Consider the following 144179-nt stretch of genomic DNA (forward strand, 5'->3'; position numbering starts at 1 on the left):
TACACCCTTTTGGAGTGTAAAAAATTAAATTACGGCATAGTCTGTATCGGTACGTGTGAGATACACCTTTTAAATTTGTTTGGCGCATCTCCTTCCACCGCCAAGGATTGCAGGGCGCTTCAGTTTGCCTCCTGTTCCGAACTCCTCCTACTCCTCTTCCTCATCCTCCCTTTAGGGTACAAAAAATTTTAATCGGGGGCCTAGTCTGTGTTTGTACGTGTGAGATACACAGTTTTTTATCATTTTTTCTATTCCGTTATTCAATAAACACCCTTTTGGGGTATAAAAAATTAAATTGCGGCATCGTTTGCATATTTGACTGTGAAATACACCCGTGCGATACTGTTGTTGTTTTGTTCCGCTATTCAATAAACACCTTTCTAGGGCAAGGTCATAAATTACAGAAATATGAGGAGACCGTCAAATAGGGGCCGTGGCCTGGGTCGTGGTGCTGCTGGTAGAGCTCCTGTTGCAAGGAGAGGACGTGGTCGATCTGTGCCAGCTACACGCACAAGTGAAATACATTCCTCAAGTGTGAGTAGGCGACAGAACCTGCAGCAGTATTTGGTAGGGCATCATGCGCCTCTAGAAGTGATGAGGCCAGAACAAGTAGAGGCGATAGTAGATTGGTTTGCTGCTGACAGTGCCTCCAGTTCCTTCACATTGTCTCCCGCCCAGTCTACTGCAGAAAGGTCAGAGTTGGCACCTGCAGCCAATGTCCAACCGTCTTTCATCTCACCCCCTTGCAAATCAGGCAAGCAGTCTGAGCCCCAAGTCATGCAGCAGTCTCTTCTTCTTTTTGATGATTCTGTCAGCAGGGTTTTACAGGGCCATCCACCTAGGATGAGGAGGAGGAGATGGAGGAGGAGATGGAACCATGTTCACAGCAGGGTGGCACCCAGACCAGCTCATGGCCAGCTCTGGTGCGTGGCTGGGGGGATACAGAGGACGCAGATGATACACCTCTCACAGAGGACAGCCTTTCGTTGCCTCTGGGCAGCCTGGCACACATGAGCGATTACATGCTGCAGTGTCTCCACAACGACCGCCGAGTTTCCCACATTCTAACTTGTGCTGATTACTGGGTGGCCACGCTGCTGGATCCCCGTTACAAGGACAACGTACCGTCCTTAATTCACTCACTGGAGCGCGATTGCAAGATGCGCGAGTACAAGCGCATGCTGGTAGACGCGATGCTGCTGGCATTCCCACCTGACAGCGGGGCCACAGTGGAAGCACAAGGCCAAGGCAGAGGAGGAGGAGGAGGAAGAGGTCGCCAACGCAACCAGGGCACCGCCAGCACCTCAGAAGGCAGGGTTAGCATGGCCGAAATGTGGAAAAGCTTTGTCAGCACGCCACAAGAAACAGCAGCACCAGCAGCTCATATGGAACGTCTTAGCAGGAGGCAGCATTTCACCAACATGGTGGAGCAGTATGTGTGCACACGCCTAGACGTACTGAATGACAGGTCTGCCCCCTTCAACTTCTGGGTCTCCAAGTTGGGCACATGGCCTGAGCTTGCCCTTTATGCCTTGGAGGTGCTGGCGTGCCCTGCAGCCAGTGTATTATCTGAACGTGTATTTAGCACGGCTGGGGGCGTTATCACAGACAAGCGCAGCCGCCTGTCCAGAGACAGTGTGGACAAGTTCACGTTCATTAAAATGAACCAGGCATGGATCCCACTGGACTTTTCCGTACCTTGTGCAGAATAGAGATGGATACCGACCTTACCCAGCCATTGTTCTATTTTTGCTCTTTCTCACTCTTTTGGGGTGTACCCTCATTTAAAATGACTGAAAAAAAACAGTGTTGGCTACCTCATCCTCCTCCACCGCCGCTTCCACCTACACCGCCCATAGGTGTGCGCAGCCTATTGCATTAGGGTGTGCACTCCAAAGTTTAAATACACATGCATGTGTTTGCCTACATGTACATGGCCCCGATACATTACTCTCCCTGCTGGCAAAGTGAAATAGAAGCGTGTGGCACTTCTCTTATGGCAGAGCAGGTCCAAGGGAGATCTTTCCCATCTCCTCACTGGCAAACAGAGCGATAATGCTAATGTGCCCTAGGTAATTAGGGTGTGCCCAGGCACACCCGGCACACCCTGTGCGCACGCCTATGACACCCGCCACATCCACCACCACCTCAACCTCCCTCCTACTCCATATGGGCCTCGTCCTTCACAGATGAAGAACATTGTTTTATTTTTCTGTTTTTTTTTTTTGTTGTTTTAAGTTATTTCCCTATCCACATTTGTTTGCAGAGCACTCGCCATGCTCTTAACTATGTTTTGCTGCACTCTAGCCCTTTCCATTGGTGTTTTAGAGACATTTTAGTGCCTGAAAGTTTGGGTCCCCATTGACTGCCACCACCATGCTTCATGGTAGCGATGGTATTTGCCAGGTGATAAACAGTGTCTGGTTTTCTCCAGACATGATGCTTGCCATCTAGCTGGCCAAAGAGTTCAATCATGGTTTTATCAGACTAGAGAATTTTGTTTCTCATGGTCTGAGATTCCTTCAGGTGCCTTTTGGGAAACTCAAGGCATGCTGTCATGTGCCTTTTACTAAGGAGTGGCTTCCATCTGGCTACTCTACCATACAGACCTGATTGGTGGAGTGCTGCAGACATGGTTGTTCTTCTGGAAGGTTCTCCTCTTTCCACAGAGAAACGCTGGAACTCTTTCACAGTGATCTTTTAGTTCTTGGTCACTGTAGCGGCCGGCCCGATGGAAAGAGGGGTTCCGCCACCAGAGATGTTCTCTTCCCCCTAGTGGGAGGGATGCTGTAGAGTAGAGCAGGAACTGCTCTTATAAGAGCTAATGATTTAGCGATCCAAGCCTTCTCTCACAAACATGAGATGAGACTCAATGTTGAGGGTAAACAGGAACTGTTTATTGAACCCACTCACACGCATAATATACACTATCAGGTCAGGTGAGTCTGATTACATTATCATATGCAGATGAAATTGTATATAGAAATAGAATAAACCTGAACAAATTATCTAGCCATCTGGACAGAGACTATGGGCCTGATTCATAGTACGGAGAATTGCCGTTTCGGCGGGATTTTGCGAACCGGCGAATTTTTAGGTCTGAAATTGGTATTCAAAGAACGGCGGGCGGAAAATAACGCCAACTGTGAGATTCATTAAGATCAACTAATGTCAGGACTGGACTTAAAAACAGTCCAGCTAAAAGGTGGACTAATTTTTTCAAAATCACAAAATATGACAGGAAAAAAATAAAAAATGTGTGGGAAAGATGTGTTATATGATTTTGAGCTAAACTGCTTTTAAACTGTGTGAAAATGTTAAGTAGAAAAAAAGACCCGATCGGCCGATTGTAGGCTTGTTAGTATGATGCTTCCGACAGCCGACATCGCATTTTCGGCCGAACAGAATCTGTCGTGCAGGCATTAAAATTTTTGTTGGCCAACACCAGAACGGCCGATTGTTCGCCAGTCAGTACAGAATTCGGCCGACAATCAGCAGATTTGCAAGACTGAGCATGCTCAGAAAAGAAAAAACACACGGAAAGTTAACCATCACATGACATCACTTCTGCAGTCGTCTGTTGTTGGCCGACAAAATTCGTGTGCAGTCTTTTGCAGTTTTCAACAGACAGGACAGCCCTGGACAAAAGACGGCCGATCGGTCGGCCGACGATCGGTACGTGTGTACGAGGCATTAGTCTAAATGAAAAAGCCACTTTGTGCTCATGCTGAGATTATTGAAAGCATTTCTTATGTGTGTTGACTTGTAAGAAACTTGGATCATGGATGGCCAGCCAAACACTCATTCATTAGTGAATTGGTGATTTTGGTTTAGGAACCAACAGACCCAATTAATTACTTTGCTGGGCGTTTCCTATACTGGGTGGTTGTAGTTTAACCAAGGTTATATAAAGGGATGTATGAGATCATATCATTTGGCCTGTGGAAGGGCCACAGGTCTTTATGTCCGAATTTGCTTTTGGGGGTGGGGGAGGGGGTTTGCCGGCATGCCTAATGATCCATATTGCAGTAAGTGTATTCTGTTGGATGAATACTTTTCATGCTCTAACTGTTTGGTATAATTTTTGCAAAGTGTGTCTTTATGTACTCTATACATGTTTTTTTTTTTAATTTTCATGCCTCTGTGTAGCTGTATGGCAGGCTCATGCAAACAATTAACATAAAAGTATGTTGGGTATGTTTTATGCTTAATACTAAGGTGTCTACAACTTATTTTGCTTGACTTTTGGATATTGTAAGCTCTATCTATCCATCATATGTTGTATCTTTGCACTGTAATTTGAATAAAAATTACTTGATTTGGGGGTTTTGGGGGGGGGGGGCATTGCACATTTCACATTTCACATGCTTGCTTGAGTGATTACTGATGTTTTATACATGTTCAATAAAGCTTATTCATTTGTACACAGCTCCTGTTTTTTTGTTTTCTTTTCTTCATATTTGTCTAGATGTAATTCAGATATCTTTTGTGTCTATTGAATGTAATCCATTTCTTGTATTTTTTGTGTGTGTGCAATGGCAGTACAGTATGAACTTGGGTAGGGTTTCTCCATTTACTCCAGCGAAGTGTGTGTGTGTGTGTTTGTGTGTGTGTGTGGGGGGGGGGAGGTGTGTGTGTGTGGGGGGGAGGTGTGTGTGTGTGTGTGTGGGGAGGTGTGTGTGTGGGGAGGTGTGTGTGTGTGTGTGGGGAGGTGTGTGTGGGGGGAGGTGTGTGTGGGGGGAGGTGTGTGTGTGTGTGTGTGTGTGGGGGGGGGGGGGTGTGTGTGTGTGTGGGGGGGGGAGGTGTGTGTGTGTGTGTGTGTGTGGAGGTGTGTGTGTGTGTGTGGGGGGGGGGAGGTGTGTGTGTGTGTGTGGAGGTGTGTGTGTGTGTGTGGGAGGGGGGAGGTGTGTGTGTGGGGGGGGGGAGGTGTGTGTGTGGGGGGGTAGGAGTTGTGTGTGGGGGGGGAGGTGTGTGTGTGTGTGTGGGGGGGGGAGGTGTGTGTGTGTGTGGGGGGGGGGGAGGTGTGTGTGTGTGTGTGGGGGAGGTGTGTGTGGGGGGGGAGGTGTGTGTGTGTGTGGGGGGGGGAGGTGTGTGTGTGTGTGTGGGGGGGGGAGGGGTGTGTGTGTGTGTGTGGGAGGGGGGAGGTGTGTGTGTGGGGGGGGGAGGTGTGTGTGTGGGGGGGTAGGAGTTGTGTGTGGGGGGGAGGTGTGTGTGTGTGTGTGGGGGGTGTGTGTGTGGGGGGGGAGGTGTGTGTGTGTGTGTGGGGGGGGGTGTGGGGGGGGAGGTGTGTGTGTGTGTGTGGGGGGGGAGGTGTGTGTGTGTGTGGGGGGGAGGTGTGTGTGTGTGTGTGTGTGTGTGTGGGGGGGGAGGTGTGTGTGTGTGTGGGGGGAGGTGTGTGTGTGTGTGTGTGGGGGGCGAGGTGTGGGGGGGGGAGAGGTGTGTGTGGGGGGGGTGGTGTGTGGGGGGTGGTGTGTGTGGGGGCTAAATTGTAAGAAAAAAATTAAAGTGTTTATGTATATATTTAGCTAAAAATATATAAATTAAGGAATAATACAAAATTTCCATTCAGTCGCTGTGGATGAATGTAACCAAAACATTTAATTAAAAAATCACTAAAAATGATTACTAAATAAAAGATTTAGTAGGGTTTCTCCATTTACTCCAGCGAAGTGTGTGTGTGTGTGTGTGTGTGTGTGGGGGGGGGGGAGGTGTGTGTGTGTGTGTGTGGGGGGGAGGTGTGTGTGTGTGTGTGGGGAGGTGTGTGTGGGGAGGTGTGTGTGTGTGTGTGTGGGGAGGTGTGTGTGTGGGGGGGAGGTGTGTGTGTGTGTGTGTGGGGGGGGGAGGTGTGTGTGTGTGGGGGGGGGGAGGTGTGTGTGTGTGTGTGTGTGTGTGTGGGGGGGGGGGAGGTGTGTGTGTGTGGGGGGGAGGTGTGTGTGTGTGGGGGGGGAGGTGTGTGTGTGTGTGTGTGTGTGTGGTAGGGGGGAGGTGTGTGTGTGGGGGGGGGGGGGAGTTGTGTGTGGGTGTGTGTGGGGGGGGGGGGTAGGAGTTGTGTGTGGGGGTGTGTGTGTGTGGGGGGGGGGAGGTGTGTGTTGGGGGGTGTGTGTGTGGGGGGGTAGGTGTGTGTGTGTGTGTGGGGGGAGGTGTGTGTGTGTGTGTGGGGGGGGGAGGTGTGTGTGTGTGTGTGGGGGGGGAGGTGTGTGTGTGTGTGTGTGGGGGGGGGAGGTGTGTGGGGGGGGAGAGGTGTGTGTGTGGGGGGGTGGTGTGTGGGGGGTGGTGTGTGTGGGGGCTAAATTGTAAGAAAAAATTAAAGTGTTTATGTATATATTTAGCTAAAAATATATAAATTAAGGAATAATACAAAATTTCCATTCAGTCGCTGTGGATGAATGTAACCAAAACATTTAATAAAAAAATCACTAAAAATGATTACTAAATAAAAGATTGCTACAGCGCTCACTCACCTTTTTAGTTGGCTTAGGTCAGTGATGATGAACCTTGGCAACACAGGTGTTTTGTAACATTTCCCATGATGCTCACCTACACTGCAGAGTACATGAGCATTTTGGGAAATGTAGGGCAAAAACATCTTGGGGGGGGGGGGGGTTAAGGGTTACCACTGGCCTAGGTAAAACATTTCCAATACATTTTAGTTGTCTGTGTGCGCCATTTTTAAAATAAAGCAAAATCTCTTTACAATAAATCGCAAATGGCACATTGGCGTTCGCCCTGGACCAGAAATGACACCAAATTGGCTTGCACACATTCCAGCAAGTGGTCACAATCAATTGGCTAATCGTGGTGAGGGCCACTTTCAGCTGTGAAGAAATGGCATTCATATGCAAAGTAAGTGTGTGTGTGTGTGGGGGGGGGGGGGGTCTGTGCTTGTAATCAGAGCATTGATTACCAGTGCAGACCCTTGGGTGATGCCACTAGAGCCACCAGGGATGCCCACCCATGCCACCATTGATGCCAATCAGTGCTCAGGGAACCTGTTAGTGCCCTCCTCATCAGTGCTGCCCATCATTACCATCTTTCAGTGCTGCCCACCAGTGCCAATCATTGCCCATCAGTGCCACCTATCAATGCCCATCAATGCTGCATATCAGTGCCACCTATCTATCTATCAGTGCTGCATATTAGTGTCTCATCAGTGCCTGCCAGCGCAGCCTCATCAATGCTCGTCAGTGCAACAAAAAACATATTGATTTACCAAATTTTATTACATAAACAAAAACACATTATTTTAGGGGTCAAACATTTAGGTCTTCTTTTTGCCAATAGAAAAAAAACCTTGCAGTGATCAAATACCACCAAAAGAAAGCACTATTTTTTATGAAAATACTGTCATACATTTGTGTTAGGTACAGGGTTGCATGACCGCACAATTGTCATTCAAAATGCAACAGTATAAAAAGCTGAAAATTGGCCTGGGCAGGAAGGGGTGTAACTGCCCTGTAAGGAAGTGGTTAACTATTGAAACATGGGAATAAATATTCCAGGGGTAATCATGCTCAGCTCAACGGTTTAGTGGTTAGTGTTCCTGGCTATAAACACTGAGAGCATGAGTTCAAATCCCAAGTGTGCCATCACCTTCTTAAATTTTAGACAGCTATAAATAAATACTGAAACTTGGCAAATGCATAATTGCACCCTGCACATATGCATGTTTGTTTCTTGAATATACAAGGCCATTGACATGCAATTTTAGGTGATGTAGCCAATGTATTGCTATGTGGCCAAAAAAAATTATGGCACACAGGGTGTTATCATGGTTGGGCCTTGAACTCATGACCTAGCAATCTTTGGCTGTGAGCTTAGCCCACTACACCAAAGTGCTGAATACAATCAGATATGCCTGAAAGTTTCAGATGAATAAAGAATGAAGACTGCTAATTAGACAGCTGTGTAGTCTGCTATTAGAAAATCTAAAGGTTAAAACACATAAGATACATAACTATACCTTAAAATTAAAATAAACCATAATAAATGACATTGCTGTGTAATAGTGATTCAGAATAGACAAATTTCCTTTTATGAAAAACACAAAGGGAATTTGGCTAACTCCAAACTCAAATTCAGCCTAAGTTAACTCCAAACCCAAATTCAGTCTAAGTTAACTCCAACTCCGAATTCATTAAAGCATCTAGTTGATGGTTTAACTCCAGCCACTTACCTAATTAGGATGCAATGAGTTTAGGCTAATATGTGAGTTCATTAACAATTAACAATGAGACAGACAGGCTTAACAGAATTCACATCACACCTCAATACACAGACAATAAGAAGAGTCCACCTCTGACATTGAAGTACAATACACATTATGAGAAGTGTAAACACAGAACCCATTTCAAGCAATCCAAACCATATTCTCAGTGTCCATTAAATATCTGTCTTTCACTCCCAGTGACGGCAAGAACCATCACCAGGTACCAGACCTCCAATCTGTCTGTACCTGAGTTGGTCGGGTAACAAGTCTGTCTTTCACTCCCAGGGACGATGAGTACCATCACAGTCACCTCCCTGACTAAGGCTCTTCTTCCCCGATCACTCAGTTTGGCCAGGCAGCCCGCTCTAGGAAGAGTCCTGGTGGTTCCAAACTTCTTCCATTTATGGATGATGGAGGCCACTGTGCTCATTGGGAACTTCAATGCAGCAGACATTTTTCTGTGCCCCTCCCTAGATCTGTGCCTCCATACAATCCTGTCTTGGAGGTCTACAGACAATTCCTTGGATTTCATGGCTTGGTTTGTGCTCTGACATGCACTGTTAGCTGTGGGACCTTATATAGACAGGTGTGTGCCTTCCAAATCATGTCCAATCAACTGGATTTACCACAGGTGGACTCCAATCAAGTTGTAGAGACATCTCAAGGATGATAAGTAGAAACAGGATGCACCTGAGCTCAATTTTGAGTGTCATTGGCAAAGTCAGTGAATACTTATGTACATGTGATTTTTTTCATTTTTTATTTTTAATAAATTTGCAAAGATTTCAAACAAACTTCTTTCACGTTGTCATTATGGGGTATTTTTTGTAGAATAAAATAATGAATTTAATCCATTTAGGAATAAGACTATAACATACTAAAATGTGGAAAAAGTGAAGCGCTGTGAATACTTTCCGGATGCACTGTACAAGTTAAGCTCCTATGAAGCCTGTTAATCAAGTTCACGTTTTAGACCAACACCTGTCGCTTGAGTTTGTATCCGACTATGCTTGTTCATCACCCACCCTGACCTTTTGCCTGTTCCTGTTTTTAACATTGCTTATTGACTATATACCACGCTCTGGTTCTTTGTTGTTCAGTTGGCCACCACACAAAAGTCTATAAGCTGAACATATTTATTGCCAGCAAAACTTAATTGTTAGCAAACACAAAAGAACAGGCTTGGTCTCATCAAGCTTGATTGCAAACACAGGCACAGTTTCTTATCAGCACAATACACAGTCTTTAACCACTTTGCATCCAGGCAAATTCTGCTATTTCTCTCCTACAGTACTTGTACAAATCATCATTTTTTTGCTAAAAACATGACTCAGAACCCAAACATTATATATATATATATATATATATATATATATATATATATATAGAAACAGTATATATATATATATATATATATATATATATATATATATATATATATATATATTAGGGCTGCGGAATATAATCGAAAGATCAATGCATCGCGATTCGACATCGATGCGGGTTGCCGGCATAATCGATTAGGAAATTACGTCATCAGCCGTGGCCACGCCCTATCGCGTAAGGGAGAAAAAGTCACAAGATCGCAGCTGATTGGTGGATTAGTGCTGGAGCTTAATAAAAAGGCTCCGCCCTCCTCTTCCGTCTCTTTGACCCGGGCCGAGGCGCAGCAAGAACATCCCCCAAGTGTAACGGCGTCCCACCTGCGGCCTTGCAGCCAAGAAGCCAGTCAGTCAAGCCAGAAGCCAAGCCAGTCCACAGACTCCACACACAGGAGCCCCAAGTGCGTTCCCATCGCAGCCAGCCAGCGCCACCCGCCTCACCATAGCTGTCCCAGGCCCATCCGCCACGCCACTGCCAGTGACGCCAGCCGCCCGCCACTGAGCCCAGAGAGCAGCACAGCACCTGTCCTCCTCTGCAATGCAGTGCACAACAACAACAACCCACACAGTCACACAGCAGGTATGTAGTCCGAACAAATAATTGTATAATCATTCCTGGGGGTCTCGAGTCTCTGTCTCTGGGGGATGTCTGTGATGGGGGAGACAGGGGACGGTCGGTCAGGGCCCGGGTTGTACTGTTCTGTTGTGGCAGGCTGGCAGCCAGGGGGGCTCTCTCTGAGTGTCAGTGGGGGCCTGGGGGTCTCTGTCGGTGTGAGCTGTGGGGGTCTGGGCAAGGGGGGGGACTCACTCAGTGTTTGTCAGTGCTGTGGGGGATTGGGGAAGGTGTGGGACAGTGGGACATCCAGGTCTCTGTCAGTGTGTCAGGCTGTCAGCTCAGCTGTGGGGGGAGGGGGGTCTCTGTCAGTGTCACTGTCACTGTCACAGCCTGGCAGGCAGCTGTGGGGTAAGGGGGGGGGGTCTCAGTGGCTCTGGCTCAGTGCATGCAGACAGAGGGAGTCTGACAGACAGAAAGACAGACAGTCATATTTTATGAAAGATGTTGCTTGCTTGACTTGTTGCGGCTTAGTTTACAAGTGGTATTTTTTTTTTTTAAAACACTGACAGAGTTTGGCAACTTACGTCATCTGTCTCCGTCACATACGTGGTAGTATGGTAATGGCAGCAGGAGAAAAAGATCTAGAGATAAAAAATGCACCTAGCGTTTTAAGAGCAAACATCTGGGCACATTTCGGATTTTACAAACACACAGGGAAGCGTGAGTTGGACAAGACACACGCCGTGTGTAAAGCCTGTCACACAAAAATTAAATACCTAGGGAATACTACGAACTTGAGAAACCATGTTAGCCGTTTTCACTCTGAGTTAGTAACACCTGTCGCCACCAGCAGTGCCACCACTGCCAAGGAAAGACTGCTACACCCAGATCAGCCAAGAATTGATGCCATACTGTCAACTTTTCCGCACAACTCAGAAAAAGGGAAGAAACTAACCAAAGCTGTGGCAGCTTTCATCGCCAAGGACCTACGGCCTTACTCAGTTGTAGACAACGCCGGGTTTCGCTACCTTTTGAAGACGCTAGAGCCACGTTCTAAGATCCCATCACGCAGTCACTTTACAGAAAACGTTATACCTGCACTCTACCACGACACCAAAGCTCAGGTACTTGCGTCAATGAACCAAGCCAGTCGAGTCGCAATAACGTGTGATTCATGGACTTCAGTCACAACGGAGTCCTATGTTACAATAACAGCACATTACGTTACTGAGGACTGGCAGGTCTTGTCACATGTGTTGCAAACAAGAGCCATTTATGAGTCTCACACAGGTGCTCATCTGGCAGAGCTACTGTCTCATGTCGTGGAAGAATGGCAGCTGTCTGATAAATCTGTAGTGCTTGTGACCGATAACGTGGCGGACATGATAGTTGCAGCTCAAGTTGGTAAATTTCCTCATGTTAAATGTTTTGCCCATACACTCAATCTTGCATGTCAGCGGGCACTGAAAGGGGCCACGCTCTCCAGGCTTCTCGCCAGAGTGCGACGAATATCCACATTCTTCCATCGCAGCAGTAGAGCAAGCCACTGTCTAAAAGAGAAACAGAAATGTCTGGGCCTGAAGAATCATAAGTAGTGTTGAGCGAACACGGACTGTATTATTCGTGTTCGTACCAAATAATTGGATTTTTGTTACCCGAACACGGACCCGAAAACTTTACTATATGTTCGGGTTTAAAATCCGTGTTCGGTCATTTTATTTCCGGGTTTGTATGTAATGGCGCGCTTTTAATGGCGGGCTTTCAACAGCCAATCAACAAGCGTTTAACTGGTGTGCCTTAAGCCATCCCATCCATGCCTACAAATGTATTAGTAGCTGTGATTGGCCATCTGAAGCATGTGACCAAGTCTTTATAAGTTTGAGACCTAGCACCGCTGCGTCATTCTGCTGTAGTACAGGGACAGAGCATACATCATACGTGCTGGCTGCTGATTAGGAACAGACAGTCAAAAATTATATTGTGTCCGAAAAGAATTCAGGGACAGGTCGGAGTGCTGCAGGCAGGGCGAGTTGTTAGGGCATTTTAGGGCGAGGCTGGAGAATAGGCAGGGTCAGTGTTCTACATCGATTTTGCTGTGTGGGGGGTTTGCAGTGCCAGTGACCGATCTTATCGATCATTTTAGGGCGAGGCTGGAGAATAGGCAGGGTCAGTGTTCTACATAGATTTTGCTGTGTGTGGGGTGGTGTGAACACAATCTTTTTGCCCGCTGAGGAGGAGGGAGAAAAAAATATTTTTTTTCAGTCAGTTGTGTGCAGCGTTTTTCCTTCAGTGCTGCTGACTGTAATAATACACTGCTGTGTTCACATGTGCTATTATTGAGTGATTTCAAAATGTATACACTTTTTTCTATTCCACTATTCAATATACACCCTTTTGGGTTAAAAAAAATTAAATTTTGGCATAGTCTGTACTAATCTATTTAAAAATTACAAACTTAAAAGGGGAATTTTCTTTTTTTTTTTCCTTCATAGCCTGCAGCAGAGTTGACTGATATAAGACACTGCTGTGTTCACATGTGCTATTGAAAAATCACCAATTTTATATCATATTTTCTATTCCGCTATTGAATCTACACCCTTGGGGTAAAAACAATTCAATTGCGGGTTCCGAACTCCTCCTACTCCTCATCCTGCCTTTGGGGGTACAAAAAATAGTAATCAGGGCCTAGTCTGGGTCTGTACGTGTGAGATACATACACCTTTTGATATCATATTTTCTATTCTGCTATTCAATCTACACCATTGGGGTAAAAACAATTAAATTGCGGGATAGTCTGTATCGGTACGTGTGAGATACACCTTTCCAATTTTTGGGGCGCATCTCATACCGCCGAGGATTGCAGGGTGCTTCAGTGTGCCTCCTGCCTGTTCCGAACTCCTCCTACTCCTCATCCTGCCTTTGGGGGTACAAAAAATAGTAATCGGAGCCTAGTCTGGGTCTGTACGTGTGAGATACATACACCTTTTAAAATCATATTTTCTATTCCGCTATTCAATCTACACCCTTGGGGTAAAAACAATTAAATTGCGGGATAGTCTGTATCGGTACGTGTGAGATACACCTTTCCAATTTTTGGGGCGCATCTCATACCGCCGAGGATTGCAGGGTGCTTCAGTGTGCCTCCTGCCTGTTCCGAACTCCTCCTACTCCTCAGCCTGCCTTTGGGGGTACAAAAAATAGTAATCGGGGCCTAGTCTGGGTCTGTACGTGTGAGATACATACACCGTTTGATATCATATTTTCTATTCCGCTATTCAATCTATACCTTTGGGGTAAAAACAATTAAATTGCAGGATAGTCTGTATCGGTACGTATGAGATACACCTTTCCAATTTTTGGGGCGCATCTCATACCGCCGAGGATTGCAGGGTGCTTCAGTGTGCCTCCTGCCTGTTCCGAACTCCTCCTACTCCTCATCCTGCCTTTAGGGGTACAAAAAATTGTAATCAGGGCCTAGTCTGGGTCTGTACGTGTGAGATACATACACCTTTTGTTATCATATTTTCTATTCCGCTATTCAATCTACACCCTTGGGGTAAAAACAATTAAATTGCGGGATAGTCTGTATCGGTACGTGTGAGATACACCTTTCCAATTTTTGGGGCGCATCTCATACCGCCGAGGATTGCAGGGTGCTTCAGTGTGCCTCCTGCCTGTTCCGAACTCTTCCTACTCCTCATCCTGCCTTTGGGGGTACAAAAAATAGTAATCGGGGCCGAGTCTGGGTCTGTACGTGTGAGATATATACACCTTTTGATATCATATTTTCTATTCCGCTATTCAATCTACACCTTTGGGGTAAAAACAATTAAATTGCGGGATAGTCTGTATCGGTACGTGTTAGATACACCTTTCCAATTTTTGGGGCGCATCTCATACCGCCCAGGATTGCAGGGTGCTTCAGTGTGCCTCCTGTCTGTTCCGAACTCTTCCTACTCCTCATCCTGCCTTTGGGGGTACAAATAATAGTAATTGGGGTCTAGTCTGGGTCTGTATGTGTGAGATACATACACCTTTTGATATCATATTTTCAATTCCGCTATTCAATCTACACCCTTGGGGTAAAAACAATTAAATTGCGGGATAGTCTGTATCGGTATGTGTGAGATACACCTTTCCAATTTTTGGGGCGCATCTCATACCGCCCAGGATTGTAGGGTGCTTCAGTGTGCCTCCTGCCTGTTCCGAAACTCCTCCTACTCCTCATCCTGCCTTTGGGGATACAAAAAATAGTAATCGGGCCTAGTCTGGGTCTGTACGTGTGAGATAAATACACCTTTTGATATCATATTTTCAATTCCGCTATTCAATCTACACCCTTGGGGTAAAAACAATTAAATTGCGGGATAGTCTGTATCGGTACGTGTGAGATACACCTTTCCAATTTTTGGGACGCATCTCATACCGCCGAGGATTGCAGGGTGCTTCAGTGTGCCTCCTGCCTGTTCCGAACTCCTCCTACTCCTCATCCTGCCTTTGGGGTACAAAAAATAGTAATCGGGGCCTAGTCTGGGTCTGTACGTGTGAGATACATATACCTTTTGATATCATATTTTCTATTCCGCTATTCAATCTACACCCTTGGGGTAAAAACAATTAAATTGCGGGATAGTCTGTATCGGTACGTGTGAGATAAACCTTCCAAATTTTGGGGGCGCATCTTCCACCGCTGAGGATTGCAGGGTGCTTCAGTTTGCCTCCTGTTCGGACCTCCTCCTACTCCTCATCCTCATCCTGCCTTTAGGGTACAAAAAATTGTAATCGGGGCCTAGTCTGTGTTTGTACGCGAGAGATACACCGTTTTGTAAAATTTTTTCTATTCCGCTATTCAATATACACCCTGTTTGAGTGTAAAAAATTAAATTACGGCATAGTCTGTATCGGTACATGTGAGAAAACCTTTTTAAATTTGTTTGGCACATCTCCTTCTACCGCCGAGGATTGCAGGGCGCTTCAGTTTGCCTCCTGTTCCTAACTCCTCCTACTCCGCTTCCTCATCCTCTACCGCCTCCTCATCCGGTCAGCATAACACCTTCACCACCAACTTCAGCACAGCCAGGGGTAAACGACAGCAGGCAGTTTTAAAACTTGCCTGTTTGGGGGAAAAACCACACACCGCGCAGGAGTTGTGGAGGAGCATGGAACAGCAGACAAATGAGTGGTTGCTGCCAGCAAGCCTCAAGCCCGGCCTGGTGGTGTGCGAAATCTCATAGCAGCTCTGGGCCTAGCCGGTTTGACGCACATCCCTTGCCTGGCGCATGTGCTGAATTTGGTGGTGCAGACGTTCCTTAAAAATTACCCCAATATGTCAGAGCTGCTGCAGAAAGTGCGGGCTGTCTGTGCGCACTTTCGGCGTTCTCACCCTGCTGCTGCTCGCCTGTCAGCGCTGCAGCGTAACTTCGGCCTTCCCACTCACCGCCTCATATGTGACGTGCCCACAAGGTGGAACTCCACCTTGCACATGCTGGAAAGACTGTGCGAGCAGCAGCAGGCCATAGTGGAGTTTCAGCTGCAGCACGCACGCGTGAGTCGCTCTGCAGAACAGCACCACTTCACCACCAATAACTGGGCCTCCATGCGAGACCTGTGTGCCTTGTTGCGCTGTTTTGAGTACTCCACCAACATGGCCAGTGCCGATGACGCCGTTGTCAGCTTAACTATCCCACTTCTATGCCTCCTTCAAAAAACGATTCAGGCGATGATGGAAGAGGATGTGGCACAGGATGAGGAGGAGGAGGATGAAGAGGTAACATTTCCAAGGATTCCAGGGCAGTCATTCGCAAGTGGCTCCGAGGGTGGGTTCCTGCACCCACAAACGCCAGGGACACAATTGTCCAGCAGGGGCACAGTTCTGGAGGATGAGGAGGATGAGGAGGAGGAGATGGAGGAGGAGATGGAACCATGTTCACAGCAGGGTGGCACCCAGGCCAGCTCATGGCCATCACTGGTGCGTGGCTGGGGGGATACAGAGGACACAGACGATACACCTCCCACAGAGGACAGCCTTTCGTTTGCCTCTGGGCAGCCTGGCACACATGAGCGATTACATGCTGCAGTGTCTCCACAACGACCGCCGAGTTGCCCACATTCTAACTTGTGCTGATTGCTGGGTGGCCACGCTGCTGGATCCCCGTTACAAGGACAACGTACCGTCCTTAATTCACTCACTGGAGCGCAATCGCAAGATGCGCGAGTACAAGCGCACGCTGGTAGACGCGATGCTGCTGGCATTCCCACCTGACAGCGGGGCCACAGTGGAAGCACAAGGCCAAGGCAGAGGAGGAGGAGGAAGAGGTCGCCAACGCAACCAGGGCACCACCAGCACCTCAGAAGGCAGGGTTAGCATGGCCGAAATGTGGAAAAGCTTTGTCAGCATGCCACAACAAACAGCAGCACCATCAGCTCATATGGAACGTCTTAGCAGGAGGCAGCATTTCACCAACATGGTGGAGCAGTATGTGTGCACACGCCTACATGTAGTGAATGACGGGTCTGCCCCCTTCAACTTCTGGGTCTCCAAATTGGGCACATGGCCTGAGCTTGCCCTTTACGCCTTGGAGGTGCTGGCGTGCCCTGCAGCCAGTGTATTATCTGAACGTGTATTTAGCACGGCTGGGGGCGTTATCACAGACAAGCGCAGCCACCTGTCCAGAGACAATGTGGACAAGCTCACGTTCATTAAAATGAACCAGGCATGGATCCCACAGGACTTTTCCGTACCTTGTGCAGAATAGAGATGGATACCGACCTTACCCAGCCATTGTTCTATTTTTGATCTTTCTCACTCTTTTGGGGTGTACCCTCATTTAAAATGACTGAAAAAAAGCAGTGTTGGCTACCTCGTCCTCCTCCACCGCCGCTTCCACCTACACCGCCACATCCACCACCACCTCAACCTCCCTCCTACTCCATATGGGTCTCGTCCTTCACAGATGAAGAAATTGTTTTATTTTTCTGTTTTTTTTGTTGTTTTAAGTTATTTCCCTATCCCTAACTTGCCATGCTCTTAACTACGTTTTGCTGCCATTTGCAGCACTCTTGCCCTTTCCATTGGTGTTTTAGAGCCATTTTAGTGCCTGAAAGTTCGGGTCCCCATTGACTTCAATGGGGTTCGGTGTCCGGGTAAAGTTCGGAAAAAGTCCGGGACACGGACCCGGACTTTTTTTTCAAGTTCGGCCGAACCTGCCGAACACGGACATCCAGGTGTCCGCTCAACTCTAATCACCAATGTAAGGAGCATTCTTCCCACTGACCACCAATGTAAGGGACATTCTTCCCACTGATCACCAATGTAAGGGACATTCTTCCCACTGATCACCAATGTAAGGGACATTCTTCCCACTGATCACCAATGTAAGGGACATTCTTCCCACTGATCACCAATGTAAGGAGCATTCTTCCCACTGACCACCAATGTAAGGGACATTCTTCCTACTGACTACCAATGTAAGGAGCATTCTTCCCACTGATCACCAATGTAAGGGACATTCTTCCTACTGATCACCAATGTAAGGGACATTCTTCCCACTGATCACCAATGTAAGGAGTATTCTTCCCACTGATCACCAATGTAAGGAGAATTCTTCCCACTGATCACCAATGTAAGGAGCATTCTTCTCACTGATCACCAATGTAAGGGACATTCTTCCCACTGATCACCAATGTAAGGGACATTCTTCTCACTGATCACAAATGTAGGGAGCATACTTCCCACTGATCACCATTGTAAGGGACATTCTTCCCACTGATCACCAATGTAAGGAGCATTCTTCCCACTGATCACCAATGTAAGGGACATTCTTCTCACTGATCACCAATGTAAGGAGCATTCTTCCCACTGATCACCAATGTAAGGGACATTCTTCCCTTTCCTTCATAATGTTAAGAAAGTCTGCACTGGAGCAAGAGATAAGTGAAAATTCCTTCACACCTGTTCACTTTGAAGCGATTTACTCTCATTTACTAGTGTGTCTCCAGGACATGAAGCAAAGGAGTATTTTTCCAGCAGGGAAAAGTCTGTAAAGACTACTTTTCCCTATGCTATAAAAAAAAAGGTAAAAAAAAAAAAAAAAAAAATGTCTATATATACTTAAAAAAATAAAAGGGGTGCAGACTTATGCAGTGAATATGACTTCATGAGTTTCTTTATAGTAAGAAGTGCTATCACTATATACTGTGTGTGTCTGTGTATGTATGTATGTATATATATATATATACACACACACACACACTGTGTATGTATGTATATATACAGTGCCTTGAGAAAGTATTCGGCCCCCTTGAACTTTTTGACCTTTTGCCACATTTCAGGCTTCAAACATAAAGATATAAAACTGTAATTTTTTGTGAAGAATCAACAACAAGTGGGACACAATCATGAAGTGGAACAAAATTTATTGGATAATTTAAACTTTGTTAACAAATAAAAAACTGAAAAATTGGGCGTGCAAAATGATTCAGCCCCTTTACTTTTAGTGCAGCAAACTCTCTCCAGAAGTTCAGTGAGGATCTCTGAATGATCCAATGTTGACCTAAATGACTAATGATGATAAATAGAATCCACCTGTGTGTAATCAAGTCTCCGTATAAATGCACCTGCACTGTGATAGTCCCAGAGGTCCGTTTAAATCGCAGAGAGCATCATGAAGAACAAGGAACACACCAGGCAGGTCCGATATACTGTTGTGGTGAAGGTTAAAGCCGGATTTGGATACAAAAAGATTTCCCAAGCTTTAAACATCCCAAGGAGCACTATGCAAGCGATAATATTGAAATGGAAGGAGTATCAGACCACTGCAAATCTACGAAGACCTGGCCGTCCCTCTAAACTTTCAGCTCATACGAGGAGAAGACTGATCAGAGATGCAGCCAAGAGGCCCATGATCACTCTGGATGAACTGCAGAGATCTACAGCTGAGGTGGGAGACTCTGTCCATAGGACAAAAATCAGTCGTATACTGCACAAATCTGGCCTTTATGGAAGTGGCAAGAAGAAAGCCATTTCTTAAAGATATCCATAAAAAGTGTTGTTTAAAGTTTGCCACAAGCCACCTGGGAGACACACCAAACATGTGGAAGAAGGTGCTCTGGTCAGATGAAACCAAAATCGAACTTTTTGGCAACAATGCAAAACGTTATTTTTGGTGTAAAAGAAACACAGCTCATCACCCTGAACACACCATCCCCACTGTCAAACATGGTGTTGGCAGCATCATGGTTTGGGCCTGCTTTTCTTCAGCAGGGACAGGGAAGATGGTTAAAATTGATGGGAAGATGGATGGAGCCAAATACAGGACCATTCTGGAAGAAAACCTGATGGAGTCTGCAAAAGACCTGAGACTGGGACGGAGATTTGTCTTCCAACAAGACAATGATCCAAAACATAAAGCAAAATCTACAATGGAATGGTTCACAAATAAACATATCCAGGTGTTAGAATGGCCAAGTCAAAGTCCAGACCTGAATCCAATCGAGAATCTGTGGAAAGAACTGAAAACTGCTGTTCACAAACGCTCTCCATCCAACCTCACTGAGCTCGAGCTGTTTTGCAAGGAGGAAAGGGCAAAAATTTCAGTCTCTCGATGTGCAAAACTGATAGAGAAATACCCCAAGTGACTTACAGCTGTAATCGCAGCAAAAGGTGGCGCTACAAAGTATTAACTTAAGGGGGCTGAATAATTTTGCACGTCCAACTTTTCCATTTTTTATTTGTTAAAAAAGTTTGAAATATCCAATAAATTTCATTCCACTTCATGATTGTGCCCCACTTGTTGTTGATTCTTCACAAAAAATTACAGTTTTATATCTTTATGTTTGAAGCCTGAAATGTGGCAAAAGGTTGCAAAGTTCAAGGGGGGCGAATACTTTCGCAAGGCACTGTATATATATATATATATATATATATATATATATATATATATATTTTTTTTTTTTTTATTTCTTTCGAAAAACGTTTTTTTTTTTTTTCTTTTCTTTTACAAATATGTTATTTGATGTTCCCACGTTTATCATTCTTGTGTTTCCTAGAAGTAAGTAGTCTGTCTCCCTGAGGCTGTAGGCATACCAGTTCATGTGTTGCGGAACTTCTGTTATACTGTATTTTAAACTGGCTTCTCATTATTCTGTGGGTGGAGCTAGGATTATCAGGTTGATTTCTAACTTGTCATAGTTCAAATTTTCCCTAGAGTTTAGGAGTGTCTGCAATCCCTCTTCTCCTGTGAGCCTGAACTTGTGTTTTCCTTTTTACGAGCCTATTTTGTCTTGTGAACTTTATAATGTTCTTTTTGGCCTTTGGGGCTAAAAGCTATTGGACTTTGAAAAGGTATTTTATAGAAAGGTTTGTGTTCATCACTCCAGTCATTTTCGGAATCCAGTACCTGCTACATTGACCCCAAACACCGATCCTGCCAGTAAAGTATGGTTATCGTTTGCTATACTATATATGATCTGTGTAACATGTGTAATTCTAAATTAATTCACAATTGTAAGCTTTAAAGCTAACCTGTGCAAGGAGTGAATTCAGGATCCATGGTAAATTTAGAATCCAGAGGTGAGATACGTTTTAGATACAAAACATATATGTTATTTTTGTGTTGAATTAACTAGTGATCAGCTGAACTTCCCTGGCTTTAGTTCGGCTGGGGTTGTCCGATCTTCAAAGAAGTTTGCATCCCAAACACTGACTCCATTGAAATTAATGGGAGCTGAATCTGTCAAATTAAAAATGACCATTTCTGGGCTGACATGCAAATGGATGAAAAATATCATGGCGGGGGGAGGGGGGTGTAGGGCCTTGGGGAACATATGCCAATTAAAAAAAAAGATTTAAAAAAGGTCATGAAGCTGAGAGCAGCGAATGTTTAGCACTGACCTTTAGAATGAAAAATGTTTTAAAATTGCTGACAAATGTCATTTCCAGCTTCTTTGTTTAAAAAAAAAAAAAAAAAGTACACCACCTTTGCAGTACACCTCTCCATGTGTTTTGGGGGACCCTTAAAATGATTAAGGGGTTTATGTGCTTTTTTAAGAAGCTGCCAATGAATGTCTTTTGCAGGCAATTTGAAAGGTTTCACTTCTTTTTCTTTGTAAATGTCATTTTTGATTATGCACATGCTACAGCAAGAATGAAAATGTGAGTAGTTCCTTAAATAAATTTTACCATTGTTTTGTACGGAATTACACTATGGTCCTGTGTACTACTTTTCTTTCATATTCCTTTCTGACCATTTTGGAGCTGCATTGAGGAAATGTATCATTCTTTGGCGCTACCTATGGTTTCTGTGGAGATCCTGAGATACATGTTTGTTTGGTGAGGCTGTCTCATTCAGTTGAGTAGCCACCATTTTCTGGTGAGCTGCTTCCCTTACTAGCACACTGAGGTGTCCCCACTCTGCACATTTCCCTGGGTGTCACAGGAAGAAAAGAATATTGCTACATCCATTCGTTTGGATTGATCTCTACTGGACTTTTCTGTGGACTCACTTTTACTTTTCTGTGTTTTTTTTGGGTAACTCCCCCTTTTCTTTTTAGGTCTTTCACCAACTTTCTTATGAATTTTTATTTATTGTATTTAATTATTATTACATTTAGCGCTGCACTTTTTTGGTTATTTTTGGTACACTTTGATCGCTGTCTGTAGATCATGTGCTAGCTGCTTTATAACACATTATCACTACTTATTTTGTATTATCATTTTTAGCGCAGAAAATTATCTTCTAGTTTTCCATTTCCTCCTTACAGTCAGACCCAGGATAGATTCCTCTTGGCAACACATTTTCTGTTTTATCAGGGGAGGAGTTGGTGTCTGATTTATCTATTTCTTTATCATCTATAGATGAGGGGGAGTCACATAATCTGAAGAGAGCTGGTTCAGGTGATGAGAGTGTGGTAAAGGCTAAGAAACGACTACCCCAATCATCCTGATGGCAGTTCCCACTCCGATAAAGGTGGCGACCATTAATGTCGCCAGCATGAAATCTGCAAGAGCTGGTGATATTGTCTTATTTTTGCTCAGTGAGTTTGATGCTGAGATTTTATTTTTGCAAGAGACTTGGCTCAATACTTTGGCCGATGTCCATCTAGCTAAAAGGGAGTGGAGGTGCGGTCCCTCCTTTTGGTCTCTTGCGGCTGAGCCTTGTAGCGGAGTTGCGGTACTTTTCAAAACCGATATGGTAACGTGCCGGTGGGTAATTTAGGTAGAAATGGGGAGATGCATGGTCTAAGAGTCTCTGTTAGGGGGCAGGACCTGCGCCTGATCAATATCTATGGACCGCAGTCGAAATGGGGCAGGAAATGCCTCCTCCTAAAGATCAAGCCTTTCCTTTTCACATCCCAGCAGGTTGTCTTTGGAGATGACTTTAAAACCATAATTAGGCCTGAAGACAGGAGAGGCTCCATAGACAGGCTGGGTTATGATAGCGTTTTTCTTAGAGATATGGTTAGACTAGCAGGCCTGGTAGATGTGCACATTAAGCACTGCCCTGGCAGCACGGGATTCACGTTTCAGAGAGGGAATAGTCAGAGTAGGATAGATAGGTTTTTTAAAGGAGAACTCTGCTTTCTCTGCTCCTGAGTTGAGGGCGGTGGAGTTCTCTGACCACAGTATGCTGTCTGTGACTCTGAATGCCTCGGACACTCCACCCAGGGGAAGGGGTACCTGGAAACTGAATTCGGCTCTCCTGGAAGATGTAGAGGTAAGACAATCCTTTGAGGATTTTGTTCAGGCACAGGTTTCTATTCTGGACTTTTGCAGCAGTAAGTCAGAGTGGTGGGAGCTTGTTAGACAAAGGGTGATTGGACTTTTCAAGGCCATAAGTAAGAAGAAGCAGCTTGGTATGTATATTGCCTACCAGCATTTGTGAAGGAAGCTTGATTGTCTTGTCGCATATGGAGGAGATCCAGGGGAGATCTCTGAGGTGAAGCTTCTTCTTAGGAAGTGTCAATACGACCAGCATGCCTCCTTGGTTCTGGAGAGAGGTTATGGGAAATAGCCCTTGTCTGATCCTTACAAGAACTGTAACCAAGGCATAGCAGTTAAGACGGTCATAGGTCTGAGGGATAGTACGGGTTGCCTGGTGAAGTCCAGATCAGGGATCCTGGAGTTTTTCAGGTCATATTACACAGACCTTCTGGGAAGAAAGGACCTTAGTCTGGACAGGATGGAATGCTTTCTGGATTCTACTCCAGGATTGGGAAATGATACATTGCCTTTAATGGATTTAACAGAACCAATTTCAGCGGATGAGGTAGTTTGTGCTATAGAGAAGCAGAGAAGCTGGCTACCAAAAAATCGCCTTGGCCAGATGGGTTGACAGGTGAATTTTACAAGTGTTTTTAAGTCCATTCTGGCTCCCTTTTTTAGCTGAGGTTTATAACAGCTGTTTAGAAGAGGGTTCTCTCCCTCCCTCCATGAGGCAATCTGCTGTGATTCTTCTGTCAAAAGGTAAAGACCCCTCAATAATTTTGTTGATAGAAAGATCTTAGCAAAGATTTTTTTTTGGCGCTTGTCGTCAGTAGCAGGTGATTTGTTGTTCAATCATCAGCACTGCTCGGTTCAAGACAGAAGTACCTTTTTAGCAGTTTTAGCTGTCTGGGAGGCTTTGGAGCGATGCAGGGCTGCTTGATGGAGAAAGTACCTGCTGGCATTGGATCAGGCAAAGGCTTTTGATCGAGTCAATCATGAGTACCTGTATTTGCTACTTGGTAGATACGGCCTGCAGGGGAGGTTTATAGATTGGCTGAAAACATTATATAAAGGGGCTGAGAGCTTCCCACTTGTTAATGGTTGGGTTGGACGGCCTTTTGAGGTTAGCTCTGGTGTGCGCCAGGGGTGTCCTTTGAGCCCCCTGCTATATGTATTTGCAATCAACCCCTTACTAGGAAGGTTAGAGGGTGGATCGTTGTGCGGGGTGCCTTTGGGCATTGCTGGTGTGCCGGCTTTGAAGGTCGTGGCCTATTCCGATGATGTGTCTGTTATTATCTCTGGGATAGAGGAGGCGCAGGAGGTGGTCTCTGTGATAGAGCAGTACACGGAGGCTTCTGGCTTTGAAATCAATCATGAAAAGAATGACGTTTTCTGGATGGGTGAGGAGGGTGAAAACTTCGAACTTCCGGATGCCTTCCCAGAGCCCCAGCAGGAAATTAAAGTGTTGAGCATCAAATTTGGTCCTGGTGACTATGGTCATCGAAATTGGGAAAGCAGGTTGTTGAATGCCAATGTCAAGGTGGCAAGCTGGAAGAAATGGAAACTTTCCTTGAGGGAAAGGGTTGACTTGATTAAAACTTACCTGATCCCAATCAGCAGGTTGTTGAATGCCAATGCCATAGAAGCCATAGTAGCAAGCTGGAAGGAATGGAAACTTTCCTTGATTTTGGGTTTTGCTTTCAGTGTGTCACTGACCTTAAGGGATTGCCCAGGCCCCGTAATGAAGGAGGGGTTGCGTTTAATTAACTTGAGGTGTATAAAAGGGTGGGGGGGCTCTAGGCATCCCCTTTCTCTATCGCATGAGTTATGCGGAGTGGGTGTACGGGGCATTCCCGACTCGCTGGGATTTTGATTTGGATACACTTTTTCTAGTTAGTATAGTTGTCCGTTACTTCACGTGTAATGCACGGTGCCAGATTACCCTGCGGAAGAAAGTCCTCCCTGTCGAGGTGGTGGTGTGCGATATTCTGGGTGAGGTTGGGAAGATTCGGGGTCTTGAGAAGGGCAGGGAGCCTCGAGCCGTCTGGATAAGGGCGTGGAGGAATATCAGCCCTGCCTTTGGTGAACTGTCCATCTCTGGGTGAGGAGCTCTTTTCCTATGCTATTTCTTTCACTCCCTTAGCTTTTGTTGGTTAAAGCGGAGTTTCGGGTACAAAAACATTTTTTTTTTTTGTGCCCCTCCGCTAGGTAGAGCTCACCTGAAAAGGAATTGGATAGTTATTTTTTTTTGTTTACTCACCTTTTTATTGAAGATCGTAAATACTCACCTGTGACTGCTTCCTCCCTCGGAGCTGCGGCTCACCCCGTCACTTCCTGCCTCGCGATGATTCCTGGGAGCTAAACGTCATAGCTCCCAGGAATCAATGCGACGGCACCGGCCCCGCTCGTCATTTCCGGGCGACGCCGCATTCCCCTGCTAAACAGCTTCTGGGCATGCCCAGAAGCTGTTTAGGAATGCGGCGCCGCGCCGGAAGTGACGAGAGGGGCCGGTGCAGTGCATTCTGGGACACGAAGACGCGGAAGAAGACAGAGAAGAGGACCGCGCCGGCTTCAGCTGCCCACAACAGAGATGGAAATGCTGTGGAAGAAATTTTCTAAGTAAGTATTTCTTCTAAAAGGTAAGTGCGAACCGGGACAGATCAGAGGCTAGCCATTGTGGAATGTGCTAGCCCTGACTGTCCCGGGGGTATGTTCAGCAAAAAATCGTTTCTCTGCCCGGAATTCCGCTTTAATATTTTCTTTTTGAAGAAGGACTGCATACATAACGGGGGTGGTTTTGTTTCTTGACCTCACAGGTTGGATGTCTGGTGTAGTGGTGTAAGTCTTACTAAGATTATTTTCCCCAGTAATGATATGTTTCATGATGTGAGTTTTGTTTTTGCTATAAAGGCAGTCTTTGTTTGAGAGCAGAATTTGCAATGCAATTTTTTCCCTTTTCATGTAAATATGTATATATTTATGTATAGTGATTTTTGCTTATTGATTGCAAGACTTTTAATAAACAGAAATTGGGAAGAATGATCCTTACATTGGTGGTCAGTGGGAAGAATGCCCCTTACATTGGTGCTCAGTGGGAAGAATGTCCCTTACATTGGTGGTCAGTGGGAAGAATGCTCCTTACATTGGTGGTCAGTGGGAAGAATACTCCTTACATTGGTGATCAGTGGGCAGAATGTCCTTTACATTGGCATTTCTCTAAAAAAAAGAAAAAAACAACACTCATTAAGATTTAAAGTGTTTGTAAAGCCATTTTCTTTTATGTTTTAGGCTCCATGTACACGGAACGTTGTTAAAAGTCCCTTTGAATGCTGGAATTTTTAGGACGTTTGAAACGTCCGTTCGGTCGCGTTTGTACCCGCGTTTAGCGGGCATTTAGCAGCGTTTGCGGGCGTTTGCGTTTAGACGCGTTCCTAGAGGTCAAAACAATTATTCCCCTTTAAAATGGAAAAACGCGAACGCTAAACGCGGGTCATCACGTTCAGACGCGTTCGGACGCGTTCGGACGCGTTTGTGCGTTTGAAACGCCGGGAAACACACGTTCGAACGCAAATAATTGCGTTCTAAAAACAGTCCCTGAACGCAACTGCCTGCAAATGACTGTAAACGACCTGGTGTACATGGACAGATAAGATAAAATGTAGATGGGTTCAGGGGCTTCTGAAAAAAACGCCCAACTGCTCCTAAACGGCCATTTCCAGCGTCCCGTGTACATGGAGCCTTAGAGGGGCTAGACTAGAAAAGTACAGCATCTAATGTAGCTGCAAAAATATGCCAAAAAAAAGAAAAAGTGGTGGACATTTTAGGAAAAAATAGGTAACCTGATTAAAGCAGAAGTTTAGCTATGAAACGTTTTTTTTCTCTACAGGTTTACATTACTTACCTGTAATGAAACATGTCCAACATTGTAGAGCTCACTGGATTATTATAAATCTTCTCTCCAGGGCTGCCCTGTCCTTTTCCTGTTGCTTAACCTCTTCCCGCCCACGTAACGCAAATATGCGGCCTCGGCTTCAGGGGGTTATACCAGGGTGATACCTGCAGCTAGAGGAATCACCCCAGTACCGTTTTCTTTAGAGACAACGGACGACTTTCTTGTAATGACAACCGATGTGGCTAAGCAGCCCCTCGGCTTTCATTACAAGGAACAGGAGGGGACGTCATCCCCTCCCGCCACCTTCCGTGGCTTGGCCGGGTCTCCCATTCAACCGGGAGACCCGAGCAACCAGCCAGCACGTCCGCCAGCTGGCCAAAGACCCGAACAAAGCCAGATTTGGCTCTGATCAGGTCTCCAATGTAGAAAACAGAAGCGATATCATGAAAAAATTGGTGTTTTGAATGTTTTTATGTGCAGAGGAGGGATTTGGGGTCTTTTAGAAACCCAGATTCCTCCAAAAAGTGTACCGGTCACAAGGGATGTTTACATTCCTTGTGACAGCAATTAAGTGATAAAAAAAAATGTATTTAAAGGGGCAGTATAAAAATAAATAAATAAATAATAAAAAAGAAATTAGAGCACCCTGTCCCTCCCAACTCACGCGCAGAAGCAAATGCATACGCAAGTTGCACCTACATATGTAAACGATGTTCAAACCACACATGTGGGGTATCGCCATGATTGTTGGAGCGAGAGCAATAATTTTAGCCCTAGACCTTCTCTGTAACTCTAAGCTGGTAACCGTGAAAAGTCTTTAAACCGTCGCCTATTGAGATTTTTAAGTACAGTAGTTTGTCCCCATTCCACGAGTGTGCACAATTTTAAAACATGACATGTTAGGTATCTACGTATTTAATCAGTGTAGCGTCATCTTTCACATTATACAAAAAAATTGTCAAAATTTACGTTTTTTTTTTTTTTTTTTTTTAATTAATGAAAATGTATTTCTTCCAAAAAATTGCATTTGAAAGACCGCTGTGCAAATACAGTGTGATGACATAAATTATTGCAATTATCGCCATTTCATTCTCTAGGGTCTCTGCTAAAAAAAAAAAAATAATAATATATACTGTGTATATATATATATATATATATATATATATATATATATATATATATAATTTTTGGGTGTTGTAAGTTATTTTCTAGCAAAAAATACTGATTTTAACTTGTAAGCAACAAGTGTCAGAAAAAGGCTTAGGCACGAAGGCGTTAACTTCTGTTGTGGTTAAGGATAATAGCTTTGGGTGTCTGGACTTAGCTGGTCTAAAGCTTATTGGCGTTGGGCCTAGGCGGTGTTGGAAAAAGGACTTTCACTGACCACACTGCCTGTAACACAGTCTGTGAATGGGGGGGGGGGGAGAAAAAAAAAAAAACAGGGACAGTTTTTACAAGTTTTTTATTTAATAAAAGTCCTGTGAGGTACATCTATATTGATCAGGATATCTGATGCCCACTGAAAAAAAAATGGACCTAACCCAATAATGCCCCTAGCCCTGAGCTTTCCTCGGCACAATAAGGGAAGGAGTGTGGATAGTAGCGACATTATTGCTGGTGGGGGATTATCAGAGTCTGGAAGCTCCTGTTAACAATTAGAGGGAACCCAGATACCATGCTGAATCCCATGTAAATGAGTAACAGGAACATAGTATCCCGACTTATTCACACAACAAAGAGTAAATGCAAACAAAGACACAGTCATTTAACAATTAAATGTACTCTTTAAAAAAGACCCATGACGTATATCCAGTGACAATCACATCATGTAGATCCATGACTGGTAAAGGAGGCTTCCAGATTCCAAATAAGCCTTCCACCTGCAGACCTCCCACAGCCAGAACTGCCAGGCCAGAGTTGTTGGGAAGAGGCTTTTCTTGCCAGGGGAGTCCTTGTTAAGGGCATGTGACCCGGTTTCAGGAGTAGCGTTGGGTGAACAGTGGGGGCCGAGCAAAAGTTTGCCCAAATTTTCTGTGCGTTCGGCGGGATGTTCATCCACCGTCAATATGTTGTGAAGCAGAGGAGCAAGGAAGCCGGCTGCCGCATCCCTAATAACGAATGAACCATCAGCTGTCAGCAGGCTTTCCCACTGACAGTTAAAAGAAAAAAAAAAAATAATTGCTGGCAATACATAAAAAGGCCTGGGGTCCCCCCAAAATCCATACCAGACCCTTATCCGAGCATGCAACCTGGCAGACTAGGAAAAGGGGGGGGCTCGAGTGAGAGAGCCCCCCCGAACCATACCAGGCCACCGGCCTATACATGGGGGGTGGGTGCTTTGGGGTAGGGGGAGCTCTGCCCCCCCACCCAAAAGCACCTTGTCCCTATGTTGTTGAGGACAAGGGTCTCTTCCCCACAACCCTGGCCAGTAGTTTTGGGGGTCTGCGGGCAGGGGGATTATCAGAATCTGGAAGCCTTTAGCAAGGGGGCCCCCAGATCTCGCCCCCCTCCCCTATGTGAAAGAGTACAATGTTCTCCGATGTAGATCCATCATCAATCATGACGCCCACTGCACCACTGGACCCGAAAGAAAGAAAAAAATTAAATAAAAGCTTTACACTCATCCAAGGTAGACCGCCGAATGTATACTCAGCCAGGCGACAGTTCTTAAATAGGTAAGGTGCAGGGACACCTGGTGACGTCACCTTCTGGCTCTGCCCCCGTGTGGCATTACCGACCCAGCATGCACCAGCATCCGGCAGTCAGCCTTCAACAAATGCAGAGCTTTTTTTTCCTGTTTCGGGTCCGGTGGTGCGGTGGGCATTGTTTGATAATAGATTTACATCGGGGGGACATCGTTTTTTTTATTTGTAAAAATTGTTTAATAAAGGAATTGTCAAAAACCTGTCTACTGTTTTAATTTATTTTTGACACTTTTTTTGGTGACTGGGTGGGCCATACTCATTCACATGGGAGGGCAGAATCTGGGTGCCCCATGGTTTTCAATAAACCTTCTGTCCCCAGACCCCCCACAATCACCACCCAGGGTTGTTGGGAAGAGGAAAGGAAATGAGAAACAGTTTTATAGTGGAGGAAGGGAATCAGGCAGACCGCGGTGACCTCATGTAAAACAATCTTTATTGCAATTGGTGTGCTCATGGGAGATCACTCCAAATAGTGCCACATCCCAAATGTATACAACAAAAATGGAAGTTCCCCTTGGGGTGGGACTTTTAAGGCACGAAAATGGATACAAAAAATATAATAATGATAAATTTTATTGAAAAATAATGATAACATATACAAATACAAATTTAAACGGTTAAAAACAATTGGCAAGCTTGGTATAATCCATACAGTCAAATGGACAGAAGGGTACCGCTCTATTGAGGTATGTGCCCAACGCGTTTCAAAGATATAAGTCACAACTCCTTCTTCAGGGGCAACCTTAAAGCAGCGGTCTGTAAATGATCAACCATATGGGTAATTAATATATTTGAAAGATATTTGCAAATATGTAGTTTATACAAAAAGTCATGTAATACTGTATTGGACATTCAATGCAGATTAAAGTCATCCAGATGAAATGTCCATATATCAAAGATACAAGGGCAAAAAGAACACTTACAGAGTCTGCCGTGTAACTGTTTAGGATATATGCCTGCCAATGAAGTTAAAAACAGATGGCTGGGTGGGTCTCATCGCTGCATTTGAGTGCTTCTTTTGGGAAAGTTGATAATTTGAAAAATAGAAGTATTTATAAAAGCATCCTCCAGTTGAGTGCGCCCATCAGCTGTAAGGCTGACTGGGGGCAGCTGAAATCCACAAAGCAAGGGAAATCTGCCATATTTCGGGGAGAGGGTCAATCTCAGATAATGCTAGTAAATTAGTAGACACATACTTGAAACCTTTCGTGACTGCTTTGCCCTCACATGTACGTGATACAATTCATTTTTTACAAATAATTGAAAACATCATCACCCCTGAAGATTGTCTGCTGGTCACCATTGACGTGGAAGCCCTTTATAGCTCGATCCCACACGATCGTGGGATCTCCGCTATTAAACACACACTTACACAAACTGGTAATTTTGATCCCTATGGTGAGTTTATAGTGTCTCTTTTACACTATATACTTTGTCACAATGTGTTCTCATTTAATGGCTCCCACTACCTCCAGGTGCAAGGCGTAGCGATGGGCACTTGTTGTGCCCCATACTACGCCAATTTGTACCTGGGGGAGTGGGAGAAATTCTTCTTACACGATGATTTAACGTCTATGTACACTGACCACATTGTAATGTGGGTCCGGTACATAGACGATATTTTCATGTTATGGCAAGGCCCAACAGAACTGTTGCACGATTGTTTACTCAGAATGAACAAAAATGAATTTAACTTGACGTTCACCATGCACTCTGATCCAGAGTCCGTCACGTTCCTTGATGTGGAGGTCCATAAGGATGGGGATGGTGCTCTCCGCAGTGGTCTATACCGTAAGCCCACTGCGGGGAACACCATCCTACATGCCTCAAGCTTTCACCCTGAAACTCTCATTCGTTCGATCCCATTCGGACAATATCTAAGAATTAGGCGCAATTGTAAGGACTTTCATAGTTTCCAGCTTGCTGCTAATAATTTAAGAGATAGACTCCTTCTTAGGGGTTATACAAAAACCACCCTAAAGAAGGCTTATAAAAAAGCAGCGGCATCCGATAGGAATGCTTTGCTGGCCCCTCGGACCTCCAGGGAGCCTGACGATACCCTGAGAATCATCATGAGATACTCTGAGCAACATCATAGTATAAGACAAATTGTTTCAAAATATTGGCATGTATTAACCTTGGACCCCACAGTGAGTAAACACGTCCCAGACCATCCCCAATTCACTTTTAGAAAGGTGCCAGCCCTGAAAGAAAGACTGGTCCAAAGTGAATTCAAAATGCATAAAAATCAAGATCCTTGCAAACTTAAAGGGACCTATATCTGTGGTAACTGCAAGTACTGTCGCTACATGCTAACTACAAAAAACCCAACACTTCCCAACGGCCAAACCTTCTCTCCAAGACATTTTGCAAACTGCCGCACCCACGGAGTGGTATATTTACTCCTCTGTGGGTGCGGCTGCTTTTATGTTGGTAAAACTAAGCTACCATTTTTTCAACGTGCGAATAGACATGTGAAAAGTATGAAAACCTGTAACCCCGACTTACCTTTAGGACGTCATACCAGTCTCGTACATGCAGGAAAGTTTCCAAAAATCAAGTTCCTAATTTTAGACAGAATTCATCCCAGTCCCCGTGGAGGGGACTGGAATAAAATTCTTTTACAGATGGAACTTCGTTGGATCTATCTTTTAAGAGCTACAGATCCACCAGGTCTGAACGAAATGGTTTCTTACAAACCCTTTCTAGAAGGTTTTACATCGGGTGGCATGGAACAATAGGCCCTCCTTTTTTCTATGACATCTCTATATTGCCTATGATTCACCTATAATTCCTTCCTCCCCTTGTCTTCATTAGTACTTTCCTTATTTCCTATTTTTTACCCAATCTACAAATCCCCAAACTGGCCTTATACCCCGCTTATATACAGAATTGTCAATAACCAATATTTATCACTGTATGATATTTAATGCAATGATGGTTCTTATTCTGTATCTCTTCAACATTGGAATCTGTTTTAAAAAATTTTTCATTGTTTACTTTCTGTCATTTTTTTAGGCTCTGTTAAACCTAGAATACAAATCATGGGAGGATTCGTTGTTCTGTACTGGCTACAGATGGCTGATGTGCTACCATCCCTGCATTGTGTTGAATCTCTTTGTGGAAACATTCCCCTAACGAAATGATTACATAAATATGTTTACATTGTTGTTAATGGCATCTTCTTCCGAGTTGTATTGTGCCCAGGAGACAGCCCGGCACGGGGGCGGACACCTTAATCGGTAGTCCGCCTTTGGGCTGTAGACCATTGGTTCTCGATGAGACCCTGTGGACTCGCCCATTCACTTCCGTTTGCGTTCCACGCCGGCGGAAGCGACCGTGCCGGTGGTGCGCATTGGCCGCGTGAACTTCCGCTGCACTCCACAAGTGCGCATGTGCGGCGGGATGTCTATGCGGCGACTGCGCACCAGGAAATCCAATAGGGAACTGACCAAACGGAGGACACAAAGTAAGTATCACCAGCTGATCTACATCTAAATCTAATCAACAGCCTTCTTATACAGCTCCCCTTCTAAGAGTGAAACATACCATTCACTCGCTGAAGGTGGACGCTTGCTGCACAACCCTCTGCTAAAATCCTCAAACAAACAAGGTAACAAAGCCCAAATTTATTCTTTTAACTGCCTGTTTTCTTATCTGCTTTCAAACATTGCTGCACATGCCAAAACCACTGTGTCCCCATTGTGAATACTGCTCTAATCTTTTTTACAATCGGGATTTTTTATGCAAAACTATTTTTTTCCTTTTTTTCTCTTTTCATTGATATCTAACACCATTAACACTAGAGACAATTATGACCAAGGACTAGCTACCCTTTATATGATCTCTTTCACAGTTGAAAAGGCATGTGCGGCATATTGCGGCAGATTTGTTTTGCAGCAGGGCAATCAGCTGATGTTCTATAAAAATAACTATCTACAAAATCCCAAAAAAATTTTATTCTCTTTCTCCTCACCTGGCAGATTTCCCTTGCTTTGTGGATTTCAGCTGCCCCCAGTCAGCCTTACAGCTGATGGGCGCACTCAACTGGAGGATGCTTTTATAAATACTTCTATTTTTCAAATTATCAACTTTCCCAAAAGAAGCACTCAAATGCAGCGATGAGACCCACCCAGCCATCTGTTTTTAACTTCATTGGCAGGCATATATCCTAAACAGTTACACGGCAGACTCTGTAAGTGTTCTTTTTGCCCTTGTATCTTTGATATATGGACATTTCATCTGGATGACTTTAATCTGCATTGAATGTCCAATACAGTATTACATGACTTTTTGTATAAACTACATATTTGCAAATATCTTTCAAATATATTAATTACCCATATGGTTGATCATTTACAGACCGCTGCTTTAAGGTTGCCCCTGAAGAAGGAGTTGTGACTTATATCTTTGAAACGCGTTGGGCACATACCTCAATAGAGCGGTACCCTTCTGTCCATTTGACTGTATGGATTATACCAAGCTTGCCAATTGTTTTTAACCGTTTAAATTTGTATTTGTATATGTTATCATTATTTTTCAATAAAATTTATCATTATTATATTTTTTGTATCCATTTTCGTGCCTTAAAAGTCCCACCCCAAGGGGAACAATCTTTATTGTTGCAGAATATGTAAAATCGAACACAGATAATAAGAGCAGACCACATAGAAGGGTTAATATGACAACGTTGCCGCTAAAAAAACACATAACCTGTGATCACCTATACACCAGTATGATACAGCAAATAGAGCAAGTAGCAAAAAACTGCACAGTGTATTGATCTGGCCATGGTGAGACGTAGGAAACCTCAGCAGTGTCAGCTAGGTATCAGCTGTACAAACCTAATGAGGACATTTGCACACAGTGTCAAACAAACAGTCACAAGGGGAAGAGATCCCATAGGGGTGGACGGATGGGCTGAGCCGCATAAAAGGCAGGAGGACTGAAGGTGATATGGGGCTAGTTGAACACCTGGTGTGGTTTGCACACTAACAGCCCAAGGGAGCGCTCTCATTAGATTAATGCTAGGAAGGTAGGAGCCTTGAGGCAGCCAGTGGTAGCCGCAATCAACATTGCAGCACATGGAGCTTTTGCCGTTCACAGATGCCACTGTGTTAAATCCCATTAGGGAGATATTCCAAAGGCATTTATTAATTTAGAGCAGGGTGATCTTGATTGCAGAAATGAGCTTCATAGGGGCCCAAAATGACTTCCTTAGTGATAGCCCATCAAGTACATGCAAGGGCTCCAGAGAGAAGATCCAAGGGGGCAGGAGGGATAGCACAGAGGTGCTGGAGTGAGTCGGGTGGTGCAGACTGCAGAGGCATAAGCACTGACACGTTTCGTCCACTAGGTGGTGTGGACTTCCTCAGGGTATTGTGCCCACCTGTCTTGTCGGACGTATAAGTCCTTCAGAATAATCCAAGGGAGGTATAATTGATCAGTCCTGCCCCAATTTTTAATTGATTGGGATGTAACCCCTTTGAGGGGTACAGGGGAAGAAAGTGTGTGAGAAAAGGAAGGCTTTTGTATGGCGCCCTCTTGTGTACAGAAATAAGAATACAGTTAAACAAATGAACACAAGAATAACTGAATTGGAGTCAACTCTAAAGTTAATAAGTACACATTAATATAGTACAACACCTTTTAAAATTAAATGTACTTAGTCCAGTGCCAAAACACTCTGGAGTATCTAATCCAGGGTTTCTCAACCAGGGTTCCATGGAACCCTGGGGTTCCTCAAGAGATTGCTAGGGGTTCCATGAGCAAGGAGTAATTTCTGCCTCTCAGATTAGTTCCTACTGACACCATTGATCTTTTTAGCTATCTGTAAGGGGGTAATTCTTCCCAATGACATCAAGTGTGAGGAACATTCTTTCCACTGACCATCACACTAATTACATAGTTACATAGTTAGTGAGGTTGAAAAAAGACATCAGTCCATCCAGTTCAACCTATGATGTGTGTGTGTGTTTGCTTTTAACCGTACATTGTATACCCCTGTATGTTGTGGTCTTTTAATAGTTTTTTGAAACTATCAATGCTCCCTGAAGAGAATTCCACATCCTTACCGCTCTTACAGTGAAGAACCCCTTACGCACTTTAAGGTTAAACCGCCTTTCCTCAAGTTTTAGTGAGTGGCCACGTGTCTTATTGTATCTCCTTTCTCTGTATAGTTTGTTCCTTATGCTCGGGTCGCCAGTACAGTATTTGTACATTGATATCATATCCCCCCTCAATCGTCTCTTCTCCAGAGAGAATAGGTTCAGTGCTTGTAGTCTTTCCTCATAGCTGATGTCCTCCATTCCCCTAATTATTTTTGTTGCCCTTCTCTGGACTTTCTCCAGTTCCAGCACATCCTTCCTGAGGACCGGTGCCCAGAACTGGACAGCATACTCCAGATGTGGCCGGACCAGAGTCTTGTAGAGCGGGAGAATAATCTCTTTATTTCTGGAGTGAATCCCCTTTTTTATACAACCCAGTATTCTGTTGGCTTTGCTTGCGGCGGCTTGGCATTGCATGCCACTGCCAAGCCTGTTGTCTACCAGTACCCCCAAGTCCTTTTCCATCCTAGACTCACCCAGAGGTTCCCCCCCTAGTGAGTAGCTTGCTTTCTGGTTTCTGGCCCCCAAATGCATTACTTTACATTTTTCAACATTAAATCTCATCTGCCATGTAGTTGCCCACCCCATTATTTTGTTCAGGTCCGCTTGCAAGGTTTCCACATCCTGCATAGAAGATATTGGCATGCCTAATTTAGTATCATCTGCAAATACTGAGATTGTACTCGATATCCCCTCCTCCAGATCATTTATGAATAAATTAAACAGGATTGGTCCCAGGACAGAACCCTGGGGGACCCCACTTTCCACACCCGCCCAATCCGAGTACTCCCCATTAATCACCACCCTCTGTACTCTCCCCTGGAGCCAGTTCTCTATCCAGGTACTCACCTTATGGTCCATACCTACCTTCCTTAGTTTGTACAGTAAGCATTTGTGGGGAACGGTGTCAAAGGCCTTTGCAAAGTCCAGATACACCACATCCACAGGCTTTCCTTTATCTAGGTGGCAGCTCACTTCATCGTAGAAGGTTAATAGATTGGTTTGGCACGAACGATTTTTCATGAATCCATGCTGATTACTACTTATAATACCGTTTTCATTACTAAAGTCTTGTATGTGGTCCCTTAACATCCCCTCCAAAACTTTGCAGACTACTGATGTTAGGCTGACCGGCCTATAGTTACCCGGGATATATCTCGGCCCCTTTTTAAATATTGGTACCACATTGGCTTTTTTCCAATCAGCTGGCACCATACCCGTCTGTAAACTATCCTTAAAGATCAAGAATAATGGTCTGGCAATCACCTGGCTGAGCTCATTAAGAACCCTCGGGTGCAAGCCATCCGGTCCCGGGGATTTATTTATGTTAAGTTTCTCTAGTTTAGCTCTAAGTCTATCCTCTGTTAGCCATGGCGGCACTTCCTGAGGTGTATTATTTAGTTCGGCCTTACAAGCAAGGTTCGTGTAGCCCCCCGATTCCTTTGTGAAGACTGAAGAAAATAAATTATTTAACACTTCCGCCTTTTCTCTGTCCTCAGTGGCCATTTTTCCTTTATCATCTTTTATGGGGCCAATGTGCTCTGGCCTCGCTAATGTATCATGAGTTGTAGACAGTGGCGGCTGGTGCTCAAAATTTTTTTTTGGGGGGGGGGGGCGCAAACAGAAAAATGTAATAGGCATTGCTTTGCGGCAAAAAATGCTGTAAAAAATTGCGTGACTTTGAGGTCGCAAAAGTGTGAAAGGGGCCTTCAGTAATTAAGGTATAGTGTGCCCCCTTTCAATGCAGAGAGACCAGCGTGCCCCCTTTCAATGCAGAGAGACCAGCGTGCCCCCTTTCAATGCAGAGAGACCAGCGTGCCCCCTTTCAGTGCAGAGAGACCAGCGTGCCCCCTTTCAATGCACAGTGACCAGCGTGCCCCCTATTAATGCACAGTGACCAGCGTGCCCCCTTTCAATGCACAGTGACCAGCCTGCCCCCTTTCAATGCAGTGACCAGTGTACATGCTCCCTTCAATGCAGTGACCAGCGTACATGCCCCCTTCAATGCAGAGATCAGCATACATGCCCCCAATGCAAAGACAAGCATACATGCCCCCTTCAATGCAGAGATCAGCGTACATGCCCCATGCAGTGACCAGCGTACATGCCCCCAATGCAGTGACCAGCATACATGCCCCTAATGCAGTGACCACCGTGCGTGCCCCCTTCAATGCAGTGACCAGCATACATGCCCCCAATGTAGTGACCAGCATACATGCCCCCAATGCAGTGACCAGCGTGCGTGCCCCCAATGTAGTGACCAGTATACATGCCCCCAATGCAGTGACCAGTATACATGCCCCCAATGCAGTGACCAGTATACATGTCCCCAATGCAGAGATCAGCGTGCGTGCCTCCAATGCAGTGACTGACCAGCATACATGTCCCCAATGCAGAGATCAGCATGTGTGCCTCCAATGCAGCGACCAGTATACATGTCCCCAATGCAGAGATCAGCGTGCGTGCCTCCAATGCAGTGACCAGTATACATGTCCCCAATGCAGAGATCAGTGTGCGTGCCTCCAATTCAGTGACCAGTATACATGTACCCAATGCAGAGATCAGTGTGCGTGCCTCCAATGCAGTGACCAGTATACATGTCCCCAATGCAGAGATCAGCGTGCGTGCCTCCTTACTTACCTGGAGCAGCAGCGGTGGCAATCGGCTCCTCCTCAGTCCCCCGAATAGCTTCTTCTCCGTCCTCGGTCCCGGCGCGTCTCCTCCAGTCCTTCCGGTCCCGCCTCCTCCTCGGCCAATGGCATGGGGTTTGCCTTGCGGCCAATCAGGAAGCGCGTATCGGACGCGCTTCCTGATTGGCCAGGAGGAGGATCGGTGTGACAATAGCGAATTGTCACCCAGGGTCCACCCTTTGCATCGCCCTATTAGAGCCTCTGGCTCTAATCAGGTGATGAAAAAAAAAAAACCCCATTGAACTACTGCATGTAGATTAGGGGGGACGGACGCATGGATGGGGGGGGGGGGCGGCCGCCACTGGTTGTAGATATAGTTAATTTTACCAGGGGTTCCTTGAGACCATAAAGTTATTTTAAGGGTTCCTCTGTGTTGAAAGGGTTGAGAAAGGTTTTTCTATAATCCATGACCGGCCCTTGTCATCATCAACCTGGGGACAAGGTGTTTTGGGTTGGGGCTCCCCCAACCCCCCCCCCCCACGTTGAGGGCATGTGGCCTGGTATGGTTCAGGAGGGGGGAAAGGTGCTTGTTTTCCTCCCCTTTTCCTGACCTGCCTGCCTGTATGCTTGGATAAGGGTCTGGTATGGATTTGGGGGGTGGCGCACACCGCTTTTTTTTAAAAAATGTTGGCGTTTTTTCAATTTATTTAGAAATGTCAGCTTTGCTGCAGCAGGTTCTATACATGGTACAGATGTGCCACTTTACAGACAAACTAAGCGGACCCCCAAGGCACTATAATTAAAGGAATTTGTCACTTTACTGTTTCATTTCAAGCACCATTATAATCACTGCTCCTGAAAAAACAATACTTTTAAAAAAAAGTTTGCATTGAAGTATGTCCCCCAGGGTAGTACCCGGACCACCATAGCCTTTTTATGGCCGATAGCTTACATATAAGCTTTCAAAATGGGGACTTTTTCAAGTTCAGAACCCATAGACTTCAATGGTGTTCAGTGTTTGGGTCCGAACTTTTTGCAATGTTTAGCTGTTCTGGTGTGAACCGGACCAGGGGTGTGTTCGGCCTATCTCTATTCAGGAGAGAGAGGGGCCACACACTTGTCTCACCCCTTTCCTGCTCAGACAAGCTGCACGCTCAGATTAAGGGTTAAACATAGATTTTTAACGGGACCTCACACCTTTTTTTCTTTTTTAGGTTTTGCCCCTTAAAATCCATTTCAAAACTCAAAGGGTCTGTTATATATTTTTGGGGACCTTTGGAGGGGTTGGCATGCCTTTTTTTGTTATTACTTTTTAAGCAACCAGCAGAAATATGTACTTTGCTGTCACTTTTTTCCATTGTAGGGCCCAGTTCACACCATATGCAGTCCAGTGTGTTTTTATTTTATTTTTTTCTGGATCAAAAATGCATGGAAAGTAGGTTATATGGTTTTCAATGGCATCGTTCATATCAGTACTTGCAGTTCCAGGGAAAAAAAATGGAACATACTGCATTTTTCCTGCACTGGACCACTGTAAAATGCATCAAAAACACACAAACGCACCAAAAAATGCACTGGAACACACATGTCCTTATTTAAGGTTAAGAAAAAAGAAGGGGAAAAAATGCACTGGACTGCATCAAAAATGCACCAAAAAAGCATTAAAAATGCACCAAAAAGGCATCAAAAACACATCAAAAACGCACATGCAGAAAAGCATCTGGAATGCATCCGAACTGCGTTTCTATGGTGTAAACTGGCCCTAAATCAGGGGCGGATCCAAGGGGGGGGTCAATGGGTCAATTGCCCCCCCCCCCACATCCAAAGGAGCTTCCCTGCAAATTGGTGCTCTGATAATAGCACCACAGAGCGCACTGGGGACACAGGAAGCAGCGCTGTATTACACAGCCAGCAGAGAGAGGGTGGGGCCGGGAGCTCCACTGACGCTCTGACTCTGCCCCTTTCAGCCTGTGCACTTGGTAATGAGCTATTGTAATTGGAGCCGAGAGCCCCGCCCCCGGACTTCTGCATTGCTCAGCCAGCAAAGTGGAGCTCCTGGCCCTGCCCCCTCCTCATGCAGCTTGTGTGTACTGGATGGAGTAGAAGGAGAGGAGACATGAGTGGATACCCCGCCCCCGGACCTCTAAAATTTCCTGATGTCCAAGTATGTTTTTCCCTCCATAGACAGCATGAATGCTAGCCTGAAACCCTGAGCTGTGCAAATCTGTGCATTTCTGAAAGGTCTCTGACCATCTCCTGTACTGTGTCCCCCATCTCTGACCATCTCCTGTACTGTGTCCCCCATCTGTCTCCTGTACTGTGTCCCCCATCTCTGACCATCTCCTGTACTGTGTCCCCCATCTGTCTCCTGTGTGTCCCCCATCTGTCTCCTGTGTGTCCCCCATCTCTGTCTCCTGTACTGTGTCCCCCATCTCTGTCTCCTGTACTGTGTCCCCCATCTCTGACCATCTCCTGTACTGTGGCCCCCATCTCTGACCATCTCCTGTACTGTGTCCCCCATCTTTGACCATCTCCTGTACTGTGTCCCCCATCTCTGACCATCTCCTGTACTGTGCCCCCCATCTCTGACCATCTCCTGTACTGTGCCCCCCATCTCTGACAGTCTCCTGGAGTGTGTCCGCAGCCTCTGACAGTCTCCTGGAGTGTGTCCGCAGCCTCAGTCTCCTTTAGTATTTCTAGGGTGTCCATCTCCTGTACTATGTCTGCAGTCTCTGATCATCTCCTGTAGTATGTATATTAATATGCTGTGGGGGTCCTAAAAAATGTTTGCCCAGGGTCCAATCACTATTAAGGATGTCCCTGCCTCCGCCACCTAACCACGGCAAAACCAATGAAGGAAGGCTGTAGGGGCATGAGTCCCGGATGGAGAGGTGTTCTACAGCAACACAGTTCTACGTTCACTTCTGTAAGCAACACTTTATTTTCTAGCAGTGCACCTCCCGAAACTAGACTCTGGATCCGCCCCTGCCCTAAATGTGCTATAAAAAATAAATATATACAGAGACTTGCTGCGCATTACATGTATCATACACTTGGCTAAATAAGATCAATTTACACAGCAGCTGACATCTGAACCTGAATTAGAAAATCAGATCAAACAGACAATGGTAATAGATGATGTAGCGCTATAGAGACACAATATAAACAGATTGTCCGTCAGTCCTTAAGTTAATCAAGTCCAAAAAATTGGTATGTAATCATAATGCTGAGTAGATTCCACAGAGCATGCAGTCCCAATAGTGATCATATAAGTACTCCACCACTCCAAGCAAAATGTGAGGATAGCCACCACCATGAAGATAAGATGAGCCTCTTACCAGAGCACCACGATCCCCATCACAGGGATCATGAATAGCGGGGAAAGCAAATCCTGGAGACAACAAGATAGCATGTACCAGCTCCTTCAGCCACCGCACCCGCTCCTCTCATAATAAATATATATGTGAAGAGAAAACGACTCAGCATGGTATCCTACCAAAAAGATGGCCGCCGCGTCCCCTCCTTGGTAGCCACGTAGCATGCCACAGGCTCCTCCTACGCATTTCGTTAGACCAATAACGTCATCATTGGTAGGATACCATGCTGAGGACTCTCCACGACGCATGCCTGTCTCTATAGCTGCAAATGTGAGTTGTCTGTCTGTTTTATCTGAATAAAGTCGACGTTATTATACCATGGAAGTCGTTTTCTCTCCACATATATACAGTATTTATTATGAGAGGAGCGGGTGCAAGTACTGGTATGGACAATGCCATTGAAAACCATATAACCTACTTTCCATGCGTTTTTGCTGCAGAAAAAAAAATAAAATAAAAACCTCATTTGAACTTAGCTGAGGCCCGAGACAATTCAGTTCATCCCTAGTCTGGAGCAAAAGATTCCTACTCCCACCATCTACATAGCTAATAGAATATATGAAAAAAAAAAAATAGAGAAAAATATATAAAACATTAAAAAAAAAAACATGTACCCACACTCAAATAAACATTAAAAATAAAAACAAGGATGCTGCTTTCAACAAATCCTTTACTATAAAAAAAAATGAATGTATATCCAGTGTTTTTTAATTAAAAAATAAAAATTACTGCTGCCAGCCAAATGGCATTAAAAAAAACAATAACATCGGTACATGTTTGTTTCTTAGTGCAATTCCATGCAATAAAATAAAATAAAATAAAAGTTCCATGATGTATATCCAGTGCTTTAAAAAAAAAAAAAAATCATGGCTGTCAGCCAAATGCAATTAAAAAATAACTTGCATTGATACATGTTACCTAGGTTAGTGCCATACTTTTTTTTTTTTTACAACTTTTTGTCTATAAGCCTATAATCCAGAAAATTAGCAGTTTTGATTTGAAAGATTCATCTCCCAATTATTTTAATGGTATTTGGGTTCAGGATCTGAACCTCATTTGAACTTAGCTGAACCCTATTCAAACGGAACCTGGGCCAATTCAGTTCATCCCTAGTCTGGAACAAAAGATTCTTACTCCCACCATCTACATAGCTAATAGAATATATGAAAAAATATATAACAATATAAAGAAAAAACAACAACATGTACCCACACTCAAATAAACAGTAAAAATAAAAACAAAGATGCTGCTTTCAACAAATCCTTTACTATAACAAAAAAATGTATGTATATTTTTTAATTAAAAAAAGTGTTTTTTAATTAAAAAATAAAAATAAAAAAATAAAAATTACTGCTAATTAAAAAATAAAAATTAAAAAATAAAAATTACTGCTGCCGGCCAAATGGCATTACAAATACGATAACATTAGTACATGTTCCTTAGTGCAGTTCCATGCAGTCTTTTACTAAGAAAAAAATAAATAAATAAATAAAAAAAGGAAGTCCCATGATGTATATCCAGTGCTTTTAAAAATAAAATCACGGCTGTCAGCCAAATGCAATTAAAAAATAATTGCACTGATACATGTTACCTAGGTTAGTGCCATACTTTTTTTTTTTTTTTTTTACAACTTTTTGTCTAAATGCCTATAATCCAGAAAAATACACATTTTGGATTTGAAAGATTAATCTCCCATTGATTTTAATGGTTTGGGTTCAGAATCTGAACCTTATTTGAACTTAGCTGAACCCTGTTGAAACGGAACCTGGGCCAATTCAATTCATCCCTAGTCTGGAGCAAAGATCCCTAGTCCCACCATCTACATAGCTATTAGAATATATGAAAAAATATAGAAAAGCATAGAGAAAAAAAATATATAACAATATAAAGAAAAAAAACAACATGTACCCACACTCAAACAGCAAAAATAAAACCAAAGACGCTGCTTTCAACTAATCCTTTACTATAACAAAAAAAAGTATGCATATCCAGTGTTTTTTATTTAAAAAAATAAAAAATAAAAATGACTGCTGCCAGCCAAATGGCAATAAAATTTTGATAACATTAGTACATGTTCCTTAGTGCAGTTCCATGCAGTCTTTTACTAAAAATAAATAAATAAATAAATACATAAAAAAAGAAGTCCCATGATGTATATCCAGTGCTTTTAAAAAAAATCACGGCTGTCAGCCAAATGCAATAAAAAAATAACTGGCATTGATACATGTTACCTAGGTTAGTGCCATACTTTTTTTTTTTTACAACTTTTTGTCTGAATGCCTATAATCCATAAAATTAGCATTTTTAATTTGAAAGATTCATCTCCCATTGATTTTAATGGTGTTTGGATTCAGAATCTGAACTTCATTTGAATTTAGCACTTAACTTATCCAGTGTTTTTTATTTAAAAAATATTAATTAAAAAATAAAAATGACTGCTGCCAGCCAAATGGCATTAAAAATATGATAACATTATTAGTACACGTTCCTTAGTGCAATTCCATGCAGTCTTTTACTAAGAAAAAAAAAAATCCCATTGATTTTAATGGTGTTTGGGTTCAGAATCTGAACCTTATTTGAACTTAGCTGAACTTAGCTAAACCCTGTTCAAACGGAACCTGGGCCAAATCAGTTCATCCCTTGTCTGGAGCAAAAGATTCCTAGTCCCACCATCTACAGAGCCAATAGAATATATGATATATATATATATATATATATATATATATATATATATATATATATATATATATATATATATAAACATAAAAAATACAAAAAATAAAAAAAAAACACGTACCCACACACAAATAAAAAAAATAACAAAAACCAAATACAAAACCAAAAAATTGCATGCGCCCCACATATGCTACTCAAATACAGTAAACTGCAATAAACACCTAAAACAGTGGCAAAACAATCAAGGGCAGCCCCTGTGAAATCAAATAAAAATACGGGAATTAATAAACTTCACTACTTAGGCTGGCCATACATTATATCATTTTCTTGCAATTTTCTTTAAATTTACCTTCAACTGTGTAGTACAAAGGCCTGCCTAATTGGATACAATTGAAAGTTGTTTGGTTTTGGCATTACATTACATTATGTGGTTTTTGGCAAATCTAGCAGAAAATTGTGCAAGAAAATTGAACATGATACATGTTCAATATTCTTAGAAATTTTTCTTTAGATTTACCAAAAAACACAAAATATAATATAATGCCAAAACTAAACAACTTTCAATTGTATCCAATTAGGCAGGTCCTTACACTACATCGATAAATCTAAAGGAAAATTGTGCAAGAATTTATATACTGTACTAGCAATTATATACTATGTTTCAAGACTCAACAACAATTGTTGCAACAAGTATTAAAATGTGTAAACAAATAAAAAAAAAAAGGTGCGTGAAACCAAACAAGTCTCTTTCAATGCCCTAAAAATATAACAAATTCCTATCTTCTTCTTTTTTTTTTTTTCTAACGCATCGTAACATGAAAATCACGCTAACTACGAAATGGCAGTGGGCGACTCACCGGGAGTAAATGGCGTTTGCGTTAAGGTCTTTTTTTTCGTAATCCTTCTCCGATTCGCTTCTTCTCCTCCAAAAAGTCTCATTTGTTGTGCAGTAGAAATAAAAAAAAAATCTATAAAACATAAATGGTTCCAGATAGTTAAATATTATTTAAATATTGTTAAAACCATTTTATTTTTATTTAAAAAAAAAAAAACGTAAATAGCATTACACTCATATCTCTCTGTGCTGCTATCAGCTAGTTTTTACAGTTTAATCACAAAGGTTTACCGCTGCCTGCACTTTCTTCTATGGGCTGATCCCAGGCTGACAGCTGAAACTAACATCTGCTATGACTTCCTTGAAAACTGAAGAATAGCTAGGACGTGCCTGAACTTCACTTCAAACATTTTAACCTAAATACTTCTCAAGAGAAGAGTGTCCGTACATGAAAAAAAAAAAAAAACCTGATAAATACTCTGCTGCCCTTTATGATATTCTCCTGTTAAAGGGTAACTCCACTTTCATGGGAAAAAAATAAAAAAATCAAATAAAAAAATAATAATTGCATAAAAAATTGCAACAAAAGTCATATTGTCATTATTATTATTATTATTTTTATTACACAGGATTTATATAGTGCCAACAGTTTGTGCGGCGCTTTGTCATTGAATTTTATGAACCAATTGACCCCCCACCTTTCAAGACCAGACCATTTTTTGCTATTTAGTACTGTGCTACTTTAACCACTTTATGCAAACCGATGTACCTGTACATCTTCTTGAGGAAGAGGTTGTAGTGGGGTGAATAAGTGAAATAAAATCCGCACTAAGGTTATCAGAGGATTAAAAGGATATATGCACAGATCAGCTGCAGCCTACCCTAGACTATAGTCCGAGGACTATATAAAATGATGTATAAAAATTGGGGTATTGCCGCTGCTTGATCTATAAAGTGCAAAACAGTGGAATAAATAAGTGTAAAAACTGTGGATGTGTTGTTGACACACGCAAATATTGATATATAAAATAGATAAATAATAAAAATATGTGTACAATATAAATATAATTGACAATAAATATAGTGCAGTAGTAGTGAATGGCCAACAAAGGCGTGACAAAAAGTGCAAGGTGCTTATCAAGACCAATAACTTAATAATTTAGGAAAATATAATGTGTATACAGCACTTAGAAAAATGCAATATAAATTTCCTGACAGACTCCATGGCAGCATACGTTCGGGTAGGCCCCGCCTCCTCTCCTACCTCATAGGACCCCACTCCCATAAATCTTTGCTCCCTTTCAGCATCAGTGTTACTTTTTCATCCTCCTCATACATACGGTGTTATGTTCCTACTATTTCGGTCCTATACCTTGAAGCAGAATGGGTCGTGGAGCCTCCGCTAAGCCCTGGCTATTAGCAGGGTATGGAGGGGGCAATAAAAGAGAACCTCAGCAGGAGCTCTGTGGTCTGGCCGAGAGAGCCCAGCTGCCGCGGGTGGCCTAACTTTGCCCGAAGATACAGACCGGTGGTGCGCCTCTGGGACCCTTCTCTGCTCTGGGCAGGGTGGTAAGCCCTGTTATGGGACCCTTTATTTCTCTTTCTCTTTATGCTTTACTTACCTGCTAAACATATGTGACAGGAGTCGTTAGGCTGTTTGACTTACTGCATCTCTGTGTATTTTTTGGTACTGTTGTGTAGGCCGGGTTCCCCTCTATCAGTCCGCTATTGTTGATGTCTTGCTAGGCAGTTGTCCGGTCCGAATTTCGGGTTCGTGGTGCTTCTGCGCATGCGCAGTAGCCGTTGGGCACAGGATTCGGTGCGCATGTGCGGGGGTGACGCGTGACGTCACTCGCGCATGCGCAGTAGCTATCGGCGGCCGCAAGGCGGCGTATTTAAATCCATTGATATGTCAGAGCTGGTGGGAAGGTGGGCACGAATATACAGCCTCCCCCAGACTCTGATTGGCGTTTTAAGGTAAGATTCTATTCAGAATGCATATTGGCGGTTTTTGGGCTCTGCATGGGAAAAGGCTCAGCACAATATACTTTTTTATATTTAGCTGTGGAAGCGTTTTCGCCCCTTCTGTTGTAAGGATCATGGACGCATCTCCGCCCCCTAGTGGCCAGCCCGCTCATACCAGGTATGTGCTGGGCATTTAGGGGGGGGGGGGTCTGTGTGTTTTTCTCTTATATATTGCTGTATGTGTCTGTCTCCAGCTCTTCCAGGTCTGATCAGCAGCCTAGCGCACGCAGCGAAGACAGACATTCAAAGTCGCATCACCGGCACTCCTCATCTAGGTCCAGGCGCAGCTCCCCCCATAATAGGGGACGTGATGGCAAATCTTCTAGTTCAACACATCATGGCCGTTCGGAGCACCTGCACGGAAAGAAATGCTGGGGATGTGGTACCATAGTAACGGATGGTTCCTCTCTGTGTAAACCCTGTTATGCCCAAGCCACGGGTGAAAGGGAGAAGTCGGACCAACATATTGAGGAGGTTGTGCGTAGAGTCCTCAAAGACTCTCTAGCTGAGTTACAGAGGCCAAGTACTTCTGCAGGGCCATCCCGCTCTCCGGAAAGAGATCTTCTGGTTCAGGATCCTTTTGAGTCTTCCCAGCCCAGCCATCCTTCTATCCTTCCTTCAGAGTCCGAATCTGATTCAGATGACTCCGGTTCAGGGTTTGAGTTTAGCCTTGTCTCCCCTCTAGTGAAGGCAGTGAGAGAAGCCCTTGACTGGGAAGATCCGGCTGTCTCCTCCCCGAAGCAACGAAAATATTTCAAGCAGTTATGCAAAGAACGCTTGAACTTTCCATTTCTAGGGGAGCTGGGAGATATAATTTCCGAAGAGTGGAGCAAAGTGGAAAGGAAAAATTCCTTGACCACAAAGATGGCGAAGTTGTATCCATTTAAACAAGAGGTGAAGCACCTGGAATCTTCCCCAAGTGTGGATGCAGCTGTGATGCATTTGGGTAAGCATGTCACCCTTCCAATGGAGGATACAGCCTCATTTAAGGATCTGTTGGATAGGAGGATCGACGCTGACCTTAAACGAGCATACCTTTCAGCCGGCATGGCCTGTAAGCCAGCTTTTGCTTTGACTACAATTTCAAAAGCCATGGAAGTCTGGATCAACGCCTTGGAGGGCACTCTTGGAGGAGTCTCGGAGGAAGTGCTCCGGAGCTCCCCAATCCAGGAGCTGAAGATGGCCGCAGGCTTCTTGGGGGAGGCGTCTTTAGACACCATTCGCCTTTTGGCCCGAGTTATGCTGACTTCTGTTACGGCTAAACGTGCCCTTTGGCTTCGTCCTTGGGTTGCCGATGCTGCTTCCAAACAGGCATGGTGCTGGATTCCCTTTGAGGGTTCTTCCCTCTTTGGGAACAAATTGGATGCAGCCATAACTCGGGCCACGGGCGGAAAATCTGGGTTCCTCCATCAGGATAAACGCCCAGGCGCTCAGAAGCGCTTTTTCCCAAGGAGACAGACCACTAATCGTTCTAAGGAAGCGCGCAGCTACAGACCAGGCAAGTCCTATGGAAGAGGTTGGAAGTCAAGGCAAACCACCTTCCAGAAAGGCCCAAAAGGCTCTTCGTCTGGTGACCGGGAGGCCACCAAATCCTTTTGAGGTTGGGCCCGTCCAGGCTTTCCCGGAAGGAGCCAGGTTGCTCCAATTTCGGGATGTCTGGGCGGCCTCGATCCAGGATCCCTGGGTTTTAAATATTGTGTCCCAAGGGCACTCTTGGGCGTTCGACAACGTTCCCAAACCCAGGTTTGTCGCAACTTCCCTTCCTTCTTCACCAGAGAAAAGGAAGGTTCTTCTTGGCTATGTGGACACCCTACTGGCTCAGCGAGCCGTTGTACCAGTTCCCGAAGTGGAAAGAGGTCTGGGAGTCTATTCACCTCTCCTCCTTGTCCAGAAAAAGAACGGCACCTGGCGCCCGGTAATAGATCTCACATATCTCAACAGATCTATCCATCGAGAAAGGTTCAAGATGGAATCCCTGGTCACAATACAGCATTCGGTTCTCCCAGGAGATTGGCTAGCATCGATAGACCTAAAAGATGCGTACTTCCATGTACCTGTGGCAAAAGAATATCATCCGTTTCTCCAGTTTGCTGTCGGTCATGCCCACATGCAATTTACATGTCTTCCCTTCGGGCTCTCAACTTCGCCTCGCAGATTCTCCAAGACATTGTTGGCGGTTGTGGCTCTCATCAGGACCAGAGGTGTCAGATTGCATCATTACCTGGACGATCTCCTTCTGCTGTCCCAGGACAGACTTCAGTTACTCTCACATCTGGAACAGGTGATCTCTACGCTCCAGGAATTCGGGTGGATTCTAAATCTAGAAAAGAGCAATCTAGTGCCAACGCAGTCGCTGGTGTTTCTCGGAGCACTATTCAACACGGTGAAGTGAACCATTTCTCTACCCGAAGAAAAAATCCCAGTAGTTCAGAGCAGGGTGGCTCTCGCTGCCTCCCGTCTCACTGCTCGTCAGTGTCTGAAGGTAGTAGGGACTCTCGTAGCTACCTCACCCATGGTGAAGTGGACTCTGTGGAAACTGAGACCCTTCCAGAAGGGGTTTCTCCAACAATGGACGACGGAGAACTTGTCGCAAGTTATTCACCTGACCCCATTCATGAAGGGGTGCCTTCCTTGGTGGTTACGCCGTGCGAATCTAACCAACTGCCACTCGATCGCTCCAATCTCCTGGATTACGGTAACCTCCGATGCCAGCAGTACCAGTTGGGGAGCCCACTGTCTGTCAGAAGTGGCACAAGGCAGATGGAATTTTCCCGGTCACGGAGTGGTGTCCAATATCCTAGAACTACGAGCTGCCCTCAAAGCCCTTCAGGCTTTTCACCATCTAACTCAGGGGGCCTCAGTGTTGCTGAGGATGGACAACACTACGGCAGTGGCATACGTCAAGAGGCAGGGAGAAACTCGCAGCATGTCTCTCCTCCAAGAAACAGAGCCGATTATGTCATGGGCCCAGCATCATCTGGCCAATCTTTCGGGGGTCTTTGTTCCGGGAGTGTTGAATGTAGAAGCAGACTTCCTATCCCGATTCCAATTAGACAACAACGAATGGTCCCTTCATCAGGAGGTGTTCAATTGGGTACTGTCCCTGGGGATGTCGCCAGAAGTGGATCTGTTTGCGAGTCCACGCAACAAGAAACTTCAGAAGAACTATACGAGGTTCAGGGATTCTCGAGCCTTCGGGGTGGATGCCCTCACGGACAGATGGAACTTCCAGTCTGCTTATGCCTTTCCACCAGTACCAATAGTACTCCAATTCCTGCGGAGACTGAAGATGGAGGAAGTGGAAATCATTGCAATAATTCCCTTCTGGCCCAACAGGCCCTGGTTTCCCCTGCTGTCCCTTCTCAGCTTCAGGGATCCAATCCCTCTACCTCTCAGGCCGGACCTTCTATCTCAGGGTCCTACTCTGCATCCATGCCCTGCGCGTCTGCACCTCAGGGCTTGGTTCTTGAGAGGGGGAGGTTGGAGGCTCTCGGATGCCCAGAGGAGGTGATTCCGACTCTTATGAGTTCAAGAAGAGCTAGCACCAACAGGGTATATGAAAGGATCTGGGCTAGGTTCATGAGTCATCAAGCCCAGAGGTCGGGTCCAGTAGGTACACCTACTATTCAGCAAATTCTGAGCTTCTTGCAATCGGGTCTGGATCTGTCCCTCTCGGTTAGCTCTCTCCGGGTGCAAGTCTCTGCCATCTCAGCCTTCACCGGAATTCAGTGGGCAAGTCATCATCTGATTCAACAGTTTTTCAAGGGCGCAGTCAGGCTCAGGCCTCAGAGAAAGCCGAGATTCCCAAAATGGGATCTCCCATTAGTTTTGGACTTTTTTTCTTCAAAAGATGTTGCTACCATGTCAATCAAAGAGATTACGCTAAAGACAGTGTTTTTGGTGGTCATTACCTCCGCTAAAACGGTCTCGGAGATACATAATTTAGGTTGCAAAGAACCTTTTCTGACCTTCTTTCAGGACAGAGTGGTCCTAATCCCTATGCTGGGGTCAAACCCGAAAGTTACCTCTGTCTTCCACGAAAACTCTGAGGTAGTTCTTCCCACCTTCAGAACTGATGAGGAATCTTTAATCCATCCTCTAGACGTGGGCAACACTTTAAGTCGATATTTGGAGTCCACATCCTCCTTCCGCCAATCGGATTTCCTTTTTCGTTCTTCTCCATGGCAAAAAGAAAGGAATGCGTGCCTCTTCTAGAGCAGTGGCTGCGTGGATCGTCCAGGCTATCCAATGGGCGTATAGAGCAAAGGGCTGGGCTCCTCCAGAGGCGATTACGGCTCATTCTACAAGAAGCATCGCTACGTCTTGGGAAGCTTCCAAACACGTTGCGCCTGATGTGATCTGCAAAGCAGCATCCTGGTCATCTGTCAATACCTTCCTTTCCAATTATTGTATTGAACCTGCTGCCTTATCTTCCGTTAACTTTGGCGTTCAAGTCTTGTCAGTTGACAGTGCCAATTAAAGTTTTTTCTTTGTTCAGCATCTTCCCACCCGGGAGTGTATAGCGAGTTATTTCCCGAACGTATGCTGCCATGGAGTCTGTCAGGAAAACGGAAAATTGATATCAATACCTACCGTAATTTTCCTTTCCTGATGGACTCCATGGCAGCAGGAGTCCCCTCCCAATTCCTGAGTAGGCTAGTTACAGAACACTGATGCTGGAGCAAAGATTTATGGGAGTGGGGTCCTATGAGGTAGGAGAGGAGGCGGGGCCTACCCGAACGTATGCTGCCATGGAGTCCATCAGGAAAGGAAAATTACGGTAGGTATTGATATCAATTTTCCGTTATATATATGACCAGCAGGAGGTGTAACCAAGTGCAAAAAACAGCGTCTCAATAAATAAATAAATAAATAAATAAATAAATATTGGATAGATAAAGAAGGTGTTGGGTGAAATAAATGTGGACAATAAGTGCTAGATACTAGCCTTAAAAAAATAATAAAATATAAGCATAAAAGTATGCTAATAAGGAATGTGTGGTGAGTAGAGTTGAGCGGACACCTGGATGTCCATGTTCGGCGGGTTCGGCCGAACTTGAAAAAAAAGTCCGGGTCCGTGTCCCGGACTTTTTCCGAACTTTACCTGGACACCGAACCCCATTGAAGTCAATGGAGACCCAAACTTTCAATGGCTCTAAAACACCAATGGAAAGGGCTAGAGTGCTGCAAATGGCAGCAAAACGTAGTTAAGAGCATGGCAAGTGCTCTGCAAACGTGGATAGGGAAATAACTTAAAACAACAAAAAAAAAAACAGAAAAATAAAACAATTTTCTTCATCTGTGAAGGACGAGGCCCATATGGAGTAGAAGGGAGGCTGAGGTGGTGGTGGATGTGGCGGTGTAGGTGGAAGCGGCGGTGGAGGAGGACGAGGAAGCCAACACTGCTTTTTTTTCAGTCATTTTAAATGTGGGTACACCCCAAAAGAGTGAGAAAGATCAAAAGTAGAACAATGGCTGGGTAAGGTCGGTATCCATCTCTATTCTGCACAAGGTACAGAAAAGTCCTATGGGATCCATGCCTGGTTCATTTTAATGAACGTGAGCTTGTCCACATTGTCTCTGGACAGGCGGCTGCGCTTGTCTGTGATAACGCCCCCAGCTGTGCTAAATACACATTCAGATAATACACTGGCTGCAGGGCACGCCAGCACCTCCAAGGCGTAAAGGGCAAGCTCAGGCCATGTGCCCAATTTGGAGACCCAGAAGTTGAAGGGGGCAGACCCGTCATTCACTACATGTAGGCGTGTGCACACATACTGCTCCACCATGTTGGTGAAATGCTGCCTCCTGCTAAGACGTTCCATATGAGCTGCTGGTGCTGCTGTTTGTTGTGGCGTACTGACAAAGCATTTCGGCCATGCTAACCCTGCCTTCTGAGGTGCTGGCGGTGCCCTGGTTGCGTTGGCGACCTCTTCCTCCTCCTCCTCTGCCTTGGCCTTGTGCTTCCACTTGTACTCACGCATCTTGCGATCGCGCTCCAGTGAGTGAATTAAGGACGGTACGTTGTCCTTGTAACGGGGATCCAGCAGCGTGGCCACCCAGTAATCAGCACAAGTTAGAATGTGGGCAACTCGGCGGTGGTTGTGGAGACACTGCAGCATGTAATCGCTCATGTGTGCCAGGCTGCCCAGAGGCAACGAAAGGCTGTCCTCTGTGGGAGGTGTATCGTCTGTGTCCTCTGTATCCCCCCAGCCACGCACCAGTGATGGCCATGAGCTGGCCTGGGTGCCACCCTGCTGTGAACATGGTTCCAACTCCTCCTCCATCTCCTCCATCTCCTCCTCCATCTCCTCCTCCATCTCCTCCTCCTCATCCTCCAGAACTGTGCCCCTGCTGGACAATTGTGTCCCTGGTGTTTGTGGATGCAGGAACCCACCCTCGGAGCCACTTGTCAATGACTGCCCTGAAAGCCTTGGAAATGTTACCTCTTCATCCTCCTCCTCCTCCTCCTCCTCTTCATCCTGTGCCACATCCTCTTCCATCATCGCCCGAATCATTTTTTGAAGGAGGCATAGAAGTGAGATAGTTAAGCTGACAACGGCGTCATCGGCACTGGCCATGTTGGTGGAGTACTCAAAACAGCGCAACAAGGCACACAGGTCTCGCATGGAGGCCCAGTTATTGGTGGTGAAGTGGTGCTGTTCCGCAGAGCGACTCACGCGTGCGTGCTGCAGCTGAAACTCCACTATGGCCTGCTGCTGCTCGCACAGTCTTTCCAGCATGTGCAAGGTGGAGTTCCACCTTGTGGGCACGTCACATATGAGGCGGTGAGCGGGAAGGCCGAAGTTACGCTGCAGCGCTGACAGGCGAGCAGCAGCAGGGTGAGAACGCCGAAAGTGCGCACAGACGGCCCGCACTTTCTGCAGCAGCTCTGACATATCGGGGTAATTTTTAAAGAACCTCTGCACCACCAAATTCAGCACATGCGCCAGGCAAGGGATGTGCGTCAAACCGGCTAGGTCCAGAGCTGCTATGAGATTTTGCCCATTATCGCACACCACCAGGCCGGGCTTGATGCTCGCTGGCAGCAACCACTCATTTGTCTGCTGTTCCATGCTCCTCCACAACTTCTGCGCGGTGTGTGGTTTTTCCCCCAAACAGGCAAGTTTTAAAACTGCCTGCTGTCGTTTACCCCTGGCTGTGCTGAAGTTGGTGGTGAAGGTGTTACGCTGACCGGATGAGGAGGCGGTAGAGGATGAGGAAGTGGAGTAGGAGGAGTTAGGAACAGGAGGCAAACTGAAGCGCCCTGCAATACTTGGTGGTGGAAGGACATGAGCCAAATTGCTATCCGCCTCAGGCCCATCCGCCACTGCATTTAACCAGTGTGCCGTTAGGGAGATATAACGCCCCTGACCGTGCTTACTGGTCCACGTATCGGTAGTTAGGTGGACCTTGGCACAGATGGCGTTGCGCAGTGCACACCTGATTTTTCCCCCACTTGGTTGTGCAGGGAAGGGATGGCTTGCCTGGAAAATTAGTGGCGGCTGGGCACGACGTACTGTGGGACAGCCACCGACATAAGACTTTTAAAACTGTGCGTCTCCACCAGACGGAATGACAGCATTTCAAAGGCCAAGAATTTTGAAATGCTGGCATTCAGGGCCAGGGATCGCGGGTGGGTAGGGGGGTATTTCCTCTTCCTCTGAAGTGTTTGGAAGATGGAAAGCTGAACGCTTCCACGGGACATTGTGGAGATGGTTGGTGACCCAGGTGGTGGTGTTGCTGACAGATCGTCTGTTTGCGGGGTGGCAGGTGCCGGTATCGCTACAGAGGTGGATGGAGAGGCCGAGACTGCAGCAGAAGAGGAAGCAGGAGGAGCCAGAGACCTTTCTTGGTTTTGAAGGTGTCTACTCCACTGCAGTTCGTGCTTTGCACTTAGATGCCTGATCATGCAGGTTGTGCTCAGGTTGAGAAGGTTTATGCCTCGCTTCAGGCTCTGATTGCACAGGGTGCAAACCACTCGTGTCCTGTCATCAGCACATTTTCTGAAGAACTTCCGCGCTAGAGAAATCCTTTGAGCTGGCTTTGGTGCGCTCGGTCCCTTGCTGCGTTGGGCAGTAGCAGGCGTAGTCTAGGGAATGGCCGCTCCGCTTCTGCACCCTGCTCCCTCTTCTGCAGTGCTGGTGGCTCTGTGCGACCACCGCCTCTACTCAGGTCACCTGCATGACCTTCATTCCATGTGGGGTCGAGGACCTCATCGTCCTCCACATCATCTTCCACCCAGTCTTCACCCCTGCCCTCCTTGTCGGTCTCCACAATTCTGAGTGCCGCAGCAGTTGGCACCTGCGTTTCGTCATCATCGGAGACGCGCTGCGATGGTCCTTCCATGTACTCATCTTGAGAAATAAGTTGTTGGGCATCGCTGCACTCAATCTCTTCCACTTCTGGGGCAGGGCTAGGTGGATGGCCCTGGGAAACCCTGCTGACAGAGTCATCAAAAAGAAGAAGAGACTGCTGCATGACTTGGGGCTGAGACTGCTTGCCTGATTTGCAAGGGGGTGAGGTGAAAGATGGTTGGACATTGGCTGCAGGTGCCAACTCATGATGCCCTACCAAATACTGCTGCAGGTTCTGTCGCCTACTCACACTTGAGGAAGGTGTTTCACTTGTGCATGTAGCTGGCACAGATCGACCACGTCCTCTCCTTGCAACAGGAGCTCTACCAGCAGCACCACGACCCAGGCCACAGCCCCTATTTGACGGTCTCCTCATATTTCTGTAATTTATGATCTTGCCCTAGAAAGGTGTTTATTGAATAGTGGAACAAAACAACAACAGTATCGCACGGGTGTATCTCACAGTCAAATATGCAAACTATGCCGCAATTACATTTTTTTTACCCCAAAAGGGTGTTTATTAAATAGCGGAATAGAAAAACAGTATACAAATACAACGGGTGTATCTCACAGTCAAATATGCAAAGTATGACGCAAATTTAATTTTTTTCCACCCCAAAAGGTATATTGAATAGCGGAATAGAAAAAAGGATATAAAGCGGTGTATCTCACACGTACAAACACAAACTAGGCCCGATTACAATTTTTTGTACCCTAAAGGCAGGATGAGGAAGAGGAGTAGGAGGAGTTCGGAACAGGAGGCAAACTGAAGCGCCCTGCAATCCTCGGCGGTGGAAGGAGATGCGCCAAACAAATTTAAAAAGGTGTATCTCACATGTACCGATACAGACTATGCCGTAATTTACACTCAAACAGGGTGTATATTGAATAGCAGAATAGAAAAATTTTTATAAAACGGTGTATCTCACATGTACAAACACAGACTAGGCCCCGATTACAATTTTTTGTACCCTAAAGGCAGGATGAGGATGAAGAGTAGGAGGAGTTCGAAACAGGAGGCAAACTGAAGCACCCTGCAATCCTCGGCGGTGGAAGATGCGCCCCAAAAGATTGGAAGGTGTATCTCACATGTACCGATACAGACTATGCCGCGATTAGATTCTTTTTACCCCAAAGGGTGTAGATTGAATAGCGAAATAGAAAAAAATTTATAAAACGGTGTATCTCACACGTACAAAAACAGACTAGGCCCTGATTACAATTTTTTGTACCCTAAAGGCAGGATGAGGATGAGGAGTAGGAGGAGTTTCGGAACAGGAGGCAAACTGAAGCAAACTGCAATCCTCAGCGGTGGAAGATGCGCCCCAGAAGATTGGAAGGTGTATCTCACACGTACCGATACAGACTATGCTGCAATTTCATTCTTTTTACCCCAAAGGGTGTAGATTGAATAGCGGAATAGAAAAATTTTTATAAAACGGTGTATCTCACACGTTCAAACACAGACTAGTCCCCGATTACAATTTTTTTGTACCCTAACGGCAGGATGAGGATGAGGAGTAGGAGGAGTTCGGAACAGGAGGCAAACTGAAGCACCCTGCAATCCTCGGCGGTGTAAGATGAGCCCCAAAAATTGGAAAGGTGTATCTCACACGTACCGATACTGACTATGCCGCAATTTAATTCTTTTTACCCCAAGGGTGTAGATTGAATAGCGGAATAGAAAATATGATATCAAAAGGTGTATCTATCTCACACGTACAGACCCAGACTAGGCCCCGATTACTATTTTTTGTACCCCAAAGGCAGCATGAGTAGGAGGAGTTCGGAACAGGCAGGAGGCAAACTGAAACACCCTGCAATCCTCGGCGGTGTAAGATGAGCCCCAAAAATTGGAAAGGTGTATCTCACACGTACCGATACTGACTATGCCGCAATTTAATTCTTTTTACCCCAAGGGTGTAGATTGAATAGCGGAATAGAAAATATGATATCAAAAGGTGTATCTATCTCACACGTACAGACCCAGACTAAGCCCAATTTACTATTTTTTGTACCCCAAAGGCAGGATGAGTAGTAGGAGGAGTTCAGAACAGGCAGGAGGCAAACTGAAACACCCTGCAATCCTCGGCGGTGTAAGATGGGCCCCAAAAATTGGAAGGTGTATCTCACACGTACCGATACTAACTATGCCGCAATTTAATTATTTTTACCCCAAGGGTGTAGATTGAATAGCGGAATAGAAAATATGATATCAAAAGGTGTATCTATCTCACACGTACAGACCCAGACTAGGCCCCGATTACTAGTTTTTTGTACCCCAAAGGCAGGATGAGGAGTAGGAGGAGTTCGGAACAGGCAGGAGGCAAACTGAAACACCCTGCAATCCTCGGCGGTGTAAGATGAGCCCCAAAAATTGGAAAGGTGTATCTCACACGTACCGATACTGACTATGCCGCAATTTAATTCTTTTTAACCCAAGGGTGTAGATTGAATAGCGGAATAGAAAATATGATATCAAAAGGTGTATCTATCTCACACGTACAGACCCAGACTAGGCCCTGATTAATATTTTTTGTACCCCAAAGGCAGGATGAGGACTAGGAGGAGTTCGGAACAGGCAGGAGGCAAACTGAAACACCCTGCAATCTTTGGCGGTGTAAGATGAGCCCCAAAAATTGGAAAGGTGTATCTCACACGTACCGATACAGACTATGCCGCAATTTAATTATTTTTACCCCAAGGGTGTAGATTGAATAGCGGAATAGAAAATATGATATCAAAAGGTATATCTATCTCACACGTACAGACCCAGACTAGGCCCCGATTACTATTTTTTGTACCCCAAAGGCAGGATGAGGAGTAGGAGGAGTTCGGAACAGGCAGGAGGCAAACTGAAACACCCTGCAATCCTCGGCTGTGTAAGATAGGCCCCAAACATTGGAAAGGTGTATCTCACACGTACCGATACTGACTATGCCGCAATTTAATTATTTTTACCCCAAGGGTATAGATTTATTAGCGGAATAGAAAATAGGATATCAAAAGGTGTATCTATCTCACACGTACAGACCCAGACTAGGCCCAATTTACTATTTTTTGTACCCCAAAGGCAGAATGAGGAGTAGGAGGAGTTCGGAACAGGCAGGAGGCAAACTGAAACACCCTGCAATCCTCGGCGGTGTAAGATGAGCCCCAAAAATTGGAAGGTGTATCTCACACGTACCGATACTGACTATGCCGCAATTTAATTATTTTTACCCCAAGGGTGTAGATTGAATAGCGGAATAGAAAATATGATATCAAAAGGTGTATCTATCTCACACGTACAGACCCAGACTAGGCCCCGATTACTAGTTTTTTGTACCCCAAAGGCAGGATGAGGAGTAGGAGGAGTTCAGAACAGGCAGGAGGCAAACTGAAACACCCTGCAATCCTCGGCGGTGTAAGATGAGCCCCAAAAATTGGAAGGTGTATCTCACACGTACCGATACTGACTATGCCGCAATTTAATTCTTTTTACCCCAAGGGTGTAGATTGAATAGCGGAATAGAAAATATGATATCAAAAGGTGTATCTATCTCACACGTACAGACCCAGACTAGGCCCCGATTACTAGTTTTTTGTACCCCAAAGGCAGGATGAGGATTAGGAGGAGTTCAGAACAGGCAGGAGGCAAACTGAAACACCCGGCAATCCTCGGCAGTGTAAGATGAGCCCCAAAAATTGGAAAGGTGTATCTCACATGTACCGATACTGACTATGCCGCAATTTAATTCTTTTTAACCCAAGGGTGTAGATTGAATAGTGGAATAGAAAATATGATATCAAAAGGTGTATCTATCTCACACGTACAGACCCAGACTAGGCCCCGATTACTAGTTTTTTGTACTCCAAAGGCAGGATGAGGAGTAGGAGGAGTTCGGAACAGGCAGGAGGCAAACTGAAACACCCTGCAATCCTCGGCGGTGTAAGATGAGCCCCAAAAATTGGAAAGGTGTATCTCACACGTACCGATACTGACTATGCCGCAATTTAATTCTTTTTAACCCAAGGGTGTAGATTGAATAGCGGAATAGAAAATATGATATCAAAAGGTGTATCTATCTCACACGTACAGACCCAGACTAGGCCCTGATTACTATTTTTTGTACCCCAAAGGCAGGATGAGGACTAGGAGGAGTTCGGAACAGGCAGGAGGCAAACTGAAACACCCTGCAATCTTTGGCGGTGTAAGATGAGCCCCAAAAATTGGAAAGGTGTATCTCACACGTACCGATACAGACTATGCCGCAATTTAATTATTTTTACCCCAAGGGTGTAGATTGAATAGCGGAATAGAAAATATGATATCAAAAGGTATATCTATCTCACACGTACAGACCCAGACTAGGCCCCGATTACTATTTCTTGTACCCCAAAGGCAGGATGAGGAGTAGGAGGAGTTCGGAACAGGCAGGAGGCAAACTGAAACACCCTGCAATCCTCGGCTGTGTAAGATAAGCCCCAAAAATTGGAAAGGTGTATCTCACACGTACCGATACGGACTATGCCGCAATTTAATTATTTTTACCCCAAGGGTGTAGATTGAATAGCGGAATAGAAAATAGGATGTCAAAAGGTGTATCTATCTCACACGTACAGACCCAGACTAGGCCCAATTTACTATTTTTTGTACCCCAAAGGCAGAATGAGGAGTAGGAGGAGTTCGGAAAAGGCAGGAGGCAAACTGAAACACCCTGCAATCCTCGGCGGTGTAAGATGAGCCCCAAAAATTGGAAAGGTGCATCTCACACGTACCGATACAGACTATGCCGCAATTTAATTATTTTTACCCCAAGGGTGTAGATTGAATAGCGGAATAGAAAATATGATATCAAAAGGTGTATCTATCTCACACGTACAGACCCAGACTAGGCCCCGATTACTATTTTTTGTACCCCAAAGGCAGCATGAGGAGTAGGAGGAGTTCGGAACAGGCAGGAGGCAAACTGAAACACACTGCAATCCTCGGCGGTGTAAGATGAGCCCCAAAAATTGGAAAGGTGTATCTCACACGTACCGATACTCACTATGCCGCAATTTAATTCTTTTTACCCCAAGGGTGTAGATTGAGTAGCGGAATAGAAAATATGATATCAAAAGGTGTATCTATCTCACACGTACAGACCCAGACTAGGCCCAATTTACTATTTTTTGTACCCCAAAGGCAGGATGAGGAGTAGGAGGAGTTCAGAACAGGCAGGAGGCAAACTGAAACACCCTGCAATCCTCGGCGGTGTAAGATGAGCCCCAAAAATTGGAAGGTGTATCTCACACGTACCGATACTGACTATGCCGCAATTTAATTCTTTTTACCCCAAGGGTGTAGATTGAATAGCGGAATAGAAAATATGATATCAAAAGGTGTATCTATCTCACACGTACAGACCCAGACTAGGCCCTGATTACTAGTTTTTTGTACCCCAAAGGCAGGATGAGGATTAGGAGGAGTTCAGAACAGGCAGGAGGCAAACTGAAACACCCTGCAATCCTCGGCAGTGTAAGATGAGCCCCAAAAATTGGAAAGGTGTATCTCACATGTACCGATACTGACTATGCCGCAATTTAATTCTTTTTAACCCAAGGGTGTAGATTGAATAGCGGAATAGAAAATATGATATTAAAAGGTGTATCTATCTCACACGTACAGACCCAGACTAGGCCCTGATTACTATTTTTTGTACCCCAAAGGCAGGATGAGGACTAGGAGGAGTTCGGAACAGGCAGGAGGCAAACTGAAACACCCTGCAATCTTTGGCGGTGTAAGATGAGCCCCAAAAATTGGAAAGGTGTATCTCACACGTACCGATACAGACTATGCCGCAATTTAATTCTTTTTACCCCAAGGGTGTAGCTTGAATAGCGGAATAGAAAATATGATATCAAAAGGTGTATCTATCTCACACGTACAGACCCAGACTAGGCCCTGATTACTATTTTTTGTACCCCAAAGGCAGGATGAGGAGTAGGAGGAGTTCGGAACAGGCAGGAGGCAAACTGAAACACCCTGCAATCCTCGGCTGTGTAAGATGAGCCCCAAAAATTGGAAAGGTGTATCTCACACGTACCGATACTGACTATGCCGCAATTTAATTATTTTTACCCCAAGGGTGTAGATTGAATAGCGGAATAGAAAATAGGATATCAAAAGGTGTATCTATCTCACACGAACAGACCCAGACTAGGCCGAATTTACTATTTTTTGTACCCCAAAGGCAGAATGAGGAGTAGGAGGAGTTCGGAAAAGGCAGGAGGCAAACTGAAACACCCTGCAATCCTCGGCGGTGTAAGATGAGCCCCAAAAATTGGAAAGGTGCATCTCACACGTACCGATACAGACTATGCCGCAATTTAATTATTTTTACCCCAAGGGTGTAGATTGAATAGCGGAATAGAAAATATGATATCAAAAGGTGTATCTATCTCACACGTACAGACCCAGACTAGGCCCCGATTACTATTTTTTGTACCCCAAAGGCAGCATGAGGAGTAGGAGGAGTTCGGAACAGGCAGGAGGCAAACTGAAACACCCTGCAATCCTCGGCGGTGTAAGATGAGCCCCAAAAATTGGAAAGGTGTATCTCACACGTACCGATACTGACTATGCCGCAATTTAATTATTTTTACCCCAAGGGTGTAGATTGAGTAGCGGAATAGAAAATATGATATCAAAAGGTGTATCTATCTCACACGTACAGACCCAGAATAGGCCCAATTTACTATTTTTTGTACCCCAAAGGCAGGATGAGGAGTAGGAGGAGTTCAGAACAGGCAGGAGGCAAACTGAAACACCCTGCAATCCTCGGCGGTGTAAGATGAGCCCCAAAAATTGGAAGGTGTATCTCACACGTACCGATACTGACTATGCCGCAATTTAATTCTTTTTACCCCAAGGGTGTAGATTGAATAGCGGAATAGAAAATATGATATCAAAAGGTGTATCTATCTCACACGTACAGACCCAGACTAGGCCCTGATTACTAGTTTTTTGTACCCCAAAGGCAGGATGAGGATTAGGAGGAGTTCGGAACAGGCAGGAGGCAAACTGAAACACCCTGCAATCCTCGGCGGTGTAAGATGAGCCCCAACAATTGGAAAGGTGTATCTCACACGAACCGATACTGACTATGCCGCAATTTAATTCTTTTTAACCCAAGGGTGTAGATTGAATAGCGGAATAGAAAATATGATATCAAAAGGTGTATCTATCTCACACGTACAGACCCAGACTAGGCCCTGATTACTATTTTTGTACCCCAAAGGCAGGATGAGGACTAGGAGGAGTTCGGAACAGGCAGGAGGCAAACTGAAACACCCTGCAATCCTCGGCGGTGTAAGATGAGCCCCAAAAATTGGGAAGGTGTATCTCACACGTACTGATACAGACTATGCCGCAATTTAATTCTTTTTACCCCCAAGGGTGTAGATTGAATAGCGGAATAGAAAATATGATATCAAAAGGTGTATCTATCTCACACGTACAGACCCAGACTAGGCCCCGATTACTATTTTTTGTACCCCAAAGGCAGGATGAGGAGTAGGAGGAGTTCGGAACAGGCAGGAGGCAAACTGAAACACCCTGCAATCCTCGGCGGTGTAAGATGAGCCCCAAAAATTGGAAAGGTGTATCTCACACGTACCGATACTCACTATGCCGCAATTTAATTCTTTTTACCCCAAGGGTGTAGATTGAATAGCAGAATAGAAAATCTGATATCAAAAGGTGTATCTATCTCACACGTACAGACCCAGACCAGGCCCCAATTACTATTTTTTGTACCCCAAAGGCAGGATGAGGAGTAGGAGGAGTTCGGAACAGGCAGGAGGCAAACTGAAACACCCTGCAATCCTCGGCGGTGTAAGATGAGCCCCAAAAATTGGAAAGGTGTATCTCACACGTACCGATACTGACTATGCCGCAATTTAATTATTTTTACCCCAAGGGTGTAGATTGAGTAGCGGAATAGAAAATATGATATCAAAAGGTGTATCTATCTCACACGTACAGACCCAGAATAGGCCCAATTTACTATTTTTTGTACCCCAAAGGCAGGATGAGGAGTAGGAGGAGTTCAGAACAGGCAGGAGGCAAACTGAAACACCCTGCAATCCTCGGCGGTGTAAGATGAGCCCCAAAAATTGGAAGGTGTATCTCACACGTACCGATACTGACTATGCCGCAATTTAATTCTTTTTACCCCAAGGGTGTAGATTGAATAGCGGAATAGAAAATATGATATCAAAAGGTGTATCTATCTCACACGTACAGACCCAGACTAGGCCCTGATTACTAGTTTTTTGTACCCCAAAGGCAGGATGAGGATTAGGAGGAGTTCGGAACAGGCAGGAGGCAAACTGAAACACCCTGCAATCCTCGGCGGTGTAAGATGAGCCCCAACAATTGGAAAGGTGTATCTCACACGAACCGATACTGACTATGCCGCAATTTAATTCTTTTTAACCCAAGGGTGTAGATTGAATAGCGGAATAGAAAATATGATATCAAAAGGTGTATCTATCTCACACGTACAGACCCAGACTAGGCCCTGATTACTATTTTTGTACCCCAAAGGCAGGATGAGGACTAGGAGGAGTTCGGAACAGGCAGGAGGCAAACTGAAACACCCTGCAATCCTCGGCGGTGTAAGATGAGCCCCAAAAATTGGGAAGGTGTATCTCACACGTACTGATACAGACTATGCCGCAATTTAATTCTTTTTACCCCCAAGGGTGTAGATTGAATAGCGGAATAGAAAATATGATATCAAAAGGTGTATCTATCTCACACGTACAGACCCAGACTAGGCCCCGATTACTATTTTTTGTACCCCAAAGGCAGGATGAGGAGTAGGAGGAGTTCGGAACAGGCAGGAGGCAAACTGAAACACCCTGCAATCCTCGGCGGTGTAAGATGAGCCCCAAAAATTGGAAAGGTGTATCTCACACGTACCGATACTCACTATGCCGCAATTTAATTCTTTTTACCCCAAGGGTGTAGATTGAATAGCAGAATAGAAAATCTGATATCAAAAGGTGTATCTATCTCACACGTACAGACCCAGACCAGGCCCCAATTACTATTTTTTGTACCCCAAAGGCAGGATGAGGAGTAGGAGGAGTTCGGAACAGGCAGGAGGCAAACTGAAACACCCTGCAATCCTCGGCGGTGTAAGATGAGCCCCAAAAATTGGAAAGGTGTATCTCACACGTACCGATACTGACTATGCCGCAATTTAATTATTTTTACCCCAAGGGTGTAGATATAATAGCGGAATAGAAAATATGATATCAAAAGGTGTATCTATCTCACACGTACAGACCCAGACTAGGCCCTGATTACTATTTTTGTACCCCAAAGGCAGGATGAGGACTAGGAGGAGTTCGGAACAGGCAGGAGGCAAACTGAAACACCCTGCAATCCTCGGCGGTGTAAGATGAGCCCCAAAAATTGGGAAGGTGTATCTCACACGTACTGATACAGACTATGCCGCAATTTAATTCTTTTTACCCCCAAGGGTGTAGATTGAATAGCGGAATAGAAAATATGATATCAAAAGGTGTATCTATCTCACACGTACAGACCCAGACTAGGCCCCGATTACTATTTTTTGTACCCCAAAGGCAGGATGAGGAGTAGGAGGAGTTCGGAACAGGCAGGAGGCAAACTGAAACACCCTGCAATCCTCGGCGGTGTAAGATGAGCCCCAAAAATTGGAAAGGTGTATCTCACACGTACCGATACTCACTATGCCGCAATTTAATTCTTTTTACCCCAAGGGTGTAGATTGAATAGCAGAATAGAAAATCTGATATCAAAAGGTGTATCTATCTCACACGTACAGACCCAGACCAGGCCCCAATTACTATTTTTTGTACCCCAAAGGCAGGATGAGGAGTAGGAGGAGTTCGGAACAGGCAGGAGGCAAACTGAAACACCCTGCAATCCTCGGCGGTGTAAGATGAGCCCCAAAAATTGGAAAGGTGTATCTCACACGTACCGATACTGACTATGCCGCAATTTAATTATTTTTACCCCAAGGGTGTAGATTGAGTAGCGGAATAGAAAATATGATATCAAAAGGTGTATCTATCTCACACGTACAGACCCAGAATAGGCCCAATTTACTATTTTTTGTACCCCAAAGGCAGGATGAGGAGTAGGAGGAGTTCAGAACAGGCAGGAGGCAAACTGAAACACCCTGCAATCCTCGGCGGTGTAAGATGAGCCCCAAAAATTGGAAGGTGTATCTCACACGTACCGATACTGACTATGCCGCAATTTAATTCTTTTTACCCCAAGGGTGTAGATTGAATAGCGGAATAGAAAATATGATATCAAAAGGTGTATCTATCTCACACGTACAGACCCAGACTAGGCCCTGATTACTAGTTTTTTGTACCCCAAAGGCAGGATGAGGATTAGGAGGAGTTCGGAACAGGCAGGAGGCAAACTGAAACACCCTGCAATCCTCGGCGGTGTAAGATGAGCCCCAACAATTGGAAAGGTGTATCTCACACGAACCGATACTGACTATGCCGCAATTTAATTCTTTTTAACCCAAGGGTGTAGATTGAATAGCGGAATAGAAAATATGATATCAAAAGGTGTATCTATCTCACACGTACAGACCCAGACTAGGCCCTGATTACTATTTTTGTACCCCAAAGGCAGGATGAGGACTAGGAGGAGTTCGGAACAGGCAGGAGGCAAACTGAAACACCCTGCAATCCTCGGCGGTGTAAGATGAGCCCCAAAAATTGGGAAGGTGTATCTCACACGTACCGATACTCACTATGCCGCAATTTAATTCTTTTTACCCCAAGGGTGTAGATTGAATAGCAGAATAGAAAATCTGATATCAAAAGGTGTATCTATCTCACACGTACAGACCCAGACCAGGCCCCAATTACTATTTTTTGTACCCCAAAGGCAGGATGAGGAGTAGGAGGAGTTCGGAACAGGCAGGAGGCAAACTGAAACACCCTGCAATCCTCGGCGGTGTAAGATGAGCCCCAAAAATTGGAAAGGTGTATCTCACACGTACCGATACTGACTATGCCGCAATTTAATTATTTTTACCCCAAGGGTGTAGATATAATAGCGGAATAGAAAATATGATATCAAAAGGTGTATCTATCTCACACGTACAGACCCAGACTAGGCCCAATTTACTATTTTTTGTACCACAAAGGCAGGATGAGGAGTAGGAGGAGTTCGGAATAGGCAGGAGGCAAACTGAAACACCCTGCAATCCTCGGCGGTGTAAGATGAGCCCCAAAAATTGGAAAGGTGTATCTCACACGTACCGATACTGACTATGCCGCAATTTAATTCTTTTTAACCCAAGGGTGTAGATTGAATAGCGGAATAGAAAATATGATATCAAAAGGTGTATCTATCTCACACGTACAGACCCAGACTAGGCCCCGATTACTATTTTTTGTACCCCAAAGGCAGCATGAGTAGGAGGAGTTCAGAACAGGCAGGAGGCAAACTGAAACACCCTGCAATCCTCGGCGGTGTAAGATGAGCCCCAAAAATTGGAAAGGTGTATCTCACACGTACCGATACTGACTATGCCGCAATTTAATTATTTTTACCCCAAGGGTGTAGATTGAATAGCGGAATAGAAAATATGATATCAAAAGGTGTATCTATCTAACATGTACAGACCCAGACTAGGCCCAATTTACCTTTTTTTGTACCCCAAAGGCAGGATGAGGAGTAGGAGGAGTTCGAAACAGGCAGGAGGCAAACTGAAACACCCTGCAATCCTCGGCGGTGTAAGATGAGCCCCAAAAATTGGAAAGGTGTATCTCACATGTACCGATACTGACTATGCCGCAATTTAATTCTTTTTACCCCAAGGGTGTAGATTGAATAGCGGAATAGAAAATATGATATCAAAAGGTGTATCTATCTCACACGTACAGACCCAGACTAGGCCCAATTTACTATTTTTTGTACCCCAAAGGCAGGATGAGGAGTAGGAGGAGTTCGGAACAGGCAGGAGGCAAACTGAAACACCCTGCAATCCTCGGCGGTGTAAGATGAGCCCCAAAAATTGTAAAGGTGTATCTCACACGTACCGATACTGACTATGCCGCAATTTAATTCTTTTTACCCCAAAGGGTGTAGATTGAATAGCGGAATAGAAAATATGATATAAAATTGGTGATTTTTCAATAGCACATGTGAACACAGCAGTGTCTTATGTCAGTCAGCTCTGCTGCAGGCTATGAAGGGAAAAAAAAAAGAAAATTCCCCTTTAAGTATTGTAATTTTTAAATAGATTAGTACAGACTATGCCACAATTTAATTTTTTTTAACCCAAAAGGGTGTATATTGAATAGTGGAATAGAAAAAAGTGTATAAAATTGAAAATCACTTAATAGCACATGTGAACACAGCAGTGTCTTATCACAGTCAGCACTGAAGCAAAAACGCTGCACACAACTGACTGATAAAAATAGATTTTTTTTCTCCCTCCTCCTCCTCAGCGGGCTTAACTGAGGGCAAAACGATTGTGTTCACTGCACCAACCCCCACACAGCAAAATCGATGTAGAACACTGACCCTGCCTATTCTCCAGCCTCGCCCTAAAATGCCCTAATAACTCGCCCTGCCTGCACTCCGACCTGACCCTGCATTCTTTTCGGACACAATACAATTTTTCACTGTCTGTCCCTAATCAGCAGCCAGCACGTATGATGTGTGCTCTCTCCCTAATAGGGTTGAGCGAACACCTAGATGTCCGTGTTCGACGGGTTCGGCCGAACTTTAAAAAAAAGTCCGGGTCCGTGTCCCGGACTTTTACCGAACTTTTCCCGGACACCGAACCCCATTGAAGTCAATGGGGACCCGAACTTTAAGGCACTAAAATGGCTCTAAAACACCAAAGGAAAGGGCTAGAGTGCTGCAAATGGCAGCAAAACGTAATTAAGAGCATGGCAAGTGCTCTGCAAACAAATGTGGATAGGGAAATAACTTAAAACAACAAAAAAAAAACAGAAAAATAAAACAATGTTCTTCTTCATCTCTGAAGGACGAGGCCCATATGGAGTAGGAGGGAGGTTGAGGTGGTGGTGGATGTGGCGGTGACATAGGCGTGCGCACAGGGTGTGCTGGGTGTGCCTGGGCACACCCTAATCACCTAGGGCACATAGCATTGCCAGTGAGGAGATGGGAAAGATCTCCCTGGGACCTGCTCTGCTCTATTTCTCCTTGCCTACAGGTACATGGCCCCGATACATTACTCTCCCTGCTGGCAAACACATGCATGTGTATTTCAACTTTGGGGTGCACACCTTAATGCAATAGGCTGCGCACACCTATGGGCGGTGTAGGTGGAAGCGGCGGTGGAGGAGGACCAGGGCCGGATTAACAGCATCATGGGCTTGGTGCTGAGGATTTTGAAGGGCCTTAAGGGCCGTGCCTTGCCATGCACCCAGAGGAGGAAGGGTGCAGCCATGCATGCCTAATTCAACATGGGATGCTGTCTCTGAAGCCCATAAACACATCCATGCATCGCCAACTGTCCCTCCTTGTCCGGCCTTCACGCTGTGTGGGGAGGTTCTGAGGGTGCTGCCTGGGGAAGCGAGCATAGAAGCCAGACTTCTGTGTTTACAAGTGACAGAAGAGCGGTAACAGTGAATATGGCCAACCCGGGGCCTATATAAAAGGTAGGGGCCTGGAGCTGCAGCTCCAATAGCCCCTACATTAATCTGGCCCTGAGGAGGAGGACGAGGTAGCCAACACTGCTTCTTTTCAAAAATTTTAAATGAGGGTACACCCCAAAAGAGTGAGAAAGAGCAAAAATGGAACAATGGGTGGGTAAGGTCGGTATCCATTGCTATTCTGCATAAGGTACGGAAAAGTCCCGTGGGATCCATGCCTGGTTCATTTTAATGAACGTGAGCTTGTCCACATTGTCTCTGGACAGGCGGCTGCGCTTGTCTGTTATAACGCCCCCAGCCATGCTAAATACCCGTTCAGATAATACACTGGCTGCAGGGCACGCCAGCACCTCCAAGGCGTAAAGGGCAAGCTCAAGCCATGTGCCCAATTTGGAGACCCAGAAGTTGAAGGGGGCAGACCCGTCATTCACTACATGTAGGCGTGTGCACACATACTGCTCCACCATGTTGGTAAAATGCTGCCTCCTGCTAAGACGTTCCATCTGAGCTGCTGGTGCTGCTGTTTGTTGTGGCGTGCTGACAAAGCTTTTCCACATTTCGGCCATGCTAACCCTGCCTTCTGAGGTGCTGGCGGTGCCCTGGTTGCGTTGGCGACCTCCTCCTCCTCCTCCTCTGCCTTGTGCTTCCACTGTGGCCCCGCTGTCAGATGGGAATGCCAGCAGCATGGCGTCTACCAGCGTGCGCTTGTACTCGCGCATCTTGCGATCGCGCTCCAGTGAGTGAATTAAGGACGGTACGTTGTCCTTGTAACGGGGATCCAGCAGCGTGGCCACCCAGTAATCAGCACAAGTTAGAATGTGGGCAACTCGGCGGTCGTTGTGGAGACACTGCAGCATGTAATCGCTCATGTGTGCCAGGCTGCCCAGAGGCAACGAAAGGCTGTCCTCTGTGGGAGGTGTATCGTCCGTGTCCTCTGTATCCCCCCAGCCACGCACCAGTGATGGCCATGAGCTGGCCTGGGTGCCACCCTGCTGTGAACATGGTTCCATCTCCTCCTCCAGCTCCTCCTCATCCTCCTCATCCTCCAGAACTGTGCCCCTGCTGGACAATTGCGTCCCTGGCGTTTGCGTGTGCAGGAACCCACCCTCGGAGCCCCTTGCGAATGACTGCCCTGAAAGCCTTGGAAATGTTACCTCTTCATCCTCCTCCTCCTCCTCATCCTGTGCCACATCCTCTTCCATCATCGCCCGAATTGTTTTTTCAAGGAGGCATAGAAGTGGGATAGTTAAGCTGAGAACGGCGTCATTGCCACTGGCCATGTTGGTGGAGTACTCAAAACAGCGCAACAAGGCACACAGGTCTCGCATGGAGGCCCAGTTAAATTAAATAGCGGAATAGAAAATATGATCCAAAAAAAGTGTATGTATATCACACGTACACAACCACACTGGGCCCCAATTACTATTGTTTGTACCCCTAAAAGGCTAGATGAGGAGTAGGGGGAGTATGGAACAGGCAGCACCCTCAAACCTTCAGAAGTATGAGATGAACCCCAACAACTTGGAAAGGTGGATCTCTCTCACACGTACCGACACAGACTATCCCCCAATTTAACTGATCCCCAAAGGTTTTTGATTAAATAGCGGAATAGAAAATATGATCCAAAAAAAGTGTATGTATATCACACGTACACAACCACACTAGGCCCCAATTACTATTGTTTGTACCCCTAAAAGGCTAGATGAGGAGTAGGGGGGGTATGGAACAGGCAGCACCCTCAAACCTTCAGAAGTATGAGATGAACCCCAACAACTTGGAAAGGTGGATCTCTCTCACACGTACCGACACAGACTATCCCCCAATTTAACTGATCCCCAAAGGTTTTTGATTAAATAGCGGAATAGAAAATATGATCCCAAAAAAGTGTATGTATATCACACGTACACAACCACACTGGGCCCCAATTACTATTGTTTGTACCCCTAAAAGGCTAGATGAGGAGTAGGGGGAGTATGGAACAGGCAGCACCCTCAAACCTTCAGAAGTATGAGATGAACCCCAACAACTTGGAAAGGTGGATCTCTCTCACACGTACCGACACAGACTATCCCCCAATTTAACTGATCCCCAAAGGTTTTTGATTAAATAGCGGAATAGAAAATATGATCCAAAAAAAGTGTATGTATATCACACGTACACAACCACACTAGGCCCCAATTACTATTGTTTGTACCCCTAAAAGGCTAGATGAGGAGTAGGGGGGGTATGGAACAGGCAGCACCCTCAAACCTTCAGAAGTATGAGATGAACCCCAACAACTTGGAAAGGTGGATCTCTCTCACACGTACCGACACAGACTATCCCCCAATTTAACTGATCCCCAAAGGTTTTTGATTAAATAGCGGAATAGAAAATATGATCCCAAAAAAGTGTATGTATATCACACGTACACAACCACACTGGGCCCCAATTACTATTGTTTGTACCCCTAAAAGGCTAGATGAGGAGTAGGGGGAGTATGGAACAGGCAGCACCCTCAAACCTTCAGAAGTATGAGATGAACCCCAACAACTTGGAAAGGTGGATCTCTCTCACACGTACCGACACAGACTATCCCCCAATTTAACTGATCCCCAAAGGTTTTTGATTAAATAGCGGAATAGAAAATATGATCCCAAAAAAGTGTATGTATATCACACGTACACAACCACACTAGGCCCCAATTACTATTGTTTGTACCCCTAAAAGGCTAGGAGTAGGGGGAGTATGGAACAGGCAGCACCCTCAAACCTTCAGAAGTATGAGATGAACCCCAACAACTTGGAAAGGTGGATCTCTCTCACACGTACCAACACAGACTATCCCCCAATTTAACTGATCCCCAAAGGTTTTTGATTAAATAGCGGAATAGAAAATATGATCCCAAAAAAGTGTATGTATATCACACGTACACAACCACACTAGGCCCCAATTACTATTGTTTGTACCCCTAAAAGGCTAGGAGTAGGGGGAGTATGGAACAGGCAGCACCCTCAAACCTTCAGAAGTATGAGATGAACCCCAACAACTTGGAAAGGTGGATCTCTCTCACACGTACCAACACAGACTATCCCCCAATTTAACTGATCCCCAAAGGTTTTTGATTAAATAGCGGAATAGAAAATATGATCCCAAAAAAGTGTATGTATATCACACGTACACAACCACACTAGGCCCCAATTACTATTGTTTGTACCCCTAAAAGGCTAGGAGTAGGGGGAGTATGGAACAGGCAGCACCCTCAAACCTTCAGAAGTATGAGATGAACCCCAACAACTTGGAAAGGTGGATCTCTCTCACACGTACCAACACAGACTATCCCCCAATTTAACTGATCCCCAAAGGTTTTTGATTAAATAGCGGAATAGAAAATATGATCCCAAAAAAGTGTATGTATATCACACGTACACAACCACACTAGGCCCCAATTACTATTGTTTGTACCCCTAAAAGGCTAGGAGTAGGGGGAGTATGGAACAGGCAGCACCCTCAAACCTTCAGAAGTATGAGATGAACCCCAACAACTTGGAAAGGAGGATCTCTCTCACACGTACCAACACAGACTATCCCCCAATTTAACTGATCCCCAAAGGTTTTTGATTAAATAGCGGAATAGAAAATATGATCCCAAAAAAGTGTATGTATATCACACGTACACAACCACACTAGGCCCCAATTACTATTGTTTGTACCCCTAAAAGGCTAGATGAGGAGTAGGGGGAGTATGGAACAGGCAGCACCCTCAAACCTTCAGAAGTATGAGATTGTGTTCACTGTACCCCACAAAGATTGAGTTCACTGCACCCCACAATGATTGTGTTCACTGCACCCCACAAAGATTGTGTTCACTGCACCTCACAAAGATTGTGTTCACTGTACCCCCCAAAGATTGTGTTCACTGCACCCCACAAAGATTCTGTTCACTGTACCCCACAAAGATTGTGTTCACTGCACCCCAAAAAGATTGTGTTCACTGCACCCCAAAAAGGATGTTGTTCACTGCACCCCAAAAAGGATGTTGTTCACTCCACCCCAAAAAGATTGTGTTCACTGCACCCCACAAAGATTGTGTTCACTGCACCCCAAAAAGATTGTGTTCACTGCACCCCAAAAATGATTTTGTTCACTGCACCCCAAAAAGGATTTTGTTCACTGCACCCCAAAAAGGATGTTTTTCACTCCACCCCAAAAAGATTGTGTTCACTGCACCCCAAAAAGATTGTGTTCACTGCACCCCACAAAGGATTTTGTTCACTGCACCCCAAAAAGATTGTGTTCACTGCACCCCAAAAAGGATGTTGTTCACTGCACCCCAAAAAGGATTTTGTTCACTGCACCCCAAAAAGATTGTGTTCACTGCACCCCACAAAGGATTTTGTTCACTGCACCCCACAAAGATTGTGTTCACTGCACACCAAAAAGGATTGTGTTCACTGCACCCCAAAAAGATTTTGTTCACTGCACCCCAAAAAGATTGTGTTCACTGCAGCCCAAAAAGATTGTGTTCACTGCAGCCCAAAAAGATTGTGTTCACTGCAGCCCAAAAAGATTGTGTTCACTGCAGCCCAAAAAGATTGTGTTCACTGCAGCTCACACACAGAAAAATGGATGTGGATCACTGACACCTGCCTATCTCCAATCCCACACCACACAGCAATATCGATTGTAGTTTGTAGAACACAGTTTCCCTAAAATTCAGCAGACTCTGTCCCTAACAGGATTGAGAAGAGATCGTAGATCAGGATTGAGTGCAGACCCCACCCCCCACACAGCAATATCGATTGTAGTTTGTAGAAGACACTGACCCTATAATTCAGCAGACTCTATCCCTAAAATGCCTACAACTCGCCCTGCCTAAACACTCCGACCTGTCCCTCAATTCTATCCGGACACAAATGGTTTTTTCCTGCCTATCTTTCCCTAATCAGCAGCCAGCACGTTGATGTGTGCTCTGTCCCTGAATCTAAGCAGCATAATGACGCCGCTGCGGCTGCCTCGAACTTATAAAGACTTGGTCACATGCTTCAGACGGCCAATCACAGCTACTGAGACATTTGCAGGCATGGCTGGGATGGCTTAAGGCACACCAGTTAAACGATTGTTGATTGGCTGTTGAAAGCCCGCCATGAAAAGAGCGCCAAAGCATGCAAAACCCGGAAATAAAACGACCGAACACGGATTTTTACCCGAACATACAGTAAAGTGTCCGTGTCCGTGTTCGGGTACAAAAAATCCAATTATTTGGTACGAACACGAATAATACAGTCCGTGTTCGCTCAACACTACTCCCTAATACTACAGCAGAATGACGCAGCGCGCTGGGTCTCAAACTTATAAAGACATGGTCACATGCTTCAGATGGCCAATCACAGCTACTAATACATTAGTAGGCATGGCTGGGATGGCTTAAGGCACACCAGTTAAACGCTTGTTGATTGGCTGTTGAAAGCCCGCCATTAAAAGCGCGCCATTACAAACAAAACAGGAAGTAAAATGACCGAACACGGATTTTAAACCCGAACATACAGTAAAGTTTTCGGGTAACAAAATCCAATTATTCGGTACGAACACGAATAATACAGTCCGTGTTCGCTCAACACTAGTGGTGAGTGAATAAGCATAAGAATATGCTATAGAAATACAATAAGTGAATGATGTACCAAATAAATACAAATTAGTGTACAGAGAATTGATTAGAAAAGTGTGGCAGGAGATAATGTCCAATAAGCCAATAATTTAGAAAAAAGAAAAAAACGAAAATGAAAATAGTCCGTATATTGGTGGATGTGCCAACAAAGTGAAAAATGACAATACGGTGACCCCCAAGGTGGGTGACTGGTGAGGTGCGGGGTGACCCCTAGTAAAAAGACCTACTAACCAGATATACCCACCCCACACAGGGATATAGAGCGGGTATTTTTGGATATAGCTGAATGATCCTTCCTCTGGTTTCTTAATACCCTTCTGTATTGGGGAAGATGTATTGGACGGCCATGGTGATCCCAGATCTCCCAAAGGAGAACCAGGTTATGTGGGGTCTTCTCCTAGTAGTATGGGGTCCAGCGGTCCGTGGGTGAAGTCAAATCACTCGGAGGTATGTGGGTGGGAGGGTCACATAGGGCAAAGAAAGGCTCGATAGTGTAATATCGCTTAAACACCTGTATTCAATCAATAAGTAAAAGATGGGTACTCACAATCAAAAATACAATTCAGAGCGTGGTAATGGCGTCCTGGAACGCAATGCGTTCCACCAGGATACCGGAACCGGAAGTGATATGACGGCGCTGTACACGTTTTGTCATCCGACGTCTTCTGCAGCGTACAGCGCCGTCACATCACTTCCGGTTCCGGTATCCTGTTCCAGAGGAAGGATCATTCAGCTATATCCAAAAATACCCGCTCTATACCCCTGTGTGGGGTGGGTATATCTGGTTAGTAGGTCTTTTAACTAGGGGTCACCCCGCACCTCACCAGTCACCCACCTTGGGGTTCACCGTAAGGTCATTTTTCACTTTGTTGGCACATCCACCAATATACGGACTATTTTCTTTTTCGCTTTTTTCTTTTTCTAAATTATTGGCTTATTGGACATTATCTCCTGCCACACTTTTCTAATCAATTCTCTGTACACTAATTTGTATTTATTTGGTACATCATTCACTTATTGTATTTCTATAGCATATTCTTATGCTTATTCACTCACCACACATTCCTTATTAGCATACTTTTATGCTTATATTTTATTATTTTTTTAAGGCTAGTATCTAGCACTTATTGTCCACATTTATTTTACCCAAGCACCTTCTTTATTTATCCAATATTTATTTATTTATTTATTGAGACGCTGTTTTTTGCACTTGGTTACACCTCCTGCTGGTCATATATATATATTTATATTGCATTTTTCTAAGTGCTGTATACACATTATATTTTCCTTATTTATTAAGTTATTGGTCTTGATAAGCACCTTGCACTTTTTGTCACGCCTTTGTTGGCCATTCACTACTACTGCACTATATTTATTGTCAATTATATTTATATTGTAGTGGGGTGAAGCCTGCAGCTAGGGGCATCACCCCGGTATCATTTTGTTTAGAGCCATCGGTCGGCTTTTTGGTGAAAACATCCGATGCGGCTCAGCAGCCACTCAGCCGTTATAATAAGGAGCGCAAGGGGACGTCCCCCCCCCTCCCCCCCAAAGGTCTTCCGCTGCTCTGCCCGGATCTCCCATCCCACCAACACATCCGCTGGCTGGTCAGAGTCCCGAACAGAGTCCAGAGTCCCGAACAAAGCCGGATTCCCTCCATAAAGACTACCTGTCACTGTCTATTATTGTCACAAGGGATGTTTACATATCAGATTTTTATTTTTTTAAACAAATAGTGAAAAAAAAATAAAAATAAATCTGAAAAAAATTTTTTTTATAGCGCCCAGTTCCCTGTGTGCTCACGCACCAAAGAAAACGCATACGTAAGTCGCGCCCGCAAATGTATACGGTGTTCAAATCACACATGTGGAGTATCACCGCGATCGTCAGCAATAAGCAATAATTCTAGCACTAGACCTCCCCTGTAACTCTAAACTGATAATGGTTAAAAATGTTTAAAGCCTCGCCTATGGAGATTTCTAAGTAATGTAGTTTGCCGACATTCCACGAGTGTGCGTAATTTTAAACCGTAACATGTTAGGTATCTATTTATTCAACGTGACATCTTTCACAATATACAAAAAAATTAGGCTAACTTTACTGTTTTTTTTATTTCAGTGAAGTGTATTTTTTCCAAAAAAATTGTGTTTGAAAGACCACTGCGCAAATACCATGTGGCCATGTGAAATATTGCAAAAACCGCCATTTTATTCTCCAGAGTCTTTTCTAAAATATTTATATAAATAATGTTTGGGGATTCTAACTATTTTTTTTTAGCAAAAAATACTGATTTTAACTTGTTAACAACAAGTGTCAGAAATAGGCCTGGTCCTTAAGTGGTTAAGGTGGTTCTGAAAGCAGAAAGCAGCCCCCCCCCCCTCCAGACCTCCCAATACCTACCTGAGCCCCATCTCGATCCAGCGATGTTGCACAAGAGCCTCCACTGTCCGGGACTCTCCCTCCTCATTGGCTAAGACAGCAGCAGGTGCCATTGGCTTCCACTGCTGTCAAAGCCAGTGAGGCAATGAGGAGAGAGGGGGCGGGGCCAAGCTGCGACTCCATGTCTGAATGAAAACACATAGCAGCGGCTCAGCTCAGCTAGGGTGTCCCCATAGCAAGCTGCTTGCTTTTGGGACACTCGGCAGGAGGGAGGGGCCAGGAGCACTGGGGGGAGACCCAGGATGAGGAGGATCTGGGCTGCTCTGTGCAAGACCATTCCACAGAGCAGGTAAGTATAACATGTTTATTTTATTTTATTTTTTTTAAAACAAACAAACGTTTATAGAGTTAAGTAATCGTCACTCAGAGCCGGTTCACATTTGTGCAGCTCCGGCGTTCGCATGTAATGTCGGAGCGCACTGCTCCTTCATTACATGCGATCGGCTGTGCGGTGCGAGTTTAGCCATACACTTTGTAAGGCTAAATTCGCACTGCACCCGCAGCAAACATGCACAGGACCCTTTTTGGCAGCCGCATCAGGATCGGATCGCACAGCGGTTCACACTTGTGCGATCCGATCCTGTGCGAACTGCAAGATCGCACTGCGATATGCGATCAAACTGGGGGTGTCGTTAAGATTACATTGACACCCCCAGCGTATCGCATATGGCAGTGTGAACTGCCGGGGGTGTGTTTGCGATGCGGGAACAGGCTGCGGATCCGCAGCCTTCCCGCATCGCATAAGTGTGAACCGGGGCTTAGGCATATGGTACACAAGGTGAGGTCATGTAAATAGACAATATTGAACCATTCCCCTTAACAGGGAGAATATCACGGAACCAAAGGAGGAAATATGAGTAGCAAGAATAAATTACATCAGTGTTAAGAGTACATCACAAAAATCCACCAAAACAGGGCAACTTCTGTAAGAACTTTAAGGGTGGGCAAGCGCTGCGGGCGTGGGCGAGAGCCGAAAGGCATCGAATGGTGGGGTCCCATCCGAGACCAAACAACATAGTTAAGGAGTGCATGTGGAGGGGGCCTCGAGCCAACGGTCCCAGATCTTATGATACCTTTTCGGACACCCCCTGTTAGTGTAGAGGACTTTTTTGTATGGGAGAGTGGCATTGACAGCTGCCAACCAAGAGGACAGAGTAGGTACAGCCGGCTGCATTCATTTTTGAGCTATCAACCTCCTGGTAATGAACAGGGTTTCCCGGAGAAAGTGCAACGTGTATTTGTCCACATCCTCATCCGGGAAAATCCCAAGAATGCACAACTTGGGGTCCAAGGAGACTGGGCAGCCCATGCGGTCGTGGAGGAACCGGACCACCTGGGTCCAGAATCCCTGCACGTCCGGGCAGTGCCAGATCATGTGGCCAAACGCTCCCGGGGAACGCAGGCATTTGGGGCATGCGGAGGAGTGGGAGATGTTTATTATTTTTAAACAAAAAAACAAGACTTTATTATCACTTAAACTGGCATTTGCACAGTCATACAGCACTATACACAAATTAAATCGACATTATTTTTTTTAATATAGGATACCTATATACTGCCTAACCAGACAATTACCTTGAAGGACGTATTGGCCTTGTGTATCATCTTACAGGCAATTGTTCTGTCGCTACCCTACTATTACTGTTTTAGCACTGCAGGGGTACCCTGATGCTCTTACATCTGTCACCTCCTTTTTAAGGCGACATTTTGTTTTTATATTTCCGCATTATGTTGGGGACAGGCAAATAAGGAGTTGGCGATATTCTATCCATTATTAGATAAGTCAATCCTAGAAGTATCCTATTAGGGAATCGCAAAGCAGCATAACCACATAGGTATACATAGGATAATCATTAAATACAAAACACAACATGAACAATCGGCTGGAGGGGCCAATATGGAGAGCAGTCTCTTGGTAAGTGGGTGGCACCTGACATGTTTCGGACTATAAAGGTATAAGTCCTTCTTCAGAGGTGGCACTGAATAACCATGGACTCTCAAGTTCACTGTATCTATAAGTATAAAAGAATTAATGTAAAAACAAAAAAGCAAAAAGCAAACAGCAGTCATGGCATAATAGTCAAATAAAATACAATTGTAGTAATATAAATATACTGTGCTGTATATCATATGTAGAGATCAGCACAGTACTCACATGCATTGACGGATTCAGAAAAAATGATGCCAGGATATTATAGCATCCAATTGCTGAAAATCACAGGCTTTGGGTATTCAATATGCTGCAGATATAAGAGGAACAGTTCACCAATAATGGCATTGCCTAGGTGGCAAGAAAACACCCACTCTAACACTCAGTCATGAGGATTCCAGGTGGACAAAAATAGCCAAATATCCATAGAGAGCTAAGCCAGGCAACTACAGTACCTTGCGAAAGTATTCGACCCCCTTGAACTTTGCAACCTTTTGCATTTCAGGCTTCAAACATAAAGATATAAAACTGTAATTTTTTTTGAAGAATCAACAACAAGTGGGACACAATCATGAAGTGGAACAAAAATTATTGGATATTTCAAACTTTTTTTAACAAATAAAAAACTGAAAAATTGGGCGTGCAAAACTATTCAGCCCCCTTAAGTTAATACTTTGTAGCGCCACCTTTTGCTGCGATTACAGCTGTAAGTGGCTTGGGGTATGTCTCTATCAGTTTTGCACATCGAGAGACTGACATTTTTGCCCATTCCTCCTTGCAAAACAGCTTGAGCTCAGTGAGGTTGGATGGAGAGCGTTTGTGAACAGCAGTTTTCAGTTCTTTCCACAGATTCTCGATTGGATTCAGGTCTGGACTTTGACTTGGCCATTCTAACACCGGGATATGTTTATTTGTGAACCATTCCATTGTAGATTTTGCTTTATGTTTTGCATCATTGTCTTGTTGGAAGACAAATCTCCGTCCCAGTCTCAGGTCTTTTGCAGACTCCATCAGGTTTTCTTCCAGAATGGTCCTGTATTTGGCTCCATCCATCTTCCCATCAATTTTAACCATCTTCCCTGTCCCTGCTGAAGAAAAGCAGGCCCAAACCATGATGCTGCCACCACCAGTGGGGATGGTGTGTTCAGGGTGATGAGCTGTGTTGCTTTTACGCCAAACATAACGTTTTGCATTGTTGCCAAAAAGTTTGATTTTGGTTTCATCTGACCAGAGCACCTTCTTCCACATGTTTGGTGTGTCTCCCAGGTGGCTTGTGGCAAACTTTAAACAACACTTTTTATGGATATGGATATAGAAATGACTTTCTTCTTGCCACTATTCCATAAAGGCCAGATTTGTGCAATATACGACTGATTGTTGTCCTATGGATAGAGTCTCCCACCTCAGCTGTAGATCTCTGCAGTTCATCCAGAGTGATCATGGGCCTCTTGGCGGCATCTCTGATCAGTCTTCTCCTTGTATGAGCTGAAAGTTTAGAGAGACGGCCAGGTCTTCGTAGATTTGCAGTGGTCTGATACTCCTTCCATTTCAATATTATCGCTTGCACAGTGCTCCTTGGGATGTTTAAAGCTTGGGAAATCTTTTTGTATCCAAATCCGGCTTTAAACTTCTCCACAACAGTATCTCTGACCAGCCTGGTGTGTTCCTTGTTCTTCACAATGCTCTCTGCGCTTTAAACGGACCTCTGAGACTATCACAGTGCAGGTGCATTTATACGGAGACGTGATTACACACAGGTGGATTCTATTTATCATCATTAGTCATTTAGGTCAACATTGGATCATTCAGAGATCCTCACTGAACTTCTGGAGAGAGTTTTCTGCACTGAAAGTAAAGGGGCTGAATCATTTTGCACACCCAATTTTTCAGTTTGAAATATCCAATACATTTTGTTCCACTTTATGATTGTGTCCCACTTGTTGTTGATTCTTCACAAAAAATTACAGTTTTTTATCTTTATGTTTGAAGCCTGAAATGTGGCAAAAGGTCGCAAAGTTCAAGGGGGCCGAATACTTTCGCAAGGCACTGTAAAAAAATCAAAAAACAAAAAAGGTTTTGTTTTTGTATAAATAAGAAAAACATCACCAAAAGTATGATAATCATATCATGCCAGTGTATTAGATGATAATTATATCCCAAACATATATAATCAAAAAAATAATATAAATAGAGATAGACAGTGTGCGTATATCTCTTAGTGGCAGTCGGTGGTGGTATAGCCAAATAGCATCCACCGGCTGCCCAAGTAAAAGTCACCATAATTGATGTATATAAATATAAAGGTAAAAATGATAAACAAAAGTATCTTCTATAATTAAACAAAGGTGACATAGTCAAAAAGGCTTTTCATACCCTCTCATACAAATCGTCTTGGACAGATGTAATCCTAGAGTGTTTTCAGGAGCAGATACAATGTTTCCATCATAGAGGTAAGTTCATACTGGCGCCGTATTATATACCTACTGAGGTCCTAATAAATGGATAATTGCCAGCAGCTGTCTCTCTGGAAGACGCACCACCCTGGGGATATGTACTCCCCAGCTATGACTGCGTCTGGGATCCCCCAGCGAGATGGCGTGCGATGCGGGGCCGTCCATCCCACTGAGGTGGGGGCGTGGTCCCAGCACACGTCATCACGCTGCCGATGCGTAGAGGAGCGTATGCGTCACAACGGCCAGAAGACCGGATGTAATCACTGGAATGCACATGCAATGGACCACAAAACAGGAATTACAGCAGTCTGAAACCACTACCCAACGCATTTTTTAAATAAAAGGAAAAGGGGTTATTCAGCCGCTGTTCCCGCTCAAAATTGTCCCTGTATCTGGGGAGATTGGGCCTGTTCTCCCTCTTCCCGCTCAAATTCCCTTGTATCTGGGGAGATTAGTTGAGTTTTCCCCTCTTCCCGCTCAAAAATCCCGCCTAAACCCCTGGCTTAGGGTTATTTAAGAGGGACCCCCGCAGCTAAGGGCTCAGCCACCTCACTGGAACGGAGCTGTGGTGTTCCCCTCCCTCCCTCCCTTGTTTTCTCACGGCCAGTATTATTATTTGTAGGGTCACCTTTGTTTTATGCAAAGGGAGACAATGTATATATATATATATATATACGATTTGTTCTGTGTATTAATGTTGTTCTGGATAATTTTATTAAGTTGAATTTGTTTATTCTTACAACCTGGGATGTAGTGACCGGGTTGTTTTCAGTGTTTTAGGCCCCTTTCACACTGGGGCGATCCGACTTGCCGGGGCGACCTCATAGGTCGCGGCGCGCTGCTCGCACCGCGACCTCGGAGCAGCCGGCACGGACTTCATAACATTGAAGTCTATGCAGGTCGCTCCGGGTCACCCGAAAGAAGCTCCGGACCCTTTTTCTAAGTCAGAGCGACTATTAGAACGGTATTAGAACGCTCCAATTAGAACGGGTCCACAGCTTCTCTATGGCAGGCGACCTACAGCGACCTGTCAGGCGACCAGGTCGCCTGACAGGTCGCCCCAGTGTGAACGGGGTCTTATAATATTGTTGAAAATCTTTTATCACGTTTGTTTAAATAAACAAATAATAAAAGGCCGCGGCCTTAAACATTTTCCAACCAGATGTTGTGTGGTGTCTCATTATTGTAAATGTATTATCTGTTATTTATTAATAATCTAGGGATTCCTGTCTACTATCCCATTAGGGTACACCCCCAAAAAGAGTGAGAAAGATAAAAAATACAACAATAGCTGGGTAAGGCCGGTATGCATGTCTATTCTGCACAAGGTATGGACAAGTCCTGTGGGATCCATGCTTGGTTCATTTTAATGAACGTGAGCTTGTCCACATTGTCTCTGGACAGGCGACTGCGCTTGTCTGTGATAATGTTCAGATAATACACTGGCTGCAGGGCAGGCCAGCACCTCTAAGGCATAAAGGGCAAGCTCAGGCCATGTGCCTAACTTGGAGACCCAGAAGTTGAAGGGGGTAGACCCGTCATTCAGTACGTCTAGGCGTGTGCACACATAATGCTCCACCATGTTGGTGTAATGCTGCCTCCTGCTAAGACGTTCCATATCAGTTGCTAGTGCTGGTTGTTGTGGCATGTTGACAACGCTTTTCCACATTTCAGCCATGCTAACCCTGCCTTCTGAGGTGCTGGCGGTGCCCCGGCTGCGTTGGCTACCTCTTCCTCCTCCTCTGCCTTCGCCTTGTGCTTCCACTTGCCCCCGCTGTCAGGTGGGAATGCCACCAGCAGCGTGTCTACCAGCGTGCGCTTGTACTCACGCATTGTACGATCACGCTCCAGTGAGGGAATTAAGGACGGTACATTGTCCTTGTAACGGGGATCCAGCAGCGTGGCCACCCAGTAATCAGCACAAGTTATAATGTGGGAAACTCGGCGGTCATTGCAGAGACACTGCAGCATGTAATCGCTCATGTGTGCCAGGCTGCCCAGAGGCAATGAAAAGCTGTCCTCTGTGGGAGGTGTATCCTCTGTGTCCTTCGTATCCCCCCAGCCATGCACCAGTGATGGCCATGAGATAGTCTGTGTGCCACCCTGCTGTGAACATGGTTCCGCTTCCTCCATCTCCTCATCCTCCCCCTCGTCATCCTCCAGAACTGTGCCCTTGCTGGACAATTGTGTACCTGGCGTTTGTGGGTGCAGGAACCCACCCTCGGAGTCATTTGTGAATGACTGCCCTGAAAGCCTTGGAAATTATCCCTCTTTTTCCTCCTTTTCCTCCTGTGCCACATCCTCTTCCATCATCGCCCGAATCGTTTTTTCAAGGAGGCAAGGAGGCGTGCTGCAGCTAAAACTCCACTATGGCCTGCTGCTGCTCGCACAGTCTTGCCAGCATGTGCAAGGTGGAGTTCCACCTTGTGGGCACATCACACATGAGGCGGTGAGTGGGAAGGCCGAAGTTACGCTGCAGTGCTGACAGGCGAGCAGCAGCAGGGTGAGAACGCTGAAAGTGCGCACAGACGGCCCGCACTTTCTGCAGCAGCTCTAACATATCGGGGTAATTTTTAAGGAACTTCTGCACCACCGAATTCAGCACATGCAACAGGCAAGGGATGTGCGTCAAACTGGATAGGCCCAGAGCTGCTATGAGATTTCGCTCATTATAGCACACCAGGCCGGGCTTGAGGCTTACTGGCACCAACCACTCATCGGTCTGTTGTTCAATGCCCCTCCACAACTCCTGGGTTTTTCCCCCAAACAGGCAAGTTCTAAACATAGAAACATAGAAACAGATAGAAAAACGTTTTGGGACTTTATATGAGGCATAGCCAACTTCGGGCTAAATGCCTCCATCCCTGGATCATGAAGAAGCATTGGGGAAGGGGGGAAAAATTAAAAGGGGGGTATACTAGGCAATAGATATAAATTGTAACATATGGTCAACTAAATGAAGTGTGGACATTCCACAACATAATCATAATATAGTAACATAATAACAAAGAACTAGTTGCCTAACATCCCAGAAGGCTGGGAAACATGGGATAAATGAAGGGGGGAGCAGGTGGGACTTTAAATGAAGTGCATACAAGGGGTTGGGATGCAAAGGACTCATATAGGTATAAAGGTGGGTCCACAATAAAATAACGATATAAGCAATTTAATGTGTGTCATCAATCATACACATATACAATGTTGGCATAGGTACATACATGTGTTGGTATACAATAATACAGTTAAAACAACATGATTAGAAAATCACATATGGCTGGCAAGGCCTAAAATGGTTGAGGCATTGGCTGTAAAACGGGCATATGCGAAACCCTGAAATAGATACATAAGTAACCGTATAAGTATACAAAAGGGATTGCATCATAATGAGCTCAACGCGTTTCGTGGAGTAGATTCCACTTCTTCAGGAGCGGATGCATCCCATGTCACTGCAAAGAGTAAAAAAATTCCCCTTTTAATATAAAATTATTGTAGATAACAGGGATGGATATGTAATCCCAGTCCAAGCCAACTCCACCCAATGTACTCACAGCCATGAAAATCATGTAAGTATAGAATGTTGTGGGCAGCGGTCCAACGGGGAATAACGTCTAACCGGGAGCTGAGGAAGACCAATAAGCGGCCCGGCGGGAAACCATGAGAGGGCGTTCCGGAAGAAGCAGGTGTGTCCCAATAAGAGGAATAATTGTGATGAATATCAATAGAGGTCTCCTGAGGGGATGCCATATGCAAATAATCTATGCAAAAATAATATAATTGTGGGTTATAGTGGTGAGATAGCAGAATTAATATACCATATAGAAAACCGCATACCCAGACAAAGGATCTCCGTTATATAAGATGTAAGTAGGTGGTGATAATAGGGACAACACGTGTGCAAGAATTGAAAAATATTGACCAGTGTAATACAGGTGAAGGACAAAAGCACCAGTAGTTGGGGAGGGATAGAACCAGGAACCCCATAGTATCTTATAGACCTAGAGTGGTAGAAAACACCAAGTGAAAGAAGGATGCCAGGAAGAAAGTGAAAGAGAGGCTAGAGGAATGTCCTGAGATGGTGCCCACCTGTGGCCACGAATGGCTCCCAACGTCACGGAGCACTACTAAGAGGGGGAAGAGGACACCGCACCACCTGTGGCTGAAGCCGAACAGGACTGCGGCGCCGAGGAATCCCCTAGTTATAGTGCGCTGACAGAAAACACACCTGCCGTCGTAATGGCGCATTGACGTCACACGTACGGCAGGGGATCCGTGACGTCGATGCACAATGGGTATGACCCGCCCATATCCCCGCGTCAAGGGCGAGGGGAAAAGGGGAGGGCCCCCGGAGTGCATCGCAGCTCCCGGTAACTGACGGAGCCCGGTGGGTCCGTAGGTCCACGGAAACGGGGTATGTGAACCCCATATGTAAACCGTTTGCCAGAGTAACAGATAGATATTGATATTATTGTCAACCATTCAAATTGGATGTGGAGCCACCTATAATAAATGCAATGGTCACACTAATTTGGTAGTCATATCACCAGCCCTGTATGCACTTCCATCCCTAGATCAATAATACAGATAGAAAAACGTTTTGGGACTTTATATGAGGCATAGCCAACTTCGGGCTAAATGCCTCCATCCCTGGATCATGAAGAAGCATTGGGGAAGGGGGGAAAAATTAAAAGGGGGGTATACTAGGCAATAGATATAAATTGTAACATATGGTCAACTAAATGAAGTGTGGACATTCCACAACATAATCATAATATAGTAACATAATAACAAAGAACTAGTTGCCTAACATCCCAGAAGGCTGGGAAACATGGGATAAATGAAGGGGGGAGCAGGTGGGACTTTAAATGAAGTGCATACAAGGGGTTGGGATGCAAAGGACTCATATAGGTATAAAGGTGGGTCCACAATAAAATAACGATATAAGCAATTTAATGTGTGTCATCAATCATACACATATACAATGTTGGCATAGGTACATACATGTGTTGGTATACAATAATACAGTTAAAACAACATGATTAGAAAATCACATATGGCTGGCAAGGCCTAAAATGGTTGAGGCATTGGCTGTAAAACGGGCATATGCGAAACCCTGAAATAGATACATAAGTAACCGTATAAGTATACAAAAGGGATTGCATCATAATGAGCTCAACGCGTTTCGTGGAGTAGATTCCACTTCTTCAGGAGCGGATGCATCCCATGTCACTGCAAAGAGTAAAAAAATTCCCCTTTTAATATAAAATTATTGTAGATAACAGGGATGGATATGTAATCCCAGTCCAAGCCAACTCCACCCAATGTACTCACAGCCATGAAAATCATGTAAGTATAGAATGTTGTGGGCAGCGGTCCAACGGGGAATAACGTCTAACCGGGAGCTGAGGAAGACCAATAAGCGGCCCGGCGGGAAACCATGAGAGGGCGTTCCGGAAGAAGCAGGTGTGTCCCAATAAGAGGAATAATTGTGATGAATATCAATAGAGGTCTCCTGAGGGGATGCCATATGCAAATAATCTATGCAAAAATAATATAATTGTGGGTTATAGTGGTGAGATAGCAGAATTAATATACCATATAGAAAACCGCATACCCAGACAAAGGATCTCCGTTATATAAGATGTAAGTAGGTGGTGATAATAGGGACAACACGTGTGCAAGAATTGAAAAATATTGACCAGTGTAATACAGGTGAAGGACAAAAGCACCAGTAGTTGGGGAGGGATAGAACCAGGAACCCCATAGTATCTTATAGACCTAGAGTGGTAGAAAACACCAAGTGAAAGAAGGATGCCAGGAAGAAAGTGAAAGAGAGGCTAGAGGAATGTCCTGAGATGGTGCCCACCTGTGGCCACGAATGGCTCCCAACGTCACGGAGCACTACTAAGAGGGGGAAGAGGACACCGCACCACCTGTGGCTGAAGCCGAACAGGACTGCGGCGCCGAGGAATCCCCTAGTTATAGTGCGCTGACAGAAAACACACCTGCCGTCGTAATGGCGCATTGACGTCACACGTACGGCAGGGGATCCGTGACGTCGATGCACAATGGGTATGACCCGCCCATATCCCCGCGTCAAGGGCGAGGGGAAAACGTTATTCCCCGTTGGACCGCTGCCCACAACATTCTATACTTACATGATTTTCATGGCTGTGAGTACATTGGGTGGAGTTGGCTTGGACTGGGATTACATATCCATCCCTGTTATCTACAATAATTTTATATTAAAAGGGGAATTTTTTTACTCTTTGCAGTGACATGGGATGCATCCGCTCCTGAAGAAGTGGAATCTACTCCACGAAACGCGTTGAGCTCATTATGATGCAATCCCTTTTGTATACTTATACGGTTACTTATGTATCTATTTCAGGGTTTCGCATATGCCCGTTTTACAGCCAATGCCTCAACCATTTTAGGCCTTGCCAGCCATATGTGATTTTCTAATCATGTTGTTTTAACTGTATTATTGTATACCAACACATGTATGTACCTATGCCAACATTGTATATGTGTATGATTGATGACACACATTAAATTGCTTATATCGTTATTTTATTGTGGACCCACCTTTATACCTATATGAGTCCTTTGCATCCCAACCCCTTGTATGCACTTCATTTAAAGTCCCACCTGCTCCCCCCTTCATTTATCCCATGTTTCCCAGCCTTCTGGGATGTTAGGCAACTAGTTCTTTGTTATTATGTTACTATATTATGATTATGTTGTGGAATGTCCACACTTCATTTAGTTGACCATATGTTACAATTTATATCTATTGCCTAGTATACCCCCCTTTTAATTTTTCCCCCCTTCCCCAATGCTTCTATAGAAACATAGAAACATAGAATGTGTCGGCAGATAAGAACCATTTGGCCCATCTAGTCTGCCCAATGTATCTGAATCCTATGAATAGTCCCTGGCCCTATCTTATATGAAGGATAGCCTTATGCCTATCCCATGCATGCTTAAACTCCTTCACTGTATTTGCAGCTACCACTTCTGCAGGAAGGTTATTCCATGCATCCACTACTCTCTCAGTAAAGTAATACTTCCTCATATTACTTTTAAACCTTTGCCCCTCTAGTTTAAAACGGTGTCCTCTTGTGGTAGTTTTTCTTCTTTTAAATATGCTCTCCTCCTTTACCGAGTTGATTCCCTTTATGTATTTAAAAGTTTCTATCATATCCCCTCTGTCTCTTCTTTCTTCCAAGCTATACATGTTAAGGTCCTTTAACCTTTCCTGGTAAGTTTTTTCCTGCAATCCATGTACTAGTTTAGTAGCTCTTCTCTGAACTCTCTCTAGAGTATCTATATCCTTCTGGAGATATGGCCTCCAGTACTGCGCACAATACTCCAAGTGAGGTCTCACCAGTGTTCTGTACAGCGGCATAAGCACTTCTCTCTTTCTACTGCTTATACCTCTCCCTATACATCCAAGCATTCTGCTGGCATTTCGTGCTGCTCTATTACATCGTCCTCCCACCTTTAAGTCTTCTGAAATAATTACTCCTAAATCCCTTTCCTCAGATACTGAGGTCAGGACTGTGTCAAATATTCTATATTCTGCCCTTGGGTTTTTACGCCCCAGGTGCATTATCTTGCACTTATCCACATTAAATTTCAGTTGCCAGAGTTCTGACCATTCTTCTAGTTTTCCTAAATCCTTTTCCATTTGGCGTTTCCCTCCAGGAACATCAACCCTGTTACATATCTTTGTGTCATCAGCAAAAAGACAAACCTTACCATCGAGGCCTTTCGCAATATCACTTATGAAGATATTAAACAAAATTGGTCCCAGTACATATCCCTGAGGTACCCCACTGGTAACATGACCTTGTTCTGAATGTTCTCCATTGACTACAACCCTCTGTTGTCTGTCACTCAGCCACTGCCTAATCCACTCAACAATATGGTAGTCCATGCTCAATGACTGTAGTTTATTGATAAGTCTTCTATGTGGGACAGTGTCAAAAGCCTTACTAAAATCTAGATATGCAATGTCTACTGCACCTCCACCGTCTATTATTTTAGTCACCCAGTCAAAAAAATCTATAAGATTTGTTTGACATGATCTCCCTGAAGTAAACCCATGTTGTTTTTCATCTTGCAATCCATGGGATTTAAGATGTTCCACAATTCTATCCTTTAATAGGCTTTCCATTAATTTGCCTACTATTGATGTCAGACTCACTGGTCTATAGTTGCTCGATTCCTCCCTACTACCTTTCTTGTGAATGGGCACGACATTTGCCAATTTCCAATCTTCCGGGACGACTCCTGTTACTAATGATTGGTTAAATAAATCTGTTAATGGTTTTGCCAGCTCACCACTAAGCTCTTTTAATAATTTTGGGTGTATCTCATCAGGACCCTGTTATTTATTTGTCTTCACTTTAGACAGCAATCTTAGAACGTCTTCCTCTGTAAAGACACATGCATCAAACGATTCATTAGTCATCCTTTCAAGTGGAGGTCCTTTTCCTTCTTTTTCTTCTGTAAAAACTGAACAGAAGTATTCATTAAGGCAGTCGGCTAGCCCTTTATTCTCTTCTACATACCTTCCGTCCTTTGTTTTTAATTTAGTTATTCCTTGTTTTAATTTCCTTTTTTCATTTATATATCTGAAGAATGTCTTATCCCCCTTTTCCATAGACTGAGCTAGTTTTTCTTCTGCCTGCGCTTTAGAAGTTCTTATAACTTGCTTGGCCTCTTTCTGCCTAATCTTGTAGATTTCCTTATCTTCATTGCTCTGGGTTTTTTTATAATTACAAAATGCTAGCTTTTTATTTTTAATGATTTGGGCCACTTCTGCTGAGTACCACAGTGGTCTCTTCCTTTTACTGACAAGTCTAATGCAATTTTCTGTTGCCTTCAATAATGCACCTTTTAAGTAGTCCCATTTCTCCTGGACTCCATGTAATCCGTTTCAGTCAGATAAGGACTCATTGATGACTAATTTCATTTTTGAAAAGTCTGTTTTTCTAAAATCTAAAACTTTTGTTTTTGTGTGGCGTGACTCTTTCACAGTTCTTATATTAAACCACACTGACTGGTGATCACTAGATCCCAAGGTTTCGCCTACAATGACATCATATACCGAATTCCCATTTGTGAATACCAAATCCAAAATGGCCTCCCTGCGGGTTGGCTCCTCAACCACTTGTTGCAGAGACAACCCCAGTAGGGAATTTAGAATATCTGTACTCCTGGTAGAACTTGCTATTTTGGTTTTCCAGTTTATATCTGGAAGATTGAAATCTCCCATAATGATAACTTCTCCTTTCATTGTCATTTTAGCTATTTCTTCAACTAGTAGATCATCTAGTTCTTTAACTTGACCAGGTGGTCTATATATCACACCTACACGAGTTACTGCATGATTAGCAAACTGCAACGTAACCCAAACTGACTCTATATTGGCCTCACAAACTTGTATTAGGTTAGATTTAATGCTATCTTTCACATACAGGGCCACTCCTCCTCCTTTCTTGCCTTCTCTGTCTCTTCTGTATAAAGAGTATCCTGGTATGGTTATGTCCCAGTCATTTCTTTCATTAAACCATGTCTCCGTAACAGCCACTAAATCTACATTCTCAGATGCCATTATTGACCCAAGTTCATAGATTTTTTTACCTAAACTGCGAGCATTTGTAGACAGGACTCTGAGCTTATCATTTCTTAACCTCTGTGCTTCTGACCTGTTCTGGCATTGTTTCGGGGGCCAATTGGACTCTTGTATTTTCACTCTTTTGCCCCCCCTTCCTAGTTTAAATACTCTTTCGCAAATTCTTGGAGTTGTTCACTAAGTACATTTGTTCCTTTGAGAGAAAGATGCAAACCATCTTTTTTGTACAGTTCCTTTCTATTCCAAGTAGAGCTATCATGAGAAACAAAGCCAAATCCTTGCTCTTGACACCATTTACTAAGCCATATGTTGAACTCCTTTATGCGCCTCTGCCTATCATTCTGAACATTAAGCACAGGCAGAACTTCAGAAAATGAAATGGTGGATGCAAAATCCTGTATGTCATTTCCAAGTGTGATAAAAGATTTTTTCACCTCTGACACTTCATTGCAAGCCAGGTCATTTGTCCCTAGATGGACAAGAACATCCACGTCCCCTTCCTGCTTTGCTTGCTTAACAATATTAATAATACGTCTTCTATCTCGCCTAGCAGTAGCACCAGGGAGACATCTCACAAAACCATTTTCTTTAAGCTCCACACTTCTTATGATTGAATCACCCAGCAACAGCTGCTTCCTTTGAGACTTCACTTTATCTTTTTTGTCCTTGGCTGCAGTCTTGCATACATTAGACATAGGAGTCGATGGTTTCTCACCCTCTGTGCTTGAGTCCATATCCATGTTGTCCTTACATTCTGAGAGTGCTGCAAATGAATTTTGGAGAACCACCGACTGTGGGACTTGTCTTCTATCCACCAATCTAAGTCTTCCAGAACCTACAGTAACCCATCTGCCATTTCTGGGGGTCCTCTGTGGCAGTGGCATTGCAGCAGTCCCAGCTGGAGTTTGTTTAAAAGATCATTTAAATATCTCTGATTTCAAAAATGCAATTTCCTGCTGCAGTAAGGAGAATTGCCTACAGATCTGACAGCATCCGAATCTCCAAAGAGTGGAACATGAAGTAAATGCACAACAATTCCTGCACTGAACCAAGTCTGCCATTTTAAAGAGGAGAAAAAAAAAATGTAAATTTAAGTAAAAACAAATCTTACCTTTTTTTTCTTTTTCCACCTTCCAGCCTACCTCCTGACTATCTCCTGCAATATCTCTTCACTGTACTTAAAAATGTTGTACTTGAATGGTGTACTTGCAGCTAATGACTGCCTGCTGTCGTTTACCCCTGGCTGTGCTGAAGTTGGTGGTGAAGGTGTTACGCTGACCGGATGAGGAGGCGGTAGAGGATGAGGAAGCGGAGTAGGAGGAGTTAGGAACAGGAGGCAAACTGAAGCGCCCTGCAATCCTCGGTGGTGGAAGGACATGCGCCAAACTGCTATCCGCCTCAGGCCCAGCCGCCAGTACATTTACACAGTGTGCTGTTAGGGAGATATAACGTCCCTGACCGTGCTTACTGGTCCACGTATCCGTAGTTAGGTGGACCTTGCCACAGATGGCGTTGCGCAATACACACCTGACTTTGTCCCCCAATTGGTTGTGCAGGGAAGGGATGGCTCGCCTGGAAAAGTAGTGGCGGCTGGGCACAACATAGTACATACTGTGGGACAGCCACCGCCATAAGGCTTTTAAAACTCTGCGTCTCCACCAGCCGGAATGACAGTATTTCAAAGGCCAGGAATTTTGAAATGCTGGCATTCAGGGCCAGGGATCATGGTTGGGTAGGGAGGTACTTCCTCTTCCGCTCCAATGTTTGGGAGATAGAGAGCTGAACGCTTCCATTGGAGATGAGAGAAAAATAGGGAAATGGCGCTGCCTAGTTGGAAAGGTATATAGGGAGGTAATTAAAGTGCAGATGTGCTGAATACCAGATGATACACTAGATGATTTGTAATGCACTGTAAAGGAAAAAGGAGGTGACTCTCCCAAGTGGCAAACGAGCCGTATAAAATGTAAGGTGCAGAATAAATAAAATACACTAAGGTGCGGTAAATGGAACCACCAATGTGAGTATAATGTATCAAATTACAATGTGACTTGTGGTATACCAGAATAAAATATATGTGAATGAAGTGATATGAAATGGCACTCTAAACCAATATAAAAGGGGAATGTACAGTGGGTACGGAAAGTATTCAGACCCCCTTAAATTTTTCACTCTTTGTTATATTGCAGTCATTTGCTAAAATCATTTAAGTTCATTCTTCTTCCTCATGAATGTACACATAGCACCCCATACTGACAGAAAAACACAAAATTGTTGACATTGTTGCAGATTTATTAAAAAAGAAAAACTGAAATATCACATGGTCCTAAGTATTCAGACCCTTTGCTGTGACACTCATATATTTAACTCAGGTACTTTCCATTTCTTCTGATCATCCTTGAGATGGTTCTACACCTTCATTTGAGTCCAGCTGTGTTTGATTATACTGATTGGACTTGATTAGGAAAGCCACACACCTGTCTATATAAGACCTTCCAAAACACAATGCATGTCAGAGCAAATGAGAATCATGAGGTCAAAGGAACTGCCTGAAGAGCTCAGAGACAGAATCGTGGCAAGGCACAGATCTGGCCAAGGTTACAAAAAGATTTCTGCTGCACTTAAGGTTCCTAAGAGCACAGTGGCCTTCATAATCCTCAAATGGAAGACGTTTGGGACGACCAGAACCCTTCCTAGAGCTGGCCGTCCGGCCAAACTGAGCTATCGGGGGAGAAGAGCCTTGGTGAGAGAGGTAAAGAAGAACCCAAAGATCACTGTGGCTGAGCTCCAGAGATGCAGTCAGGAGATGGGAGAAAGTCTTAGAAAGTCAACCATCACTGCAGCCCTCCACCAGTCGGGGCTTTATGGCAGAGTGGCCCGACGGAAGCCTCTGCTCAGTGTAAGACACATGAAAGCCCGCATGGAGTTTGCTAAAAAAAACACCTGAAGGACTCCAAGATGGTGAGAAATAAGTTTCTCTGGTCTGATGAGACCAAAATAGAACTTTTTGGCCTTAATTCTAAGCGGTATGTGTGGAGAAAACCAGGCACTGCTCATCACCTGTTCAATACAGTCCCAACAGTGAAGCATGATGGTGGCAGCATCATGCTGTGGGGGTGTTTTCAGCTGCAGGGACAGGACGACTGGTTGCAATCGAGGGAAAGATGAATGCGGCCAAGTACAGGGATATCCTGGACAAAAACCTTCTCCAGAGTGCTCTGGACCTCAGACTGGGCTGAAGGTTTACCTTCCAACAAGACAATGACCCTAAGCACACAGCTAAAATAACGAAGGAGTGGCTTCACAACAACAGCTCCACAGATTGTCTTACGAGCACTTCCTTCTTTTATCCAATGTGAGTACCTCTCCTAGTTTGTACAATAAACACCCTATTGAAACGATATCACACTATGTGCCTTTTCTTCACTTTAACACCCTGGTCCTACTAATACCCGCTACCCCCTGGTGGATTCCGGTGTACCCACGGTCGACGCCTGAGCTCTTAACACAGACCCCAGGTGCTCCTTACATAGGAACCCTCCTCTGCAGACACCCTATTCCAGGACCAACAGGAGGACATACAGTGGATTCCCATACATACCCGCTCTATACCCCTGTGTGGGGTGGGTACTTCTGGTGAGTGTATTATTCACTAGAGGGGTCACCGAGTACCTCACCGCCCACCACTGGGTCACCCATTGTATGTTCCAGTTTGAGAATTGTCACTTGCTGCTAATTAAGAACTTTTTGATATATTTTATACCTTACTGTGTTATATACCCACATGAGCACTGGTCTCACTTTGGACATTTTTTTCACTATTTAACTAGTATTTTCACTATATACTCTTTCTAATTTCCTTGTCACTAATTTTGGATATTATTCACTATAGAATATTTGTATTAAGGTATACTTCACCGATTCACCATTTATTTTTCCATATGGTCACATTTGCGTTGGATAGCATGTTTTAATGGATTTTTAATATTTATTGCTACAGGAGTTTATTAGGCATTCCGTATATTTATATTCCCCTTTTATATTGGTTTAGAGTGCCATTTCATATCACTTCATTCACATATATTTTATTCTGGTATACCACAAGTCACATTGTAATTTGATACATTATACTCACATTTGTGGTTCCATTTACCGCACCTTAGTGTATTTTATTTATTCTGCACCTTACATTTTATACGGCTCGTTTGCCACTTGGGAGAGTCACCTCCTTTTTCCTTTACAGTGCATTACAAATGATCTAGTGTATCATCTGGTATTCAGCACATCTGCACTTTAATTACCTCCCTATATACCTTTCCAACTAGGCTGCGCCATTTCCCTATTTTTCTCTCATTTACTTTATAGCTTTTCGCTATAGTTCAGGGAGGCTGCAGCCTATTTTTAGTAATTAATTTAATATTTATTCATCCCATCCACTTTTATTCAAATAGTCCACAAGCGTGGAGTTTTACCCAATCATTTCCATTGGAGATGGTTGGTGACCCAGGTGGTGGTGTTGCTGGCAGATCCTCTGTTTGCGGGGTGGCAGGTGCCACTGTCACTACAGAGGTGGATAAAGAGGCCAAGACTGCAGCAGAAGAGGAAGCAGGAGGAGCCAGAGACCTTTCTTGTTTTTTGAGGTGTGAACTCCACTGCAGCTCGTTCTTTGCACTTAGATGCCTGGTTATGCAGGTTGTGCTCAGGTTGAGAAGGTTTATGCCTCGCTTCAGGCTCTGATTGCACAGGGTGCAAACCACTCGTGTCCTGTCATCAGCACATTGTCTGAAGAACTGCCACGCTGGGGAACTCCTTGGAGCTGACTTTGGTGTGCTCGGTCCCTTGCTGCATTGGGCAGTAGCAAGCATACTGCTGCATTTCAGGCCAATTTGTATTCTGCTACATATTTTTGGTAAAAAAAAATCCCAATAAGTGTATTTTGATTGGTTTGTGCAAAAGTTATCGCATCTACAAACTAGGGGAAAGATTTATGTAATTTTTATTTATTTATCTTTTTTTTTTTTTACTAGTAGTAGTTTTTTTACAGCGATATTTAGCAGGACTGCAACATTGCGACGGGCAGATCGGACCCCTAACTGACATTTTTTACACTTTTGGGGGGGGGGACCAATGACATTACTACAGTAATCAGTGCTTAACATCTGCACTGTCACTGTAATAGTGACACTGGCAGGGAAGGAGTTAACTCAGGGGCAATCAAAGGGTTAAATGTATACCTAGGGGGTGCTTTCTAAACATGAGGGGGATGGGCTTTTGGAATCAACACAGAGACCTGTGTTCCTAAATAGGAGGATCACAGGCGCTCTGCGCTGATTCCTGAGAGAACAACGGCCTGCTGTGTTTATGGCAATCACGGCCGCCGGCCCCGTGAATCAGTTTCTGGCCAATGGGGGACAAATGAGGAGGAAAGATAGACAGAGGGACGTTGTTCCAAATCAGGGACAGTTCCTTTGAAATCAGGGACAGTTGGGAGCTATGCGTTTTGAACCCGGTGCAGGAAACTCACACAGGCACTTAAAGTCATAGTTGAGTGCAGCCTATTACATTAGGGTGTGCACCCCAAAGCTCAAACACACATGCCTTTCTCTGTAGCCTCAGCTGCTGCACTGGCCAGTGAATGTATGGGAAGTGCTCTGTGCTGAGCGCCTTCCTGTTCATTCACAAACCGAAGCATAGTAAACATAGTTTGCTATGCTTCAGTTATGATTGGACACATGAGTGAGTGTGTTCACTGTGTTCATTTATGTATTCACTGTCTTCCTTTAGAAAAAGAAGGCGTTGGTAAATTACATATTTACTAGCCCCTTCCTCCCACTCTCCATCACAGCAGCTGTGGGGAGGGGAGAGGAGGGAAGTCAGCAGCACTGTGGGGCGGGGGGTCAAGGCAGGGGATGCCCAGGCAGTATATAAGGATTTCACATCATTGTTAATAAGAAAATTTCCTTCTTGCCATTCTATTGCATTTAATTCCCTGAGGATGAGGCCCTTATGGATGAAGGAAGCTTTATGACATATAGCTGTATGCAAGTGTACATTTTTGTTTATTTAAAATCTTGCGAACATACAGCTTATTAAAACCTATATGCATATATACAAAAATAAACATATATATATATATATATTGTGAGGGATTAGCTCGGTAGCGGGTGTGGATAACCCCTTTTGGGGGGGGGTTCGTCACACAGGGAGATAGCCGAGGAGTGGTTGAAAACAACAGTTTATGGTTTATTCGTCCAATTTCTTCAAAACAGTGCATGCAGCAAAAACATCAAAATAAAACAAAACACAAAATAAATCCTGGCCACTGTGGGCGTCTACCTTCTCACACACCGGAACCTATCTAAGGAGTCTTCCCAACCTACTCTTTGGGCAGACCCTGCTGGTTCTACAGCAGACACTCAAATGTCCATTTGTGTTTTCTTTACACAGAAAAAAATTCAACACCTCACCTTTAGAAGTCTCTCATCTGACTGCTCTCCCCAGCTTACACAGCCTCAGGAGACAGCAATCAATAGACTCCCTTTGGACAAGTTATAGAGATCTTAATTGCCTCATTCTGAACAGCTGAAAGTGTTCTCAACTTCCGTACACCTTCCTGCCTACCTCTGCAGCCGACACCTGATAGCAATTAGTGAATTGTCTAAACCAAGCAGAAATATATCTCCCGTCAGTGACAACACCCATAGATTTTCCTGACTTCCTGTCACATACCCCCCCCTCTTGTTTCAACCCTAGGGTTGGGACACAGGTTGACAGGCACGCATGTGCACGGGACAAACCATCTGCATTCCCCATTTGAACACCGGGGCGATGCGTTACCACAAAACTAAATTCCTGAAGGGCCAGAAACCACCTATTTATTCTCCTATTGGTCTCCTTGTTCTGTGCCATCCACTTCAATGGGGCGTGATCCGTCACCAGTTCAAACTGTCTACCCAGGAGGTAGTATCGGAGAGAATCCAAGGCCCATTTCACCGCCAAACACTCTTTCTCAATGGTGGCATAATTCTCTTCATGGGCCTTCAACTTTCGGCTGAGGTACATAACAGGGTGTTCTTCCCCATTGATAATCTGGGACAGTACAGCTCCTAAACCCACATTTGATGCATCTGTCTGGACCACAAAGTCTCGTGAAAAATCAGGCGACTTTAAAACTGGCTGGCTACATAAGGCCTGTTTTAAAGCCTGAAAAGCTGTTTCTGCCTCGGGAGTCCATTTGATCATGACAGACTCCTTCCCTTTGGTCAGATTGGTCAGGGAAGCAGCCTGTGAGGCAAAATGGGGAATAAAACGGCGATAATAACCTGCAATCCCCAAAAATTGCCGAACCTGTTTCTTGCTGGTGGGACGTGGCCAATCCTTAATAGCTTCAACTTTGTTTATTTGGGGCTTGATTAGACCTCTACCAATGGTATACCCCAGATACTTCGCCTCTTCTAGCCCAATGGTACATTTTTTTGGATTGGCTGTAAACCCAGCTTTCCAGATGGAATCCAACACAGCCTGAACTTTTGGTAAGTGTGAGTCCCAATCCTCACTGTGAATGACCACGTCATCGAGGTATGCAGCAGCATAGGCTAGATGAGGCCGAAGGGTCTTATCCATGGTGCGTTGGAATGTGGCAGGAGCATTCTGTAACCCAAAAGGCATCCTCCGATATTGGAAAGATCCGTCTGGAGTTACAAATGCTGTTTTTTTCCTGGCCGACCCCGAGAGAGGAATTTGCCAATAACCCTTGGTAAGGTCTAACGTGGTCATGTACCGGGCAGTGCCTAGGCGATCAATTAGTTCATCTATGCGGGGCATAGGATAGGTGTCAAACTTAGTGATTTTATTCAGGCGGCGAAAATCATTACAAAACCGCCAACTTCCATCTGGTTTGGGCACTAAGACAATGGGACTGGACCAATCACTATTTGACTCTTCTATCACCCCCAACTCAAGCATTTTTTTTACTTCCTGGCGAATGGCATCTCGCCGGGCTTCTGGAATTCTATAAGGCTTTAACTTGACCTTATCCCCTGGGGTGGTGATAATGTCATGTTTAACTCCCGAGACCCAACCTGGCAGGTCTGAAAACTTCTCCCTATTACGGAGCACAAATTCTTTAACCTCCTGTTTCTGAAGTTTGGACAGAGTCTCTGCTATCCCAACTTCAGGGACAGCCAGGTGAACTGGAGCAGAAACTCGGGTAGTCTCAGCGACCAAGGACTCTCTATCCTTCCATGGTTTTAACAAGTTCACGTGATAGAGCTGCTCAGGTTTTCGTCTTCCTGGTTGGCTAATTTTATAATTCACCATCCCTATTTTCTCCAATACTTCATAGGGCCCCTGCCATTTGGCTAGGAATTTACTTTCGACCGTGGGGACCAACACCAACACCCTATCACCAGGTGCAAAAGAACGGACCTGGGCCCCACGATTGTAAATCCTTTGTTGAGCCAACTGGGCTTGGGCTAAATGTGCCTTCACAATCGGCATCACTTGGGCAATTCTATCTTGCATTTGGGCAACATGCTCAATCACACTTCGATGAGGGGAACTCTCACTCTCCCATGTTTCCCTGGCAATGTCAAGTAGGCCCCGGGGGTGCCTCCCATACAGCAACTCAAACGGAGAGAACCCTGTGGATGATTGGGGAACCTCTCTTATGGCAAACATCAGATAAGGGAGCAGATAATCCCAATTCTTTCCGTCTTTATCCACCACCTTCCTCAACATTTGTTTTAACGTTTTATTAAACCTCTCCACTAACCCATCTGTTTGAGGGTGATATACTGAGGTACGTAACTGGGTCACTTTCAGGAGTTTACAAAGTTCTCTTGTCACCCTGGACATAAATGGGGTGCCCTGGTCAGTTAGGATTTCCTTAGGTAGACCCACCCGGGTGACAACTTGAAATAACTCCTTGGCTATGGTTTTAGCAGAGGTATTTCGGAGAGGAATTGCTTCTGGGTAACGGGTGGCATAATCCATTATCACCAAGATGTGCTGGTGCCCTCTTGTGGACTTCAGTAAGGGCCCAACCAAATCCATGGCGATCCTCTCAAAAGGAACCTCGATAATGGGCAGGGGTACCAAAGGACTACGGAAATGGGGCATGGGTGCATTAATCTGACACACTGGACAGGAAGAGCAGTACAATTCCACTTCCTTAGTGATCCCAGGCCAATAAAACCTCTGGGTGATTCTCTCCCGGGTTTTTTCTGCTCCCAAATGTCCCCCAAGAATGTGCCCATGGGCCAGTTCCAAAACCATCTTGCGGTACGGTTTAGGCACTACCAGTTGCTCAACAGTGTCCTCTATCCTCTGTGACACTCGATATAAGAGGTCCCTCTCAATAATGAAGTAAGGGAGGGCAATCCTCTCGTCAGGGTTAACTAGCTCCCCATCTATCTTCACTACATTCTCCCGGGCTCTTAGCAATGTGGGGTCCCTCAATTGCTCAGTGATAAAATTTTCTCGGTGCACTTTAAGGTCATCCAACCCTAACGGCCGCTGTTCCTCTTCTGAGGTAGCAGGCTCCTCCCTAGGGACTGGTGTTTCCCCGGCTAAGACTGAGCACGGAAACTCAGGATAATCCTCACAGTTAGAGGATTCTGGAGTAGATGGTTCAGGCTCAGAAGAACCACCTACTGGGGAATCTGGGCAATCCCAGAGTTCCCAGAATTTTGGGAAATCCCTTCCCACAATGGCGTCATGTGGCAGTTTGGGAACTAAACCCACTTGGTGACACAAGTTACCGAGGGAGGTTTCAAAGGAAACTGTAGTCACCGGATATTCTCGAGTGTCCCCATGTACACAAACTACCGCCATTTTCCTAGGATGTACGTTTTTTTTCACCACTAGATCACTTCTCACTAAGGTAACCAGGCTACCTGAATCCAACAATACCACAACATCTTTACCATCTAAACACATTCTATATAAAGGTTTCTCATTCCCCTTTACTGCAGTGTATGTGGTTGCAAAAAAGGACTGTCGTCTCTCTGTCAGAAAGTCACAATGCATGGGTTCATCATCCACTGGGCAAACCGCTGGGCAAACTGCTGCTACATGTCCCTCTTCCCGGCAACGGTAACAAATCAACCTTCCAGTCCTCTCCTGTGGGATGGGTCTTCCAGGTCGCTCTCGCCAAACATTAGTAGTAGTCCTACTAACACCTCGAGTTGCTCTTTGGATCCTCTCTCCACCCCCATCCCCTGACGCAGTCTTACTTATAGGTGGGGAGGGTCTGGTCTTGGGGTGAAAAGTCTGTGCATCTCTGGAAAAAGAGGTCAAATTCTCAGTTGTTAGGTACCTTTCGACCAGGTCTACTAATTTGTCTGCGGTTTCCGGACCACCATGGCTTACCCATTTCTGCAGGGTGTTAGGAAGAGACCTAAGAAATTTGTCCATGACTACTCGCTCCAAAATTTCTGGTCCGGACAGAATTTCTGGCTGCAGCCATTTCTTAGCCAAATGGATGAGGTCATACATCTGCGACCGGGGTGGTTTCTTCAGCTGATAACTCCAATTGTGGACCCGCTGAGCACGGACATCCAAGGTTACCCCAAAACGTGCCAATATTTCCACTTTTAATCGATCATAGTTTTTTGCATCTGCAAGTTCCAAGTCAAAATATGCCTTTTGGGCTTCTCCAGCTAATAGGGGGGCCACTAGTCCAGCCCACTGTTCTTTAGGCCAACTCTCTTTCTCCGCTGTTCTTTCAAACGTGGTCAGAAACATCTCAGGGTCCTCATCTGTAGTCATCTTTGGCAATAAGTGGTTTACCCGAAAAGTCGGTATGTTACTGGCCTGACTCCCAACCTCGGTCTGCTGTCTCTGAAGCTGTTTCACAATGGCCTCCATTTGCTGCTGGTGTCTCTGTTCCACGCCTTCAATGGCCTCTCGGTGAGCTTGTTGTTGAGCTGCAAAGCTCCGCTGAAAATCCGCATTTGCCTGCTGTTGAGCTGCATTTGCCTGCTGTTGGGCTGCATTCGATATAATCAGTTGTTTCAGTATTTCCTCCATTTTTTTGGGTTTACTTTAACTGCCCGCGGCACTCCACCATATGTGAGGGATTAGCTCGGTAGCGGGTGTGGATAACCCCTTTTGGGGGGGGGTTCGTCACACAGGGAGATAGCCGAGGAGTGGTTGAAAACAACAGTTTATGGTTTATTCGTCCAATTTCTTCAAAACAGTGCATGCAGCAAAAACATCAAAATAAAACAAAACACAAAATAAATCCTGGCCACTGTGGGCGTCTACCTTCTCACACACCGGAACCTATCTAAGGAGTCTTCCCAACCTACTCTTTGGGCAGACCCTGCTGGTTCTACAGCAGACACTCAAATGTCCATTTGTGTTTTCTTTACACAGAAAAAAATTCAACACCTCACCTTTAGAAGTCTCTCATCTGACTGCTCTCCCCAGCTTACACAGCCTCAGGAGACAGCAATCAATAGACTCCCTTTGGACAAGTTATAGAGATCTTAATTGCCTCATTCTGAACAGCTGAAAGTGTTCTCAACTTCCGTACACCTTCCTGCCTACCTCTGCAGCCGACACCTGATAGCAATTAGTGAATTGTCTAAACCAAGCAGAAATATATCTCCCGTCAGTGACAACACCCATAGATTTTCCTGACTTCCTGTCACAATATATATATATATATATATATATATATATATATATATATAAACAAAAACAAACAAGCCTACTTCAGCAAATAACAGAAAAGAAAACATATTTTTTTCTGAGAATAACATAATACTATTATCCGTAAACTACTAAGTTATGTAAAACACAACCTACCTCAACCAAAACACACCCTAGAGGCTAAGAAACGTTTAAACATTTATCCCATGCATGCAGCCTTTTTCCAAAAATGAGAAGAAGAAAAAAAAAAAAACTAGGTGACGTTAAAGGATATAAAGAAAAGCCACACGCCCAGAGACTGACAGACAACAGCTATGGGGGCCTGACATTCCATCACACCTTTGTCCAGGCCCCCAGCTGCCACCTGTTCTTCTCCAGACCCCGAATCTTCCCAACTTGACCCAGAATGTCGTGCACCACCACCTCGATAGTGTAAGAATATTTAATAATAAATATCTTGCGCTCGTACTTAATTATGTCAGAATATTTATACTGCTCTGAATATAGCAGTGTATTTATTTATGGTTAATAAGCAAAGATCTATGAAAAAGGAGAGTCTTCACCTATTGCCATAAATCAATGTCGTGAATTCTTTTTAATTGATTAATTTCTTTTTAAAAGCATATACCAATCTTAGTGAGTACAGTCTACAGCGTGGAATATATATAAAATATTTATTCTCAAGACATGTAAACACAATATATGATCAAACAGGAAGTGACACAAAAAGATAACTTCTACAGAAAAATACTAACTTCAAATAATCAATGCAATGTGATGTTTAGCTCAATAATGAAAGTGAAACTAAAACAAAGTGAAAGTGAAACCAAAACAAAATGAAAGCAAGATTACCATTTCTTCCCAGGTATAGCATAAGCCATAAATAAATGTTCTATATAAACAGACTACAATGGTCTGCGAATCACAGGGCCCAAAGTCATTCCACTGCAGAAGGAATGAGAATAAGCCATGCAAAACGGAAGACTTAAAATTGCAAATAATGCACTTAATCTGATATTAATAAAAATGTATAAAAACAAAAATCAGCTTTTTAGAGAAAAATCTACCATGGTTTATACGGCTGGGATTGTAATCTCATTACCCTTAAATATGCAATATAAAACATATAAGGAAGGAATAAACAATTGTTGAATAAAATCAAATAACATAGCAAGGCATATTTACCACACTTATGGCTGCTAGCTTCAAATCGTTACCAGAGTCCTAAGATGGATGCCTTTCTTAAGATGGTGGCTTCCCTTCAAGTTTCAGATGAATGATGGACCAGGGAGTATGTCTGGATGAGTCTATCGAAAAATGTAATAGCGTGTGTGGTGTAAGTGTGAGGTGTGTTGTCAGTAGTGTAATGTAATGTGTCTCATATCTTGGGTTGGTCTTTTATATGGTAAGAACAAAGAGCTATAAAAATTACCATAAGTAAAACCCAGAGGGATGAAACATTATCCCAATTGGTTGGGATATTCTATACCTAAACTGGTGAGATCATAGACACCTCTTTTGATAATTAACCCCATACTTGGATAATAAAGTTAAATGATTTCTCTATATGTGAGATTAATCATATAACACAGCATAAAACTTTCTCCAGACTCCCAGTACATACATAAATGTCCACCTGTATCTCCATCATTAACCTTGGCAAGTAATGCCATTTCAATAATTATATTATTTAACACAATATAATATTTTTATATGGAAATATCTAAAATTATCTCAAGACTGCACCTGGTATTTCGCCTCCAGAGGGCAGTATCGTACCGTTCATTAGATTTTGTATTTAACATAATTTGAAACAATTACCCATCCTTCTTATCTCATGACCTCTGACCTGTCGGCTAGTGAAAAGCAATTACTTATTTGACCATGCCAAAGGGCTGTCAGATATAGTCTAGGTTTGGGAATATTTACGACACCTTGAGCACTAAACCAGTCCAAAGCAATTCTTATATAAACACTCCTACCACATGCCTTAACATGAAGTAATTTGTTTTTAAGACGCACAAGTCCTTACACATCATAAAAAAGTATACTTATATATATATATATATATATTATATATCTAATATTATATAAGTATCAAGTTCACACTTCTATATTAATAAGAATACAATGTATTATCGTTAATATACATCTTACATATGATGATGTTTTCTATAAAAACTTATATGGTTCATCTTTAAATGTCTGCTAGAATATACTAGGGTATTGTCCATTGTTATATACTTATAGACAGACTGAGATATCCCCCCTTAACATAGCGTCAGACTGACTAAGTTTTATCTGATCGAGATGTCAAAAGAAATCTTATTTACGATTACATAGAAATACAAAGATCTCTGTTGAAACCATAGACCCTTTGTAAGCCTGTGAGAGACATTTTGTTTAACAAGTATATATATGAACTTTGTTTCACCTTAAAAACAAGATGGACGCCATCCTGTTCAGAATCTCTTATATGCATAATATGAAATATACATGGCTTTTAAAATCATTTTTCTTTTTACCTATTATTATTTTAATAACCCCCAACAGGCCCGACAATAGGAAGGACTTTTTTTCCAAGTGGAAACCTGACACTGTGCATTCCATGTGAAGTAATGGACTACTAAGATAACTATAAAAAAAATGTTTAAATCAAAATCCCAGTGAGTTTGAAGGGCTCCGTATGACCACTTTGCTTAACTCAAGCTGGAAAGGAAAGACATACCCAGACCCCCACCCACTCGCTTATAGACTTCTATATTGAAGGGCAGCGAAGCAAGAAATGGTCCATTGTTTACTCCACCTCACACACGATGGTTCTCCGCACAGCGGTGCTTCAGGTTGCTCTTCCCTAGGGATGATCGAACTTTTGAAAAGTTCGGTTCGACCAGAACACCCGAATTTCCCGAAAGTTCGGTTCAGATTCCCGGACCCCATTGAAATCAATGGGACCCGAACTTCGGGAATCAACAAACACCATTTTGAAGCCCTAAAACCTAATAAATGCCCCTAAAAAGTTCCTAGGATTCTGGGTCATGCCCCAGGGACTATGAATCAGGCAAAAAAAAAGTTCTTAAAAATTGTCGTTTTTGATAGAGAGCCAATTATTGAAAAAAAAAATGAGATTCTTTGGATTTAGTGTCTGGGGGGTCTAAAGGTGTACCTGTGAAGTTTCAGCTCTGTAGCATGTCCAGAACCAGAATTATAGCATGCCAAACCTTCAAAAATGACTTTTTTGCTTAACCGCGCCTGATGGGGACATAATGCAGTGCACTGGGAACAAGATTAGAGTTTTTTTTTGGAAAAAGGTGCTGTCTCTTTAAATGTGGATATAATTAACGGGTGTATTTTCACAATGGGGCAATTATTACCAAATGTTTTCAAGAAGTCAAAAGATGTATGTAGATGCACTTTATTTCATGTAAAATGGTGTTTGGTGCACTTTAACTTGAATTCTCACAAGAAACAGAAATATATGCACGGATACAATTAGGGTTAGGGTTAGGGGTAGGGGCCACAATGTAGTGCACAGTGAACAAGATTAGAGATGTTTTGGATGAATACTGTTGTCTCTTGACTTTGAATAGAAGTAAAGGATGCTTAAAAATTGGGCCTTTGGTGGTGCCGACGATGCCTTGACACCATAACCCTATGAAAGTGCTGGTCATGAAGGCAATAATTGCCTTTGTAAGGAAAAAAATTGCAATGATATGCATCTGTGAAACAGGTGCGCAAAAATTGTTGTTTGGGTGTTGGCGGAGCTATACCACTGTAAGCCCAAACAGCTGGTGTTGAAGTAGGCGAAAAAATTAAGAAGATGTGTACCTGTAGCTCAGGTGAGCAAACATTGTGTTTGTTTTGGGTGTTGGCGGAGCCTCCCCACCATAAGCCCAAAGAGCTGGTTTTGAAGAAGGTGTAAAAACTATGAAGGTGTGCAAACATGGTATTTTTGGTGTTTTGGCGGAGCCTCCCCACCGTAAGCCCAAAGAGCTGGTGTTGCAGAAGGCCAAAAAAAAATTAATCTTTTCTAGTGGAAACTAAAAAGAGGTTCTGTGAACCTAAACAGAACGAGAGGAGGGTTGGAGGGTGGCACCCTGGTCCAGGCTTAAACTGAGGCTCAGCTGCCACATCGCAACGATAGACTAGTCTACAAAGTCTGCATCAGGTGCATCAAAGCTTGATATCCACGACTGATTAATTTTAATGAATGTCAAACGGTCGACTGAGTCGGTGGAGAGTCTCGTTCGATGGTCTGTGATGAATCCTCCTGCTGCGCTAAATGCCCGTTCCGATAGGACACTGGAAGCAGGGCAGGCCAACAACTTCATGGCATACTGGGCCAGTTCTGGCCAGTGGTCTAATCTTAAGACCCAGCATGCCAGTGGATCGGATTTGTCACATGAAAAGCCCTCTGTGTCACTTTGTGCCCTGACGTAATCGTCCACCATGTGATGCAGACGCTGTCGATGCGTTGTGGCAGCTGAGAGGCCTGGGCGGTGAGGACTAAAAAAAGACCGAAAGGCATCCGTCAACCGCACACCTTCTCCAACGCTCCTCTCGTGACCCGCAGTAGAGTCCATGGTAGGTTGTCCCTGCCCCTGCACCCTACGGGAGTCAGGGAACGTGTTCACCAGAATCCTCTTGAGACTGTCCTCAAGGGATTTGATCCTGTGGACTCTCTGGGTGGATGGGAAAAGCTCAGAGACTTTTGACTTGTACCGGTGGTCAAGTAGGTTGGCCAAGTAGTGGTCAGTCTCTTTAACGGCCTTGATTCTGGGGTCCTTTCACAGGCTCTGAAGCATGATGTTTGCCATGCGTCGCAAATTTGCAAAGGCCTGAGAAGCTGACTCCTCTGGGTCACTCAAAACGACATGATCTTGAACGTGCTCCTCCTCCTCCCAGCCACGTACTACTCCAAAGTGTCCCGAGAGAGTCAAACTAGGCCTTGCAGATTGCCGCATGTCTTCCTCCTCCTCCTCAAAGCCTTCAAAAGTTCCCAGGCATGGCACATGGGTCAACTTTCCTGCCGAAGGGCGGCCAGGAGTTTTGACCCATTATCGGAAACCACCATTCCTGGCTGCAGCTGGCGTGGTGTCAACCACCTCTGGGCCTGTGCCTGTAGAGCCCCAAGAATCTCAGGGGCAGTGTGCTGCCTGTCCCCTAGATACACAAGCTGCAGCACTGCGTGACACCTTTTGGTCTGAGACATAGAATAGCCCTTTGAAAGCTTACGTGGTACCTCATCATATTCAAAGGACCATTCTGCAGAGGGCATGGAGTAGGATGAGGAGGAGGAGCAGGAGGGGGTAGAAGTGATTGATCTACCTGGATCAGCGACACCACCAGCTGTTTGTAGACGTGGGGGCAATACTGGCTGCAGCACCGAGCCCTGGCCACAATCCCTTCCGCTGGCAAGCAGTGTCACCCAATGAGCAGTGACAGAAATGTACCGTCCCTGCCCATGTTTGCTTGACCAAGTGTCAGCCGTCAGGTGTATCTTACATATAGTTACATAGTAGGTGAGGTTGAATAAAGACAATAGTCCATCCGGTTCAACCTGTGTAGGTGTGTGTGGCTGTAATCATCTCACATAGCCCTGAATGTTCTGATCCTTGAGCTGTACGTCTAAGAGTCTTTTGAAAGGCACCATACTACCCGCAGAAACCACCTCTTGTGGTAGAGAATTCCACAATCTTGTAGCCCTAACAGTAAAGAACCCCCCACGTTGCCTGAGGTTAAAACGCTTCTCCTCTAATCGCAGTGTATGCCCTCGAGTCCTCATGCAATCCCTTCGACTGAACAGCTTATTTTCTAAGCTGAGATCCCCATTGAGATATTTAAAAATTGCTATCATGTCCCCCCTCAGGCGTGTCTTCTCCAGGGAGAATAAATCAAGCGATTGCAGACGCTCTTCATAATTAAGGTCCTCCAATCCCCTAATTAGTTTAGTTGCCCTTCTCTGGACTCTCTCCAGCTCCAACACATCCCTCCTGAGGACTGGCGACCAGAACTGGACAGAATACTCCAGATGCGGTCGGACCAGAGTTTTATAAAGTGGAAGGATTATAGACTTATCTCTGGAATACATACCTTTCTTTATGCATGCTAATATTCTGCCGGCTTTGGCAGCTGCCGCTTGACATTGCATGCTATTGCCTGGTCTATCATCAACCAAGACTCCCAGATCTTTCTCCATTTTTGATTCCCCCAAGGGTTCCCCTCCTAATGTGTATTGTGCTTTTATGTTCCCAGTCCCCAAGTGCAAAACCTTACACTTCTCCACATTAAACCTCATTTGCCATGTCGTTGCCCACTCCGTTATTTTGTCCAGGTCATTCTGTAGGATATCTGCTTCATGCTGTGCAGTTATTGCCCTGCCCAATTTTGTGTCATCTGCAAAAACTGATATCGAACTACTGATCCCGTCCTCAATGCTGTTTATGAATAAATTGAAGAAGGTTGGTCCCAGGACTAAGCCTTGGGGCACCCCGCTTGCCACCTCAGACCAGTCTGAGTATGCACAGTTTATTACCACCCTTTGGACATGTCCTTTTAGCCAGTTCCGTATCCAAGAGCAAACCCTGCTGTCGATACCTTCAGACCTTATTTTATAAATTAAGCGCTTATGGGGAACTGTATCAAACACCTTAGCGAAATCCAAGTACATCACATCCACTGGTCTGCCCCTATCTAGCTCACAGCTCACCTCCTTGTAGAATGTTAGGAGATTGGTTTGACAAGAACTCCCATTTGTAAACACGTGCTGGTTACTGCTGATGATGTTGTTGTCCTTGGCAAACTCTACGATATAGTCCCTTATCATCCCCTCCAGAAGTTTACATACTATTGATGTCAAACTGACAGGCCTATAATTTCCTGGTATATGCCGCTGACCCTTTTTGAATATCGGAATCACATTTGCTTTCCTCCATTCCCCTGGTACTTCTCCTGTCCTAATACTGTCAGCAAAGATCAGGAACAGTGGTCTAGATATAACCTTACTGAGTTCCTTGAGTACTCTTGGATGTACGCCATCCGGGCCTGGTGATTTGTTTGTGTTAAGTTTATCCAGCCTTTCCCTGATTTCACCCTCTGTAAGCCATAGTGGCAATTCCTGTGTATTACTACTAACCATATAGTCATGATCAGTGTACCCCTCTGTTTCCTGTGTAAAGACTGACGAGAAAAAAGCATTCAGCACGGTTGCTTTTTCAGTGTCCTCTGTAACCATCCTCCCATCATCGTTGATTATGTGTGCAATATGCTCTGCCCTAGTTTTTTTGCTATTGATATACTTAAAGAATTTCTTTGGGTTTTTTTTACTATCCTCCGCTATCTGTCTCTCAAAGTTTATTTTAGCCATCTTGATTTTGTGTTTACTATTCTTATTTGCCTCCTTGTATTGGTCGAAAGCCGCTACTGTGCCCTCTGATTTATATTTCCTGAAGGCCATTTTTTTTCCCCTAATAAGTTTTTTAACGCTATGGTTTAACCAGCCAGGTTTGGCTTTATCTCTTCTAAATTTATTTCCCATAGGAATGCACTGCAAGATGCATTTGCTTAATATGATCCTAAAGCATTCCCATTTTTCCTCTGTGGTCAGGGATCCCAGGGTTTGGTCCCAGTTTACCCTTTCCATCAAGGAGTATAATTTTGGAAAGTTGTCCCTTCTGAAGTTTAGGGTTCTTATGTTCCCCACTTGCCTTGTTCTATTGTTATTAAATGTGATCATCCTGTGATCATCCTGTGATCGCTAGAGCCCAGGTTGTCCTGGACTTCTACCTCCGAGATTAGGTCTGGGTCATTAGTGATCAATAGATCCAGGACTGCGTTTTCTCTAGTAAGAGAATCCACCAACTGTGACATGTAGTTGTCCTGTAAGGTTTCCGTGAATAGACGGGCCTTCTGTGAGTGTGTAGTCCCCTCTTCCCAGTCAATGTCGGGATAATTGAAGTCCCCCAATATGATGACTGATCCTAGTTTTGCCACTTTACCCAATAGTGCTAAAAGTTCCAGCTCTACCTCCTCCCCTTGTCTCGGTGGCCTATAGCAGACCCCCACAATTACTTTTCCCTTTTCTCCTTCCCTATGGTGTTCTACCCACACGGATTCTAACTCCATACTTTTGGCTGACTGACTTGGCCAGGGACGACACTACATTGCCTTCCACATGTTGGTGTAGGGATGGCAGGGCCTTACGGGAAAAGTAATGCCGACTTGGCACCTGCCACTGTGGAACTGCACATTTTGCAAAGTCGCGGAGGGAGCAGACTTTACCAGGTTAAATGGTAAGAGTTGCAGAGCCAGTCATTTTGCCAAACTACTGTTTAGACGCTGGGCATGTGGGTGACGGGTAGTATACTTTTTTTTTCGTTCCAGCATGTGTGGAATCGAAATTTGCCGTCTAGATGTGTGCTGGAGGCAGCTGGTGGTGTGCTGGAGGTAGATGCGACACTGCGTGCTATATCATCATCCCTGTCAGTGGAGGCTGCCAACAGGTGACGAGTGACTATAGCAGGGACAGACTGATGTGCAGGTGGAGCACGAGGAGGAGCGCAAGGAGGACTAGGAGGCCGACTGACCGATCTTTGGCCCTTTTGCGGGTTCCTCAAATGCTCCTGCCAATGGGCCAAGTGGTGGGTTGTCAAATGGCTGGTAAGGCAGCTTGTACCCAAGTGGTTGACCTTTTTGCCACGTTTTATTCCCTTATGACAAATCTTGCAGATCGCAACTGTTCGATCTGCATGAGATGTCTCAAAAAAGGCCCAGCAAGAAGAGGTTTGTATAGTGGCCTGTGAGACAACAGGTGCGGCCTTAGATGGAGTGGGCCGTCTGCTCTCCCCTCTTGCTTGCTCTGCCTCCTCCTGAACCTCAGACCCAACATCAGACTCCATAAAGGAGTAGATGGCCGACACTGTGGTCCAACAGCTCAGCTGACTCCTCTGCCATGTCTGAAGTTGGGTCTAAGGGAGGACTTGAGGTGGACATGGACTCATCTTTATTTGCTCTGCCAACTGCAGAAGACTGACCACTTTTCTCTGCCTGGGTCACTGTAGTTGCTGATGATGAGGCTTTGGTAATATAGTCCACCACCTCCTGTACGTACTGTGGACGTATAGCTTGGCCACTGCGGGAGAACAATCCAAATGGTGGCCTAGACACCCTAGAAGCTGTGCCCCTTTCCGCAGCAGGGCCACATATGTTTTTCCTTGGTCTACCTGACATAGTTGTCACTGAGGCTTTATCAACTGTGCGATGTGAAAATCACCTGCAAGATGCACACTGCTATGCGACCCAAAGTTGTTGCTAAATAAAGCAGATGTGTGTGACGCAGAGTAGCAAAGCCTTTTGCAGTGGACTTAACGCTTACAACAAGAACAGGCGTTAACTTGTCACTGAGGCTTTATCAAGTGTGCAATGTGAAAATCACCTGCAAGACGCGCCACTGCTATGCGACCCAAAGTTGTCGCTAAATACAGCAGATGTGTGTATCGCTGAAATGTATTTTGCACAACAGCTGACTAGCAAGCACGTATACCTGCTGTAGATATATCAGCAGTGCAAAGTGCTCACTAGACGGAACCCTGACACTTAAAACTATCCCTACAAAAACTAGATTATTGAATCTAACTATAGTGGTATGTAGTACCCTAACTACACTGCATATCCCTTTCCTCACACTAAAAGAACAGCTCCATACAGCAGAAGATAATTTCTAACTGACACTGTCCCTTTAAAATTATTATTTTTTTCTAACTCAAACAGCACAATCGCTGTATTTCTAACTACACTGACAATCTTTCTGTAAGCTGACTGCTCTTCTGCTGATATGGAGCTTTACAAGCAATCAGCTATGCAGCAAACATTGTTTAACACAGCAGGAGAAACACAAATGCTTCCAGTCTCTTCCAAAGTCTCTGTATTACAGTGCTAGAGGTTAGGCGGGGCTATGTTATATACTGGGGGCGTATTCACTCCTGATTGGCCTCTGGTCCCCGTAGTCACTCCAATCACGTTCCTAGCAGACTGCTGCCTCCTCATTGGCTTTTACTGACGTTTCTGGGCCAATCACGGTCTTTTAAAGCCCACTTCCTGTCCCATTGCATTTTGGGCAGTTCGGGTGACCTGAATTCCGAACTTTTACCGCAAAAAGTTCGGAATTCGGCCGAATTTCGAACACCCAATGTTCGGGTCGAACCGATGGTCGAACCGAACCGTACGATCATCCCTACTCTTCACATAGAGTCTGCCATGGAATGAGCGGCAGGCCAAATCCCAAAATTTTAAAGGGATTCTCTCTAATCAAATGCAGACCCTCCCTCATAACAGGGCAATCCCTCAAGGCCAGTGGCTCGCTAAAGGCAGATCGAACAACCCTCCCCTCCAGGCCCTTTCTAGGAACAGACCTAATTTCCTCCGCCATCACTCGCCACTGCCGAAGCATTTTTAGGCACGGGGCAACATAAGCAGGGCTGGCCCAAGACATTGTGCTGCCTGGGTCCAAGAATGAAATGCTGCCCCCCCCCCCCAAAAAAAAAAAAGACGCCCACTAAAATGTCCACACATCTATTATTTTATGTCATGATAATTAAAACTAAAATTACATTTATCAGGAAGTCAGATTTACATGCAACAGCACCTTGTCTATATGCAAAATTATATGACCTACTATTATGTTCAATTCCAAACTCCCTATCACAGACCCCTCTCCATCACAGAACCCACAATCACAGACCATCCCATCACAGATCTCCCCCCTCCCCATCACAGACCCCCCTCCTCACAGATCCCTCCCTATCACATTTACTCCCGTCACAGACCCCTCTCTATCACAGATCCCCCACCTATCACAGATCCCTCTTTTATCACAAATCCCCCACCTATCACATACCCCTCTCTATCACAGATCCCCCACCTATCACAGATCCCTCTTTATCACAAACCCCCCACCTATCACATACCCCTCTCTATCACATATCCCCTCTCTATCACAGACCCTTCTCTATTACAGATCCCCCCCCCATCAAAGACCCCTCTCTATCACAGATCCCCCACCTATCACAGACCCCTCTCTATCACAGATCCCCCACCTATCACAGATCCCTCTTTATAACAGATCCCTCTTTATCACAGATCCCCCACCTATCACATACCCCTCTCTATCACAGATCCCCTCTCTATCACAGACCCCTCTCTATCACAGAACCCCCCCCCCCATCAAAGACCCCTCTTTATCACAGATTCCCCCACCTATCACAGATCCCCTCTCTATCACATATCCCCTCTCTATCACAGACCCCTCTCTATCACAGACCCCTCTCTATTACAGATCCCCCCCCTATCAAAGACCCCTCGCTATCACAGATCCCCCACCTATCACAGACCCCTCTCTATCACAGATCCCCCACCTATCACAGACCCCTCTCTATCACAGACCCCTCTCTATTACAGACCCCCCCATCAAAGACCCCTCTCTATCACAGATCCCCCAACTATCATAGACCCCTCTCTATCACAGATCCCCCACCTTACACAGACCCCTCTCTATCACAGATTCCCCTCTCTATCACAGACCCCCCTCTCTATCACAGATCCCCCACCTATCACAGATCCCCCCACCTATCACAGATCCCTCTTTATCACAGATCCCCCACCTATCATAGGCCCCTCTCTATCACAGACCCCTCTCTATTACAGATCCCCCCCCATCAAAGACCCCTCTCTATCACAGATCCCCCACCTATCACAGACCCCCGACCCCCTCTCTATCACAGACCCCCCATTACAGATCATCACTTTGATCAGTTGTAGTGCTGGGGAGTTGATGGGTTCAGTGACAGTGGTGGTGGGGGGAGGGGATGGGATCAGGGGCAGTGGTGGTGGGGGGAGGGGATGGGATCAGGGGCATTGCTGGGGGGGGTGGGGTGGCATCAGTGGTAACTTTGGTGGTGGGGATTGGTTGGCAGTGCTGAGCAATGTGACACTTACTTTCTGTTAGTTTTACACTCCTTTTCCCCTGCAAACGCTGTCTCTCAGGCCCCTCTGCTGATTTGTGTTCCATCCTATGTGGTTCCACCTGCCCGCCCCCCAAGGTGAGCCTTAGCCCTTTCTTCTTGCTTCTGACACCCTCCTCTCACTGCCAGGAGCTTGATTGCGGCTGGACTGCAATTCCCATGATCCTGAGCTTCAGCCAGCCAGCCAATCGGCGGCCGCCGCCCCCTCTCCCTCCACCAATGATAGGCCGGCTGCCGGACCGTCCGTCTCATGTTAAAAAAAAAAGTGACAGCAAACCACCGGCGGGCCGGATAAATGTCCTTGGTGGGCCGCATGTGACCCCTGATTTAATGCAATTACCCGTGCGCGCTCCCGATGCTGACATTGCCGAGTGCCTGGGGAAACTGTAAATCTGGGGAAACCAACGTAGGCACAACACTTTTTTTTTTTACTCAAGCAATACCTGAAGAAGAGAAGAGGCGGCCGGGGGCCGCCCCTCTCTAAGTGCCGCCTGGGTCCCATGGTCCCACCGGGACCCATGGTAGGGCCGGCCCTGAACCTAAGCCAAAAGCTCACTGTGTCAGACCCTTCAGTTTTCACTGGCACACTATTCTCCCAGCTCTGCAGAAAAAAAGCCTAAACCTAGACTAAAAAATACCAACCTACCCAGGCAGTTCCTCTGCCAGGATCAGTACAGTCCCTCGAAATCTGGGACAATTGAAAGCTATGCGCTTTGAACCCGGTGCAGGAAACACACACATAAAGCAGGTTTTCCACACCCTGTTCTGGCGTGGATTGCCACTTATAGTATGTAAGGATATAACATCACTGCTAATGAGAAAATACCTTTCTTGCCAATATATCTCATTTAGGCCCCTTGTAAACTTGCGCGACTTGGCACTGCAAGTAGGGTTGAGCGGACACCTAGATGTCCGTGTTCGACGGGTTCGGCCGAACTTTAAAAAAAAGTCCGGGTCCGTGTCCCGGACTTTTACTGAACTTTTCCCGGACACCGAACCCCATTGAAGTCAATGGGGACCCGAACTTTCAGGCACTAAAATGGCTCTAAAACACCAAAGGAAAGGGCTAGAGTGCTGCAAATGGCAGCAAAATGTAATTAAGAGCATGGCAAGTGCTCTGCAAACGAATGTGGATAGGGAAATAACTTAAAACAACAAAAAAAAAAACTGAAAAATAAAACAATGTTCTTCATCTCTGAAGGACGAGGCCCATATGGAGTAGGAGGGAGGTGGTGGTGGATGTGGCGGTGTCATAGGCGTGCGCACAAGGTGTGCCGGGTGTGGCTGGGCACACCCTAATCACCTAGGGCACATAGCATTATCACTCTGTTTGCCAGTGAGGAGATGGGAAAGATCTCCCTCGGACCTGCTCTGCTCTATTTCTCTTTGCCAGCAGGGAGAGTAATATATCGGGGCCATGTACATGTAGGCAAACACATGCATGTGTATTTAAACTTTGGGGTGCACACCCTAATGCAATAGGCTGCGCACACCTATGGGCGGTGTAGGTGGAAGCGGCGGTGGAGGAGGACCAGGGCCGGATTAAGAGCATCATGGGCTTGGTGCTGAGGATTTTGAAGGGCCTTAAGGGCCGTGCCTTGGCATGCACCCAGAGGAGGAAGGGTGCAGCCATGCATGCCTAATTCAACATGGGATGCTGTCTCTGAAGCCCATAAACACATCCATGCATCGGCAACTGTCCCTCCTTGTCCGGCCTTCGCGCTGTGTGGGGAGGTTCTGAGGGTGCTGCCTGGGGAAGCGAGCATAGAAGCCAGACTTCTGTGTTTACAAGTGACAGAAGAGCGGTAACAGTGAATATGGCCAACCCGGGGCCTATATAAAAGGTAGGGGCCTGGAGCTGCAGCTCCAATAGCCCCTACGTTAATCTGGCCCTGAGGAGGACGAGGTAGCCAACACTGCTTCTTTTCACAAATTTTAAATGAGGGTACACCCCAAAAGAGTGAGAAAGAGCAAAAATGGAACAATGGGTGGGTAAGGTCGGTATCCATTGCTATTCTGCACAAGGTACGGAAAAGTCCCGTGGGATCCATGCCTGGTTCATTTTAATGAACGTGAGCTTGTCCACATTGTCTCTGGACAGGCGGCTGCGCTTGTCTGTTATAACGCCCCCAGCCGTGCTAAATACCCGTTCAGATAATACACTGGCTGCAGGGCACGCCAGCACCTCCAAGGCGTAAAGGGCAAGCTCAGGCCATGTGCCTAATTTGGAGACCCAGAAGTTGAAGGGGGCAGACCCCTCATTCACTACATGTAGGCGTGTGCACACATACTGCTCCACCATGTTGGTAAAATGCTGCCTCCTGCTAAGACGTGAGCTGCTGGTGCTGCTGTTTGTTGTGGCGTGCTGACAAAGCTTTTCCACATTTCGGCCATGCTAACCCTGCCTTCTGAGGTGCTGGCGGTGCCCTGGTTGCGTTGGCGACCTCCTCCTCCTCCTCCTCTGCCTTGTGCTTCCACTGTGGCCCCGCTGTCAGATGGGAATGCCAGCAGCATCGCGTCTACCAGCATGCGCTTGTACTCGCGCATCTTGCGATCGCGCTCCAGTGAGTGAATTAAGGACGGTACGTTGTCCTTGTAATGGGGATCCAGCAGCGTGGCCACCCAGTAATCAGCACAAGTTAGAATGTGGGCAACTCGGCGGTCGTTGTGGAGACACTGCAGCATGTAATCGCTCATGTGTGCCAGGCTGCCCAGAGGCAACGAAAGGCTGTCCTCTGTGGGAGGTGTATCGTCTGTGTCCTCTGTATCCCCCCAGCCACGCACCAGTGATGGCCATGAGCTGGCCTGGGTGCCACCCTGCTGTGAACATGGTTCCATCTCCTCCTCCAGCTCCTCCTCCTCCTCATCCTCCTCATCGTCCAGAACTGTGCCCCTGCTGGACAATTGTGTCCCTGGCGTTTGTGTGTGCAGGAACCCACCCTCGGAGCCCCTTGCGAATGACTGCCCTGAAAGCCTTGAAAATGTTACCTCTTCATCCTCCTCCTCCTCCTCCTCCTCCTCCTCCTCCTCATCCTGTGCCACATCCTCTTCCATCATCGCCCGAATTGTTTTTTCAAGGAGGCATAGAAGTGGGATAGTTAAGCTGAGAACGGCGTCATCGCCACTGGCCATGTTGGTGGAGTACTCAAAACAGCGCAACAAGGCACACAGGTCTCGCATGGAGGCCCAGTTATTGGTGGTGAAGTGGTGCTGTTCCGCAGAGTGACCCACACGTGCGTGCTGCAGCTGAAACTCCGCTATGGCTGGTCTTTGCAGCATGTGCAAGGTGGAGTTCCACCTTGTGGGCATGTCACATATGAGGCGGTGAGCGGGAAGGCCGAAGTTACGCTGCAGCGCTGCCAGGCGAGCAGCAGCAGGGTGAGAACGCCGAAAGTGCGCCCAAACGGCCCGCACTTTCTGCAGCAGCTCTGACATATCGGGGTAGTTTTTAAGGAACCTCTGCACCACCAAATTCAGCACATGCGCCAGGCAAGGGATGTGCGTCAAACCGGCTAGGGCCAGAGCTGCTATGAGATTTCGCCCGTTATCACACACAACCAGGCCGGGCTTGAGGCTAACTGGCAGCAACCACTCATTTGTCTGCTGTTCCATGCTCCTCCTGCGCGGTGTGTGGTTTGTCCCCCAAACAGGCAAGTTGTAAAACTGCCTGCTGTCGTTTACCCCTGGCCGTGCTGAAGTTGGTGGTGAAGGTGTTACGCTGTCCGGATGAGGAGGCGGTAGAGGATGAGGAAGCGGAGTAGGATGAGTTAGGAACAGGAGGCAAACTGAAGCGCCCTGCAATCCTCGGTGGTGGAAGGACATGCGCCAAATTGCTATCCGCCTCAGGCCCATCCGCCACTGCATTTACCCAGTGTGCCGTTAGGGAGATATAACGCCCCTGACCGTGCTTACTGGTCCACGTATCGGTAGTTAGGTGGACCTTGGCACAGATGGCGTTGCGCAGTGCACACCTGATTTTTTCCCCCACTTGGTTGTGCAGGGAAGGGATGGCTTGCCTGGAAAAGTAGTGGCGGCTGGGCACGACGTACTGTGGGACAGCCACCGACATAAGCTTTTTAAAACTGTGCGTCTCCACCAGACGGAATGACAGCATTTCAAAGGCCAATAATTGTGAAATGCTGGCATTCAGGGCCAGGGATCGCGGGTGGGTAGGGGGGTACTTCCTCTTCCTCTCAAGTGTTTGGGAGATGGAAAGCTGAACGCTTCCACGGGACATTGTGGAGATGGTTGTTGGTGACCCAGGTGGTGGTGTTGCTGACAGATCGTCTGTTTGCGGGGTGGCAGGTGCCGGTATCACTACAGATGTGGCTGGAGCGGCCGAGACTGCAGCAGAAGAGGAAGCAGGATGAGCCAGAGACGTTTCTTGGTTTTGAAGGTGTGTACTCCACTGCAGCTCGTGCTTTGCACTTAGATGCCTGATCATGCAGGTTGTGCTCAGGTTGAGAAGGTTTATGCCTCGCTTCAAGCTCTGATTGCACAGGGTGCAAACCACTCGTGTCCTGTCATCAGCACATTTTCTAAAGAAATTCCACGCTAGAGAACTCCTTTGAGCTGACTTTGGTGCACTCGTTCCCTTGCTGCGGTAGGCAGTAGCAGGCGTAGTGTCTAGGGCACGGCCGCTCCGCTTCTGCACCCTGCTCCCTCTTCTGCTGTGCTGGTGGCTCTGTGCGACCACCGCCTCTTCCTCCAAACTACTCAGGTCACCTGCATGACGTTCATTCCATGTGGGGTCGAGGACCTCATCGTCCTCCACATCATCTTCCACCCAGTCTTCACCCCTGCCCTCCTTGTCGGTCTCCAAAATGCTGAACGCCGCAGCAGTTGGCACCTGCGTTTCGTCATCATCGGAGACGTGCTGCGATGGTCCTTGCATGTACTCATCTTGAGAAATAAGTGGTTGGGCATCGCTGCACTCAATCTCTTCAACTTCTGGGGCAGGGCTAGGTGGATGTCCCTGGGAAACCCTGCTGACAGAGTCCTCAAAAAGAAGAAGAGACTGCTGTATGGATTGGGGCTCAGACTGCTTGCCTGATTTCCAAGGGGGTGTGGTGAAAGACGGTTGGACATTGGCTGCAGGTGCCAACTCTGACCTTTCTGCAGTAGACTGGGTGGGAGACAATGTGAAGGAACCGGAGGCACTGTCAGCAACCCAATCTACTATCGCCTGTACTTCTTCAGGCCTCATCACGTCTAGAGGCGCATGATGCCCTACCAAATACTGATGCAGGTTCTGTCGCCTACTCACACTTGAGGAAGGTGTTTGACTTGTGCGTGTAGCTGGCACAGATCGACCACGTCCTCTCCTTGCAACAGGAGCTCTACCAGCAGCACCACGACCCAGGCCACGGCCCTTATTTGACGGTCTGCTCATATTTCTGTAATTTAAGATCTTGCCCTAGAAAGGTGTTTATTGAATAGCGGAAAAAAACAACAACAGTATCGCACGGGTGTATCTCACAGTCAAATATGCAAACTTTGCTGCAATTTAATGTTTTTTACACCAAAAGGGTGTATATTGAATAGCGGAATAGGATAAAAAAACTGTGTATCTCACACGTACAAACACAGACTAGGCCCGATTCAATTTTTTTCTACCCTAAAGGGAGGATGAGGAAGAGGAGTAGGAGGAGTTGGGAACAGGAGGCAAACTGAAGCGCCCTGCAATCCTTGGCGGGGGAAGGAGATGCGCCAAACTAATTTAAAAGGTGTATCTCACACGTACCGATACAGACTATGCCGTAATTTAATTTTTTACACTCCAAAAGGGTGTATATTGAATAGCGGAATAGGAAAAATTTTATAATACGGTGTATCTCACACGTACAAACACAGACTAGGCACCGCCGATTACAATTTGTTGTACCCTAAAGGCAGGATGAGGAAGAGGAATAGGAGGAGCAGGCAGGAGGCAGACTGAAGCACCCTCAAAACCTCGGCAGTATGAGATGCGCCCCAAAAATTGGAAAGGTGTATCTCACACGTACCGACACAGACTATCACGCAATTTAATTGTTTATACCCAAAGGTTTTAAATAAATAGCGGAATAGAAAATATGATAAAAAAAAAAGTGTATGTATCTCACACGTACACAACCACACTAGGCCCCAATTACTATTGTTTCTACCCCTAAAAGGATGGATGAGGAGTAGGAGGAGTATGGAACAGGCAGCACCCTCAAATCTTCAGAAGTATGAGATGAACCCCAAAAACTTGGAAAGGTGGATCTCACACGTACCGACACAGACTATCCCGCAATTTAATTGATCCCCAAAGGTTTTTATTGAATAGCGGAATAGGAAATATGATCAAAAAAAGTGTTTGTATCTCACACGTACACCACCACACTAGGCCCCAATTACTATTGTTTGTACCCCTAAAAGGATGGATGAGGAGTAGGAGGAGTATGGAACAGGCAGCACCCTCAAATCTTCAGAAGTATGAGATGAACCCCAAAAACTTGGAAAGGTGGATCTCACACGTACCGACACAGACTATCCCGCAATTTAATTGATCCCCAAAGGTTTTAATTAAATAGCGGAATAGGAAATATGATCAAAAAAAGTGTATGTATCTCACACGTACACCACCACACTAGGCCCCAATTACTATTGTTTGTACCCCTAAAAGGATGTATGAGGAGTAGGAGGAGTATGGAACAGTCAGCACCCTCAAATCTTCAGAAGTATGAGATGAACCCCAAAAACTTGGAAAGGTGGATCTCACACGTACCGACACAGACTATCCCGCAATTTAATTGATCCCCAAAGGTTTTTATTGAATAGCGGAATAGGAAATATGATCAAAAAAGTGTTTGTATCTCACACGTACACCACCACACTAAGCCCCAATTACTATTGTTTGTACCCCTAAAAGGATGGATGAGGAGTAGGAGGAGTATGGAACAGGCAGCACCCTCAAATCTTCAGAAGTATGAGATAACCCCAAAAACTTGGAAAGGTGGATCTCACACGTACCGACACAGACTACCCCACAATTTAATTGATCCCCAAAGGTTTTTATTGAATAGCGGAATAGGAAATATGATCAAAAAAAGTGTATGTATCTCACACGTACACCACCACACTAGGCCCCAATTACTATTGTTTGTACCCCTAAAGGGATGGATGAGGAGTAGGAGGAGTATGGAACAGGCAGCACCCTCAAATCTTCAGAAGTATGAGATAAACCCCAAAAACTTGGAAAGGTGGATCTCACACATACCGACACAGACTATCCCGCAATTTAATTGATCCCCAAAGGTTTTTATTGAATAGCGGAATAGGAAATATGATCAAAAAAAGTGTATGTATCTCACACGTACACCACCACACTAGGCCCCAATTACTATTGTTTGTACCCCTAAAAGGATGGATGAGGAGTAGGAGGAGTATGGAACAGTCAGCACCCTCAAATCTTCAGAAGTATGAGATGAACCCCAAAAACTTGGAAAGGTGGATCTCACACGTACCGACACAGACTATCCCGCAATTTAATTGATCCCCAAAGGTTTTTTATTGAATAGCGGAATAGGAAATATGATCAAAAAAAGTGTATGTATCTCACACGTACACCACCACACTAGGCCCCAATTACTATTGTTTGTACCCCTAAAAGGATGGATGAGGAGTAGGAGGAGTATGGAACAGGCAGCACCCTCAAATCTTCAGAAGTATGAGATGAACCCCAAAAACTTGGAAAGGTGGATCTCACACGTACCGACACAGACTATCCCGCAATTTAATTGATCCCCAAAGGTTTTTATTGAATAGCGGAATAGGAAATATGATCAAAAAAAGTGTATGTATCTCACACGTACACCACCACACTAGGCCCCAATTACTATTGTTTGTACCCCTAAAAGGATGGATGAGGAGTAGGAGAAGTATGGAACAGGCAGCACCCTCAAATCTTCAGAAGTATGAGATGAACCCCAAAAACTTGGAAAGGTGGATCTCACACGTACCGACACAGACTATCCCGCAATTTAATTGTTCCCCAAAGGTTTTTATTGAATAGCGGAATAGGAAATATGATCAAAAAAAGTGTATGTATCTCACACGTACACCACCACACTAGGCCCCAATTACTATTGTTTGTACCCCTAAAAGGATGGATGAGGAGTAGGAGGAGTATGGAACAGTCAGCACCCTCAAATCTTCAGAAGTATGAGATGAACCCCAAAAACTTGGAAAGGTGGATCTCACACGTACCGACATAGACTATCCCACAATTTAATTGTTCCCCAAAGGTTTTTATTGAATAGCGGAATAGGAAATATGATCAAAAAAAGTGTATGTATCTCACACGTACACCACCACACTAGGCCCCAATTACTATTGTTTGTACCCCTAAAGGGATGGATGAGGAGTAGGAGGAGTATGGAACAGGCAGCACCCTCAAATCTTCAGAAGTATGAGATGAACCCCAAAAACTTGGAAAGGTGGATCTCACACGTACCGACACAAACTATCCCGCAATTTAATTGTTTATACCCAAAGGTTTTTATTGAATAGCGGAATAGGAAATATGATCAAAAAAAGTGTATGTATCTCACACGTACACCACCACACTAGGCCCCAATTACTATTGTTTGTACCCCTAAAAGGATGGATGAGGAGTAGGAGGAGTATGGAACAGGCAGCACCCTCAAATTTTCAGAAGTATAAGATGAACCCCAAAAACTTGGAAAGGTGGATCTCACACGTACCGACACAGACTATCCCGCAATTTAATTGTTCCCCAAAGGTTTTTATTGAATAGCAGAATAGGAAATATGATCAAAAAAAGTGTATGTATCTCACACGTACACCACCACACTAGGCCCCAATTACTATTGTTTTTACCCCTAAAAGGATGGATGAGGAGTAGGAGGAGTATGGAACAGGCAGCACCCTCAAATCTTCAGAAGTATGAGATGAACCCCAAAAACGTGGAAAGGTGGATCTCACACGTACCGACACAGACTATCACGCAATTTAATTGTTTATACCCAAAGGTTTTAATTAAATAGCGGAATAGAAAATATGATAAAAAAAAAAGTGTATGTATCTCACACGTACACCACCACACTAGGCCCCAATTACTATTGTTTCTACCCCTAAAGGGATGGATGAGGAGTAGGAGGAGTATGGAACAGGCAGCACCCTCAAATCTTCAGAAGTATGAGATTGTGTTCACTGTACCCCACAAAGATTGTGTTCACTGCACCCCAAAAGGATTTTGTTCACTGCACCCCAAAAAGATTGTGTTCACTGTACCCCACAAAGATTGTGTTCACTGCACCCTAAAAGGATTTTGTTCACTGCACCCCAAAAAGATTGTGTTCACTGCACCCCACAAAGATTGTGTTCACTGCACCCCAAAAGGATTTTGTTCACTGCACCCCACAAAGATTGTGTTCACTGCACCCCAAAATGATTTTGTTCACTGCACCCCACAAAGATTGTGTTCACTGCACCCCAAAAGGATTTTGTTCACTGCACCCCACAAAGATTGTGTTCACTGTACCCCACAAAGATTGTTCACTGCACCCCAAAAAGATTGTGTTCACTGCACCCCACAAAGATTGTGTTCACTGCACCCCAAAAAGATTGTGTTCACTGCACCCCAAAAGGATTTTGTTCACTGCACCCCACAAAGATTGTGTTCACTGCACCCCAAAATGATTTTGTTCACTGCACCCCACAAAGATAGTGTTCACTGCACCCCACAAAGATTGTGTTCACTGCACCCCAAAAGGATTTTGTTCACTGCACCCCACAAAGATTGTGTTCACTGCACCCCACAAAGATTGTTCACTGCACCCCACAAAGATTGTGTTCACTGCACCCCACAAAGGATTTTGTTCACTGCACCCCAAAAAGATTGTGTTCACTGCACCCCACAAAGATTGTGTTCACTGCACCCCACAAAGGATTTTGTTCACTGCACCCCAAAAAGATTGTGTTCACTGCACCCCACAAAGATTGTGTTCACTGCACCCCACAAAGATTGTTCACTGCACCCCACAAAGATTGTGTTCACTGCACCCCACAAAGGATTTTGTTCACTGCACCCCAAAAAGATTGTGTTCACTGCACCCCACAAAGATTGTGTTCACTGCACCCCACAAAGATTGTTCACTGCACCCCACAAAGATTGTGTTCACTGCACCCCACAAAGGATTTTGTTCACTGCACCCCACAAAGATTGTGTTCATTGCACCCCACAAAGGATTTTGTTCACTGCACCCCAAAAAGTTTGTGTTCACTGCACCCCACAAAGATTGTGTTCACTGCACCCCACAAAGATTGTTCACTGCACCCCACAAAGGTGGTGTTCACTGCACCCCACAAAGGATTTTGTTCACTGCACCCCACAAAGATTGTGTTCACTGCACCCCACAAAGGATTTTGTTCACTGCACCCCAAAAAGATTGTGTTCACTGCACCCCACAAAGATTGTGTTCACTGCACCCCAAAATGATTTTGTTCACTGCACCCCACAAAGATTGTGTTCACTGCACCCCAAAAGGATTTTGTTCACTGCACCACAAAAAGATTGTGTTCACTGCACCCCAAAAAGATTGTGTTCACTGCACCCCAAAAGGATTTTGTTCACTGCACCCCACAAAGATTGTGTTCACTGTACCCCACAAAGATTGTTCACTGCACCCCACAAAGATTGTTCACTGCACCCCACAAAGATTGTGTTCACTGCACCCCAAAAGGATTTTGTTCACTGTACCCCACAAAGATTGTGTTCACTGTACCCCACAAAGATTGTGTTCACTGCACCCCAAAAGGATTTTGTTCACTGCACCCCAAAAAGATTGTGTTCACTGCACCCCACAAAGATTGTGTTCACTGCACCCCACAAAGATTGTGTTCACTGCACCCTAAAAGGATTTTGATCACTGCACCCCAAAAAGATTGTGTTCACTGCACCCCACAAAGATTGTGTTCACTGCACCCCAAAAGGATTTCGTTCACTGCACCCCAAAAAGATTGTGTTCACTGCACCAAGATTGTGTTCACTGCACCCCAAAAAGATTGTGTTCACTGCAGCCCACACACAGAAAAATGGATGTGGATCACTGACACCTGCCTATCTCCTATCCCACACCACACAGCAATATCGATTGTAGTTTGTAGAACACACTTTCCCTAAAATTCTGCAGACTCTATCCCTAACAGGATTGAGAAGAGATCGTAGATCAGGACTAAGTGCAGACCCCACCCCACACAGCAATATCGATTGTAGTTTGTAGAACACACTTTCCCTAAAATTCAGCAGACTCTATCCCTAAAATGCCTACAACTCGCCCTGCCTAAACACTCCGACCTGTCCCTCAATTCTATCCGGACACAAATGTTTTTTTCCTGCCTGTCTTTCCCTAATCAGCAGCCAGCACGTTGATGTGTGCTCTGTCCCTGATCTAAGCAGCAGAATGACGCCGCTGCGGCGCTGCCTCGAACTTATAAAGACTTGGTCACATGCTTCAGACGGCCAATCACAGCTACTGATACATTTGCAGGCATGGCTGGGATGGCTTAAGGCACACCAGTTAAACGCTTGTTGATTGGCTGTTGAAAGCCCGCCATGAAAAGAGTGCCAAAGCATGCAAAACCCGGAAATAAAGCGACCAAACACGGATTTTTACCCGAATATACAGTAAAGTGTCCGTGTTCGGGTAAAAAAAATCCAATTATTCGGTATGAACACGAATAATACAGTCCGTGTTCGCTCAACACTAACTGCAAGGTCACATGACAAGTGATACCATATGATTTCAAATGAGCACCATATATATCTGTGCAACTTTGTATATCTGTGTAAAGTCCCTGCACTACTTTGGTCTGACTTTGATGTGGCTTGAGGTCCATAGATTACACAGACATTGCTTTAAGTTGCATCAAAGTTGTGGCAAAATTGTGGCAAAAACGCTGCAAAAATCGATGCAAAGTCGCGCAACTTTCAGGTCGCACAAGTGTGAAAGGGGCCTTAATTCTGTTAGGATGTGGCCTGTGTCCCTTAGGTATGAAGGAAGCTTTATGACATACAGCTGTATGCAAGTGTAGCACCCTCTAGTGTGTGCTAGATGTAGGATAGGTTTGTAGTGTAGGAAAATGTAGTTCAGCCATAACTCCCAACTTTTTAAGATGGGAAGGAGGGACACCTATTATCAAAAGTATGTAGGCATAGGACACCCCCCCCTGCCATGCCCCCTTAAAGGAGAATTATACACAAAAAAAGATTAGATAAACCTACAAGTACTTTTTTAACCACTATTATTCCTATATACTTACTCAAAAACTGCTCAGCGTAGTGCATGTTTAAAAAGCACAACAAAAACACACCTCCCCCTTAATAAAAAACATATTAAAAATACACCCACGGTGCATTTTTGGTGCGTTTTTTTTTTTTTTGAGTCACATGATCAAGATTCACAGGTGCATGCTGGGAAACAGGAATCCAGAAAATGCACCAAAAGGCATTGAAAATGTTTTAAAATGTGACATTCATTTTTGCAAAATGCATAACACATTTTTTAACTACTTTTATAGCGGGCATTTTCACCCTCTTTCTGCCCAGCCCAACTTGCAGCGCTGGTGCACTTTGAATGAAAATTGTACCCAAATGAAAATATCATTTTTTTTTAGAGAGATAGGGCTTTCTTTTGGTAAAATGTAATCACCACAGGGGTTTTTATCTCTTTTCTTAGTTTCTGTTATAAAATGTTGCAAATAAACCATTTTTCTTCCTCACTGATGAGGCTGCACTAATGGGCACTGATGATGTTGCACTGATGCACACTTATGAGGATGCACCGATGGGCACTGATGAGAATGCACTGATGGGCATTGATGAGGCTGCACTGATGTGCACTTATGAGGCTGCACTGATGAGCACTGCTGAGACTGCACTGAGGGGCACTGATGAGGCTGCACTGATGTACACTTACTGTATGAGGCTGCACTAATGTGCAATGATGGGCACTGATGAGACTGCACTGATGGACGCTGATGAGGCTGCACTGATGTGAACTGATGAGACTGCACTGATGTGCACTTATGAGGCTGCACTGGGGACACTGATGGGCTACACTGATAGGTACTGATGGGCACTGAGGAGGCTGCACAGATGTACACTTATGAGGCTGCACTGATGTGTACTTATGAGGCTGCACTGATGGGCACTGGTGAGGCTGCACTGATGTGCACTTATGAGGCTGCATTGAGGGGCACTGATGAGGCGGAACTGATGGGACTACACTGATAGGCACTGATGGGCACTGATGTACACTTATGAGGCAGCACTGAGGTGCACTGTTGAGACTGCACTGGTTTGCACTGATGAGGTTGCACTCATGTGCACTTATGAGGCTGCACTGAGGGGCACATGACGAGGCTGAACTAATGGGGCTACACTGATAGGCACTGATGAGGCTGCACTGATGTACGCTTATGAGGCTGCACTGTTGGGCACTGATGAGGCTGCACTAATAGGAACTGATGAAGCTGCACTGATGTACACTTATGAGGCTGCACTGATGGGCACTGATGAGGAGGCAATCAAAAAGGACAGATCCTGCACATGCTGATATACAACAAGTACAAAGAGGAGTACTTCACCAGCCCATGGCGCTGTCCATGTGTTCACCTCCTTTGTTTGTATGTTTTTTAGCTGAAATGTCCTGGTTGCTGCTGCTCCTCTCTCACTCCACTGGGGGGGGGGGGGGCGGATCAAAACAATTCAAATCTGTAAAGAAAAGCGCACGCAACCTCAGGCAATAACGCTTTAATAAAGGACAATAAAACAGTACATTGGAATTGCACTCACACTTTTCCTTTAAGACAATCGCTTTACAGCATTCCAACAGGAGCTACTCACTCCTCCCGTCCCTCCAGATGGTGACTCTGCGGTCTCCTCATCCACGGCTGCCACCGTTGTATCCCCGCTCTCCTTCACTTCCTGTGTTGCCTGGTCACCGGATGCCGGTTCTAGTGCGCCTGCACACTATACCGACGTGATCTACGGCGCCTCAGGAGAGCCTCAGCCAAAGCCGGAGCCACAAGTTGTACGAAGCTGCGAGGTGGGGGATTCAAGGCACGGGTGCACTGCCTCTGCTGTTACTACGGACAACGCGTTTCGGAGGCTGAGCCTCCTTCCTCAGGTCCCACCTTGCTTCCTGCTAACGCCCCTCCCTATATACCCGGGATACCATCGGCCCTAATTATTTAGTTGTGTATTCTTAAAGGGGCCAGTTACCGATAATCCTTATCCACCTTGGCTGGGACGGGAGAAGCAAGGGGCTATCCACTTTTAAAAAACATATATTAAAAAACATATATTAAAAATACAGTTTAAGATACAATTTAAAATACAATTTAAAACAGTACAATACCAGCGCAGATATTAACCAGAGCTATTATAGATACATGTTTGGATATCACATTCCCTACATAGCAATGGTTGTCTCCTGCTAAAAATACATAAACGTATCCTAAAAGTATATATGTATATAAGACTCTAAGCTACATCAGCATTTCCTAATACCAATAGTCGACAGATCATATTAATTCCACATTATCTCTCATCCATCTACCAAAATAATTTCATAAGTCAGGATAATACACATAATAAATAAATAAATAAAAATACTAGTCTCATTAAAATTCAATAAGATAAGATGCAATTCCATATGGCACATATGCAAATATCAATTAGTATATTACCAGCAGACTCTCCCAATATGTGGATCTCCATCTACAGCCGATAGTTACATCACTCCCGGCATACATTAGGGATTCCACACAGGTGCTGGAAATACTACAGAATTATAGGTGGGAACCCAACTATCTGTGGCTATCCCTGGATGTGTGCTCCCTGTATACTTCGATACCCCATGAGGGTGGACTAAAGGCCGTAGAACACTTCCTGTCAGGTGCAGAGTACCTCAATCCGGACCAGTCAGGATTTATCAGTGCTTGCACGCAGTTTGCACTGGAAAGGAACTATTTCGAGTTCCAGGGAAAACACTATAGACAGATTTCAGGCACTGCGATGGGCGCGCATTTTGCACCATGCTACGCAAACTTATTCATGGGGTTTTGGGAAAAATCCCATATCTGGATGCAGAACCCGTTTGCACAGCATTTGGTGTACTATGGGCGTTACATCGATGATGTAATAGTAATATGGGATGGTACAGCTGACAGGGCAGTAGAATTTGTGAACTACTGTAACACCAATCCGTATGGCATTAGGTTTACGCATGTACTAGATGCGAAGTCCCTTGTATTTTTGGATCTAGAATTGACCTGGAATGAAGAAGGGGCTATCATCTCCAAAACGCACTTTAAGGAAACAGCAGGTAACTCTTATTTACATTGGAAGAGCTGCCATTTGCCCAAATGGAAAGAAAACATACCCTACAGTCAATTCTGTAGGCTGCGTAGAAATTGCACAGATACTGAGCAATATCTGTTGCAAGCAAAAATTTTAGAGAAAAAATTTATGGAGAAAGGGTATGCTGTGCAGCACATACAAAAAGCCAGAGATCGCTATATAGAAGGCTGTAGTAGCAAGGCAGCTGTGGAGAACGGTGCTCCCCGAGAGGTTATGTTTATTACAAAATTCAATAACCAACATTGGGCCATTAAGAGAGCTTTGCAGAAACATTGGCCTATTCTGCAGCAGGATGCAGCCTTAGGTAGAGTGCTCCCAAAAAAACCCAAAGTGGTGTTTAGGCGGGCTAGCAATGTAAAGAGTCTGGTTGCTCCAAGCAAAATAAAAAGTATGAAATGCCATAATAGAGCATCCACTATCCCAGTTCTTTTTAATATGGTAGGCTCCTACAAATGCAAGCAGAGCAGATGTAAGGCTTGTGCATTTATGCAACATGGCAAAAGTAGCTTTACATCAGTTGCAGGGCGCTCCTATAATATCAAACAATTCATTAGCTGTGGTACACAGTTTGTGGTCTATGGCTTGAGGTGCCCATGTGGCTTAATTTATGTTGGCAGGACAGTTAGAGCAATGCGCACCAGGTTTGGCGAACATCGCCGGTTTATTGAGCAGAAAAAAGACAAGCACAGCGTGCCAAGACACTTCTGTAAAGCGCATGGTGGGGATACTGCAGGCCTGGAACGATTTGGGATTGAAGCCATATCCATGACTCTCCCAGTAGGTGAAAGGTTTTCGATCCTGTGCAAGCAAGAAACATTCTGGATCTTTACGCTTGGGTCCATGTCACCGGGTGGGCTCAATGAGGAGCTGGAAGTCAACACGATCATTTGACATATCAGCACGGGGGTGTGGGCATGGTAGAGTGGGTTCTAGCACATGCACATACACATGGTTACTAAGGGTAGGGAACATAGTCCCTGCCCGGCCATGTGTCTGTGAAGTGTGCACGGAGGCATACGCACATTCGTGTCCACACAACAATATCTGAGCAGCTGGGTATGAGAGTAGGTGTATATGTACAGATATATATTTGGGGATACTCAGGGTGTCACCACCGATGGGTATGTGTAGGTATATGTATATGTATTTCTCATGTGTGTGTATATATATATATATGAGAAATATAAACAACTGCCGTGTAGTATATTTGATTGGCCTATATGGAGTAGTATTCTCATATACTAATTGATATTTGCATATGTGCCATATGGAATTGAATCTTATCTTATTGAATTTTAATGAGACTAGTATTTTTATTTATTTATTTATTATGTGTATTATCCTAACTTATGAAATTATTTTGGTAGATGGATGAGAGATAATGTGGAATTAATATGATCTGTCGACTATTGGTATTAGGAAATGCTGATGTAGCTTAGAGTCTTATATACATATATACTTTTAGGATACGTTTATGTATTTTTAGCAGGAGACAACCATTGCTATGTAGGGAATGTGATATCCAAACATGTATCTATAATAGCTCTGGTTAATATCTGCGCTGGTATTGTACTGTTTTAAATTGTATTTTAAATTGTATCTTAAACTGTATTTTTAATATATGTTTTTTAATATATGTTTTTTAAAAGTGGATAGCCCCTTGCTTCTCCCGTCCCAGCCAAGGTGGATAAGGATTATCGGTAACTGGCCCCTTTAAGAATACACAACTAAATAATTAGGGCCGATGGTATCCCGGGTATATAGGGAGGGGCATTAGCAGGAAGCAAGGTGGGACCTGAGGAAGGAGGCTCAGCCTCCGAAACGCGTTGTCCGTAGTAACAGCAGAGGCAGTGCACCCGTGCCTTGAATCCCCCACCTCGCAGCTCCGTACAACTTGTGGCTCCGGCTTTGGCTGAGGCTCTCCTGAGGCGCCGTAGATCACGTCGGTATAGTGTGCAGGCGCACTAGAACCGGCATTCGGTGACCAGGCAACACAGGAAGTGAAGGAGAGCGGGGATACAGCGGTGGCAGCCGTGGATGAGGAGACCGCAGAGTCACCATCTGGAGGGACGGGAGGAGTGAGTAGCTCCTGTTGGAATGCTGTAAAGCGGTTGTCTTAAAGGAAAAGTGTGAGTGCAATTCCAATGTACTGTTTTATTGTCCTTTATTAAAGCGTTATTGCTCGAGGTTGCGTGCGCTTTTCTTTACAGATTTGAACTGATGAGGAGGCACTGACAAAGCTGCACTGATAAGGCGGCACTCATGAATGTTTTACATGCAACAGTAGGTCCAACTTTTACACACAGGTGGATTCTATTTATCATCATTAGTCATTTAGGTCAACATTGGATCATTCAGAGATCCTCACTGAACTTCTGGAGAGAGTTTGCTGCACTGAAAGTAAAGGGGCTGAATAACTTTGCACGCCCAATATTTCATTTTTTTATTTGTTAAAAAAGTTTGAAATATCCAATTAATTTTGTTCCACTTCATGATTGTGTCCCACTTGTTGTTGATTCTTCACAAAAAATTACAGTTTTATATCTTTATGTTTGAAGCCTGAAATGTGGCAAAAGGTCGCAAAGTTCAAGGGGGCCGAATACTTTCGCAAAGCACTGTATACAGGATACTAATGAAAAAAAAAAAAGACTATGAATCGTAAATAGGGTTGAGCAGACACCTAGATGTCCGTGTTCGACGGGTTCGGCCGAACTTTAAAAAAAAGTCCGGGTCCGTGTCCCGGACTTTTACCGAACTTTTCCCGGAAACCGAACCCCATTAAAGTCAATGGGGACCCGAACTTTAAGGCACTAAAATGGCTCTAAAACACCAAAGGAAAGGGCTAGAGTGCTGCAAATGGCAGCAAAACGTAATTAAGAGCATGGCAAGTGCTCTGCAAACAAATGTGGATAGGGAAATAACTTAAAACAACAAAAAAAAACAGAAAAATAAAACAATGTTCTTCTTCATCTCTGAAGGACGAGGCCCATAAGGAGTAGGAGGGAGGTTGAGGTGGTGGTGGATGTGGCGGTGACATAGGCGTGCGCACAGGGTGTGCCGGGTGTGCCTGGGCACACCCTAATCACCTAGGGCACATAGCATTGCCAGTGAGGAGATGGGAAAGATCTCCCTCGGACCTGCTCTGCTCTATTTCTCTTTGCCAGCAGGGAGAGTAATGTATCGGGGCCATGTACCTGTAGGCAAACACATGCATGTGTATTTCAACTTTGGGGTGCACACCTTAATGCAATAGGCTGCGCACACCTATGGGCGGTGTAGGTGGAAGCGGCGGTGGAGGAGGACCAGGGCCAGATTAAGAGCATCATGGGCTTGGTGCTGAGGATTTTGAAGGGCCTTAAGGGCCGTGCCTTGCCATGCACCCAGAGGAGGAAGGGTGCAGCCATGCATGCCTAATTCAACATGGGATGCTGTCTCTGAAGCCCATAAACACATCCATGCATCGGCAACTGTCCCTCCTTGTCCGGCCTTCGCGCTGTGTGGGGAGGTTCTGAGGGTGCTGCCTGGGGAAGCGAGCATAGAAGCCAGACTTCTGTGTTTACAAGTGACAGAAGAGCGGTAACAGTGAATATGGCCAACCCGGGGCCTATATAAAAGGTAGGGGCCTGGAGCTGCAGCTCCAATAGCCCCTACGTTAATCTGGCCCTGAGGAGGAGGACGAGGTAGCCAACACTGCTTCTTTTCACAAATTTTAAATGAGGGTACACCCCAAAAGAGTGAGAAAGAGCAAAAATGGAACAATGGGTGGGTAAGGTCGGTATCCATTGCTATTCTGCATAAGGTACGGAAAAGTCCCGTGGGATCCATGCCTGGTTCATTTTAATGAACGTGAGCTTGTCCACATTGTCTCTGGACAGGCGGCTGCGCTTGTCTGTTATAACGCCCCCAGCCGTGCTAAATACCCGTTCAGATAATACACTGGCTGCAGGGCACGCCAGCACCTCCAAGGCGTAAAGGGCAAGCTCAGGCCATGTGCCCAATTTGGAGACCCAGAAGTTGAAGGGGGCAGACCCCTCATTCACTACATGTAGGCGTGTGCACACATACTGCTCCACCATGTTGGTAAAATGCTGCCTCCTGCTAAGACGTTCCATCTGAGCTGCTGGTGCTGCTGTTTGTTGTGGCGTGCTGACAAAGCTTTTCCACATTTCGGCCATGCTAACCCTGCCTTCTGAGGTGCTGGCGGTGCCCTGGTTGCGTTGGCGACCTCCTCCTCCTCCTCCTCTGCCTTGTGCTTCCACTGCGGCCCCGCTGTCAGATGGGAATGCCAGCAGCATGGCGTCTACCAGCGTGCGCTTGTACTCGCGCATCTTGCGATCGCGCTCCAGTGAGTGAATTAAGGACGGTACGTTGTCCTTGTAACGGGGATCCAGCAGCGTGGCCACCCAGTAATCAGCACAAGTTAGAATGTGGGCAACTCGGCGGTCGTTGTGGAGACACTGCAGCATGTAATCGCTCATGTGTGCCAGGCTGCCCAGAGGCAACGAAAGGCTGTCCTCTGTGGGAGGTGTATCGTCCGTGTCCTCTGTATCCCCCCAGCCACGCACCAGTGATGGCCATGAGCTGGCCTGGGTGCCACCCTGCTGTGAACATGGTTCCATCTCCTCCTCCAGCTCCTCCTCCTCCTCATCCTCCTCATCCTCCAGAACTGTGCCCCTGCTGGACAATTGTGTCCCTGGCGTTTGTGTGTGCAGGAACCCACCCTCGGAGCCCCTTGCGAATGACTGCCCTGAAAGCCTGGAAATGTTACCTCTTCATCCTCCTCCTCCTCCTCATCCTGTGCCACATCCTCTTCCATCATCGCCCGAATTGTTTTTTCAAGGAGGCATAGAAGTGGGATAGTTAAGCTGAGAACGGCGTCATTGCCACTGGCCATGTTGGTGGAGTACTCAAAACAGCGCAACAAGGCACACAGGTCTCGCATGGAGGCCCAGTTATTGGTGGTGAAGTGGTGCTGTTCCGCAGAGCGACTCACGCGTGCGTGCTGCAGCTGAAACTCCACTATGGCCTGCTGCTGCTCGCACAGTCTTTCCAGCATGTGCAAGGTGGAGTTCCACCTTGTGGGCACGTCACATATGAGGCGGTGAGCGGGAAGGCCGAAGTTACGCTGCAGCGCTGCCAGGCGAGCAGCAGCAGGGTGAGAACGCCGAAAGTGCGCCCAAACGGCCCGCACTTTCTGCAGCAGCTCTGACATATCGGGGTAGTTTTTAAGGAACCTCTGCACCACCAAATTCAGCACATGCGCCAGGCAAGGGATGTGCGTCAAACCGGCTAGGCCCAGAGCTGCTATGAGATTTCGCCCGTTATCGCACACCACCAGGCCGGGCTTGAGGCTCGCTGGCAGCAACTACTCATTTGTCTGCTGTTCCATGCTCCTCCACAACTCCTGCGCGGTGTGTGGTTTGTCCCCCAAACAGGCAAGTTGTAAAACTGCCTGCTGTCGTTTACCCCTGGCCGTGCTGAAGTTGGTGGTGAAGGTGTTACGCTGTCCGGATGAGGAGGCGGTAGAGGATGAGGAAGCGGAGTAGGAGGAGTTAGGAACAGGAGGCAAACTGAAGCACCCTGCAATCCTCGGTGGTGGAAGGACATGCGCCAAATTGCTATCCGCCTCAGGCCCATCCGCCACTGCATTTACCCAGTGTGCCGTTAGGGAGATATAACGCCCCTGACCGTGCTTACTGGTCCACGTATCGGTAGTTAGGTGGACCTTGGCACAGATGGCGTTGCGCAGTGCACACCTGATTTTTTCCCCCACTTGGTTGTGCAGGGAAGGGATGGCTTGCCTGGAAAAGTAGTGGCGGCTGGGCACGACGTACTGTGGGACAGCCACCGACATAAGGTTTTTAAAACTGTGCGTCTCCACCAGACGGAATGACAGCATTTCAAAGGCCAATAATTTTGAAATGCTGGCATTCAGGGCCAGGGATCGCGGGTGGGTAGGGGGGTACTTCCTCTTCCTCTCAAGTGTTTGGGAGATGGAAAGCTGAACGCTTCCACGGGACATTGTGGAGATGGTTGTTGGTGACCCAGGTGGTGGTGTTGCTGACAGATCGTCTGTTTGCGGGGTGGCAGGTGCCCGTATCACTACAGATGTGGCTGGAGCGGCCGAGACTGCAGCAGAAGAGGAAGCAGGATGAGCCAGAGACGTTTCTTGGTTTTGAAGGTGTGTACTACACTGCAGCTCGTGCTTTGCACTTAGATGCCTGATCATGCAGGTTGTGCTTAGGTTGAGAAGGTTTATGCCTCGCTTCACTACACTACACCACTCGTGTCCTGTCATCAGCACATTTTCTTTTTTTTTTTTTTTATATTTCTTTATTAAATTTTCCAGGTAAAAAATTATTTACAACACTCCAATCGCTGGAGAATTTTTTCATATACATTTTACACATATTACCTTTTATCCCTTTTTTTCCCCCCTCCCTTCCTTATCCCTCCCCCCCCCCCCGTCTCTTCTTATCATTCGACTCCTATTATTTCTCTGTATTCCCTTGTGTCCTTAAATTCTTGCCACTCATCCCAAATCTCCTCTTCATTCCCCTGTTCCTCCTCCTCCCAGGTCCTCAGCTGCTCCAACTTTCTTATTTTCTCTACTTTTAACAGCCAATCTTTCCTGGAGGGGGCCTCTTCTTTTTGCCAATTAAAGGGAATCAAGCTCTTAGCTGAGTTTAATAAGTGAGGGAGTAATGTTTTTTTATATTGTTTCACTGACATATGGGTTCCATGAAACCCACATTTCCAAGGATCCAAGGGAATATCTATTTTAGTAATTTTACTTATCAATTCTATAACTTCGCTCCAGAATACTTTAATTTTTGGGCACTCCCACCATATATGGGCTATAGTCCCTACCATCTGACATCCCCTCCAGCAAAGTCTTGAACTCTCTACCTGAATTCTTCCCATCTTATCAGGAGTGTTGTACCACCTTGTGATCAATTTATAGTTCATCTCCTCCGTGTTGGTGTCTATCGCGGATTTATGTACTAATTGAAGGCTCTTATCCCACTGTTTGTTGTTACTACACGAGCTGAGGTCTCTTTCCCATTTTTCTTTTAATGATATTCCTCTCTCTTTTGTTATTGTTAACAGTATTTTATACACATTCGAAATATTATTTATTATCTTATCCTTAAGACATAATTGCTCAAAAGGGCGGAGGTCATTTATATCTCTCAATGGCTGCGGTAGTGACAATGTGAAGTGCTTTAGTTGGATATACCTCCACTCATTTATCTTCCAGTTTTCTTTCCTTTGTTTCAGCTCCGCCAAGGTTATAATTTTCCCCTTCTCTACTATATCCCCTAATTGTGCTTCTCCTTCTTCTATCCATTTACCTAATTCCTTCTCTTCCCCTGGTGCAAAAAATGTTGTGCCCTGTAACGGGATCAGTGGTGAATTGTGTTTCCAATTTTCTTTTTCTAATGAGAGACAAGTAGATTTCCTAGGTAAAGTACTGGGAAAATTAATGGAGTTTAAAAAAGGAGGAGTCATACTGGCAGGGGACCTCAATCTCTGCCTCGACCTTAAAGTAGATACCACATCAAAAACCCTACGGATAAATAAAGTACAGGCAAAGAAAATAAAGGAAAAATTATTTACAAATCAACTGGCAGATATTTGGAGAATTCTCCATCCGAAAGATAGAGATTATACATGTTACTCAAGTGTACATGGAACATACTCAAGATTGGATTATATACTAATCGAACATAGGTGGATCGAAAGGGTAAGCGAGGCAGAGATTGGGGTCAAGACTTGGTCGGACCATACCCCCATTATGGTAAAAATAAAAATGGCGAAAGAGCGACCTAGGATGGGCGCTTGGAAAATAAATGAGGAGATTTTTGGAGATAAAAAGTGGGAAAAAGAAATAGTGAAAGAGTTGGAATTCTATTTTCAAATAAACGATACAAAAGATGCACCAAAAGACATAGTATGGGAAGCTCATAAGGCTTATATGAGGGGCATATTTATCTCAAAGGGGACCCAAAGGAAAAAAGAAAGAATAAAAGATAAGATTAGGCTAATGACAGAAGTACATCAATTAGAGCAAAAACATAAAAATACACAAGATATATTAATAAATAATTTACTTGAGGTGAAGAGAGAAGAATTGAAAGATCTGCTAGAACAGGAAATAAAGCAGGAAATGAAAAGATGCATAAAAGAAAAATACATTGAAAGTAATAAGGTTGGGAAAAACCTAGCAAAAATCCTGAAAAAGAAGAAAGGAAAACATTTTGTAGATAAAATTAAAAATAAAAATGGGGAAATAATTCAAACAACGACAGGAATAGCCAAAGAATTCCAAAACTACTACGCAAATCTTTATGCAGTAAAGAAAGGTGAGATACAGGGGAATGAAACAGAAAGGAGGGAGAAAATCAAAAAATACCTTGTAGACGCAGGATTGACAAAGATAGATGAGGAAAAGTTAACATTCTTAGAAAGACCAATCTCAGAACAAGAAATAGAGAGAGCCATTAAAGAAACGAGCCTAGGTAAAAGCCCAGGACCGGATGGGTTTACCATAGGTTATTATAAAAAATTTAAGGACATTTTAATCCCAAGATTTAAAGAATATATAAACGGAATAGGGACTCAGTACGAGATGAGTAGAGAGGCCCTGTCAGCATCAATCACAGTTATACGGAAAGAGGGAAAAGACCCGTTACTATGTTCTAGTTTTAGACCCATCTCCCTACTTAATGTTGATACTAAATTATTCACAAAAATTTTGGCCACTAGAATGAAGAACCTAATGGGGGAGTGGATACACAATGATCAAGTAGGATTCATCCCGGGAGACAGGGACGGGACAATGGGATAAAAACTATACTGTTGATAGACCATATGGTAAAAAGCAGAACTCCCAGTCTACTCCTGTCAATAGATGCGGAAAAAGCATTTGACAGGGTAGACTGGGAGTTCATGATAAACACCCTAGTGGAGTTGGGAATAAAACCTAGAATGTTGGCCTGGATCAAAACTTTGTATAATCAACCAACTGCAAAGGTAAAGGTCAATGGAACTTTGTCAGACTCGTTTAAAATGCTCAATGGAACAAGACAAGGATGTCCCTTGTCTCCGATGTTATTTGTCTTATCTTTGGAATCACTACTGGCAACTATTAGAAATAGTGTGGACATCGGGGGCATAAAGGTGGGACAAGTGGAGCATAAGGTATCTGCCTTTGCAGATGATATCCTACTTTACATAAGTAATCCAAGGATCACTTTGCCCAACATAATTAAAATAATGAAACAATATGGAGAACTATCCAATTTAAAAATTAATCAAAAAAAATCAGAAATATTAAATATTAATATCCCTAAACAAGAAGAGGAGATGTTAAAAAAAGAATTTCAGTTCAACTGGAGAAAAGATGAGATTAAATATTTAGGGATAAAATTAACCCCAACTCCAGAAAAACTCTACAAAACAAATTTTCTAGAACTTCTGAATGAAGTAAGATCAGAATTAAACAGATTATCTCCGAGAATCTTTTCCTGGATAGGGAGAATAAATACGATAAAAATGATAATCCTGCCTAAAATTATATATAAATTCCAGATGATTCCGATTTCATTACCTCAAGTATTTTTTAAAACACTTAAAAGATTAATATCCCACTTTATTTGGAAATACAAAAAGCCAAGGGTAAAGTACACTACACTATGTAAAGGTAAGGGACAAGGGGGACTAGCCCTACCCGACTTTAAAAATTATTATTTTGCAGCAATACTCACAAGGGTGATAGAATGGACAAAAAAAAATAATGATAGAAATTGGGTGGTAATAGAAAGCACGATGAGTGGTACACACCTAGCAAAAGTTATATGGATACCTGAGAGGTTTAGAAATCTGGACACTAACACGCATATAATCACAAGACATGCTATTAAGGTTTGGGATAATATACATCAGCACATTTTCTAAAGAACTTCCACGCTAGAGAACTCCTTTGAGCTGACTTTGGTGCGCTCGTTCCCTTGCTGCATTGGGCAGTAGCGGGCGTAGTGTCTAGGGCACGGCCGCTCCGCTTCTGCACCCTGCTCCCTCTTCTGCTGTGCTGGTGGCTCTGTGCGACCACCGCCTCTTCCTCCAAACTACTCAGGTCACCTGCATGACCTTCATTCCATGTGGGGTCGAGGACCTCATCGTCCTCCACATCATCTTCCACCCAGTCTTCACCCCTGCCCTCCTTGTCGGTCTCCACAATGCTGAACGCCGCAGCAGTTGGCACCTGCGTTTCGTCATCATCGGAGACGTACTGCGATGGTCCTTGCATGTACTCATCTTGAGAAATAAGTGGTTGGGCATCGCTGCACTCAATCTCTTCCACTTCTGGGGCAGGGCTAGGTGGATGGCCCTGGGAAACCCTGCTGACAGAGTCATCAAAAAGAAGAAGAGACTACTGTATGGCTTGGGGCTCAGACTGCTTGCCTGATTTGCAAGGGGGTGAGGTGAAAGACGGTTGGACATCGGCTGCAGGTGCCAACTGTGACCTTTCTGCAGTAGACTGGGTGGGAGACAATGTGAAGGAACTGGAGGCACTGTCAGCAGCAAACCAATCTACTATCGCCTCCACTTGTTCTGGCCTCATCACTTCTAGAGGCGTATGATGCCCTACCAAATACTGATGCAGGTTCTGTCGCCTACTCACACTTGAGGAAGGTGTTTCACTTGTGCGTGTAGCTGGCACAGATCGACCACGTCCTCTTCTTGCAACAGGAGCTCTACCAGCAGCACCACGACCCAGGCCACGGCCCTTATTTGACGGTCTCCTCATATTTCTGTAATTTAAGATCTTGCCCTAGAAAGGTTTTTATTGAATTGCAGAATAGGAAATATGATCCAAAAAAGTGTATGTATCTCACACGTACACAACCACACTAGGCCCCAATTACTATTGTTTCTACCCCTAAAAGGATGGATGAGGAGTAGGAGGAGGAGTATGGAACAGGCAGCACCCTCAAATCTTCAGAAGTATGAGATGAACCCCAAAAACTTGGAAAGGTGGATCTCACACGTACCGACACAGACTATCACGCAATTTAATTGATCCCCAAAGGTTTTAATTGAATAGCGGAATAGAAAATATGATCAAAAAGAAAGTGTATGTATCTCACACGTACACCACCACACTAGGCCCCAATTACTATTGTTTGTACCCCTAAAAGGATGGTTGAGGAGTAGGAGGAGGAGTATGGAACAGGCAGCACCCTCAAATCTTCAGAAGTATGAGATGAACCCCAAAAACTTGGAAAGGTGGATCTCACACGTACCGACACAGACTATCACGCAATTTAATTGATCCCCAAAGGTTTTAATTGAATAGCGGAATAGAAAATATGATCAAAAAGAAAGTGTATGTATCTCACACGTACACCACCACACTAGGCCCCAATTACTATTGTTTGTACCCCTAAAAGGATGGCTGAGCAGTAGGAGGAGGAGTATGGAACAGGCAGCACCCTCAAATCTTCAGAAGTATGAGATGAACCCCAAAAACTTTGAAAGGTGGATCTCACACGTACCGACACAGACTATCACGCAATTTAATTGATCCCCAAAGGTTTTAATTGAATAGCGGAACAGAAAATATGATCAAAAAGAAAGAGTATGTATCTCACACGTACACCACCACACTAGGCCCCAATTACTATTGTTTGTACCCCTAAAAGGATGGTTGAGGAGTAGGAGGAGGAGTATGGAACAGGCAGCACCCTCAAATCTTCAGAAGTATGAGATGAACCCCAAAAACTTGGAAAGGTGGATCTCACACGTACCGACACAGACTATCACGCAATTTAATTGATCCCCAAAGGTTTTAATTGAATAGCGGAATAGAAAATATGATCAAAAAGAAAGTGTATGTATCTCACACGTACACCACCACACTAGGCCCCAATTACTATTGTTTGTACCCCTAAAAGGATGGTTGAGGAGTAGGAGGAGGAGTATGGAGCAGGCAGCACCCTCAAATCTTCAGAAGTATGAGATGAACCCCAAAAACTTGGAAAGGTGGATCTCACACGTGCCGACACAAACTATCACGCAATTTAATTGATCCCCAAAGGTTTTAATTGAATAGCGGAATAGAAAATATGATCAAAAAGAAAGTATGTATCTCACACGTACACCACCACACTAGGCCCCAATTACTATTGTTTGTACCCCTAAAAGGATGGTTGAGGAGTAGGAGGAGGAGTATGGAACAGGCAGCACCCTCAAATCTTCAGAAGTATGAGATGAACCCCAAAAAACTTGGAAAGGGGGATCTCACACGTACCAACACAGACTATCACGCAATTTAATTGATCCCCAAAGGTTTTAATTGAATAGCGGAATAGAAAATATGATCAAAAAGAAAGTGTATGTATCTCACACGTACACCACCACACTAGGCCCCAATTACTATTGTTTGTACCCCTAAAAGGATGGTTGAGGAGTAGGAGGAGGAGTATGGAACAGGCAGCACCCTCAAATCTTCAGAAGTATGAGATGAACCCCAAAAACTTGGAAAGGTGGATCTCACACGTACCGACACAGACTATCACGCAATTTAATTGATCCCCAAAGGTTTTAATTGAATAGCGGAATAGAAAATATGATCAAAAAGAAAGTGTATGTATCTCACACGTACACCACCACACTAGGCCCCAATTACTATTGTTTGTACCCCTAAAAGGATGGTTGAGCAGTAGGAGGAGGAGTATGGAACAGGCAGCACCCTCAAATCTTCAGAAGTATGAGATGAACCCCAAAAACTTGGAAAGGTGGATCTCACACGTACCGACACAGACTATCACGCAATTTAATTGATCCCCAAAGGTTTTAATTGAATAGCGGAATAGAAAATATGATCAAAAAGAAAGTGTATGTATCTCACACGTACACCACCACACTAGGCCCCAATTACTATTGTTTGTACCCCTAAAAGGATGGTTGAGCAGTAGGAGGAGGAGTATGGAACAGGCAGCACCCTCAAATCTTCAGAAGTATGAGATGAACCCCAAAAACTTTGAAAGGTGTATCTCACACGTACCGACACAGACTATCACGCAATTTAATTGATCCCCAAAGGTTTTAATTGAATAGCGGAATAGAAAATATGATCAAAAAGAAAGTGTATGTATCTCACACGTACACCACCACACTAGGCCCCAATTACTATTGTTTGTACCCCTAAAAGGATGGTTGAGGAGTAGGAGGAGGAGTATGGAACAGGCAGCACCCTCAAATCTTCAGAAGTATGAGATGAACCCCAAAAACTTGGAAAGGTGGATCTCACACGTACCGACACAGACTATCACGCAATTTAATTGATCCCCAAAGGTTTTAATTGAATAGCGGAATAGAAAATATGATCAAAAAGAAAGTGTATGTATCTCACACGTACACCACCACACTAGGCCCCAATTACTATTGTTTGTACCCCTAAAAGGATGGCTGAGCAGTAGGAGGAGGAGTATGGAACAGGCAGCACCCTCAAATCTTCAGAAGTATGAGATGAACCCCAAAAACTTTGAAAGGTGGATCTCACACGTACCGACACAGACTATCACGCAATTTAATTGATCCCCAAAGGTTTTAATTGAATAGCGGAATAGAAAATATGATCAAAAAGAAAGAGTATGTATCTCACACGTACACCACCACACTAGGCCCCAATTACTATTGTTTGTACCCCTAAAAGGATGGTTGAGGTGTAGGAGGAGGAGTATGGAACAGGCAGCACCCTCAAATCTTCAGAAGTATGAGATGAACCCCAAAAACTTGGAAAGGTGGATCTCACACGTACCGACACAGACTATCACGCAATTTA

This window comes from Pelophylax lessonae (genome assembly GCF_965119305.1).
Source record: "Pelophylax lessonae genome assembly, chromosome: 3".
NCBI classification, from domain to species: domain Eukaryota; kingdom Metazoa; phylum Chordata; class Amphibia; order Anura; family Ranidae; genus Pelophylax; species Pelophylax lessonae.